This window comes from Phaethon aethereus (assembly GCF_964289735.1).
Source record: "Phaethon aethereus genome assembly, chromosome: 5".
Taxonomy (NCBI): domain Eukaryota; kingdom Metazoa; phylum Chordata; class Aves; order Phaethontiformes; family Phaethontidae; genus Phaethon; species Phaethon aethereus.
The window spans coordinates 4,188,688-4,297,900 of record NC_138579.1 but is presented as its reverse complement, the minus strand read 5'-3'; the positions used below and the strand labels follow the sequence as shown (position 1 = coordinate 4,297,900).

At 48.5% G+C, this 109,213-nt stretch overlaps 4 protein-coding genes across 5 annotated transcripts; 2 read left to right on the top strand and 2 right to left on the bottom strand.

Annotated features, from left to right (window-relative positions):
* The first annotated feature begins 664 nt into the window (after positions 1 to 664).
* Positions 665 to 50,578, top strand: FERMT2 (FERM domain containing kindlin 2). Of its 2 annotated transcripts, XM_082000638.1 has the most exons (15): positions 665 to 915; positions 19,154 to 19,387; positions 31,073 to 31,207; positions 35,373 to 35,598; positions 35,749 to 35,851; positions 36,191 to 36,298; positions 38,133 to 38,267; positions 40,305 to 40,354; positions 42,400 to 42,524; positions 43,768 to 43,874; positions 44,241 to 44,462; positions 46,690 to 46,710; positions 47,232 to 47,356; positions 47,573 to 47,714; positions 49,098 to 50,578. In XM_082000638.1, exons 1-15 carry the CDS (start codon positions 759 to 761, stop codon positions 49,269 to 49,271), a joined length of 2,064 nt encoding a protein of 687 aa, XP_081856764.1. In that variant the 5' UTR covers positions 665 to 758; the 3' UTR covers positions 49,272 to 50,578. The 2 variants fall into 2 exon arrangements, with proteins under 2 accessions (XP_081856764.1, XP_081856765.1); XM_082000639.1 differs by lacking the exon at positions 46,690 to 46,710.
* A 16,661-nt stretch (positions 50,579 to 67,239) lies between these two features.
* GNPNAT1 (glucosamine-phosphate N-acetyltransferase 1) lies at positions 67,240 to 71,126 on the top strand. Its single transcript, XM_081999936.1, has 5 exons — positions 67,240 to 67,581; positions 68,314 to 68,376; positions 69,047 to 69,174; positions 69,707 to 69,768; positions 70,243 to 71,126. Exons 1-5 carry the CDS (start codon positions 67,359 to 67,361, stop codon positions 70,388 to 70,390), a joined length of 624 nt encoding a protein of 207 aa, XP_081856062.1. The 5' UTR covers positions 67,240 to 67,358; the 3' UTR covers positions 70,391 to 71,126.
* Positions 71,127 to 76,436: 5,310 nt separating this feature from the next.
* Positions 76,437 to 93,883, bottom strand: STYX (serine/threonine/tyrosine interacting protein; the record flags this gene model as incomplete). The annotated part of the gene is made up of 11 exons (XM_081999808.1): positions 76,437 to 76,510; positions 77,220 to 77,313; positions 78,282 to 78,354; positions 78,943 to 78,993; positions 79,088 to 79,127; positions 79,685 to 79,721; positions 81,090 to 81,150; positions 81,868 to 81,965; positions 83,082 to 83,135; positions 83,991 to 84,023; positions 93,827 to 93,883. The coding sequence occupies 11 exons, from the start codon at positions 93,881 to 93,883 to the stop codon at positions 76,437 to 76,439; spliced, it is 672 nt and encodes a 223-aa protein (XP_081855934.1).
* A 2,496-nt stretch (positions 93,884 to 96,379) lies between these two features.
* PSMC6 (proteasome 26S subunit, ATPase 6) lies at positions 96,380 to 108,608 on the bottom strand. The gene is made up of 14 exons (XM_082000519.1): positions 108,509 to 108,608; positions 107,691 to 107,770; positions 107,321 to 107,360; positions 107,063 to 107,115; positions 103,830 to 103,897; positions 103,269 to 103,383; positions 102,253 to 102,340; positions 102,028 to 102,089; positions 101,815 to 101,938; positions 101,395 to 101,456; positions 100,193 to 100,313; positions 100,022 to 100,102; positions 98,017 to 98,088; positions 96,380 to 96,867 (listed from the first exon to the last, which is right to left on the bottom strand). The coding sequence occupies exons 1-14, from the start codon at positions 108,591 to 108,593 to the stop codon at positions 96,749 to 96,751; spliced, it is 1,170 nt and encodes a 389-aa protein (XP_081856645.1). The 5' UTR covers positions 108,594 to 108,608; the 3' UTR covers positions 96,380 to 96,748.
* Between the last annotated feature and the right edge of the window lie 605 nt (positions 108,609 to 109,213).

The window sequence follows — 109,213 nt, the reverse complement described above, 5'->3', positions numbered from 1 at the left end:
GGTTCCTATTTCCTAGATTCACAGACGATAAGGATGGAGGGAACCAGCGCATCGCCCAGCCCCAGCGCGGGCACGGCGCGGCCCACGGGCCACGACGCTCAGGTAAGGGGTTTGCCTGGCGAGAAATACTTTGCTCATGAGTTAGGGGCTTTGAAACGGCCGGTGTTAAAAAACAACAACTAACGGCAGCAGAGCGGGCAGGGCTGCCGCGGAAAGGCGCTCAAAGCATCCACGCGTGTTTGGGACACGGAGTTTCCACCGGCCCTAGAGGACGCTCTCCGGGCCGCCTCACGACTTCCCCTCTCCGCCGACCACCGCGCCGGGGACCGCGGCTCCACCGCCTGCGCCCCGAGCCGAGCCGAGCCGGGCCGAGTCGGGCCGAGCCGCCCCCCGGCGAGTCCCGGATGTTGGAGCGGCCCCGCTTGCTCCGTCCTTCGCTTCCATAAAAGGCCAAGGGGCCCGGCGGCGCGGGGCGCGTTTTTCCTTTAATTATTATCCCCCTCCCCCTCCTCCTCCCCCTCCTCCTCCCCCACCTCCTCCTCCTCCCCCACCCCTCCCCGCCCGCCCCTTCTCCTCCCGCGGCGGCCCCGCAGGCAGCGGCTGGGGGGCGGTGGGGCAGCGCTGCACCCCCCGATCCCGCCCCACCGCGCCCCCATCCCTCCTCACCCGGGGCGCGGAGGCGGGCCGTGCCGAGCCGAGCCGAGCCGTGCCGGCGGGCGGGCGGTGAGGCGCGGTTGGCGGCGCAGGAGGCCGGGGCCATGGCGCTGGACGGGATCCGCATGCCGGACGGCTGCTACGCCGACGGGACGTGGGAGCTGAGCGTCCATGTCACCGACCTGGGCCGCGACGTCACCCTGCGGGTCACCGGCGAGATCCACATCGGCGGCGTCATGTTGCGCCTCGTCGAGAAGCTCGGTGAGTCCCCCGGCACCCCCCACCCAGCCCAGCACCCTGCCCCAGTACTGGGCTTCAGCACCCTGTCCCAGCACCCAGCCCCAATACTGTGTGTGAGCACCCAGCACCCTGCCCCAGTACCGGGCTTCAGCAGCCAGCACCCTGCCCCAGCACCCTGCGCTAGTATAGTGCGTGAGCACCCCGCACCCTGCCCCAGCACTCTGGCGCTCAGCACCCTGCCTGCCCTAGCACCCCATCCCAGCACCCCGCCTACCCCAGGTCCCAGCACCCCTGATCCCAGCCCCGAGCTGCCCCTCTCCCCACGCACCCTTCCAGGTCCCACCCAGAAGCCCCGCAGCCCCCACCCCGCCTCCCAGCCGCTTCGGCCCAAAACCAGCCAAACTTTTCCAGCCCGGGACCGGTTTGCCTGCGGCGGGGCCTCAGCCCCCCCCCGCCGGCTGCCGTGCGCGCGGGGTTTGACACGGAGCCGGGAACCATCTTCATTTGTGGGGCGGGGGATTTTTATGGGTGCCCTCCCGCTTACAGAAAACTTTAATTCTGAAGTCGTAGCTTTGCTCCGCGCCGCTTTGGGCGAGGAAAGCGCCTCCGGGGGCCCTTGGCGAGCGCGGGGCGATTAGCGGGGTGGCGTGGGCGAGGCGGGGGTTTGGGCTTGGGACCGGGGACGCGGCGGTGTCCGGTGGCGTTGGGTGCGCACCTGGACAAAGAGCCCGTTTGTCTGGGACGCGTGGGAACGCGCGGCCGAAGCCGGCGGGGCGGCTTCGTGGCGGAGGAGCCGGCTTGGGCGCGCTCCCCGCCGCCGGCCAGCACCCCGACCCGCCGGCCGCGGGGAGCGACGCCTCGCCGAACCTCCCCCTGGGCTTTTAACCAGCTTCGTGGGTCGGGTGTGCCGACTCAGCGCTGTAGTCGGGGCTGTATGACTGTAATTGCTCATATAAAACATGAATTGCGAGGGCCCCGCGCGTGCCTGCGGCTGTGGGAGTAGCGGAGCTGTCAGCTGCAGGTCCCGTTTGGACGCAAAGCCTTCGTGCAGCTTTAAAAACACCGTCTTCTGCCGTGCTTAGGTTTTGATTTATTAATTATCTGAAGTTAAAGGAAGGAAGAGACGGATATAAATACGCTTGTTTCGAAAGGAAGCAAGTACTCGCATCAAAGGGTCTCGTGCTGGAGATAGCCTTGACTCTCCGAAAACTTGTTGGGTTTATTTTTTTGTCATTTTTATGCTGGAACTGCAGAAAGATTTGTTGAAGTTGAGCACTCGGTGGCTAGGGAAAAAAACCAACCAAACAAGCAAAAAACCAAAACCTAGCAGCTTTCTAGAAATGATAAAATCCTGTCCTGTAGGTCACAAATGAATTGGGCGATGCTCCCCTTGGTTTTGAGCAGCGCTGGGTGTCGGAGCTGGGAGATGCCGAAGTGTCGGGGCCGACTCGTGTGCCGAAAGCCGGGCGCATGCACGGGGACGAAGCCCGGCGACGACCTAAATTAGCGACTGACGTAATGTGCCCCCCCCCCATATGTGTTTGCCCAGATCCTCTCCACTTGTTAAATTAGGGATTGTATTAGAGGGAAGGAATGCAGCGGCCGCAGCGCCGGCCTCGGCCGGGGGGAGCGGGGATGGTGCTTCCCTGGGGGGTTCGGCCCCAGTGGCCCCCTCCTCGGGACGGTCAAGACCCATGGATATCTCTGGCTGTTGCCTTCCCTTTCCCCTTGGCTTTTGTCGCCATGCCAAGCTATACGTATTTAGTTCCTTTTAATCTTCCTGCGTGTCAGCTCTTCCAGCCCTCTCATTATTTTTATGGCTCTTCTTTGAGCTCCTGCCAGTTTATCGGGGTCGGGTTTAGCAGAGTGGGGTGGGACAGGACTCGCTCCTCGCTCTCGTGTGCCTCCTCAGTGCCCTCCTTCATCCGGCCTCTGCCGCTGTTTCATCTCCAGATACATCAATTTTGCAATTTTTCCACACTGAAACATTTTTAACCTGTCCCTCCCCGTCGTTCCTTCGTCCCTGCCGGTGTTTCCCTTTTAAAATTTCCCTTTTTTAATAACTCCCGTCTTTTACAAAATTATTCATCTTTTGCAAAGCAGATCTTTTGCTGTGAGTTTTGAGGAAAAGTCTTAAAAATAAAGTTTCCTTGCAGGTCTGGGGATCCCCTACGGACTGCTCCGCTTGCGCGTCGTGGGGGGAGGAAGGGAAGGGAGGGCTGTGCCTTTGGCAGGGGTTTGCCGGCTCCATCCTTTGGGACAAACCTCCCGGAGGCTTCGTGCTGCAGGGAAAGCAGATTTCTGTGGCCTGCCCAGGGGTTCGCTGAAGTTCAGGGCATCGCTGTGAAGTTGGCAGCAGACTGGCCCCGCTCTGGTGGTAGGACACTGGTGGAAGCTCTTCAACCGTTAGTGAGCGGGGGGGGGGGGGGGGAAATGCCTTCCCCCCTCCCAGCAGCAAGGAAAGCTTGGAAAAGGGAAAAATCTAGATTTACGGTAGTGTTTTCTGATGTTTACAGGAGAAAACGGTCCCAGTAAATAGCCCTTTGCCTCGGAGAGGGCCGGGGTGCACGGGGAGCGCGTGCTGGGGTGCCACGCTGGGAGCAGGGACGCAGGAAGGTCTCTCCTCCCTACGCGCAAGGCTGCAGGTATCCGTAAATCTCGTCAACTCAGTCCTTGCCTGCGCAGAGCGGCTGCGGTCGGACTGTTTGGGAATAGGCAATTAAAATCTGTCGCTAATGCGGGCGGGGATTGGAAAAAGCCCAAGCAGCAGATAGGGATTCTGGTTACTCAAGTGAATTGCAATGACCTGTTCGCTCCTCTGTTATTTATCACCCCGCTGGATTAAGCCACTTCGTTAATTGAGCCGTGCCGTGTGCTTGGCAGGGCCATCTCTGAAAAACAGGCCAAAAAAATGCTGAGGTTTGAAGAGCGGTAGTATTGGTTGGTCCGTGCGGGTTTGTGTCTGTGCTGGAAACTCCTGGTGCCCACCCAGGGGTTTTTAGGAATTTTGCCACTATTGATTTCCAAACAAAAAAAAATGAGGCTTAAAATCACTGGGAGCAGAGGAAGGAAGGAAGTGAACGCAGGTTATTGTTGTTGTCAACTTCAGGCTGTTTTAAACACATGCGAGTTAAAAAAACCACCCTGCTTTTCTGAAATGCATTTGGGAGGAGCTTTGTGGGATATACGTTAAACGCAGGACTGCGGGATGCTCTATACGGTAGTGATATATAAATATAAGTGATATATTAACAAAAGAATAGCTGACAGAAACAGGGCAGGGGGGACAAATGGTGGCCGGCAGAGGAATGGCTTAAGACAGATGACCTAAATGTGCACTGGGCAGATGCAGAAAGGCTGGGGTAGAAGTTTTGCAGTGGAAATGCAGATTTCTGTATAGGTTTCTTTACGGGCAGTATATGGGTAGCAGCCGGCTCCCGCAGTGGGGGCTCGCTGGGGGCACTGGGGGAGGACTGAGCACCTTTAGGGGTTTGTACCTGAAGAAAATAAACGAGTGAATGAAAAAATAAAAAATTAAAAAAAAACCCTCTCAGCTGGGTTTGCAGGGGCAGCACTCCTGGACCGAAAGGCGTTAACGCTCGCCGCAGCGCCCGGCCGAGGCGGGAGGTGGCTCGGGGCGCTGCCCGCGGCGCGGTGGCAGCCCCGTTTTACGGAGGCCGGGTGGGCGCGCGGGCTGCGCCGGGGATAAGCGTCGAAGCCAGGGCCCCGCCCTCGATCGAGAGCGGTGACAGCGGCAGGCAGTGATGACATCTTCTTGGGCCTTGGGCTTTTTTGTGAACAGCGTCGTCGGTAAGGCTTTGGGCGGCTGGTTCAGACTCCACTGTTCCCGTTGGCGGCTCCTCGGCTATCTCCTTTCCCTCCCTCGGGAGAGGGCGGGATGTCACCTCGGCCCGGCCCCGGCGTTGTCACATGCAAAGGGTTTTGCTTTGGGTGACGCAGCACATCGCAGCGCAGCAAGCTCGCTCCTTTGCTGGTTGTAGCCTGCAAATGTGTCTGGGATTCACCCGCGGGGCTCTGTTGGCCCCCGAGGGGGCTCTGCCCGTGTTATCTTGCCAACGGCTTCAGCTGTGCTCTTTGCGAGATCGACGGAAAACGTGGGCGTTCTCCCCGTAAAGTCTCTTTTTCTTAATGGACCCCTCAAAGGGTTATGAATAAACCACCACGGAGGTGCAGCGTCACTGATTTCCCCAGGTTTGCGTTCGAGGTTTTGCCGTGCTTACAAAGCCGTCGTGAGCCTTGAAACCGGAACGAGCTCTTTGAAACAGCCGAAGGCCACGTAAGAGCAGCCAGAGGCCTTGCCCCGGCCCGTTTGTGTGGCAGGCCCGCGGCAGGATGGCTCCCCAGGGCTGTCTCGCAGGTGACTTGTTCCTTTTGCTTTGGACTCCCCCGAGGAGACGTGGGCAGGGGCTCACCGGGCCACCACGGGTGCTTTGCTTTAGAGGAGGCCGGAGGCTAAAGAGAACTAGAGGAAGGGTTTTTATCGTAGCCACGCTTTCCAAAAATACTCCTCTGAGCATCGGTGCCCGGAGTGCGGCCGGGGCGTTTCTCTGGCCGGTGCCGCGGGGGTGACAGCTGAGCATCCTCGTGCGAGATCTGCTGGCGCTCAGTCTGGCCGTCGGTCGAGACGAGAAGGATGTTCTGCTTTACGATCGGCGCTCGGTCACTCCTCGATGTTGGTTTCCAAGCGCGTGGCGTCCAGGAGAGGACTCCGAGTGCATTTAATACGGCGGGAGGCTTGCGGGAAGTCTTTGTGTTCCCTTTGAGGCCGGGTGCTGAGCCGCCGTCTCAGAAGAGGTGATAAATGGCGGCGGTGCTCGCCGCTGAGGGCGGTTCGGGCAGGCGGGACCCCTCCGATGCGCCGCACTGAGCCGGATTTCCCCGGGAAACCTCATCCCAGGCTTTTAGACAGCAAAGCTGGCACAGTTGGCGGGAGGTGGGTGGGCGGCCCGGGGGCTGGGGCGAGCACGGAGGTCCTCCTGCCGCGGGCCCGGGCAGGGGCTGGGGCCGTTCTGGGGGGGAAGCGGTACCCCGGGCGTAGGGATGCTCCCAGCAGAGATGCTCCCGCTTCGGCAGCGCCCGCAAGGAGAGCAGCGGAGCTGCTGACGTGCCCCGCGCTGACGTATTGCCACCCGCGCGGTATCTGCTAGCGGCCCGTGCCGAGCCCTTCTCCCCCGGATAACACCCTTTTAATGGCATTGATCCGTGCGGGGCTGGCTCTTTGCTTTACATCCATCCTTTTGACTTCGGGAAGCTTCTACATAGGCTCACGCCAAATTGCAGGATCTTGGCTCAGATAAAGTCCTCTTTGTTAGCCTAAGTGGAATATTCATCTGAACTGCCAGTGACCAGAGGAATTTGGGGCGGGGGTAGGTAAAAGCCGTACGCAGGCAGCTCCAAGCTGCGGTCACGGCAATTAATATTTCTACCCAGAGCGGCAGTGGAACTCTTTGGAAGCAATAACAAAAAAAATTAATTACATTTTATTTGTATTTAATTTTTTTACAGTTTTATTTTTAGTTCTTTTACGACAAACCATCCGCTTTGGTTCGCAAGATCCCAGCCGACGACACAGATCCCGGTCGGAGGGGGAAGAGAGCAGGGCGGGAGGCGGCGGCGGCGTTCCCGCGAATACCAGAGCCCGGGTTTGTCGTACCACAGACAGGAAATTGTTGGGTTTGCTGCTCCCACCCAGCCCAAATCAGTAGTTTCCTCTTCCAGCTCCCTCAGGTTTCAATTTGACGTAAGGCGCGCGGGGAAGCCGGCGTGGCGAGCTGCGTTCGCCATGCTCGTGTCACTCCGAGGGAGCTAAAATGACAGAAATCATCACATTCACACACTTCCCTTTTTTTTTTTTCTTTATTTTTTTTCCCCCGTAGCCATCCTTTCCTTCTCCCCACCCTTCTCCATCAGCGCTTGCATTTTGCCCAGGCATCTGGCTGAGTCTCTCTCAACCATATAAAAACCCAAACAAATTGTACTGAAAATAGTTTAATATTTCTATACAGAAGCCAAATGCCTCCGGGTGTTCCCTGGCAGGGATTTCGGAACCCTCTGTCCGCGCTGTTACGTGGGCGATGGTTGCATTCGTAGCAGGCACCATCCTCCTCTGGGTACCGGGGTAAAATCGTGCCCCACCTCTGATTTTTTGGGGGTTTAGAAAAACGACATTTGGTAGTTGTCAGCTGACCGCTGTGGGTTTATGAGCAACTTCTTGCAACCCTGTTATGGGACGTTATAAAAAGCAAAGCAGGAACCTGAGTTTTAACCCTTGGTCTGTGGCTATGGGGGGCGTGGGGCGCGGAAAAGGAGCATGGATAACGGCATGAAATTGTGGATGTGTTTACCGAGTTGAGAAAGAGAAGAGGGAGTATTTGCACTGCAAACTTCAGTCGTTTCAACATCACCGGGGACACCGCCACTGCAAGCTCTTATTTTGGGTGTTTAGGGGATTTTATTTTATTTTTTGGTGATGATTTTTCTTACAGGCAAGGGGAAGGAATGAGATTCGTCGAGCTCATGGCGTACCGACTTCAGCCCAGCATCCAGCCCTGGGTTTGCTTGAGGGAAAATGTCTCGAACTGCTAAAACATCTTAAAGAAGATGCATTTCTTCGTTCTCGTTCTGAAACGTGAATTAACCGATAGCTTAGAAAGGGGCAGAGAAACAAAACCGAGCAAAACTTCCCAGCTGGTGGGATTTGGTTCTGAACGTTCTCAGTGGCTTTCAGGGTGTTTCAGGTGTTACAGTTCAGAAAAATGCTGAGAACCCCAAATTCCTGCTGGATGGAGAAATAACGAGTTTCAGCGGAGTTGCAGGATCTTAGTTTTCTTGCCCAGGTTTGCTTTTTGCATGTTGCTCTCTTCGTCCAGGCTGGAGCTTCCAGCGGGTGGAACTGATGGGGCAGGGGAAGAAAAGCACCCAGCAAACCAGAGGAAAGGTTTTTTATTTGCTTTTTTATTTTCAGAGAAGTGTGCTCCTTGGCTTTCCTCGCACCCGCCCGTTTTGCAGCCAGTTTGCAGCAGCTCTGGGTGCAGCTCGCGCCCGGTGGCCATTCAGGTCTGAACCTCGGGTGGGAGCTGTGTCCGTGGCATCTCCACGTGCCAGGCTGGTCCTGCTCTTGCAGACTAGGTGGGATCTTAGAGAGCTCTAATTTTTGGTAAAATGTGGCTGAATTTGGACAACGGGTTGACAACAGCATTGGGGGAGGATGCGCACAGGCACGCCAGCAGCTGCCTACCCTTCCCCTTCATAACCTCAGCCGGTTTTTAGCTTGCAAAACGACTAGATGGCAACCAAAAATTAATCTTGCCAATTACTAAATTTTAAATCTCTTCCCAGCTGATTATACGTGTTTGTTTGGGGCTTGTGTTCTTTTTCCATCTCCTTCCTGCAGGCGTGTGTGCGTTTGGAAGGGTTAATTGCCAGAACCCCAAACTCCGTTAGAAAGTCTGCGTTTTATGAAATTGCCTGGAAAGAGCCGTCTTGCTGAGCTTCCCTTCCTCGCTGGTACAGAGCTTTGCTCGACACGACGTCCGCCTTGAGAAAATTGTCTTCTCTGCCACCCCACATGTCCTGCCTGACCATGTTTTGTGCCTGAGCTTGGTTGCGTGATGGGTGAGGTGGAGCCAAGCTCAAGGTTAGAGGTCTTAAAGCCCTTTAAAAGCATGTTGTGTGCATCAGTGAGCTTGGGTTAAGTGATGCAGAAATAAATAAGAAAAATAGTGGGGTTTCATCCCCTCCCCATGGCATCTCCTCATGGCTCGGCAAAGGACCTAGGGCAGAGACCAGCTTCACCCCAAATCTTGCTTTGCCCCAGGAGCTCATCCCGAAAACGCGTGCAAGGGAGGGCTGGTGGCACGCGAAGCACTTTTGGCTGCTGTCGCTGCTGGGGAGGGACAGGGCTCCTTTCCCCTGTGCTCTGCCCGGGGGGATGCGCTTTGGGCACAATGCGGAAGGTTTGGTGCCCCTCTCCCACGGACCAGGGTCCCAGCTGGTCCGTGGGAGAGACCCCAACGTTGGCTCACAGGTCGGCTGCGGGGTGTGGCTGCCCGAGGCATCGCACGGGGTTGCAGACCTCGCTTTCCAGCGGGCTAAGCTTTTATCGGAGAATAACCGTCCTTGATTGCCTGGCGAGGCTGAAGCTTCAGATGGGAGGTTGGGAATTTCAGCTTGTCCTGTTCCGTCCTCCTTTATCTGCCTTACGCATCCATCCTGCCAAGCGTCCTCTGGCTCCGTTATCGGGTATGATGTCTTTTTGGCAGGGACCGGCTCCCTTATGCCTTGCACGTTCGCTGGGGATGAGTCAGGATTGCAAACTGCTGGCACTGTCACCCTGGGGCACTTTTCCTTTTTGGTGAGGGAAGGGAAGTGTGATACACGGCTGGAGGGTGAGCGAGCGCTGGGCTGGTAGTCAAGGCAGCTGAGTGCTCCCTGGAGAAGCTTCTTTCCTTCCTTCCTTCCTTCCTTCCTCTGCTGCTGTGTTTCTGTCTGATGTTTCCTATTTTGTGCTGGATGAATCATGGAAACCACGCTCTTTCATTGAGTTTTTTTGCCATTTCTTGTGACTCCATGGGAGGCAGGGAGCAGCAGCCAGTGAAAGCCTCTTCTGGAGGGGTCCTTGGTGGGTGGGGGGAATCGCTTAGCAAAATCAGGTTGTAAAGACCTTTTTAAAAAGAGAAATTAAAAAAAAAAAATAATAATAATAATAATCCACCCTTGCTTTCCTTTTTTCCCTCCCATAGAAAAATGAGCAAGCCAGATTGCTGTGGGGTGCTGGTGCAAGGATTTAAAGCAAGTTTAACTGCGTATTAATTTGTTGCGCTTGCAAAGACTTTCCTGAGCCCACCAGCGCTTGTTCGCGTGGGGGTGGTGGGGAGCTCCCCCAGGGGGTTTCCTGACGTTTCAGCTGGGTTCAGCATCGCTGCAAAACTGCTCTCCCTGCTCGGGTTTAACCAGGATTGGGTATGGCTCCGAGGTGAGCGGCTCGGAGAAACCCATAGACCTCCTGCTGAGAAATAAAATAGATTTTGTTATATATATATATATATATATGGAAGTATAATAAATGTATGCATAAAAGCATAACAAGAGTACATAGGTACCTCTGGAGCAAACACTGTATGCTGGGTTCACAGCTCGTGGTACAGATTGCCTGTGCCTTCTGCGTTTGTGGGGTAGCATCAGAGGTGTAAAGCAAATTTAAAGGGGCTTTTGCTGTTCTTTTGGCAGGTCAGTGGCATCCATTCAGGGCGAAGGAGCTTGTCGGTGTGGCTGGCACGAGAGAAATCATTTCAGCCCGAGGAGGAGGGGGTATCTGAGTTTCAGAACTAGCAGTGCAGGTAGTAGATATACTGCCACGGCATCTTAATGACTTAAATTTCCAAGCGCTAGTTGAGTAATCCTATTAACACTGAAAAGAGCTTCCTTCCTAGAGTTTACTTTAAAAAAAAAACAAAAACAAAAACACACAAAACTTTCAGGCTTGTTGAGATTTGCTCTTTTCGAAGCCTGCGTGCGGACCTGGCTCCAGCAGAGGTGCTTGAAGGCTCAGCATCCTGCGGGTCGAGCAGCTCGAGCGCGGGGGAGCGAAGCCTGGCGCTGCCCGGGGCAGCGTTTCAGGGGGCATCGGGGTTCGATGTATCAGCCTCGTCCTTTCGCAGAGATGCTCATCGATGGCGCGGGCTTGCGCAGCGTCCCTGCTCCGCACGTGGGTTATAAAACAACATCAGTGATTTAGAAACCAAGCGGTGGAATGTCACGGGGGCTTTTGCCGTGCCTCATTGCTGGGCTCTGTACCTGGAGGGCTCTTCAGGAGGGGGTTGGTTTTGAGCAACAAAAAAATTGGTCACTGCATTATTATTTTTTTTTTTTTCCTCACCTCTTCAGTGCTTCAGTTACCGTCCCTCCCTGTCGAGACGTGGGCTTGCCCTTGTAAACTTCACCTATAAACCCAATAAAAGGACACTTCTTCTTCCAGCAGCGTAGCAGGACATTCCCTCATTAGCAGAAGATGCTCCATAATTTTTCTGAGCAAGGACACATTGAGCATCTGCATTCTGCGTTGCATCCTGATGTGCTCAGTGTCCTCCACAGGTTTTGTGTTGGGGTTTCCCCCCCCCCCTCGCTTTTTTTCACCGCTCTTGAATAGCTCTCTGCAACTACATGGCGTGCTTTGACGTCAGGATTTCGTGGCAGTGAACCATGCGTGTCCCCTGGCACGCCGGGACGAGAGGGAGGTCTCCTGCGCCGGGTCACGCTCACGGGAATCACAGCGTTGGGAACAAGGCTGCTTTTGTCCATGCATTTTTTTTTTTTTTTTTTCCCCCACAAGTCAAGCTATTTTCCATGCAAGAAATGTTCTTACATTTAAATTCCAGTACAGGTCTACCTTGTTTTGGACACCTCCGTGGGTGTGTGTAGATGTTCTCCTGAAAACAAAGGATGGGATAAAATAGGGGTGATAGTTGCCCCGAGGTGGTAGATACAGGAGAATTTGAGGTACCACTTTGTATTCACCCATGGGTAAAAGCCCTTCTGCAGGTGGTCGCTGCGGAGCGGCTGCTGTGCACTTTATTTTTCATAGCCTGGGTCAAATACATAAGAGGCGCGCGATTAAAAACTCCTATTAAATCTCGTTAGTACCAAGAGCATCAGATTGTCATGGCTACAGCTTTATTACAGCAGTCTGATAATAATTTCTAGGATGTTTATCTTGTGTTTCAAGGCATAATTCTTCAAGTGTCATGACCAGAGCCTGGAAGGATTTCCCGCCCCCCCCCCCCCATTTTGAACTTTGCTTAGCAATTAAATCCCTGTTGGGTGGTGGAGCGGGGTCTGCTCCAGCGCGCACCATACCCCAGAAGGCTCAAATCTGCGCTAAAAAGTAGATTCTGCTCCAAGATAGCAACTGTGTCACCCAGCAAAACATCAGCATTTCTGTTGGCCTCAAGATAAATGAAAACAGCTCTGTCTTTCATTTTTTTTTCCCCGTAATTGTCCTAGAAGGAGTGGCTTTGGCATGTTTAAAAGAATCTGGGTTTAAGGAGGTCAGTACGAGCAGCGAGGAGGTGATGTCCTGTCCCTCCCCACAGGGAGCAATGGGTTCAGCTATACAGATATATGTGCGTATGTATATACCCCCATAAAATATGCATACAGCCATGTGTGTACCCATATTTTTATATATAAAGATGTATTTACATTTGCATATATAGCAATATATTTGATAGATATATAGACACATATATATTTAAAAAAATAAAATAAAATTCCAGCTTGCTTTTTTTTTGCCTTATTTTTGGCCGCAACAGTCTTAGCCCGAAATGAGCCGGTCACCTCGCTGGCATTGTGGGGTCGCGGAGCAGCCTGGGCACATCTGTCTCATGAAATCCCCATCCCTGCACTGGTTGGGAGGATCTTCCAAAAGCAAGCGATGATCTTGCAGCCGTCCCCAGCAAACCGTGTGGGTTTGGATCCGAACCACCGAGATCTGGGCTCTGCAGAGGGATCTGGCCAGGCTGGGTCGATGGGCTGAGGTCAGTTGTATGAGGTTCAACAAGGTCAAGTGCAGGGTCCTGCACTTTGGCCACAACAACCCCATGCAACGCTACAGGCTTGGGGAGGAGTGGCTGGAGAGCTGCCGGGCAGAAAAGGACCTGGGGGTGCTGGTCGACAGCCGGCTGAACATGAGCCGGCAGTGTGCCCAGGTGGCCAAGAAGGCCAACAGCATCCTGGCCTGTATCAGCACTAGTGTGGCCAGCAGGAGCAGGGCAGGGATCGTGCCCCTGTACTCAGCACTGGTGAGGCCGCACCTCAAATCCTGTGTTCAGTGTTGGGCCCCTCACTCCAAGAAGGACGTTGAGGTGCTGGAGCGTGTCCAGAGAAGGGCAACGGAGCTGGGGAGGGGTCTGGAGCACAAGTCTGATGAGGAGCGGCTGAGGGAACTGGGGGTGTTCAGTCTGGAGAAGAGGAGGCTGAGGGGAGCCCTCATCGCTCTCTACAGCTACCTGAAAGGGGGTTGTGGTGAGGTGGGTGTTGGTCTCTTCTCCCAAGTAACTGGTGATAGAACGAGAGGAAATGGCCTCAAGCTGCACCAGGGGAGGTTTAGATTGGATATTAGGAAAAATTTCTTCACTGAGAGAGTGGTCAAGCATTGGCACAGGCTGCCCAGGGAGGTGGTGGAGTCACCGTCACTTGAGGTGTTCAAAAACGTGTGGATGTGGCACTTCAGGACATGGTTTAGTGGGCCTGGTGGTGTTGGGTTGGTGGTTGGACTTGATGATCTTAAAGGTCTTTTCCAACCTTAATGATTCTGTAACTCTGTGATGCAGAAGCCGATCCCTGCATCAGCATCCGCAGGAGGGGGAAGGAAACGCAGCAGTTTTTAAAGGTTGCATCAGTAGTTTCTGAAAAGTAAATAATATTAATGACCATGAGAGCCGGCGCTGGCTGGAGCGGGACCTTCAGCAGCACTCTTGGCTGTAAAACGCTTCTTTGTGGATCAGCCGTTTTTTGGTACCTCTGAATGTTTTGGGACCATTAGCAATATTCTCTGGTTATTTCAGTGATGTGAAGATGTGCCTTCAGCCCTCATTGACCCACTGCTTGATAGCATGTGGAAAAGGAAAAGCCTACCGAAGCAACCACGTCAGGTTGTGCACAACGATTTCAGGTGTTAGTTTGGTTTGTTGTTTTTTTTTTTTCCCCCCCTCCCTCTCTTTTTACTTTTAGTCTTCAATTGCTCTCCTTTCCAAGTTTTTTTAATTCTGCCTTGCTCGCTGCACGCGGTGGCCGCGCGGTGCATCCCGAGGGGACAGGAGGGCGCAGGGAAGGGTGCATCCCCTCCCAGCGCGCTCGCCCAGGCACTCCTCAGCTATTTATTGCTGGAGGTCTCTTTTTTTTTTCCTTTGAAGGAGTTTTTCTTCCCCGCAGGGGTGTGTAACCAGCCAACACCCAGCCTCGGGCTTGGAGAGCCCCTGGCCGCTCCTTGCGGCTTGTGAGCGCTGGTTTAATGCGTTATCAGCAGGTATTTGAGCTTCAGGGTACTTTAATTCCCCAACTGCCTCTCAAGCTGTCTGCAGCCTGCCGCCGGGGTTTTAAACATGCTGTCCACATCTCTATTTTTTCAATCAAATGAGTATTGCATATTAATTTTTTTTTTTTAATGCGACCCACTCGGTGTTTTTCTTCCATCCTTATAAAAACCCTCGACCAATTTCAGCTCATCTGCCCCAAACTCATTGAAAAGCTGGAATGTTTTGTGGGTTTTTTTTTTTCCCTTGGTAAATTACAAAGTACAAAAATCACTTTTTGCAAGAAGAAATGCTTGGCTAGTGTGTCGGTTTCAGCCCTTGCACCGTATGTTATATATATAGCATTTATACAGATATATGTGTGTCTGTATAAACACAAGTGTGTGTAAATATGACACCTGTATGTATTTTAGATGTGCATACATTTTATGTGTGTATATATTATATATGCATATGTATATATACGATGTGAGTGTGTATATACGTACATTTATATGCGTTATATATTTAGAGAGAGAGCGATTTAAGGTCTTGTGTGGGTAATGGAGAGGCATTTCGCTACCTCGACTTCCCGAGCGTGACTAGACCAGAGCAGGAATAATCATCGTTACAGGCACCCCTGGAGCGCAGTCGCCGCTGGGGAAGAGCCAGGAGCGGGGAGAGCTGCTGCGCTAATTCTGCTCCTATGGAAAAATACGCGGTGGGATGGGTGGGCTTTGGTTCTGCCCTGTTTTGCACCGGAGGAGGTCGGTCCTTTCGTATTGCTCCCTCGGGAGGGCTGAAGACTTGAATCCGTTCCTCTAAAAGCCGTCAGTTATAATGAAGAAAGGAACTGAAGGCTCTGCTTTGGCTGCATCCACCGCTCCTCCCAAGGTGAAGAGTGTTGCAGGGAAACCAGCTTCAGCTGCAAATCTTTGTTTCCAAAAATCAAAGAAAAAAAAGAAAAAAAACCCCATGATGCAAACCAGACAGGCTGGCCCAAGTCCCCTGCCTACCTACTCAAGCTTATGCAGGCGCTTTCTAATAATCCGCCTCCCATGTTGAGGTGACGGAGGCGTCCGGAGGCTCATTGCCGTCCGATGGATTTAATCAGGGATGTGCGTGTGAAAGGGGATCTGGTGCTACCCCCCGGGAGCCTTTCCCGCAGGCGGAGACCACCGCTGCTCTCCAAATACCGATCTAGCGGCGTTTAACTAAGCCAGGGAGGGGGGTAAAAAAAGAGGTTTATTCGGTCGTGTCGGGGCTCTCTTGTTGCGAGCAGCGCGTGGCAGGAGGGCCCGTCTGCCATAGGGGATATCCCGAAATAACAAGGCGAATTCGGTGTTTATGTAAGGCCGGAGACTTGTATACTATTGCTAGTAAGTCATCGGCTCGCACGGAGAGGCTGCCAAGTGACGGTAACGCTTCTGAAGAAGGGAGGTTCGATAGCCGCCGCAGCAGCGGAGCAGAAAAGGGCCTTTTAAAATCCACAAAGCGGCAAAGGGAGAGCGTTGGGAGCGGCCGGCTCCTGGGATAAACGGGCCGTCAGGTAGAGGGATGGGGCTGCCTTCGTCTTTGCACTTTACTGAAATTCGGCTTTGTTCCTTCGTGGGGTTGCGTACCCGTGTGTCCGTGCAGTAGCAAGCCCAGAATTAAAATACGCTTCGTGTGCATCTCAATTAAGACTTATTTTCTGCTACTTGAATTCTGGATGTGAATTTAGTGGTAGCTGTGGGAATAAAAACCTGCAATTGTAATTACGCTGGACAAGCTGGTGCGAAGTGACTGCGGCGAGGCGCCGGCGTGAATTGAAAGCTGAGGATGTTTAAGGTTTCAAACGCTTTATTGAGCAGCCCTTCACCCTCGCAGAGGTCTCTGCAGCTGCCTGCGTGATTTCAGACGCCTCTTGCGTTTGCAGGACTGCCTGAACAGCTTTTCGAGGTGGACAGCAAGCCTTCTCCGTGGGTTTTGCTGTACAGAATGTCCTCAGCATCACCGGTGCCGCATCGCTGCCTCTTGGCACGGTTTTGGGAGGCAAATGCAAAACCAGGTTCTTCCTCAAAAAAAAAAAAAAAAAAAGGAAAAAAAAAAAGGAAAAACAACCCACAGCTGGGTCCCCAGCCCTCCCAGGCTCCCAGCAGCCGAGGTTTCGGTTCAGGCCGCTCAGGGTGGCGGAGGAAGCGGGGAGCGGGGATTATTTTTGATGCCGGGAAGGAAGCGCCGTGCTTCCCCTTCCCGCAGGCGCTGCTGCTGGGCTGGGCTCCTGGAGCTCCCTGTCCCCGGCCCGTGCTCCGGCCGACGCCGGCAGCTCCGGCCTCCGCGTCTCCACCGCCTCGCCGAGAGCCGCAGCCTTCGCCCGGCAGGGTCCTTGCGTGGGGGACGTGGGGGGGACGGTTCGCCGTGGCCGTAGCGAACACGCGCAGCTCATTTCGGGGGATGCCTCTCCGCTCTCCTTCGCCCAAGAGCACCGTGACGGGAGGATGCTTTTTCATTGCGCTGAGGACACCTAAATCCTGGTGGCTCTGGTGTTCCTCTCCCCGCGCCGTAGCTGGGAATCAGCCTGTTTTAGACTAATCTGGGTGGATTTTCCCACCCCACCGAACAATCCCGTTTCTTCTGCTTTGCTTGAGACGCTGATGAACGCTTGCGGGCTCTGGCCATTTGCGCTTCGTGGCGTGACGGCGCTGCCGTAAGGCTGGTACGCTCGGTGGCTGGAAATAGCAGCTAGCAGCTCAGAGGAGCTTCTGGGTCTGCAAACACCTCCGCTGAGATTCGCAGCGTGGTTTTGGACCGGTCGTAACCTTTTTGAATTCGAGGTCTGGGATCTCTAAAATGAGTTTGCAGCACTCGGAGGCTTACTCGGGCTCTCGGCCTGCTTTCCATACACACGGATTGGCCGGTCCCGCGACTGACGGCAGTAAATGGGAAAAGTCTGAGCTGAAATAATAAGCCTTGTCATAAAGCTGTAACCCCGACAAATCAGTAACTCGTGAATCGGGACCCTGGTGAAGATTTATAAGGCTTTGATCAGATTTAGCCTGGCGGTTGGCATTCCCTGGTGCGCAAGGGTTGCTCCGAGCCCCGGGTCATGCCGACTGCCTTGCGAAGCACCGAAGTTCTTCTTGTCAACGTGTTAGCGTTAAACTCGACCCCACAAGTCAGCTGCTAAACATTTGCCAAGCTCTTTTATATATAACTACCCCGTGGGGCAGCCACAGACCTTTACCTTCCTGGGCATAGCCAGCGTCTCACGGTTAATTCAAAGTGCTAATTACTCTCAGGCCGAAAGACGATGCTGTGCATATTCGTGCCATGGCCTGACAGGTTAATCTGCAGCGTAAACCGAGATCCCCTCTGTTAGGCATGAGTGTTAGTGATTGAAAATACCGGGTTTTTTTTTCCTCCTCCCCCTGACTTTCAGTGCTAATTTGTTCAGCTTTCAGTAGGGCAGAAGTTGGACTTCGTTACCAAAGTCCACTGTAATGATTTCTCAGATTTTTTTGAGAGTGGCCAAGGCTTGTGCAAGTTTGCATGCTTTTCTATATTTGGTTTTGTTTAATTTGATTGTACAAAGCTGTTGAAAAGTCTAGCTGAACGTTTCCACTTTCTGGCTGCACGATTATGCCATTATACCAGGAGTTCGAAGAAAAAAAACCTTCTGCTGGGTTTTTCTCAGTAACCCTGAGCTCGAGATCCCGTTTTCAGATAGGGACAGAAAAAGTTTCTTTGTCACATTGTTCTCGTCTCAGTTGAGTTCAGACGTGGCTCACGGGGACAGTCGTCGTGATGTCAGCCCTGGCGTGTGCTCCTCGGTACCTTCAGCCTGTCTGGTGGTGTGTCTGCTGGGGCTTTGCCCTGGGCTCTGCTGGGTCCGTCCCCGGCGCTCCGGCCGGTGCCCCGCCGTGCACGAGCGCCGGCGCCGAGGGACGGAGGAGAGAGCTGTTGCAGTAAACGTCAGCTGGCAGTTTTAATTTGGGTCAAACCGATGCTCCACGTTGGGAATCCAGGATCACAGGAGGATCTGGAGCTGAAAACTGAATTAGTATAGTTCTGGTGCCTTAACCTGGAAAGTGCCTTGCTTTCAAGCTTCTTTTCTTATTATGAAAATTAAAGTAATCCTCATCCAAAGTCCTTAAGCTCAAAACATACCGGTAACTCTATCATTTGCAGTATCAAGTGCAGGAGTGTCCCTGTAACTTGTCCTGCAGCCTCTTGAGGTTCTCCTCTGCTTACCCAGATGACATCCTGCGGAAACATTTGGTTTTTCCTTTGAAACAAGAGCTTTGGCCGTCCGCGCTGCTGTCGCCGTCGCTGCTGACACACCCCCTGGTCGGTATTTTTGGAGATGGAGGGTTTAGACTAAGCAGAGATTTGCAAAATGCAGCTGCAATGCCTGGACCATTCCCTCCCCCTCTCCTTCCCTTCCTCCTGTGTGCTGGGGGGACGTTGCACCATTAACGCTCGTCACTGGTTGTCGGACTGGAAGATGCTCTGCAGGAACGGCTGCAGGGAGAGCAGGGCACGTGTCAGCCAAAAATATTCCAGGTGTTAGGGAAAGCGCTGCGCGGTGGCTGTCTTTTGCAGTTACTGCCATGCTTTGGTTCCCCAAATGCTTCCCAACTTGGATGTGACCTTCAAAGAGCCCACGGTTACGTCACTGCTGGAAGGAGATGTGGCCGTTGGGTTTTGCGCTGTCGTTCCTTTGGGAAGTAACTTTTAGTTTCATTTGGGAATTTTGCAGTTTTGTTTGTAGAAACTGAAAGGCTCGGAGAAGGGACGGTGTTTCTATTTAATTCTTCTTGCAAACTTCCTTCTAATGCTGTTTTCTGTGTGCGCCGAGGTGGCTTGACTCACCCTCGGGTAGCACAGGTGCCCTACATAGTGGCGATGGGGAAATCCAAGAATTGATAGTTAACCTAAAAAGCTGTGTAAAATTCCTCCTGGAGAAGGTGTTGGGTCATTCATGAGCCCCTTGGCTTAAGGTTTCAGCCTCATCGCTGCCGGGCTGAGTGATCCACAGACACGTCACGTCTCATCCTTATTGGGTTCTTCCCTGCTTTTATCTCCAAGGTGGCTTCTAGGTGCTATTGAGTACAAGCAATTATTTGTACCTGGAAGGGGCTGATGGCCTTTTTGGACCAACAGCTACTTCTTGGTGAAACACATTTAAACTTTGAAGACTAATTCTGGTCCCGGCTTTAACTGGTAAAATGGTTTCTTTGTTCTAGATGTCAAGAAAGACTGGTCGGACCACGCGCTGTGGTGGGAAAAGAAGAAGACTTGGCTCCTTAAAACACACTGGACGTTGGACAAATACGGGATACAGGCTGATGCCAAGCTCCAGTTCACGCCTCAGCACAAGCTGCTTCGCCTTCAGCTGCCCAACATGAAGTACGTCAAGGTGAAAGTCAACTTCTCGGACAGGGTCTTCAAGGCGGTTTCTGACATCTGCAAAACATTCAGTAAGTAGCGAGTGCCGAAAGCCGCTGGTGGGGAGGTTGTCGTTTGGTTTGGCTCCTGCCTCTCCTTCGGTGCACGTGCTCGTCTCATAAATTTACTAAATCGATGGTATTTTCCAGCTTTAAACACCCAACAGTCACTTGGGCATCAAGCAGCCTGGATGTCCACTTTTTCCTTTGCAAATGTAACCTTTTATGTGCAAATACTTAAATAACGGGACCGGTTGTACTGGAAATGTAAGAAGAAATAGATTTTCTGTGCTGAATTCTGCTTCGTAGCAAGGCTGTTCTTGGTTTTGTCTTAGGCGAGGCGGTAGCAGCCCTGCTTTATGTTAAAGCTGCTGGTGTTGGGTCGTAATTTCTCTTCTGCAAATTTATGTGCTAGATGAAAAACAAACCCTGAAATAGGAAACCTGCCAGCTCCGTGGGTTCTCTTCCAGTGGAAAATCATACTAGAGATTAAGTGATGACACTTCACTGTAAAACTGTCTGGTGGAGGGAAGGAACCAAGTCTCCTTCTCTCCTCCCCACCTCCTCTTCACGCTCCTTTCCCTCGTTGAGAAGAAGCCCCAGAAGAAAAGATGGATCATTTCCTACCCAGGTACACAGGGCTTGTCCCGGGCTGCTGTTTTTGTGCATTGCTTTTTACCCGTCTTCACCCATTTCTCATCCCAACGCCCGGTTCTTCTTTCTCCTCCCCCCAAAAAAACCCCCAGGAGATGATAACTCCGAAATAAGCGCTCGGTGTGGGCTGCGTACCGGTGTCCTTCCCAGTTGCTCCCCTCTGAAAGGAGCCTGAAACCCAACCTTGGCCGTAGTAAATCTATTTCTGCTCTCAAAAAGCAGCTAGGGTTACTCTTGGCTGACCCAGTTATTTCGTGAGGCAGGAAGAGCTCGGCCGTACATGCGGTGTTACGCCGTGGCCTCCGGCGCATCTGTGGTTAGGTCGGTATATATAGCCGATTACAAATCTTTGCTATTTTTTTCCTGTCTTTTTTTTTTTTTTTAATATAAATATTGGGCAATTCTCCTTAAAATAGAAAAGGCTTAGCCAGCATTATTCCCGAGTCGATTTTGCTTCCCCCGCTGTCTCCCGTTGCCGTTTTTAAAGCCACGCTAGACAGAGAGGTCCCTGCTTGGTTGCTGATGAACCTTCGTAGCAGTGAGTCACGTCAGGAAATTCTGATACAGTTAATCACGTAGCAAGAGACCTTTCACTGACGCCGCTGAGCAGTCAGAACCGTACATGGGCCTGAAGCAGCTATTTATTCAACTCCAGGGCTCTCAGTGTATTTATGAACAAACCAGCAGAATAATGCTAATATTTAAAGATGTGGAAGGGGAAAAAGCCGCTCAGAGAGCTGCCGCCCAGCTGTGCTAGGAGCTCTCTGCAGCCAGCCGGGGGGACACGTCTGTCAAGGCTGGTCCCGACTTTCCTTCCATCCGACGTCCCGAAATAAATGTTCCCGATTCTGGGAAAAGCAGGGTTTTTGCTGGAAACGTCCCTCTCCTTTTAGTGACTCTTCCCAGCTCGAGCTTCTTTGAGGATGGACAGAAACTATGTGGCTGGATGCCGCGATTAAATCTTGTTTAGCCCCTGTCGTCGTGTTTCCTGGGAGCCAGATGTTCAGCAGAGCTACGGGGAAGGCGGCCGCGGCGGCTCGGCAGCGCTCGAGGGGAGAGGGGGTCGGCATGCCGGGAGGTGCTGGTGGTGCTGGAGGGGCTGGGAGGCTCTTCCCTCGGCAGCACTGGTATTTGGACACCTATAGAATATACGGGTGGGGTGTGTATATATATACACACACTGTATAGTGTATATGTATATATATTTTGTGTGCGTATATATACACACGCTGTATATGTACACACACTATATGTATATATATACATACTATATATGTATATGTGGTGTGTGTATATATAGTATATATAGTATGTATATATAGTGTGTATATATATAATATAATGTGTCCGTATATTATATAGGTGTCCAAATACCACTATTTTTATATAATATAATATCTAATATAGTTTAGCTGTTATATATTTTATATAGATACTATACAGATATATAGTATATATTATGTATATAAAAAATTATATGTCCAAATACTACTATTTTTTTAATAGATATATGATATAGGTGTCCAAATGCCTCTGTGCTCCAGGGAAGAGCTTCCCAGTGGGAGAACCTATATATATATATATATATATATATATATATATATATATGTGTGTGTATAGTTTGGCGTTGGCCCCAAGGAGGTCTTGGTTCCTAGATATATGTGATCCAAAAGCTCCTTGAGCCAAACACCAAACCGCTCCCTGCAAATCCCGCTCCCCGCCCGTCCTTCCTTCCGCCGCGGCAGTGGCCATGGCAGTGGCCGTAGGGTGCTGGGCTCATCCCGGCTTGGGAAGCTTGCATTTGCCTTTTGCCCCACCACGGCCCTCTCTTGGGGTCTTGCAGACCGTGCTGTAACGCTTTCCCCACCTGCCTGTTTCCCTCTTCTTTTTTTCCCCACCCAGGTTCGTGTTTCCGCCGCTCCGTTTTTCTCCATTCCCTTTTTTCAGCATCTCTGCGCGGGCTGGCTGCAGGGAGCGCTTGTCCCCACAGCCATCGTGCGAATTGGCTCACCAACAAAAACTAAGTAGATGTTTCAAGGTGGAAGGGGAAAGCGGTGGTCCCTGCTCCAGCAGAGACCTTGTCTCTGGAAATCCCTGGATTTCTAAAGTTAGGGGCCAGTGTGGCCTGGAGCGGGGTCCGGCAGAGAGAACCGTGCCGTACTATTTCGGCTACAACCGTTGGCTGTCTTTGCCCCCAGAGCATTTAATTACACGCTTCAGTAATTTTAGCATATGGCATGATTAATGAGTAATGTAAGTAATTCCTCATGTTGCCGGGAACGTAGCTGGTTGCATTTTTAAAACCCTCTCTACGCCAGCAGGAGCACACTTGGGTGGATTATTTAGGGTCGTGCCTTTTCTTATATTCCCTTGGACTTGTAGCCGGAGGTGCCGCCGTCGCGGCGTGCGGTCGCTTTGTAAAGAAAAGCCCCTGTTCTTGCGCAAAATGAAGTTACCGCAGACGGCGGCCGGGCCGCGGCTCCGCGGGGCAGCCCGGCGGTGGCTGTGGGGAGCCGCTGGAGCCGCTCGCGCATCCCTCGCGCTCTCGGAGGTCGTGCGAAGCCGGAAAAAACCCCGATCTCATTCCCAGGCGCTGGATTGCAGCCCCTCTGCTCCCACAGCAACGGGGCGGGAGGGTTAGTGGCACGGGCTGACCCTGCCTGCAGTAGGAGCGGGCAGGAGCAGGCGGGAGCGGGGCGGTGGACGGGGTGGGTAACCCCCATCCGAAGGGTGGCCTGGAAGCCTGCCCGGAGCAGCTGCTGGCACGTGGTGCCGGCCTGAAGGGCCAGCTTTGATCTGCGGCTAAAGACTAGAGAAAGAGAAAGTAAAACTTCACTTTTTTTTTTTTTACTTTTTTTTTTTACTTTTTTTCCCTTTTTTTTAACCTTTTTTTTACTTTTTTTTACCTTTTTTAATTTTTTTTACCTTTTTTTTTCTTTTTTTTGTTTTTCCTTTTTTTTTAAATCTTTTTTTTTTAACCTTTTTTTTTTTTTACTTTTTTTAAATTGGAGCAGTGGGGGTTTGTGCTGCCTGCCCGCCCGGCCGTGGGGCGCCGAGGTTGGGATGGGGTGCTGCCCGGGGGGCTCCCACGTGCCCCCGTCCTGTCGTCATCCCAGTGGGGAGATGCTTCTGCCCAGCAGAGAGCCCGTCAGATGCACAGATGCGGTTTGATGGGGCCGTGGATCAACCCCGCATGGGTGTGGGCAAGGAGTATCCTCAGTGGAAGGTGGGATTTGGGGAGGTAGGAGATGTGGCTGCACCGCAAAGGTCCCGCTGACCCATCGTCCAATATAACAACGAGCAGAAAAATCCTCATTTTCCTCCGCAACGGCTTCATTTGATTCCAGGACAGCAGACGCCTTGCATCCGCTCGCGCCCTTAAGCTGCCGCTTTACAGCATCCCCTTTCTCCTGCTGCTGCCTGTGTTTTTTTCCACGTGTCCTGGGAGCAGGAAGGGACTCCAGGCAGGATCCGCTGCTGCTGTGTGGGCATGTGGGAGAGGAAAAGCAAACAGCAAGATGCAAGCGTGAAGGTTTTTTCCCATGCTTCGGCGTTTCCTGCCCCGGCGATGCTGCTTCTCGTGGGGAAACGGCGTGTGTCGCGGGGCGAGGGGAGATGCCACGGTGGGATAAAAACTTGCAGCCTTCTCCTCTTCTTCTGGCTGCGAAGATTTGGGACCTACGCTGCCCTCCCAGCCTGAGCGGTGGAGCAGGAATCGTTCCAGTTGGTGCTGGTGGGAGCTGGGAGCGCCGGCAGGACATGGTGCCGGAGCTGGGAGGAGGCAGGCCTGGGAGGAAACTCTCCAAAATTGATGACTGCTCCCTCCCTTACCCACCCTGAGGCTGTGCAAGATGAAGAAATTCCCTTCAGGTCTATTTTTTTTTATTTTTTTTCTTTTTTTCCCCAGAGGCTGGTAGGGCATCACACCCAGCTCCTGCCTCGTAATCCTCAAAGAGCTTCGTGCAAATTAATCGCCTGGTTTGGAAAACGAAGTCTGCGGAGCATCCTGTGTCGAGCAGCGGCAGTTTCCATGCCTGCATCCCGTCTCGCTCCGGTCCCCAGCTCCCGGGAGGCGAGCGATGCCGGGAAATTGGGACCCCTCTTGCGCGGGGTACGGGTGGTCCCATCCCGGAGAGCTTGCGGGGCTGGAGGAGGAGGGACTGGACGCAGGGTGCCGCGAGCGTGACTGGCTGCGTCCCCTCGCCTCTCCTGCCCCGAAATAACGGGGTGCCCAGGACTGTGGGAAGGGGGAAGCCCGTCTGCCTTGCTTCAGCCTCCAGCCCCTTCAGCCTGAGCCAAGGTGACGGTGGCATTTGGGAGCGGGGTGATGCAAGCCCGGCCCAGGCAAGGCGACACCGTCCAGCAGTCTAGACGCCGAATATGACCCTACCTTTTTTTTTTTTTCCCCTTATAAATGGTCTCTGCTCCAGTACAGAACGTCCTCTGACTTCTGAAGTATTTGTAATATTTCCACGCCCTCAGTTGCCAAAAAAACTTCTATAAAAAGCTGCTGGGGGGGGGTTGGTTTTTGTTTTGGTTTTTCTTTTTTTTTTTTTTTTTTCCTGCAAAACTGAAACACTTTGGTACTCCAAGATGCACAGCATTCCCAGGGCTGCGCCTGTGCCCGTTAACGTGCGGAGCTGCAGCCCGGGCACGGTCGCTTACCAGGAGGCAAAGCTGTCTGGAGTTACTCCTCGCCGTTGCAAACCTCTTTAAACCTTTTTTACTTCCGTCATGCCCTGCTGGAAAATAAAGTAGCGTTTTTCCTAAAATAATGGGGCTGAAATGGAGTCCTGGTAGATGCCTGTGAGCATCGTGGGGGGTATTTGGGGGGCGACGCCAGCATCTCGTGATACAGTCTCCGGATGCTCAGTAGCATCGCGGAGATGCTTGGGGATGGCGTTTGCGTATCGGCGCGGACACAGACCCGGTGAAATACCGAGGAAGGTTTTTGCTGCCACGAGCAGAGAGGTTTGGCAGTAGCGCAGCTATTTCTAAATATGTCTAGGGGATGGGTGTGGAAGGAAATCTTACCGTTTAGAGAGTCGGCCAAATTGCAATGTACTCAGCTTTTTAAATTGCGAGGCCCAAGTGTACCGCTGCCAACTTCTTCATTTTTGCTATTTTCCTCTTTTATTGCTTGCCTATATTCAGCTGCAGCTGTTGTGTTCCAGACGAACACCAGAAACTGGACTGTAAGAGAAATAACGAGATTTAATTGCAAAGTGACTGAAATGGAAAAAAAATATTCCCCTTTCTTCCCCCCCGACCCCGGTCCCTGTTCTGCCTGTCGAGTAGCATCAGGTTGTATGTCACCGCGTGAGTCAGTGAATTTTTTCGTCCTTACTCTGCCGTTGACAGAGACCCTTTAAATAGATTTTCATCCTGAAGACATTAGGAGATGCTGGCAAACCCAAGGCCACCACCTTCCTTAAGATAATTCCGATTGCTCTTTATGGTCCAGTGCAGAGGGTGGAAGTGGATTTATACTCTTGTTCGTGACACTCAATTTAATTGAGTTTAATTTGACTTTAGCTGCAGTTTGGACACTTCAGGGGCAGGGCTGAAAGTGCTGTCTGTGCTCTGAGAGGCATCCGGATAACTGGAGCCTGGGGATTTCGTCCCGCTTGTGGAAAAAAAACATCCTAACATTCAGACTCTGTCTCTCCGATGACCCTTTTTATTAGCCTCGCAACAACGCTTGGCTCCATCGCCGCCGGCTGCCTCCTCCTGGGTCCCTCCCGGCCGATGGCGCCTGATTCCAGCTCCGGGTACCGGCGGTTGCGCCGCCGCAAAGCCCAGTGACCTCATTTTTCAGGTGGTTTTGCAGATTGCTGTTGTGGTGACAAGTCAATAAGTCAACAGGCACTTGGGTTTTCCGCGCTGAATTTGGGAAGGCTCTGGCAAAGCCTCTGCCAGGGTCAGCCCCGGTTTGGTCTGCACCCGTGGCGCTCGTCGGGCATCTCAGGAGGCTTTGCGGGATGTCCTGACATGGCTGCATGGCCCGGGGCAGCAAGTAGAGAACTTGGCTTTTACCCAAATAAATATTTAAGCATCCAGGCAGCTGAAGAACCCATAATAAAATGTTCTGAATGTAGGCGGGTGTGCGAGCCTAGTAAACTGTGCTAAGGGGGTGAGGACCTGCTCCACCATCAGATACTGCCTCGTGTCTGGTATAACCGTGGTCGTATCTCCGGGCGCTTCAGAGGTTATGCAAGTCTTTGGATTTTTTCCCTTTTTTTTTTTTTTTTTTGCCTCTGGTCCGTTTTGCAAAACGTTCTCTCGAGTGAATTTATACTGAAGATGTAGGATACATAATTCTGTAAACTTACGCCGTGAAACATGATCCACAGAGTTCACTCATTCCAAAGAAAAATACTTTTTTTTTTAAAGTCTGGGAGAGAAATGGGATTTGAGGTCTCATTTTTCTAAGAATCGTCATGTTGGTGTGCAAAGGCTGTAATTTTTATGAGTCATTGCTTCGAGACAGCGGTGATCCAGTGCAGAAATATCCCACTTCAAAACACATTTCCTAACGGAGGGTAACTGGATCAGCATTAAAGAGAGGATTTCCCCTAAATGCTGTCTGTGCTACAAGTAAAATTATGGAGTTTTTATGCTTCAAGAGCTAACCAGGCAAACCAGCTCTCTGGCCTTTTAAGGGAGCCAGAAATTGCGTGGAAAAATGGATGCTAAGAGCTTCTTCGGAGAATGAATTTTTCTTATATATCAAAACTGAATATTGAAACTAGTGTCATTTCCCGTCGTTTTAAATTTGAGGGAAGCCGGTGCGTACTCAGACAGCGCTTCCAGCTGATGATGCCGTGTTATGTATGTAGGTGATGCAAGAAAACGACAAATCCGATTTCTCACGGGAGTGAGAGCCCACCCCTTGGAGCACCGCAACGGTCACTGCGTGTCCCCCGAGCCCTGGGGGTGCTGCTTGGTGGGGTCTGGGGACCCCGCATCTTGCATGGGGACAGAGCGGCGAAAGCATCCCTTCTGCCACACGAGACATGGGGATTTCGGTCCCATCTCTCACCACAACTGCTTTCCCATCGCAATACACCGTGGTGGTTAAAGATGCAGCCGCTGCACTATTTACTTGGTGGATTCAATGCAAAAAGAGCAGAAATTGTGAATTTTACGCCCTGCGAGGCGGCTGTTTTTCTTCAAAGGCGGTTTTCTGGGTGCAGTCGGCGCGGTGTCCTCTGAAGAAGGAGGGTTTCATCCCAGCTCCGCTGTTTGTCTCTGGGTGGGAGATAAATGGGCGCAGCCGGGCTGGGTGAGCTGTGCAGGGACCGGGCGAGAAATGAGGGCTTACGCGGGGAAGAAAAGGCCACGGATTTGTCTTCAGCGGGAGACGGCACAGGCACGAGTGGGCTCTTGCAGACAGCTGGAAAAGAAGATGCTGTAGGGAGTAAAATGTCTTCAACAGTTGGAACAATTTTTCTTGGAGGTTGAAAGCTGCCTTCCCAGTCACGTTTTTGAAATGCCACCTGTGAACTGCATGTATGTGTGCTCCTCTCGGCAAAGAGCATTTCCCTCGCTCGATAAAATCATGGAATCACGGAAGGGTTTGTGTTGGAAGGGACCTTTCATGGCCATGTCGTCCAACCCCCCTTCCACGAGCAGGGACATCTTCAACTCGAGCAGGTTGCTCAGAGCCCCGTCCGACCTGACCTGGGATGGTTCCAGGGATGGGGCATCTACCACCTCTCTGGCCAACAAATCCACTGATTTTGGCGAAGACCTTCTGCCAGGATGCGGACGTGGAGCTGCAGCAATGTTAGGGCTTAGCTGTGGCTGCAGCTGGTTTAGCGTGGGCTGGAGGAGATGTCAAAATACAAACGGTTCCTGCTCAAATCCAGCTGAAAAATGGTTTTGGACCAGATTTTGGTCGGCGCTCTCCGCTCCGTACGGGGCGTGCTGTGTATCGTCGCAGATGGTTTCTGCTAGCGGCTGCCACCAGCGACGCTGGGGATGTTCGGTAAGAGGCCGGGTAAGCTGGGTTTTCACACACTTACACAATAAATAGAAATAAAATGCTAAAAGGATCATTTACAGTAAATTCTAGTAGATGTTGCCAATCCCATCTGTCTCCCATGCACAGACAAGGAACCTCTTTTAAAGCAAACACACCCTCCACCAACGCATCAATTGAAGAGTCAACACGTTGCCCTTGTTCAGAAGGTCACTGCTCCATGTCCACCCCCATTTCATTGACCCTTTTTCCTTCGAAGTGACCTTTGGCAGGAGCAGCTTGACTTCGGCTGGAAAACGTGGATGAAATAGTTAACGGAGGGTTTCAAGTGGGAATTAGGGGCTGAAGTCAAACCTTGGGGAGATGTTTTATCCCATGTGAATGACTCCAGCTAAATGGGCTCCTCCAGGTGCAGTGGGACTTGGTAAAAGCCCAAGCCTGTGTAAAGGACTTTAATATTTTTGCACCACTTGGATACTTTAATGGTCTTTCTCTTGCTCTTACGGCCAGAAAACAGGGGCTGGGTCTCTGGAGCGGTTCTTCGTCCCAGTTTCCAGTTAACTGGAGTCCTACCGTCTGCAAGCCCTTACACCCTGGGATAGGCTCTGCTTTCTCAAACACCGTGTTTGCCAAGCCCAGCTCTGTCCAAAACACGCTTTAAGACCCTTTGTACAATTATTAATCACAAGCAGCGGTGAACATTTTCTTTTTTTTTCCCCAGCAGTTTACTGAAAGATTGAAACGTGCAACCAGAAAATGTGCAAAGTTGCTTCTTGCTTTTTCTCTAATGCCGGGGTGGGAAATAATAAAAACAACGTTTTTTTATATTTACGTATGAGCTGCTTTTCTGCTCTCTGCTTTTTAGCACGGTGGGCTTTATTATTAATTCCCCCTGCGACCCTCGGTTGGCTTCGGTGGGTTTGTAAAGTCTTGGAGACGATGGTACGTCCATCCATTCCTCCTCTGTTCGGGAGGAATTTGCAGCTCATCAACGGGCAACTGCAGGGGCGCGGGGATGCTCCGGCGTCGCAAGGATGCCGCCGCCGTTGCCGTGCCCCGCGGCCGCGCGCCGTTTCGAGGCAGCTGCCGAAAGCGTGCCCGTATCCTTTGTAATCCGGCCGTAGCGTCATGAACAACTGAGGGACTATAAAAAGTCGCTTTGATATCAGATGGTCAAGCTTTGGGCCGTCTCCAGCGGATTGCTTTCAGGAGCCGAGCTTGGCCCGGAGCCCTTGGCTTGGCCTCTCTGAACGCTTTCGGCTGAGAGGCTGTATCAGTTGCTAATGCACCATAAATAAACGTCAGAGGATAAACCTTGCTAGCAAAATACCAGGGGAACTCCTCATTTTAGGCTGTGCTGCCTGTTGTCCCTTGCACATGACCCTGGTTGTCCCGGCAGATTTTTTCGTCGTGAGGTTGGCTGGCTGTGATACACGGGAACGCGAAGAGCTGTCTGGATTCGTACGCTAGGTATTTATTGCTAGAAATGGTCAAAAAGTCGTGCGGTGAAGCGAAACGTTGGTTAGTGGGTGCGGGGATGGAGTTTAGCGGGATAATGTGTCTGTAGTAATAATAAATCGGTGTTAAATTAAAGCTTAAATGAAGTAAAGCTTATATATCAATTTAAAAATGTATAAATAGTCTATAAATGAATATATAAATAAAAATAAAGCTGAAATTAAAGCTGTGCCGAGTGATGGTTTGGGGTGGAAGACCCACAACATGAGATGTAATTAAATCCAGATGTAACTAAATCCCAAATCCAACCTCTGGATTTGGGAACGCCAAGGCTAGCGGGATCCATTCCCGGAGGTCGCCTAAAATCAAATCCCCCAAACGTGTGGCTTTCTCCTCATCAGAATGACGACTTACCCTCTCGTTCCGCGTCCCTCGCCGGGGAGGACACAGCCCGGCGGCCGCGCAGCCGGCTCCCACCCCGCGGCGCGGGCTGCGTCCCGGGGGGCATCCCGAAGGCAGAGCTTCGCGCGTCTCCGCGCAGAAAACGGAGCTAGAAGCGACACGGGCCGGAACGTGGACGGGAGAGGGGAGCTCCGAAAGTCTCCTTGCCAGGCGTGACCCGTAATCTCCTTTTTTCCGACCCAAGCTGTATGCCAGAGCTCTCCGACCTCTTCTGCTTTCAGCGTGGCAATAGGATGGCTTCGTGCCGCGGTGAAGGCTTTCCCGGGTCAGACCCCACGTATGCACTGAGGACAGGTTAGAGTAGACGAAGGGGTTTTTTTTTTTCTCCTCTCTTGGTTTTGCAGCGCCGGCGAGGAACTCCTGGCCCCGCTCCGGTCCCGCCGTGGTTTCGGTGGTACGACGGACGGTGGGCTCCGCTTTCCCGGAAAGCTCCTTCCCGCTTGGAAGCGACTGCAGCAGGCAGAAGTGAACCCAAAGTACCAGCTTTGTGGGAAATGGCCCTAAAATTCTCTTTTTTTCGTTAGCCCCCTCGTAATCCCATGGCTTAAAGCACAACACGCTGGGATGCTCTTCATTTTAAATAACGTGGTTTTAAAATTATTCAGGCTGGTTCTGGGCAGGGAGACGGGAGAGGCTAGAGTTTTGCTGTGAAAAGGAAACGCTTTGGCCAAGATCTCTTTAAAAAGCGGCTGCCTTTTATAGGGTCTAAAATTTCCAGTCCGATATGTAAATAAATGGCGTGATTCTTGGATTGCTCCTCTGGAAGTGAGAGTACCTGGCTGTTATCTGGGTGCCTAAATAGGGATTTACATGCTGATATTTATTTTTTTTTTATATTTATATTGAAGACGATGGGTGGGAACAGTACTAGGCTCTGTCCCAGGGTCTAGCAGTGCTTGTATTTGCATTTGAGTGGCTGTGCCTGGGAAATTCCGCATTTTAACCGAAGGCTATGTTACCTCCCCAGCCAAGGACAGTGCTTGTTTCTGAGAGGCTTGCAGGCAGAACGTTCTGGACTTGATTTTTAACCATTGCAAAGCAGGAAAATCAGCCGAGGGAGGTACTGCACGTTGCTGGATGGTGTTCTGAGAAGAAGGATATTCTTTTTTTCCCCTTTTTTTCCATCCTGCCTTTGTAAAAGTGGTCCATTTTCTCCCCAGACATCAGGCATCCAGAGGAGCTCTCCCTTTTGAGGAAACCCAGAGATCCGTCAAAGAAAAAAAAGAAGAAGTTGGATGATCAATGTGAAGACGACGCCTTCGAGCTGGAGGGTCCGCTGATCACGCCGGGGTCTGGTGAGCCGGGGCTTGCCGCGTGAGGATGGGCTTGCAGGGAAGGGGTCGGCAGGAGGCGAAGAGATAATAAAATGGGAGGGGGAATGACATAGTGGTATCGGTCTGACCTAATTCCTTAAGGTCTGTGCAAGGACGGACCCCAGATAAATAGCACAAATCATCCCGGGCTGCAGCACTCGGTCGCGGTCGCACACGTGCATGCCTGAAGCTGTCACGCATAAAGGGGAGCAGAACAACACCAGACTTTATAAAATAAACCAGAAACCACGTGTGGCCACTTTAACACTCTAGATCGTGTGACTGAAAGGTTTTCTTACCCTGTTAAGAAAGGAGTTAAATGGAAAATGGTTCCTAATGTCGAATTCCAGGTGGGTTTTAGGCAGTACCAGTTCTCCTTATTTATAGCCCAGCAAAACCAGTATTTTATTAATTGCATCAGTGTTCCCTTATGTTAAGGGCGTAGCTATAGATCGTAATGCTAAAAAAAAAAACAAACCCTTTTATTGCTGGGGAGGTTAGTTTGCCAGTCTGGCTTACAGAACCAGGGGAGCATTGGTAGGAGAATTGCTAACGGCGTAACGTCGCTGACGGCGTGACGTCGCTGACGGCGTGACATCTCTCGCTGTGGGCAGCAGACTGATGCAGGGAGGTGTTTGCAAGCGGAGTGGGCTTTCAGCTCTGCTCCGCAGCTGCCGGAGGTCTGGCGTTTGAAGGCAAATGGCAGGAGCTTAAACCATAAAGTCGGTCAAGTGAGAGCGTTTTAGCCCAAACGGACTCGCGGAGAAAGCCGCAGCGATGCGCGCCGGCGCGCGGGCGAGACGCGTCTGGCTGCCAAAGCTCTTGGTTTTAAATCCAGCGATGAGAGGGAAGCAAGGCAGCTTTAATGAAAAAAAAAAAACCCTCTTGAAATTCAGTAAAGTTGTGTTAATAGGTCTTAAATTAACTGAGGTACGAGTGAAGGTCGTGCAGTGTGGTTAATGCCACTGGTGGCCCTGGGCTTGCAAGCAGGAAGGTTTTGGCTGCGCAGGGCACGGGTGAGGGCGACGATGGCCTGGAGCTGCCATGTCAAAGTGATGTGCACCACGGGCTCCTCAGCAAACCATCAGCAGGCGTCTGTAGCAAGGGAAAATAATCCTTCTTCTGCTCCAGTCTCACTCTCTCTCCTCTCAGTTACTTAAAAATACTTCTGGGCTAGTCGTCTCCCACTCCTGGCTCGGAGTTTTCCCTGCATCGGGCAAGGCTCCAGTCAATTTTCATTTTCATTTGGCATTTTCATCTTGAAAGTCCGTAATTAGCCTTTCCGAAAGGCAGCGTTTGCAGAGAGCACCTCCATTAGATTAATAGGAGCTACTTGGCCCGCTTTGGGGGAAACGGGCACAAAAGACTGGGTTTTATTTTAATTATTTATTGGTCTTTCAGCAAGTCACTTTGAAATGGCATGCTGGTTTTGCTTCCCTTGTGAATGAAATTACTTTTCTGTAGGTTTAATTACTGCAGCTACCTGCCATGTTTAGGTGCCATTAGTTAAAAGTCATGTTTTTAATCTGAATAAACCATTTCTAGCGTTGTTCCAACACCAGTTTGTGTGCGGAATGCTTCTGTAAAACGAGTTAATATTTCAGGATCTGCTTATTTCAGTGCCGGTAGATGTAACGGGCATGTTTTGTCACTGAGCACCCCATACCTGGCAATGAACTAATTTAAATCGCTGTAGGCAGAGCTGTCAATACACCTACAGAACATGTTGCCCAACACTTTCCATTGGAAAACCTGTATTCACTTGTTTATAAGTTAGCCAAACTTACAGCTATTTCAGCTGGAACTTTCCGTGACATTGCCTGCCTTGGGCAAATTTTTTAAGGGAAGCTTCTTCTGAGATGTTTCAGATGTTTGGAGAAGGTGTTGAGGAGAACAGCCAAGGAGAAACTTTGCTCCTCTGGAGCAGACACTCAAACGAAGGAACATGGGGGGGATGCCCATGAGAAAACCTACCGGATCTGGGGCAAGAAGTGGGATTTTTTGTTGGTCCAGTTAGTGCTCGGCCCTGTCTGCTGGAGCCACATGACGGGTGAGGCTGGCACGCTGCCAGGAGGAGGCAAGAGCATCTTTGGGGATGTGGTTTATGGATGGTGGCGATGGTGGTTTATTGCTGGTTCTTGCTGGACGACTCTGGTCCAGCATAACAACGGTCCATGGGGAGAACACGTTTCTGCCGCTTTTATAGTCATAGAATCAGAATATGTCAAGTTGGAAGGGACCATAAGGATCATCGAGTCCAGCTCCCAGAGTATAAGTACCTGGCAGGTCACCCCCAGCCTTCTCCTTGCAAGTGAGGAGCTTGAAGGTGAATATCTCCATCCTTTCATCATTTCTGCAGCTTTTTTGCTCCCACCCAGCTCGCTGGGTCTGTCTCGGTAGCAGGTTCCCACGGTGCTTACCGGTCCTCAGGCTTTTTGTCAAAACGTGAATCCAGACCAGGATGCCAGCAAAACTAGCAGGAGCATTAAAAGCATCCTGGTGGTTTTCTTGTTTGATGGTGCCAGACAGTTTTCACTTACATTTTCCATCCTGTCAGGCAGTTTAGAATCACATTTCTCTATTATTTAAGTTTCCTAACCAAGATGTTGGCTGTCACTGGTACGATGCTGCTGACTCAAACCGTTCTTAGCGCTCCTTGAGATACCCACCACAAAAAAAAAAAAAAAAAAAAGAGAGTTTCGAAGGGTTTTTCTGTTGTTTTAGTCTTAGACTTTTCCAGACGTCTAGCTCAGCTTTCTGTCATTTCTTGTGCGTTCGGGCAGGCGGGGTTGTTTGGAGTGAGGAGCTGGAGGGTGGCCCGAGGTGGTGGTTCAGGAGGTGACACAGAAGTCCTTGCTTCTGGCATCTCAACCTTGCCACGTGCCCCTTCAACACCCCTAAAAGTGCTCTTTGAGGTAGAGTTCGGCTGCGTCGAACTGCGTGTCTGAACAGGCTCGCGATTTTAAAACGACACAACTCTTTCCCAAAAAGCCAGTTATTGGTTCTTCTGGGTAGCGGTGCGCAGATCTACACCCGGCAAATGATGCCGAGCTCAGTGCCCGGGGTACATACGCGGCGGAATTGCTGACATCAGGATACGGTCGCTGAACCTCCCTTATTTTGAAAATCCGTATTTTATATTGTTAACATAAAAATCAATGCTCCTGTGAGATGAATAGGGACTGTTTAGCTCTCAGCTATTTTCGGGTATGAGATACCAAGCTGAGGCCACTTTCTTCTCTTCAAATTTGTAATTTGAAAAGGGCTTTTTTTTTGTCTGCTTTGAGTCTGTACGAGCTGTGAAGCCTGGGAGTAGTGTGTGCTTCGGGATCAGTTTTGCACCAAATCACACTGCTTGCTCAGCATATTAATACCAAATTTGTTTGGCCATCTCAGCAAGCTTTTCCGTCCGTGAAATGCCGCGTTTCCGTGCCCGGCTGTTTCTTGTAACGTGAATAAAACAACCATGGAGTCACTTCGCTCGCTTTGCCTGCTGAGTCCACCGGCCCCACTGCAAACACTCCGTTTGGGTGGTTAAACCTCACCTGTGCTATTCCGCCGTCTTCCGAAAATGCCCATTTTTGGCTCCTGTCCTTTCCTACTCTCCCGGTGACTTTCTCTCGCCTTCTCACTTCCCTCCTTTCTTTCCCTCTCTATAGGCACCGATATTCTTTACATCGGCCCCGTCAAAGGTGAGCTCCACCTCAGTAGGACTTTTGCGCTCTGCCTCTGGTCTCTTTGGCTGCGCCCTTAGTTTATTTTCCTGCTCCTCTAAAACTTTTGACTTCCAAAATCTTTAAACAACAGGTAATACCGGTAAGTCGGGGGCCGTTCGTGTCCCAGGTGCCGCAGAAACGCAGGGGGCAGGAGTTTCCCGGCATGGGAGACCTGTACCTTTTCCCATGGATTCGGGCTGGAATGAGTTTTCCATCAGTTTTGCTCTCAGAGGAGAGCTGAGAGAGAGGGACAGCTTTTCATGGGAAAACAAGCAGTGCAGTGTTTTCTCATTGTGGGAAAAAAAAAAATGGTTAAAAAAGGGAAGGTTTTTCATCTGCTGGCTTCGGGTTTGTGTCTGAGTTGGCTTGGTTGGGAGCAGGCAGGGCTTGGCCCTAAGCTAACTCCCAGCTTTTATTCCTCTTACCGGTAGGAAACATATATTCGAGCCCAGGACTGTATAGCAAAACGATGACGCCGACCTACGACGCTCACGACGGCAGTCCCCTGTCACCCACTTCAGCCTGGTTTGGTGACAGCGCCCTGTCGGAGGGCAACCCGGGCATCCTGGCCGTGAGCCAGCCCGTCACCTCCCCGGAGTCCTTAGCGAAAATGTACAAGCCACAGGCGCTGCTCGATAAAGCCAAAATCAACCAAGGGTGAGTTAAGGATTTGGTTTTCTGCTCTTTTTTTCTTTTTTCCTTTTTTTCACCCCCCCCAGTATGTGGTTTTAAATTGCATTCTTGAAAGCGTCATCGCGACTTCGCCGGAGCTTTTTGTGTGTGTTATCCCGTGCTGACAATTTACAGGTGGCTGGATTCGTCCCGATCTCTTATGGAGCAGGAGGTGAAAGAAAATGAAGCTTTGCTGCTCCGGTTCAAGTACTACAGCTTTTTTGACCTGAATCCAAAGGTACAGAGCTATTTATTTTACTCGCATCTTGCAGGCAAAGGCTTTGAGCAGAGGATGCCTATATGTCTAATGTGCTTTTGTGCTGGTAAATCCTCCACCGCTTTAAAAATTGGTCGTGCAGGCGTCAAACCCAGGTTTGCGTGCTCCCACGTACCGGTTTGCTAATGCTTCGGTATTGCTAGAGATGCTCTCAGTGTCGTTTAGAGCCACGCCGCTTCGGTGGCAGAGGCTTTTCAGTCTCGGATTGAAGCCTTGCCTTGAAATGAAAGATGAAGTGGTTTGTCTCGAACCGGGCTCGTACGTTTTACAACCGGTCCGTGGTTTTGCGCTGTGCCGTAGTACGACGCCATCAGGATCAACCAGCTGTATGAGCAGTCCAAATGGGCCATTCTCCTGGAGGAGATCGAGTGCACGGAGGAAGAGATGATGATGTTTGCGGCGCTGCAGGTAGGAGACAGCCCGAGATGCTTACCTTTTCGGTTAAACTTGATATTGTAGCTTTGCAGACTTCTCGATCGATGAATATTGATTAACACGATAAGTGAAATCTGCTGTAACTGGGTTTAAGCCTCATCTTGTCTTTGGTGGGAGTTTGAACTTCTCACGCTGGTAGAAGTCGGATCGTTTCCCATCTCCTGATCCTGACTTGAGTTTATTAGGTAATTTAAATATTTGCTGCTGATTACTTGAAAAGGAACTTGGTTTTCTTTTACCAAACAGGTTCATGTCTCTGTTGACTTTTAGTTTTGCCCTTTTAAAAAAAAAAACAGTAAGTACACTAGGTTACTGAACTGTGTGTTTCTGGCACGCTGCCCCCCAAACAGCTGGTGATAATCTGTGGGTTTCCCAGAACTATTTATTTATCTGTTTTATGAAATACTCGGTGTGATTTGGCATAAATACTACACCTGCTATTGACTTCTGTAAGATGGATGGCAGGCCATTTACTACATGCAGTCTGGCGTGCCTCGTCGCTGTAGGACGCAGAATTGTCCCCATCAAGAGCAGGGCTGTCTGCTCCTAGGGCCCCTCCTAGGAAAAACAGTGAAAACAGAAATATAAAGACTCAGTTTACCCCTCCGAGCAGTCCAGGATGGGTTGGGCATCGTCCTTAGTGTGAGGTTTTATGGATGTTCTGATTTTCTGGGGTAAAAACAGATGCAATGCATCCTCCCAAACTGGGAGGAGTGGCTGATAGGCCAGAGGGTCCTGCTGCCATCCAGAGGGACCTCAGCAGGCTGGAGAAATGGGCCAACATGAACCTCGTGAAGTTCAACAAGGGCAAGTGCAAAGTCCTGCCCCTGGGGAAGAACAACCCCAGGCACCAGTATGTGCTGGGTGCCACCCAGCTGGGAAGCAGCTTGGCAGAAAAGGACCTGGGGGTGCTGGTGGACACCAAGTTGACCATGACCCAGCTATGTGCCCTTGGGGCAAAGAGGGTGAATGGTGTCCTGACTGCACTGGGCAAAGCATTGCCAGCAGGTCGAGGGAGGTGATCCTTCCCCTCTGCTCAGCACTGGTGAGGCCACACCTGGAGTACTGGGTCCAGTTCTGGGCTCCTCAGTGCAAGAGAGATGTGGAAATACTGGAGAGAGGCCAACGAAGGGCCATGAGGATGATGAACGTCCTGGAGCGTCTCTCCTATGGGGAAAGGCTGAGGGAGCTGGAGATGAGGAGGCTCAGGGGGATCTTATTAATGTATAATAAATACCTGGGGGGAAGCTGTGAAGGACAGGGAGCCAGGCGCTTCTCAGTGGTGCCCAGGGACAGGACCAAAGGTAATGGGCACAGATTGAAACACAGGAGCGTCCCTCTGAACATCAGGAAACACTTCTTTACTGTGAGGATGACGGAGCACTGGCACAGGTTGTCCAGAGAGGTTGCAGAGTCTCCAACCTTGGAGATGCTCGAAAGCCAACTGGACATAGTCCTGGGCAACGGCTGTAGTTGGACCTGCTTGAGTAGGGGGTAGGAGCAGATGACCTCCAGAGGTCCCTTCCAACCTCAACCAGTCTGTGATGCTGTGAAAAGAGTAGTTCTGCCCTGTGGGATCCAGAGTGGGCCTTCAGGGTTCGTACCGCAGACCCCTTGGACTGAAAACAGCCAAGCCGGTCATTCCTGACTCGACCGCGCTCAGGTCTCGGCGCTTGGCAGGCTCTGCTCCCACAGAGGGAACGGCTCTGGTTTTCCACTCCGCTTCCCAAGCGTGGCGGCTGTGTCATGACGAGCTTGCGGCAGGTCGCAGGAGCATCCCAGTGAAATGCTGTGCCTTGCCTTTCAGTACCACATCAATAAGCTGTCCATCATGTCCTCGGAAAACCACCTGAACAACAGCGACAAGGAGGTGGATGAGGTGGATGCTGCGCTCTCGGATCTGGAAATTACTCTGGAGGGTGGCAAAACGTCAACGATCCTGGTAAGGGTTGCAGGCACGCAGTGGCAGGGTGGCTTGTGCGTCCCGTCCTCACCTCGCACGAGGCAGGAATAATCATCCCGAGCTGGGAATTTTTCCAGGCATCCAACCTATTTTATTTCCTTCCTCTCCCTTTTTTTCTATTTCTGCTCTTACAGCGTGAGGAAGTTGCCCACAGCCCAGTGAAGCAACACAAAACATAGACCCCAGTGATACTTTCTTAAAAATAGTAGTTTTTTTAAAATCCTAAGGGGTACTTCTGGTGTGAGGAGACCTCGGGCAGTGTCTGACACGGGGCCAGCGCCGAGCTGGAGCTCCGCTCTGTGCCCGAAGTGGCATAAAAACATCTTTGAGCGCAGGCACATATTGAACCAAAGGCTTCGTTTAAGCTGTAAGACCGCCTTCTATTTTTGGGGTATTTGCAGTCGATTTAGCAGGGAGAGCTGAGCCCGTCCTGCGTGCCCAGCTCTGCGTTGCTGCAGAAGTCAAGTGCAATATTGCATTTTTCCCACGGGGACCGTAAGACCAAATGGTGCTGGAGAAGTCCCGGAGGAGCCGGGACGTTACTGAACACCCCCCCGTACCAAGCCACCTTCCTGGCGAAATAATGGAAAACTAAATGAAAACTAATTTCGTTTCTGTTCTCGCTACCGACTTGCCAAAATCCTGAATTCTTCACGCTTGCACCGTTTCTAATTTGTGGCAAAGTTTTACAGCACCTAAAGCAGCTGCCAGGATTTTCAGAAATAACTTGTGCTTATGAAGCCCAATTTTTATTAGACTGGATTTTAGCCTGGAGTGGGCTATGACTGTATTTCAGAGGATTTCTTTTTTTTTTTTTTCCCTGATATGCTGCTTTAACACTGTTTTTCCACCTTGAACAGTGCAAAGCCCAAGAACTAAACTGCAGAAGGACTAGATCTGGTCAGACTTGGCACAGCTTTTCCAGGCGTTTTGCACGTTTATACCATCTCTGAGTTTCATTTCAAGTTCTTTCAAACCCTGAAATCGCTGAAATTTTCCAGTCTTAAACTTCACATAATTTTTTTAAGCGTTGACGAAGGGTCTTTTTGAAGTTAACATCCCTACTGCGCCTGCTTTACTAGCATTAGTAACGGCAGAGGTTTACAATATCAGCCGGTCGCCGCAGGCGGAGCTTCGGTGCGACAGAAATAACGACGAGTTTTTATCGCCAAGAGATCTTTCATAATTTCTTTGCACAACCAGATTTGAAGCACCGTACCAGGGAACAGTCTCCGCCAGACAGGAGCGAAGACGACGATGATTCATCAAAAAACCTCCATCCCTTTCCGCAGGGGCTGCTAGCAGTAGCCATTTCCAGATGCATTCGAGTAATTGAATACGGATAATGGGCAATTACTGGATTGTTTGTTTAGATTCTGCATTTTTTTCCCCTGGTATCTCTAAACAGCATTGCTCATGGCAGACGGAAAGTAAACTGTCTTGCTACTGGGAGCTGTTGGAGCTGCCTTTGCTTTTTCTTGCCTTCAAAAACCCTTTGGTTTTGAGCGCGTGGGAATTGCGGGTGCCACCTTGTGTACTTTGTTCATGCCCGGTGTGAAGATAAACTCAATATTAAAAAAGCTGGGGGAAATGCTTTCTCGACTGTCAGAAAGCCCTTCCCCGGTTCTCCGTGGAGGTGCAGAGCAGCATCTTTTCCTTTTGTTGGGAGCATGAGGAAACTAAGGGAGGGAAAAAAATCCCTGTGCGAACATGAGCCAGTGTGACCGCCTGTGACCTCGCGGGTGGGAATTGGCTCCAGCGACAGCAGGAATTCCTCAAAGAAAAATAAAACCGTGTCCTCTGGTTTCCAAACAGCGCTTCTGTGCGATAGATTTTCCTCCGCTCGCTTCCCCCGTGAAGTGGATGGGGCTTTCTCAGCAGCACCTTCGTGGCCCCTGAGCCCCCGACGTCGAGCTGCCGCCGGCTTCCCCCCCGCGCAGCATCCCTTCCCTCCCGGACCCTCCACCCCGGCTCCGCTGGGGCAGGCGGGTGAATGGGATAATCTTTTCTTTTCAGGGTGACATCACTTCCATCCCGGAGCTCGCCGACTACATTAAAGTCTTCAAGTAAGTGCTGATGGGAAGACACGCTTGTGAAACTGGTAATGTCCGTGAATAATTAATAGTCCTACCGCCTAATACCCTTTTTTTTTAATCTCCTGGCCTTAAGATCTTGCTGCTCGCCGCTGCGTTCTCTCGTGTGAAAAGCCACCCGCGGTCGCTGTGCAATACTGCAGCTCAGAGCGTCTGCGCTCTCTTGCTGTTAAAACATTTTCCTTCTCTATCCCATAGCACGGTCGCTAAGTATTTCACACTATTCGAAATACTTGATACCGAAGTTGATCAGTTCTTCAATATAAAACCCGGAGTGTTTTCCCACTGTCACCACCCCGGCAGGTACGCATCCCTCCGGGAGAGCCTGCTGCATCCCGTAGCCAGCAGCGTGTGCTGGGATACTTCTCTAAGTATTAATTAGAGCAATTAATGGCCGGGAGATAATCAAGCCGTCCTAAAATTAAGAGTTAAACCTAGAAACCTCACTCAAATACTTCTCCTGCTTTGCAAGAGGCTGGATGAATTACAAACAGCCGGGATCCCGGTCTGTCTGCCCTCTCCTTGCCGGAAGGAGCAGGTTAAGCTCACTGTGCTCCTCTTCCAGCTCGCTCAGAATTTAGGGTTTTTTTTAAATTTCACTTTGACTCGGATGGTGGTATGTGGAAACCGGGAACGGCAGCATCTGGGCTTTCAGTAACGTTTTGGCAGCCGCGACCGTCTTTTGCAATTTATTGCCTGCTGCGGCGAGGGTTACGGTGAAAGTTCTGGAAGCTGGAAATAATGCTGAGATTTCACAGCATAGCTGTAGGATATAGAAGAAAAGCTGTAGGCAGCGAAATAGCTCTGGAACAAGCCTTTACTTTATTAATTGTTTGGTTCTGGAGCCAGAACCTGCCACCTCTGTTCTGAAAAACTCTTTCCTCCCTCTCCGAAGACGAATTAATAAGGTCTCCGCGTCCGTCTGGGCTTGCGGTCTCTCTTAGTTGGGGAAAAGTTTCAGGGCTGCAGCCTGTGCCCTGCATCTGAGTGGGTGTTTTTTCCCCCCTTAAACAAACAAACAAGACAAAAAACTTGCTTTTTCCTTCGATGTGCTTATTTGCCAATAAAATTAGGCACAACTGGGGGAGCTAATTGCTTGCAAATTGGAGCGTGGGTTGGTGGGGCAGGGAGATGGAGCAGCGAGAAGCTGCCGGTTCCTCGCCCGGGGCAAGCCCGAAGCCTGAGGCTGGGATCGGAGGCTGTCCTGCCACGGCGGGGAAGCACAGAATTGCCCTTTGCTCCTAAAAATGAGGGAGAAAACCCCGAGCAGCCCCCAGTGCGCTTTTGCTTGGAAATGGAAGTGCAGAGCCCCGAGGAGAAGCAGTTGGGGCCGTCACGTATTTGATCCCTACAAATGAGGGTCGAGCAGCTATTTCTGGACTGGAGATGTGAGAAACGCGTTGCAGTGAGAGGCAACCTTTGAATAAGGTTTAGAAATTAAGAGGGAGTTAAAAAAATCAGGAACTTGCAGCTCTGCGAAGGTCCGGGGCTCGTGGTGGGATGAGCAGGCTCCAGGTACCACCATGCCGGGTGGGGCTTGCGGGGCAAAATCCATGTTCTCCATAGGAAGGAACTGAACCTTTTCTGATGTGGAGTATTTAAAAACGAGCGTACTCATGCATGTGCTTGACCGACAAGTCTTCCAGCAGTACCGCTTCAGAGCTTGAGCAAAGCAGTTCCAGTTCGACGTGGCAGATGAAGAGGCATATTTTGCAGCCATTCGTGGACACGTCTATTTTTGTAATACAGTTCTCCAGCTCCCCCCACCTTGCTCCAAATTAGTGGGACCTCCATGGGATTGAAGAGTCCGAACTTGCAATTGCAGCTCAATTTCTTGACCCAACGTTGCAGTGAGGGGACGGCGAGCGGTGGCTGAGCTCCCGGGCGGGGACTACCCGGGGGGTGGGCATTCCCCAGGCTGCTGACTCCAGGTTTTCAAGGGTGAAATGAGTTTCCCGGTGCAGCAGCTTGGTTTAGGATCTTAAACCAACTGTAATGTCCCTCAACCTGTCTGGCAGGCCCAAGAAGCTGACGTTGAAAGGCTACAAGCCGTACTGGTGCACCTTCAAAGATACCTCTATCTCCTGCTATAAAAGCAAAGAGGAATCCAACGGGACTCCGGCACACCAGATGAACCTGAGAGGTAAGAGAAGCATGAGCTCCATTGCATTTTCTTCCAGTTACAGGCTGCTCCTCTTGCATCCTGTTTTCCCACCGATTTATCTTCTTGGCATGCCATCCTAGGGTTGGGTACATATGTTTAAAGGACTGAGGGTGACTGGGTTTGATAGCGTGGCATATACTTAGACTTGTAGAAGGTGAGTACATGGTACGTGTGACCCCAAGGGGAAGCGCCGCCAGCTCCCCAATACCACGGGGAGGCGACTGGCCATCCTCCTTTTTGTCGTGGCTATCCGAAAGAATTGAACTGACTCCCACGGCGGAGACTACGTGTGAGCACACGCTGCGCTGGAGAGAACAGACCATACCTTTCCTCCGCCTTTAAATCTTTTTCCTCCTCTCCCTGGTGCTGGCTGTGAGCAGCCTCGCTCAGGCACTCCCTGCGAGCCTTGCACATGAGTTTTTAAATTCCTCCGGTTGCTGGTTTTTCTTATGTCAAGTTAAACATTCCTGCTCCAGCAGCCACCAAACTGCAGAGAGCTCATTTTTTTCCCTGTGGAGGCAGGAGCAGATGTGATGCCAAGCGACCTCGGGCCGCAGTCAGAGCGAAGCCTGGCCCGCAGGACCTTTTTGGGAGCTTTTGACATATCTGCTGTGACGGCACTTTTAAAAAATCTCGGAGGCGGCGTTGAAGCGGCGCCCGGGCTAACTTGGCTGGCTCAGTTCGTCGCTCCCCGGTGTTTACACAACCGCTCGTAGTTCTCTCCAGACAGCAAAAGCGGGATGCTCACACCTCACCACTGACTATAGCGGCCATGCGCCCGGCCGAAATAACGTATAGTTGTTTCAGGGTGAGAGTCAGCAGCCGTCCAGCCACCTTTTCCTACCCTTGCGTGAAAATTTCAGGGTCTTGGAGTATTTGCCAGCCATCAGATCCATTTGCGAGGCCAGGCAGGACCTCCGAGCTGAATCCTGCGGGCGCACGCTAGCTTTGGCTGCATTGCTCTCGGATCAGGTCTTGCTTTTTTCCCTCCCTCTTTTTCCTGTCACTTGGAAAAAGGGACATCTGACATGGATTTTGTCCCTGCTATGTAGAGTGCTTATCTCATCAGAGACGTGGTGTAAGACCTTTGCAGCCCTGAGATGCTGTTGGACACCCTTTAGTCGGAGTGCTTTGCTTTTTCCTTTTTTGTTTGGGGTTTTTTCCCCCCTTTTTAAAGCGTTCTTCTTCACGCCCCTGTTAAACACTGGCTCCCTCATTGCAGGATGTGAAGTTACCCCTGACGTGAACATCTCTGGTCAGAAGTTTAACATCAAACTCCTGATTCCGGTGGCGGAGGGAATGAACGAAATCTGGCTTCGCTGCGATAATGTAAGTTTATTGCGTGGACCGGCCCGTGCTTCGCCCTTCGCCCACCATCAGCTCACGCTCAGACGTGCCACGGAGCTGGTGTTAATTGAAAAAAACCAACCAAATGCATTCAACGTGTGTCTGTTCTCAATGCTCAGCATTACCTGTGAGCACGCATGTGAATTTGGAGGAGAAAATCAGCCCCTGCTCTTCCTTGGCTTTGTCCCACGGTTGTAGCCTGCGTGTTGGCTGAGTTTCTGCGCATCTCTGTGTGTGCTTGAGTCTTCTGGGGCTGGAAGGGAAAGAAAGGCTCGCCGGAGGTTTATTGGGGGGGGGGCAGGCGGCACCCCCACCGCTCTGACGGGCGCGGGTCTCCGTTTCGGGCAGGAGACGCAGTACGCCAGCTGGATGGCCGCCTGCCGCCTGGCCTCCAAGGGCAAGACGATGGCCGACAGCTCCTACGGCATGGAAGTACAGAACATCCTCTCCTTCCTGAAGATGCAGCATCTGAACCCAGACCCGCAGCTGATCCCGGAACAAATCACCACCGACATTAACCCCGAGTGCCTGGTTTCTCCTCGTTACCTGAAAAAGTACAAGAACAAGCAGGTACGTGGTCGCCCGCTCTCCCGGCACGGTGTTGGTGTTGATGTGGACCGGGCCGACCGTGCACCCGTTTCGGCGGTAGCCGGTGTTTAACACTGCGTGTTTTGGATGTTGTCACTTAATCGGATGCACGCGGTTACTAAAATGAAATGCCAAGTGAAATGTGTGGTTTCGATCCAGCACCTGGGGATGGCACCCACGACCTTAACGATGCCGCATACTCTGCCACGGCGCACGTACACAGCCTCGGCAGCGGGGAACCAAATATATTTTAAACTGATTTACATTGATTTTAAATACATTTTGGGAACGGTGTTTGCCCCTGCCGATACCGAGCGACGGTGCAGCACAGCGTGGGTCAGCTGCCCCCATCTCTTCCCACGCAGATGTAGCAGCGATGACACAAAATCAGTCCCCGGTGCTGGGATTAAAACCCCTTCCCTTGCACAGAGTCCGTGCAGGAATCCTCAGGATCAGTGGAGTTGCAGTTGCTTGCGGTGCTTTTTCCAGACTTGGCTGTAATGCGGTTTGCGTATTTCTCTCTCTGCTTTTCCCCCACTTCCCGACGCCGGTCCTTGAAACATTGCTTCATTTTGAGCCGCGGTGACTTGTGCTTGAACTCCACGCTGCATTCGATCCGTGCATGACAGGGCTGAACTGTTCTGCGCTGGAAACAAATGCATGACTTTCTGAAAGACGTTATATGTCAGGACAGCGGCAAAAATAAGTAAGGCGTTGCTCCCTGGCCTTTTGGTGACTTAATCGTTCAGCTGTAGCTTCGCAGCCTGTGTGCTTCGGGCTGGCTGTGGCTAGATACGATTTCTCAAAACCCAGAAGAAGGCTGCAAGTCGGAGAAGCAGGAAAAATATAACTTTTTATTGGCACAGCACGATGATTTCCTGGCAGTGGAGTTATATTTTATATAGCCCTTATTATTCTCCTGAATAAGCCTTTATATTCACTTGGATGGAGGAGAGGCTGCATAAATATACCATTTTAACATATATAATACCTTCTAGGCTTGAACTCAGTAAAATGGAGGCACCTGGAAAAATATTAGCTCGCAGAACTTGCTTACCGTGCAGGTATCCTCATTATAAAAATAACCTCCATCGAACCGCGGGGATGGGCACGAGCCTTCGCCCTGCTCCAAGCCGGGCCGGCGGCCACGATGCCAACGCCGGGTCCCCTATAGATAGAGGCTGAACAGCAGGGCCAGGCTTTTCCTTTACGGCCGGAGGCAGAGCTTGCAGCAGCGGAGGCTGTTTGCCGGCGGCACGCGTGCCGGCACACGCTCGGAGGGACAGGGGGATGGAGGCTGCGGGAATGCAAGGAATTCGGCTGTGAGGGTCCCTCCGCGCCCCGGCACGGCGTGAGGAGGAAGAGGCGGTCCCGCAGCCCACGCACGGTGCAGAAATGGGAACTGGCCGTGGGCCTGGCTGGAGGATTTAAAGCGGCGCTTGGTCCCGCAGCGGCCCCCGACCCGCCGGGGGTGTTCGTCTCCACGTGCTCCTGCAGCAGCGCAGGGTTGGCAGGTTGGCTTTGGGGAGTGCCAAACCCTAAATGAAAAAAAAACCAAAACCAACCCCAAACCCCCAAAATAAACACATTCACAGCTCTCGGGTGCCTTGCCGGGCTTCGGCGTGGGAGCGGCATTCAGCCGGCTCGCAGGGGCAGACGCATCCCCAGGAAGCCCCCGGGGTTGTCCGCCCTCCGGCTGGTGTTACCCTCCAGCCGCGCGTTACGCCCAGCAGCATCCCCGTCGCTTCCCTGCGTGTCTCGGGTGACAGGAGCTACTGAGCTAAGGGCCCGTCGCGAGCTGCTGGGCTTCCTCGGGGCCAGCCGGTGGGTTTGAGTTTGTGCGGAGGCGTGGGGAGGAGCGTGGGGACCCGAAAATTCTCCTCTCGGAATTTGGGCAGCTTCACCCTCTCCTTCATCCACCAGCGGGAACAAAACCATCTCCACACGACGCCGGCGAGCTGGGACCGCACCGGTGCTCAGGCAGGGCCGGCGCGAGGGGCGAATCTCTGCTCGCTTGTCCCCTCTCCGCCCTTACGTTCACTTCGGCTGCTTTTCTGCCTAAGAAAATGTGCATGTGGTTTTTTTTGCTTGAACTTTGGTTTGCAGTTAATTTACACTTTTTCTTTGCTTTGTTGCCATATTTCTGATTGCTTTTTTTTCTTTCTGCCTCCTTTTCTTTTTTTTTTTTTTTCCGCCTTGCCATCTACAGCCAGGCTATGTAAGAGACTTGGTAAGTGACAGCAACAATAAAACTAAGATAAATTTAAGATAAAACTTAAAATAGCCTAGAACCCCCTTTGATTTGGGGAGCAGCAATGAAAAAACTAACAAAACCCACACCCTCCCCAAGAAACTTGGGCCCTGTTTGGTTTTTATAATGGCCCCCAGTGATTCATGCTGCGAAACTAGAAACCCTACACCAGAAATTTGCCCCTCCGTTTGCTCACATCCTGCGTCTTAAACTAACGGAGCCCGAGCGGCTCTTTGCCTCCAGACAGCTCAGATCTATATTTGCTTTTATATGTCTGGAGATACGAAGCAAAAGCAGCTCCACGTTTATCAGCCGTGGTCGCGGGCTTTGGGCAGTCGCAGCTGACGTAAGACCTCGGGGTAGAAACGATCGATCAGCTGCGTTGTTCGTAACCGCGCTGGCTCCCAAACGCCTCCGGAATCGTTACCCGCTCGCGCGGCTGCCGCGGTGCCGCTAACGAGCCCCCTCGCCCTAAAGCCGGTGTGTCTCGCCGCCCGCAGATCACGGCACGCATCCTGGAAGCCCACCAGAACGTCGCTCAGATGAGTCTCATCGAGGCGAAGATGCGGTTTATTCAAGCCTGGCAGTCGCTGCCGGAGTTCGGCATCACGCATTTCATCGCAAGGTCAGTGGGTCCGCTGGGCAGAGGAGGGGCAGTTTCGTGACTGAATACGCAGAACACGTTAAATACGCAGCGCAGCCGTCGCTGCGGGAGTTGCGCCGGAGCTGAAACTAAAAGCGTTCATTGCACCGACCGACAAAACAGGGTGTTAGGAGCGGGCTCAGCTGCGGGATTTAGCGCGCGCAGCCGAGTGTTTATTAACCCCTCGCCGCGTCGCAGGTTCCAGGGGGGCAAGAAGGAGGAGCTGATCGGCATCGCCTACAACCGGCTGATACGGATGGACGCGAGCACGGGCGACGCCGTCAAAACCTGGCGGTTCAGCAACATGAAGCAGTGGAACGTGAACTGGGAGATTAAAATGGTGAGCCGGGGTCTTGCACCTCCGTCGCTTCCCCCGCTCCCGTTACGGGAGAGGGGCACTGCTCTCGGGGAGGGGTTAAGTTGACTTTGCAAGTCGGCTTTTAAAAAGTCAAGTTTTCGCATCACTCTTGTCTAAAGCGTGTCCCATCCGGCTGCGTTCATGTAATAAGAGTTTTTCCTCCTCCCTTCTCCACCCTCCGTGGAGATCTAGCAGAGCTTGTCCTAACTGCTGGTAGAGTCGAGTATGGCCCTTAAAAAGAAAAAAAACCTGAACCTTTCTTTAACACAGCCGGTTGCACACTTAACGCGTAATGATTTTCTCTGAACACCTGCTCAAAGGCAGCTAAATAAAATCAAACTTCAGAACCCATGCTCAGGCGTGATCCTAACCAGTAACCGGAATGTACTGGGCCTTATCTGTACTAGAACTCCTTTTATTTGCAGTACAGCTCAGGCTTCCATGCAAGTGGTGAAAAGCAACAGCGGAGCCTTCGCTAGGCTCCGGGACGGGCTTTTGCCCAACGGTTACGTTTGGGTGCACAAACTTTTTGTGCTCCTTTTCAGCCCAACACCCGTTGAAAATTGCCAGGGATACGTGAAGGCTGTTCTCCTGTGGTTTGCGGCTCATTAAGAGTTGCTGGAGAAATTATTCAGCTTCCTCTCTGCTTCAGAGTCTTTGTTTTGACCCAGTTGCAAGCCCCGATATCCCAATTATTCAGCTGGGATACTCTGCTGGGAATCCCCCTCCCTCCCGCAGAGCTGTCACTGATGTGGGGACAAAAAAAAATAATGGGCATCAGTAAATGGACGGTCTGTTGTTCAGTCACTCCAAAACGAGCTCCCCCAGCCCCCATAAAACATTTCAACTTACAAAACCGGAATACCCTCGCAGGGAAAACTGGAAAGAAATTCCAGCCCTCGAGAGGTCTGTGCCCGGTCTCTCGCTTCTCTTGAAGCAAAGAGGATGTCGCCACGTGCTCACCGTTGAGAGGTGCAGATTACTCAGGTAATTATCTCTGAGTCATAGGAGAATAAAAAGTGTAATGATAATTAAAATAAATAAATAAAAGAAAAAATAAAAACCAAACTAAATGATTTTAAAAAGCAATAAAAGGTACTTCTGTATCTAAACATTTTAACAATAGTCATTGCATCATAGAATCATAGAATATCTTAAGTCGGAAGGCACCCATAAGGATCATCGAGTCCAAATCGTCATTTACAATGAAATTGCAATAGACGTGATGACGTCATTGGTTTACGTACAATAATACATACGTCATCGGTTTAACAGAAAAGCAAAATAAGAAGGGAAGAGCGTGCACCACTGTAAGTCCTTCGGGAAGGCACGGGTGAGGCCAGCGCCTGTGTTTTTGCCCTCTAGGTGACGGTGGAGTTTGCAGACGACGTTCGGGTGTCCTTCATTTGCACGGAGGTGGATTGCAAAGTGGTTCACGAGTTCATTGGCGGCTACATCTTCTTGTCGACGCGAGCGAAAGACCAGAACGAGAGTTTAGATGAAGAGATGTTCTACAAACTGACCAGTGGTTGGGTGTGAGTCCCATGTACTGTACACCGAGAGGAAACCCCATGGCCATATTAATATTTAACTTTAAAAAGCTGTTCTTTGAGATATGCTGCTTAATAAAGTAAGCTTGAAATGTATCTTTTTTTTTTTTATCATGAAAATCTTTGCATTACCAGACCAGTTAATCTGTGTGCACTAATGAGCACTTCTGTTAATTTGCTATAACAAGTCCGTATCTGGGCCGGGTGCTGCCGCTGGCCTTTAGGTACAGAATCTGATGGGCAGATCAGGATAAGATTTGACTGACTTAAAATAGCCGATTTTCTAAGAGAACTCTAAGCCATCTTCTCGTAAAGCCATCCAGGGCTTAACCTATATGAAGTCTATTTATCATGTTTAATGCATGAGTGTTTTCTTTCTTTTTTTTGTGTTTTTTATTCTGTACATTTGACCTGTTTCGAAGTCGTCCTACCCATAAGTAGAATTGCCATCTCTCCTTTCACACTACATGCACCGGGACTGCTACAGGTGCTTGACAGGACTTTGAAGATAGTTGCGTGTGGCCTCAAAGAAGATCTTCTGTTAGTCTGTTATAGCTTGGTTTCGTTTGTTAACTTGCCTTTTGATAATCATTTATATTGTCTTTTTTTTAAATTTTATTTTATTTTTACACCGTATTGTATTATGACACTTTTAGTATTCCCAGCATAGTCACTGTTCTGCCTATGATATGCAAACTTTTTCATTACAATATGAAGTAAAGGTCTATGAAGTATAGGTTTTGTGTAACTAATGTAAAAAACACAAATTTTATAAAATTGTACAGTTTTTTTTAACTAGTCTCACAAGCAAGCTAGAATATTGCATAGATCCGGCGTTAACTATAGTATGCCTGTAAGGAGTATGGGGAGCAACCAAGAAACAAAAAGAAAAAAAAAAAAACAACAAAAAAGCCCATTTCAGCCCAGTAAATTTTTATCGAAGTTAAATGGGATTTCAAAGCTGTGCCACAACACCGTTGATAACTGATACCTGGGGCCGGGACCTCCCCGTTCGTTAAGCCGGCACTGCGCTAACGCTAACGGGGAGGGATCTCCTGCCTCACCTAACGCCGAGGAATAACCAGTGTTGCGTTCCTGTAGTCTGTGGTTTCAAGACTATGTACAAATGCATTTTATTTTAAATAAAAGTCAAATCTTTTATTTAATATTCAGCCGCCGCTCCTGGTTTTTGTGGTTCAACTGCGCCATGGCAGGGCCGTAAGCAACTCCCCTACGGTGCAGCCACCGCGTTCCAGCCCTGCGCTCCCTCCCGCTGCCACATCCCGAGCTGGGACGACAAAGCAAAGCAAAATACAGGGACGGGGCAGGAGGGTCCGAGGCAGCAGCGTTGGCCCCGCTCCCCGGCCAGGCAGGCAGCGGGGCAGCGGCCCAGGGATGCGGGGAAGGATGCTGCCCGGGACACGCGCGGTCAGTACGCTGCCGTCGCCTAATCCGACGGCTGCTGGTGGAGCGCCGGGCTGTAAAACGGCCTCAGCACCCGGGACTCAATGACACTGGACATCGATCTGTTTGCAAATCGGGCTTAAAACGCTGTATTTCAGCCTCTCAGGTGGCGGTGAATGAAATGGGGGTTGCTGCCAGCCCCGTCCCCAGGGCAGCGCCGCGGCGGGAGATGCTGCCCGCGGAGCGGGGGCTCGGCAAGCGGCGGCGAAGGTGCAGCTGATGCGGGGATCTCTTCCGGCAGAGCAGCCAGCGAGGGAGTCGCCGCCGGGAGAGCCCCGTGCCCAAAAACAGCCCGAGAGAGGGAGCGGGGATGCCGCTCGGCCACCTCTGATCCGGCTCCCGGCTCCAGGGTACCCCATCCCGACAGGGCAGGGCCGCGGCGGGGCCGGAGGCAGGCGAGGAGGGGCGGGACGGGGGTGCCAGCGGCAGGCGAGGACGGCTGCCCGCCTGCCCCGCGGGGTGCGGAGCGGGACGGGGAGGCTTGCAGGTGGGTGCTCAGAGGAGACGACGCGCTTCCCCGTCGCTGCTGCGTTTCTGCGGCAACCCCCCGTTTTCCGCGCTACGTGCCCTTGGGCGGCTTGCACGAGCAGGGGGAAGGGGTGGCCCGGCAGTGCCGAGTGATTCCTCCCACTCCTCGGTCCCACCGCGAACGGGACCGCGGCTGGGGCAGGGGGGTGCTCGGGACGCGACGGGGGTGCTCCCAGCCCTGCCCCGCGCCCACGGGCTTGTTCTGTTGGGTGCCAGCAGGTCCCGGCTGCCCGGCAGGTCCAGGCGGCCGCGGGTGGCACGCGAACGGCGGAGCGGCGTGCCTGGGATTTTGGCTGGATGCGGGAAGCGGGTGAGGCGCGGCCATAGAAATGTGGCCGGCCTGGCATAGCACCGAAGCTGGGCGTGTGGTGGGAACGGCTCGCTGAAAAATATTTCCCTCCTAATTCACAGCCGGAGATTATGCGGGAAGGGGAGGTGTAAGGTGGAGGGGAAAGGTGGGGGGAGGAGATGCGTGTCCCCCCGGTCCATCCATCCCCAGCCGCCTCCGCGGGGCTCTGCTACGCTGAATCGGGGCCCGATTTTGCAGCTGGGAGAGGTGATACGGCGGCAGGAAACGCTGAGCAGAAAAGCAGAGGAGGTCGGGGAAGGGCCATGGGAAGGCAGAGGCTGCTGTCGGCCGCAGACCTTCCCCGCACGGCCCCCCGAGGACGGGAGCCGGGAGAAGCCGGGCGGGAAGCGGGAAGTGATGGGAACCCTTGCGGGAGGCTGGGAAGCGAGGGGGTCGCAGGGGGCTTGGGGGTGATCCGAAGGAGGCTGCCGAGCTTTCTAGGACGTCTTCCCTTTCTCCTCACAGAAATGGAGTGAAGGGGGCAGGGGGATTAAAAAATCTGTAGTTTACCTAAAGTCTGGAGAAACACCAGATAAAATAGAGCACGAAGCTAATCTCAAGCGCCGGGCTGGCCGGCATGGATGGGAACCGCCGCACGCCGGGATGGACACGGGGGTGAGGAGGGAGCGCGAGGAGCACGTTGCAAGACGGCTTTGGGAGGGAGGCGGTGGGAGCGGGAGCCCGCGGGAGGGGACGGAGGAGCCAGCCCAGGGACGGGCGGCAGCAAGCCCACGCGAGGACGGGGAGGACCGTGGCTGTTGGCTCTGCTGCTCCTCCCGTAGTCGTCAGGCATGGCTGGTGTCAAAGGGAAACCGGGACGCTGTGGGAGCAGAGGGTTTCCAGCGATGCGCTGGGGAGAGGCGTCGGAGGACGGGTGGGTTCGGGGAGGATGAGGGGGGGTCTTGGCAAGCCGTGGCAACGCAAATCCCAGCTCCCACCACTCCCCGCAGCACCAGCGCTTAAGGGAGATGAGGAAGTTTATTGTGCTGATGCAGTGAAGTCTGGCTGTGGTTGACCCTTTTGGGTAAATAAAAAAGTAAACCAAATTAAAAACCGAAGCAAACCCCAGCCCGTGGGTGTCCTCAGCCTCCTGGGGTGACTCAGCCTCGGGGAGGAAGAGCAGTTAACTACCTGGCATCCACAAAGTGGTGGTTGCCCTGGGGAAAAAAAAAATTATCTCCAACTATTTTGATAAGCACATGATGGGGAGGAAGGCTCAGAGCCAACAGGGCTGCAGAAACCCCAGTTTAACCAAAACAAGCGGCAGAGGTGCCTGTAGACAGGATTACTCCAGCCCTACAAGAGCGCGCAGGGCCAGGGGAATGGATGCTCCTCCCTTGCTGCTCCTTCTCTAGGACCCTGAGGGGGGGAAGGAAAAAATAAATCACTTCACCGAAAGGTACTGATGCAAACCGGCTGCCGGGGTGAAAAACCACTTCGCTTAATGCACGCAGGGGATTTGCATGCCTGTCTGAGCAAGGTAGCGGCTGGGCTTCGGCTGGGATTCGTACGGCTTTTTAAACCCCAAGTAATTTAATACTGTGCAGATGGGCAAGTCACGTAGCGGTTTTAAAGCGGGAACGGCAGAGTTTGGTACGGGGGAGAGATTCGCAGACCCGTAGAGATTTTTAAAAACAAAACAAAAGAGAAGTGTCTCCGAAACAGGGCTGTCGTCTGCAGCGAGGAGGGGTGAGAGCTGCACGCCCTGGGTACGGAGGCACATCGCGCTGCCGTGAATGGACGGAAAGAGGACATTTGGGGAAGCTGTTGTTTTTTGGGGGGCAATAAGACAAAATGCCCCCAAACAGGGTCGTTGCCTGTGATAGGGACACGTGGGAGCACGGGGACGGTGTCCAAGGGTGCGGGGGGGAAAGCTGTCTCCCATGGGATGGCCACCCCGGGCAGCGGGGCTTTTCTGCAGCAGGCAGGGGCTGAAGAAAGTTCATCAAATTAATCCATAATAAAATCAAGCCGGGTGAGTCATTTCAGCGTCTCAGCCCTGCAGGAAGCACGTTGGGGACTTTCCAGCCTTCGGGCCGGGAAGGGGCTCCCGGGTGGCCGGCGCCAGCCCCGCGGGGCCAGCTGGGGGCAAAGCCTTGCTTCCCGGGTGTATTACCAGGGGTGTACTAACCCTCATCTCCGACGCAGGAAAGGGATGGTGAAGAGCCAAAGCCCCCGGTGGCAGCACCAGCTCAGATGGCAGGAGAGGTTTCATCAGTCTAATTAAACTCAGACTTGATCAGTGACCGCACTCGCACAGTTCGAAACCTTTCTGGAAACCAGTGGGGTTTTTATTTGTTTGCTTTAAGTATCATAAAAGCACCGTATGCTTTTATTTGTGGCACCGAGGCACTCAAGAGATAAAAGATCTATAAACATCTGCTGGCTGTTATAGATTTAAAAAAAAAAAAGTGCCTCTCCACTTGCACCTTTTCCCGTAAGCACCAGTGCAATGTGGTCCGGGCAGGCCGGCCTCGCGCCTGCTCCCGTTTCAATTGGCATCCCAGCCTTCCCTTTGAAATCCCCTGCATCCCTCCAGCTGTTCCACATATTTCAGACTTGAGTCTCCCCCCGCCCCCAAAACCGCTCCTTTCGTTTCTTTTAAGCTGCCCCGTCTGGTTTTCATAACGGCAGAACGCAATCGGAGACTTTTCCCAGGGTGTTATCGAGGCCGCGCGTCTGCGATGCCCCGGGGATGCAAACCCGGACCTTCCCCACGCTGGGAGCCGAAAACAGCTGTGCCAATGGGCAAGCGTGGGCTGGGGAGGGAAAGGGTGGGAAACACCAGTTTAAGCAGAATTAAAAAACCCAGCGTGCCAAAATCACCCCAAAAAAGCTGCCAGGGAGCTTATGTCGGTTTGATCAGCATTTTATCTGATCCCTGTAAGAGGCTGCAGCGTTTGCACTTCAGGGGGGTTTCTTTTTTTAGCTTGACACAGGAGCATCAAAATATTTTCCTAGAGCCCAACTGACTCGGAAAGGCCAACCCCATATTTTACAGCCACTCAAATATGCAAGACCCTGTCAGATGCTGAAATCATCTGGAAAGTTTTCCCTTTGATCCATAGTTAAGAAAAAGACCTGGAAATGGAGCTCCCCTGCGCTGTCAGCTCCCGGCGAAGCTGCAGATCCCTGGCTGGTGGGAAGCCTCTGGCTGGAGGACTCCCACTCCCCCTGCTCTGAGAAAGTAGCAGTTTGGGCAAATAAAGCGTTTACTCTGGGTTTTGGGGTTTGGGGTTTTTTTTGTGGCGTTTGGTCAGCAGCTGGTCAGCCCCTAATGAGCAAGTTGGGCTTTGATTTCCTGCCTGGGAAAGGGGGTGTAAAATAAATGGGAGGGAATCTGGGTTAGAAATTTGACTCATACCAGGATTCCCGGCTGGGAGTTGCTCCCCTCTGTCCCATGCCCGGGGAGACATCCCAGAGGGAGGCAGCGGATCGGCTCGAGGGAAAGCATCAGGGGCCACGGGGGAATTGCGCTGGTGTCTGGAGAAAGTGAAGCCCCTCGGCCCCAGCCTGGCTGGGGAGAGGCACCAGGTGCCCCCGTGCTGCCCTCCAAACCGGGCTTGCGGCGGCTCTGTACTCCTCTTGTGCAACTCCTTAACCCCGGGGCAGAGCACTGCCGCTGATCTCGGGTGGGAGAACACCGGCGGGAGAGGAGGTGCCCGTCCCCCTCAGATTAAACCCGTCTAAATCCTGCCCACACCTTCCGCCGCCTCCTTTCCAGCTGGCTCTGCCGCCGGCTCGCCCAGGGCAGGACACCGAGGGGCAAGCCCAGCGGCGGGGAGCCCGCGGCCGGCCCCCGGACACCTACATCTGCCCCCAGCCACCTCCCCGCAGGGCTCCTCTCCTGGCATGCTCCTCTGAGGGCTTTTGCGCTCACGACATCGAGCATCCCGACCGCAGTCCGCGGTGCCTTATCCCGGTTAGACAAGGCTGGAGATCCCGGCAAGCCCCGGCCGTGCTCCCCACATCCAGCCCAGGAGCAGGACGGGGAGGTGTCAGCAGCCCGACTGTCCTACCAGCATCACACAACGCATTCCAGGGGCTTTCGGGCTGTGTTAGAGGTAGTGAAGGCTCCCCTTGCCCCTCCCCACGGTAACTGTGTGCATCGTCTCTCCCAGGTGGCAGGGATGGCCGGTCCTCACCTGGGACACTCGGGAAAAATTGGGTTCCTGGTTTCTCTAATGGCTCTCAGCAGATGTAGGCAGGAGGGTGTGGCAGACCAATATGCAGTTTCTGTCTTAAACATTTCAGGGTTCTGACGAACTCACACCTTTTTCTTGGTACAAAAGCTTGAACATGCCTCAAGACGGGGTGGACCCCAGAAAAGACCGAGATAAGGTGCCTTTGCCTGGTTGAATACCGGGAGGAGACACCACGAGGTGCCATTCCCTGATTGAACCAGCCTGTTGCATATGCATGCAGATGGAGATTGTGGGACTGGGACTGTATAAAAAGGACACCATCAGAAGCAAAAAGGGGGGACCTCCCCACCAAGGAGCATCAAGAGGACCAACGAGACACCGCTGGATCCACGGGTGGTGATATCTTCTTTGCTGTCTCTCTCTCTGTCTCTCTTTTCTCTCTCTCTTCCCTCTTCTCTCTCTCTCCCCCCCTCTCTCTCTCCTCTCTTTGTCGAAGTGTAAAAGATGTGCTGTAGGGAACTTGTTTGTTTAGTTGATTTACTTAGAGTAGTTGCCATTGAGTCATTTTATGTAACCTCATGCCTTGCATTTTGTATTATTAAATTGTTAAATTGGTTGGCTGGTGTCGTTTCACCTTAATTCAGTCCAGGGGGATCACGAACTTGGTCGTTGGTCTCATGGAGAAGGAGGTCATCCTAAACGACTCCTTTTCGGGCCGCGACAGAGGGCAAAGAAAGAGCTGCTGTTCGCCATTGGTGACCTTGAGGAAAGAGTTTTGTGTGTTTTGCTTTTGCCCTGACAAGGCGAAGAGCGCTCTCAGGAATGGTAAACCTGGAAAAAAAGCAGCCCAGAAAGTCTTGGAAAGGCTCTAGGTGTAACGCTGGGAGCTTGGGTCATGCCCAAGCTCAAGCAAAGCAGGAGGAGGATGGACACTGCAACACAAGCCAAAGAGGAGATGTCCATTCCTAGAGCTCGGGTCCCGGCCCGGTGATCAGACCAGCCCGTCCCCTCCGCCTGGCTCCCCCCACCATGCCAAACACCCCAAGATGCCCCCCCAGAGCAAACACATGGTAAAACCACCCTCAGCCAACCCAGACCCCCAAGGTGTCCCCATGCCTGCCCCTCCTGCCGGAGGGACAGAGCTGCCCCGAGGTCTCCTCCAGCCCCCGTCCGTGCTGTGTCCTGTCCTGGGCGCCCATCTGGGGGATCACATCTGATTCACATCGCCTCACAGCTGAAAATCATGTGTCAGGCGCTTCAAAGGACACATAGCCTTATAGCCGAGGGGCTCCCCTTGAACTCGATGGCAAGCCGCCCCCCCGCAGGGTCCGGGTGACGGCCGGGGGCGGCTGTTTTATCTCATGAATGTTTTTTTCCCCTTCCCATAAACGGGAGGAGCGGATGGGAACATGTCTGAGACCAACGGGGAAATGACGGCGGGAGGGAAGGGAGAGGGGTGGTAAATCTTCAAAGGCACCGAAGTGCCGGATCCTGGAAGAGACACTGAGAGCAGGGAACGTCGCTGGCGGGGGAACAAGCTGAGCACCAGGGAAAGCCCTAGGCGAGCACTTCTAGCAGGGTTTTGTTTTTTTTTTTTTATGCAGAGTTGCAAAAAAAGACAAAGAAAATACTTTCAATAACCTAAAAGATGAGAGGACTGACACTCCCAGCCCTGCAGCAGCAGCACGTGGTGGAGATGAAGAGCCGCGCTGCCCCGAGGGTGGACCTGGCCCTGGGCACAGCGTGGTGCCCCGTGCGGAGTCTGGCCCCGGCACCCGCAGCCAAGCCCTGCGCAATCGTCTCCGATGTGGCCTGGGCACGAGCACGTCTGGAACCCACACCTCCCAGACTGTCCCTCTGCGACCAAGTCGATCCCGGCCCCTTAACGACGCCGTTAAATTAATCCAGAGTTCAAAAATAGCCCTGCAGGATTTCCTGCCTCCCCTCCAACCGCACCACAAGGTAAGAGGAAGGAGGAGAAGCTCATAAAGCAGAATTAAGGGAAGATGCTCCATGGAGCCCATGGTACATCCCTGAATTATCGCTCTCATTGCAACTGGAGCGACCCCCGTCCTTCCCCGGCCCACGGACACCCAAAGCACAGCTCACCCTTCCCATCCCACGCATGCAACGCAGGCCTAAGCCCTCCGAGGTACGCCGGGTGCTGTGGAATTCAGATCATTAAACTCCCGGGAAGGGCCCGGGCAATGGGGATGCAGGGAGAGAGTGGCAGGAACCTCGTCATCTGCCCGGCTGCCGGAGCATGTCTGGACGCGGAGCGCGCCGAAATCCGATGTGTAATAACTCCACCTAGAGGGAAAAAGGACGGCCAGGCAAGATGGGCCACGGGCGACCGCAGCACGGCCGAGCGCATTCCCCGTCGCCCGCCGGCAGGGACCGAGCAGGGATCGCTGCCCGGGCGCGGGGACGGCCCTGCTGCAGGTGGCCCCAGGACGCCACAGTGGGTACTGCTCGCTGTGGCGCAGGTGCGATGCTCGGTCCCATGGGCGTATTGGCCACCATCAGTTCTCAGTGAGCCGGCTCGGATTCGAAAGCCCAGCTGTCCCTTTCCACCCCCAGGACCAAGTGCCGCTCACTGGTCTCACATACGAGATTCATGGCCCTCCCACGGGCAACTTTCCGAGTCCTTCTCTCAGGGCATTTCCCTCTGTCGTTACTCCCTTGCTGACACCTGGAGTTTCACTCCTCCCCGGCACTTCTGAGGGCACGGACAGGTCACACAGTTCAAAATGGGGGAAATCAGAGCAAACAGGTATCTTGTCATGGTCCCCCTCCCAGTGCTCTGATACACTCAGTGCTACAATACCCCAAATCTGAGACCTTGTTCTCCACAACCACAGGCTCTGGCTTTCTTCCATTTCTCTTGTTTTCAATAGCAGATCCATCTGCAGTTTGGTCAGAGATAATAAGAGCTGGGAAGTGCCTCCTGTCTCATCCAGACCCTCTGCCCATCTCCAGCCAGGACCGACTCCACCAGAGCTGGGGGTGGGTTGGCCACGGTCTCCCCACCACGTGCAACAGGAGGGGGGTTCCTTCGGAGGGAAATTTGGGACTGTTCTCCCCGCTCATGGATGGACCTGGCTGAACCTCAGCACTAACGGATCAGCAACGGAGGACGCAAATATACCCAGGCACGGATGGATGGATGGATGGATGGATGATGGATGGAATGGAGGAAGGACAGCAGGGATGAAGGAAGGATGAAGTATGGATAGATGGTCAGGATGAAGCCACAGCAGAAGCTGTGGTACCTTTTCCCAGCGCTCACCGGCTGCCACCAGGTCTGGTTGGTGTGCGGCCAGCCCGAAGCGCAGGAAGAGCTGGAGGAGGACCATCACCCCGGGCAGGGGAGACGGGAGCACAGCCCATGCACAGACCTTAGCAAGCTATCGAAGTTTTCACGGCCTTGCTGATCCTCTTCAGGCACGAGCAGGTGGCCCGCAGTCATCACCGTGTAATTCTGAGAAACCCCCCATGTTTTCTCCTCCCGCCCTTCCCAGGCGCCCACCTTTGCCAACCTGCTGCTCAGTCTTTTTCAGGCCCCGCTCGCTTCAGCCCCGTTGCCCTTCCCGCAGGACTCCTGCCCACACCGTGACGGCTCTGGGCACAGGAATTAGTCACTGTTTTTTCTTCTTCTCTGTAACCTTAGAAATTGGAGACCAAGGGAACATCAACTTCAACTTCTGTTTAACCGCCGCCTCTTATCACTGCTCGCACAGTGCAGCGCAGGCGGAAGATAAAGCATTTCCACCACGATGGATAAACAGAGATCAAGCCTGCCAAGCAGCTCGCATGGCCATGTTGTCCTCTGCCTGCTCAGCTGCCCGGATTCGGGGTGTGCTTCTTCCCAGGCCCCATGTCTCATTCCCCACATGCGGTGCAGGGTCCGGCCGGCCAGACAGAGCCTCCCCTTGGTCCCGGTTGTTAACCACTTACTTCCAAACTGCTGCACACTTTGTCCCAGCAGCCGGCTGCCAAGGGACGTGCCAAGGCTTTTCTGCTGGGGCCGCTGCTGAGCCTTTGGCCGGGGCAGCCACAGAGCTGCCGTGCTGGGACTCACGTACAACCAGCTCCTGCCTACAGCTCCTCTCCAAAGCCTTTCCTGCTGCTCATCCTGCCAGGGTGGCAATTTTGTCTTCAAAAAGGCGGTGCAGGATGGACCCTCACCCGTGCCCAGATCCTGGCTGCCCCACCGCTGCAGAGAGGCCAGTTTTGTCCCTTAAATGTATCCCCCAGCATCCATGGAAGGGAAGGACAAGAGACCAGGCTGCATTTCCTTTGAGGAAGATTTGATCTTGAATTTAATCAAGATCATAGAAATATGACCTTTGGGAAATAGAGGAAGGTCCTTTGTAACTTGCCCACTGACAGGACATTGGGTGAGATGGCGTGTTTGCAGAGACAGTTGCTAGACAAACGCTGTCTTGGTGCCACCAGCTTGTATTTGGTGGAAGGGAAAGAGGTAAAAGCTGTTATTTACTCACTAATGCGTCCAGAGAAAATGCCTTATCAAATCCACAGTGCACTCATTTTGTACGGCAAGGCTGGGGATATCTGTAATCCAGAGTGCTCTGCCTGCAGCTGGTGAGAAAATGTCCTTTTACCTGCAGGGACCGTAAATGTCTGGAGCTGCCTGCAATGCACACACCCTCGTAGCCGCTGCTTGCAGGCTCAGGACACTTTGGGATCAGAAGTACCATTTAGGCTGTGTTCCCCATTTCTCAGCTCAAGGCTGGATCCGTGCTTGATCTGATCCCAGCTCCAATTTTTTGGGGTAAGCTTATGCTATTTTACTTTTCATAAAATACCCACATGCGAAGGAAAGCAATGGCAATAAATAGGTTTCTTGCTGGAGGTGCTTTCGCATGTTTTTTAAGCCCTGGCTTGGACTCTGAGCCAGGATATTTGAGTATTAACAAGGCACGATGCTGTTCACCTCAGGTGGGGATTTTCTCTATTAAAAAAAAAAAATTGTTCCTGGGCCACAGGCAGGAGAGACAAGAAAACCTGAGGACATGAACACGCACTTCTTCAGCCTCTGCAGACCGGGGCTGCCTCTGCTTCCCTCTGAAAGTGATGGCTGGGGCAGGGGGTTGCGACACACCTGCAGTTCCTAACACTTCCCCTTCCCCTGCAGTTAAATTACAGTTGGCTTCTTGGCTAAAGATGGGATAATTATTTCCAGCGAGGTAGACACGTTCCAGATGCGCTCCTCCTTTCAGAACTGCACTAACGCTATCATAAACCCTGAAGAAATACCATTTCCCAGGTCCCAGGCGGCCATCTGGATGGTGGCAGAGCTTTGCCAGGTTTCCCCTACGACTTTATTAAGTTTGAGCAGGTATTTAGTTTCTTGCTGTCCATCTGTGGGCAACGTTTGGGGAGACATGGCAGCATCTTTCTTTCCTCTGGCAGACAGATGGTATTTAAGTGGGTGCTGGGTCCTCAGTGAAATCCAGGCACCCGGAGTTGGTTTATGCAGCTCTTCTGCAGACGTTTCCATCGCTCAGGATTTATTGGTGGCTGGATACAGCCCAATCTAGGAGAGGTTAAAAAGAATCAAAGAGGCTGGTCCCTAGGTATACTGAGCCCCAAGCATCTGTTTCCAAAACAAAATGTAAACAATTTTATTGTGGCGAGGATTTATTCGTTCTTACTGCCTTGTGTCATACGGCCAAAGGAAAGGAGAGCGCTTTTTCTCTCCTCATAAAGCAGGGTGTGTTTCAGACTCAGACATTTACATCAAGCAAGTGTGTGGCTCCTTTCCCATCTTTCTGACTGTCCCGCGGTCACGAATTTGCAATTTCCCTGCCTTGTGACTGCCTTGTTCCAGTGCTGGCGAACACAAAGCAGCCAGAGGATATCACTTTGCTGCCGTTTGGTTTTTTTACCTCTGCAACAAAATACGCCGCAGTGGAACCGGCAGAGCGGAGATGAACGCATCTGTGACACAAGTGGAAACGTGTTATTTCAACTTTCCCCTCTCCAGCAACCAAATCCTGGCCTTGGAGGTACTGGGAAGATTTATCTGTTGGCTGCTGTGAATCCTTGCTGGCCCTAATCACTTGACCTTTAAAAAGCCACTGGGTGGGACTTGGAAGTGTCTCAAGGAGATGTGAATGCTCAGCAGCAGCCACTTGCCTTTTGCCGAGCTTTCGGTAAGAAGCAAAGCCTGTTTCAATGCAGGAGACTTTGCAAAGTGGCTGAGCCCTGATTCAGTTTCCCCTTGCTGGGTACACGAATCCAGTCCTTCTCCACTGGCCACCTCTGCTTTAAAGGCCCGTAAAAGCACCGGCATCTCCTTCCAATGTGCTTAAAATTAGAGAAAAAGCTTAAAACATACCGCACAGGGAGGGGGGTGGCTGCAAACCAACTGACCCCGTTCTGCCCTGTCTGTTAGGTTGGCTCAGATTTTGCCACAGGGTTTTGGATGGGCTGTGGGAGGGTGTAAAGAGCAAACCTTTGCGAGAGGTTAATCCCCTCGTAACAGCAGCTCTCCTCCAAAATGTCTCTGGGTTCTTGAAATGGAAGAGGGTTTCGGAGGCTCTGACAGAGGCACTGTTCAGTTTAAGCCCCTCCATCGGGGCAGGTTTCTTTCCTCTCAGCTTGCAAACCCAGTTGAAGAGGATCTATCCCCACCTCCACTGGCAGCCTGGCAAATTCATCTTTCCTTGGAAAGGTTTTTCCATCCAGATCATTTCCCTGCCCTGGTTTAGACTCAAGCTGCTACAAAATCCATGTGCAGAACGGTTTCTGTCCTCAACCCAAGCTGAAGTCAGTACCTGTGATGGTAAATAGGACAGGACTGGTCTCCAGGACTAACAAAAACAGCCGTGCTGGGGGTTTAAACAAACCGAAGGGTTTTTTCCCCTGTTCTACAACAGCACAGAGGGAGCTCTGGAGGTCAGAAGCTGAGATACACACACAGAGGACAGCACCGTTCAGCTATTAAATACCACGGGCCAGATGTACCTTCTGGGTCAGGATGTCCCTACACAGCCGACTGCCGGAAACTCGGAGGATGTATCTGGATAAAGCTTGTCCAAAACCCGCCGTATTCCCCGTGCAGGTCCAGGACCTCTGCTCCGAGCCTCACTGGGGAGAGCTGGGCTGACCCCATGTGGTCAGGGCCTTGTTATGGCATGATTTTGAAGTCAAGACTTTTCAGTTACTTAGGTAAAATGCAACATCTACCTCACATCCGTAAAATCTTTCCATCAAGGAAAAGGCACCATGGAGGGAGTTAAACTAACCCCCCATTCTGTCATTTATCACGCAATGGAATTGCATCCACAACTCCCAGTTTCCCCGTTTAACCAGCCAAAGCAGCACTTCCCTGTTTCTTTTCGCGCACAGAAGCAAGATACGGTGTTCATTTCTTAGCATGGATGGGACCTTCCCTCTCCTCTTAATCCCTCAAAACAAATGAAATAGAGAAGGGACAGGAGGGGAAAGCTCACACGCAGTTTGTGCCTTTCCCTTGCAATAAAAGGTTAACAGCCGTGGTGATTCACCCACACAGCCCCTAGCCCTGGCTCCGTCAGAGAAGTTTGGGGTGAGTATCGCCCCCAGACTTTGGGTGTGCCTGAGCCCAGGGAGGTTGGTGTGTGTCATCTGGTCACTCTGGGCCCGAAGAAGTCAAAACTAAGTAATGTTGATTGCTTCCACGGTAACAGAGAGTGATTCATTCTAAGGGTAAAGCAACAGGGGGAAGAAACATGGAAAATGAAAATCATGTCTCAGAAGCACGTTGTGTAATGATCTTGTTCAGCAGGCCTCCTGCTCCATGCTACTTGTATGCCTTGACCTCAGCTATTTATAGAACAGTCTCTCATGTTGATCTTAGATGATCTTTAAGTTGTTTTTTTTTTTAATTGGAAAGGAAGAAAAACCCTCACTCTTGACACCTGCCAGCCTTGGAGGCTGAACAAGGCCCATCCCAGTACATGACAGGAGGTCTTGTCCACAGGGAGTGATGGAGCCTCCAAAACTAATCCCCCAGAGATGAAAATTATCAAAGCCAGGGATGCTTTTCATGATGAAAGCTGCTGCCACCTGCAATTCCTCAGGAGAAAGAGGAACTTTTGTATAGTCCTTTCATCTGAGCCCCCCTTGAGCTGTGGCCAGCTCTGGATTAAAGCCAGCAGCCTTCCAAAGCCACCAAGCAGCTTCCCAGGGGAACTCTGGAGCCCAAACGCCAGCAAAAATACAGGGAAACATACGCAGAGCAGCCAGCAATTCCACCTGCAAGCTTCCCAGGGATCTGCTGCTTCTGAAAAGTGTCATACGGACCTTCACTGAGATCACATAGTCTGGGCCTCCATTTTACCTTTCCCCCAAAAGAAAGTCCTGCAGTCAGCCAAAACAAATACCAAAACCTTTATGGGAAAGGCAGCTGTCTGAAAAAAAACCCACCAAGCTGTAAAGAGAAAGCAGGCACAGATGAGAGGAAGGTGTGATCCAGCAAAGACCACACGCACACACACTGCGCTGCGAGGAGCAGGACTCCCCACACCCCACAGAAGCATCCCCTGTGCTGAGGGACACTGCTCGCTCCCCTGTGACCCGCCTCGCTCGATGCTAGTTCAGACAGGCAAAGGGATTTTCTTTCAGGCGTCAAAATCCTGTCAGGGCAAACGCCTCAGCCTTGGCACGCCTGAAGCAGAGCATGGCAACAGGGCCTTAGGCCAGGCTGGCCTCACTGCCCTCATCCTTCCTCCCGCCGACCCCATCGGGCCGCCGTCAGGATGTAAACGGCCCTTGCCGCCCGGAGGACGGCGAGGGGCTCCGCAGGAGGGACGAGGCCGGGCAGGGACAGCCGGGCCTGCCTAAGGCAGCGACCACCGAACACAACCCACCATCTTGCCCCGGCTCCCACGTCTAGAGCGCTACGTGACGGGAGGGGCTGGGCCTCTCTCGGATGGGGGCGTGGTCACGCCGCCTACCATCCAATCCGAGTGCGGGGGCGGGGCTGTTCCCGAAGGTCGCAAGGCCGGCGCGGGGGCGGCCCGAAGTTCCGGGCGCGCGGAGCCGGGGCGGGGCCGGCGGGCGGTGATTGGCTGCGCGCTGGCGTGCGCGTGCGTGCCGGGCACCGCCCCCCTGCCACGTCTGTGCGGCGCCTGCGGCGGAGCCGGTGCGGGCGGCAGTTGGTGCCGCGGCCTCGTGCGCGGGTGAGTGCGGGCGGGGTGGGCACCGTCCTGGGGGGAGCGGGGGGACGCCCCCGGCTCCTCAGCGCCCCCCAGGGGCTGCGTGAGGGTCGGGCCTGGGGAGACCCTCGAGGGGCTGGGTGTGGGGTGAGGGGACCCCCCGAGGGCTTGAGTGTGGGGTGAGGGCACGCTCCCCCGAGGGGCCGGGTGTGGGGTGAGTGCGGCCCCCGAGGGGCTGCGTGTGGGGTGTGTGGACCCCACCCCGGGGGGCTGCTTCAGGTGGGGGCCCCGCCGAGGGGCTTCCCCCTCGGACAGGCAGTTCATCCCGGGGGGACCCCAGGCCATACCGTGCTCCAGCCCCGCCGGTCTCCCGGAACAGAGGGAGGTGGGACGGGCGAGAGGGGCCCAACGTGTCCTGTCGGCGCTGGCCCGGGCCCGTCCTGCTCCCGACACGGGAGGGGAGCCCGGGATGCTCCGGTAGAGACTTCAGGTGTGCACCAGGGCCCGCACCCGCTCTTGGAGTAAGGTCAGCAAAACCGGTGCCCATCGAAACAGGCCGGAGCTCTTCTTCCTCACCGTACATTGACCTTTTGGGTTTTTTTTTTTTTTAATATGCCAATGCGTTTGTATTAAGTCATATTCCTGACTCCAAAAAATGCGTGAAGCTTCAAACTTCTTCCTGCTCCAGCTGTGCCGGATGTCGTTTGAAAAATACCTCTTAGTTTGTCACTAACTGCTTGAAGGGGATCAAAAATTTTATGTCCTTCATGTGCTTTTTCTACTGCTGTGTGTGCTTGGTATTCTGTAACCCTGAACTGAAATTAATTAGATTTATTTTACTCCGTACAGGACACTATTTGAATGTTGTTATGAACACTTGTGAATTCGAGGAAGGCTTTGTAATGGGACAGGGTAACGGCAGCATTAGAGTAATTGAGATCTAGGAACAGAGATACCACATGTGTTGCTGGAACCAGGGAGACTTCAGTTTTCCTTAGCGGTGACATAATTAATATGCTAGTGATGGGCTTGCAGTCCTCTGCACGTGTCAGTGTGATCTGATCGCTAAAGCTCAGGACTGGGACTCGGAAGACCTGGATTCTCACTTCTGACTCTCCCATCTATGAAAACGTTTTTCTTTGCACTTCATTTTTCCTCCTCTTTCATTTTGAAAATTCATAGGGCATGGGAATTCGTATTGCTGTTTAATTGCTATAACAGCTTTTTTTTTTTTATTTTTATATGCAAGATTGACATGAGAATGGGGATGAGAATGAGGCTAGTGTATACCAGCAGGTGGCATAAAAAGAGATTTTGTGGTTGGTTTGGAAATCTTTTGGAAACCTTTCTTTTTTTTTTTTTAAAATAAGCTTTCTCAGTTGGGTTTCCAGAGCCACCTTCGGTTTTCAGGCTTGCATGCTGCAGTTATGTTGCGGTGCTTCATAGCTAACGTCCTCTGTCCTTTCTCTGGGCAGCTTAAGAGGGCTGTAAGATGTCTTATTTTGAAAAGTATTCATCCCAAATACATTTTTTTTTCTGGTGTTTATTTGGCCTGTCCAACAGTGTGTGACTACTGTATCTTTTATGGAGCAGCTAATTTAATTTGAAGATGTATAAAGAACTTTCTCTCAGGAGAAGTTCCCATGATACGCTCTGTTCATACCAGAAATCTGACCAGGTATTCCACAGGTGACAAAGTAAGAATTATTTTCCTATGTCTCACAACTAGGAAAATATATCCCTTTGATTCCTCTTATCCCAGATTCCAAATAATATACAATTCCCAAATCTCTCTTTAATCATTAACAGGTGTATCACCATCATCTTGGCCGTTCTGCGTTTTACCTGTTAATGGACAATGAAGCGCAGTGCTTTACAGCTGAGATGGCGTTAGATTTTGTAAATATGCCAAGCTAACATGAGCGCATGAGAAACGTGGTATGGGCTGTAAGCGTGCGTGCAGGCTGTTGTATCATCTGTATTTTCATATGTGTGATGTAGTGCCTCTTGGCTGAGATGCTAAATACTTACGTGATGGGATGGTTGAAAGGTACTATTCCTACCGTCAGTCTTAAGTGGAACGCGAATGCAAATGATCTTCTCATACTCGGTAAAGAGTATGTTGGAGAGGTTTCTTGAGAGTGCGAGATGCTTTCCTTTTCAGAGGAAAATTTTAGAAGTGAAATACCCTAGTTGATGCCTTATCTGTTTGGGGGTTTTTTTTCCCAGATGAACACGTGTGTTGACTTTAGGTGACGTGTGCGGTGTCAGTGTGTGCGCTCTTTGTTTAACGCAGCGGCCTAGTCTGGTGAAGGTTGAGTAGCTTCAATGGCAGATAAAGTGAACAGCAGTTCTGGTTTCATTTGCCTTTCTTGATGTCCCCGAGGAACGCCACATGACATGGTACAACCAGGGGAAATAGCATGTTCAGAGAGGAAAACTCTGTGTTCTGTTCCAGAACACCTATTGCAGCCATGATGCCTGTGGCAACCGTGATGCCTGACGACACGCCGATGTTTGACCCAAATATTCTGCATGAACTTGACTGGAGCGAGAACACGACGACATTTTCTCCTGCTATTTCTCCTTTGGATCCAGGAGATGGCCTAGTTTTGAGACCACTTTGCACAGCTGATTTAAATCGAGGTAGAATCCTGTTTAATGATCATCACCAACGAAAGCTGGGTGCTGAACTGGATAACATGTATTTCTGCATGATCTCTCAATAGATTAGGATTGGTCATTTTATCTGGTTTGGGTTATTTTTATCAGTAAGGAATTTGAGCACTTGGCACCATGAGTTGGTGCTGTGTTGGGTGACCCTCAAAATTAGCTTTACTGTTTTAATAACCTCAAAGCCAATCTTAAAATTCAAGTCAAATCAAACCTTTCAAATAATCCACAGCTCCCTATTCACCACAGCTTTAGAGAGGGAGTACAGTTGTTCATACCGTTCCCTTTAATATTAAAACAGTGCAATCCAGCATATTATTCTTAGTGCATGGAGACTTCCGCAGTTCTGTAACTTGGATAAAAGGGTTCTTCTGAACATACAGCTTAATATCACCTAATTTCAGGCTTCTGCTTTTCTTTCTTGACTATATGCTTCTGTGCACTCAAGCTGCAGTTGGCTCCTTGATGCATTAGCTGATCCTTCAGCATTGCTCAAGGCGGGAGTTTGGTTTTAAGATTACAGTTTAGTTCTATAATATGCAGAGCGCAGGCTTTTGTGTACAGCTGAACTGGATGGTGCCATGGGGATATTAACTCTCGAAACAGCTGTGTCGGGTCTTTCTGTGCTATTTGGAGCTAATTGTGTGTCTCTGTCCCTCACTGAGGGTGGTTGTTGGTTTTTTCCCTCCCCTTCTTTTATAACAGGCTTTTTTAAGGTTCTGGGTCAGCTGACTGAAACTGGAGTTGCAAGCCCAGAGCAGTTTATCAGTGAGTATATCATAATTTCTTGGCATTTCCATAGACATTGCTGCAGAGGATAGTGATGCTGACAGCAAAGCTCCTTGGGTGTGAGGCTCCTGACTGCCTGATGCCAGAGGGATTTACTAATTCAACTCCCCTGAGGCAGCCTTTGGCACTCAGTGTTGGATCCAGTTGCAGCTATCCCAAAGGGCTTCTTGGCTGGGACAGGCCTAAATTGTATACTTGCTTTTGAGACTGAGCTTTAGATACTTGGCAGAAAGGACTATTGGGTGATGGCTTGTTTGGGCTGAGTTATTGCAGCACCGGTAGCGAGGCAGAGGCTTGCATTTGATCACAGCTCGACAGCGTCCTGAGCTTGCTTCGCTGGTTTAACTGAGGTGTAAGAAAACTTAGAGGTGTTGCTGCCTTCATCGTAGTGCCCATCTGCAGACACTCTGGGGAAGGAGGATTCTCTTGGCTTCTGAGGAAAAGGCATTTGTTTAACTTCTGCTTTTTCCTGCTTCTGTCTGGTTAGTCTGACTTGGTGGCTTTCAGGTTCTGGGGTCTTGGGTGCATCTTCCGTGTGATCCTGAACCCTGCAGTGACCTGCATTCAGAATCTGTTGCAAGTGTTAGACTTCATAGCAATTTATTCTGAGATTAACGGTGACTGTTCCGCTGTCCGTCTGCTCCCACAGAAACCTTTGAGCACATGAAGAGATCTGGAGATTACTACGTTACTGTCGTAGAAGACACAAATCTTGGACAGATTGTTGCTACGGCAACGCTGGTTATAGAACATAAGTTCACTCACTCCTGTGCAAAGGTATATTCTCTCACTGCAGCTGTGAAGTGAGGAGGAAGAGCCTGTCCCCAGGCTCCATGCATGTTATTTTTATGGTGTTACTGTGTGATGAAGTACCTTCTGCTGAGTCGGTGACAAAGGCATTTTCAAAATATCTCCAATCCTTGGGTGGGAGATAAAGAGTAAAAGGCAGCTTTGGGTTTTCTTAAGGAAAAAGAGCAATTTGATGTCTGTCCCGTTCTCCCTGCCGGCGAGCTTTCAAACTAGTCAGACTTGGTTCTGATGGAGCAGATGGCTGAGGATCTCACTGCTGCGGAGTCCCAGCCAGACGTGTGAGAACAGGGAGCTAGAGAGATACAGATCCCTCGGCGGGGAAGGGCTGTGGTGGGACTGCAGCTCCTGCGGAGTGCGGGAAGGGGCATTATGAGCGTGTTGACCATGGGAGGAGTTGTATCTAAATAGAGAGCGGAAAATCCAAGCGTGAAATGGAGCGCAGTAGGGAAACGAACGTAACAGTGTTCTGTTCGACTAACGCACGTCTGTATTTTCACAGAGAGGAAGGATAGAAGATGTCGTCGTAAGCGGGGAGTGCAGAGGAAAGCAGCTTGGTAAACTGTAAGTATTTCACCACCTTTGCCATTCAACAGTGGGCAGGCAGCAAGCCCTCACCCAGTTGGTTTCTGCCCCCTCACCGTACCACGCTGATGGGTGCCAGCAAACAAGCTGGCAAAGATCGCTCGCCTGACCTCTGAGAGCAGGGTTTTGGCTCCGCAGGTTAGCTGCGGGGCAGATTCTCCCCAGCCAGACACGTGGAAAGGATTTAGCCAGAAGGTATCACTAGCTGGCGAGTGTGAACTGCGGTTCTCCTAACAGTAACATAAAATTGTCTGCAAGACGTTGGTACTTTGTTCTTTTTTTTTTTTTTTTTTTTTGAAAGGAGGGGGATAGCAACTGTCCTGTGTAGTGCAGGAAAACGCAGAGGCTGTAAAACTTCAGTATTGTAGGTCTGGTAACTTCAGCTAGTGGAATGTTAATTGATCCAGTGTTCAGGGCCGTTTCATTTAACTGTTGGGTTTCTGTCTTTTTCAGATTAACGTCCACCCTTACATTGCTAAGTAAGAGACTGAACTGTTACAAAATTACGCTTGAGTGTCTGCCAAAAAATGTGGATTTCTATAAGAAGTTTGGCTATTTGGTATCTGAAGAAAACTACATGTTTCAACGGTTCTTTAATTAAGAACTTCTAGTCCTTTTTTTTTTTTTTTTGGTAAAGACTGTTGGTGGAGGAGCTTGTGCTACAAACAGTCTCTTCGTGGAAAATTTATATAGTTTATTGCTGCAAATATAACAATCCCTATAAATAATGAACATCAAATGTGTAAATCCTGCAAAAAAAAAATTACTGACATTTTAGAAGGGTCCTTTGGGTTAGGAAATAAGCTCTTAGAACTAATTTTTACTACTGTTCAGTCTAAGTGAAGCTTTTTTGTTCTAGCTGAGTTACAAAGGACTCTTGTTAAAGGGATGGTTTTTAACCAAAGGTATATATTTTTTATCTCAAATTTTTTCTTGCATTGTATTTTTCTAAAGGTTTGTGCTTCTTTTCTTGGTAGCCAAAGTACAGCTCGCAGGATCGTGCTCCTGTCTGTACTTGACGGAAGGATGACGTAGCTCGGGTAGGGGTGATGCTTCTCTCGTGCAGAATTAGCGATACAGAATGGGCATTTGTTCTGTTCTTTCCACGAAACCTCACTGAAGTGCTGTTGATGTTAGCGTACCTAAAGTTTTATAGGCACTATTTTCCAAAACTGAATTTGTTACTGTTTGTGCGGGTAGGGGAGGATCCTTACAGGCTATGCTAAAGCTGATGTGTCTCGTCTAAAAATAGATGTGTACTTCTCACTGCAGGGGTCCTGCACTTTAGCTGATAACTTACTTTGTTTTCAGGATAATTACTTGTTTTCTGACAAAAATAAAATTAAAAAAAGGTTTGCGACAGGGCAAAGGTAACTGGGAAACTGGAATGTCTGACAGAATACACCCCACCTTGAGCGGGGCTCTGGCTAGCATTCAAAGGGAATGTGACTTGGGATTGGCAGCAATGCCGGCAGAGTCACCTCAAGGCACCGGCCAGCTTGCTGAACTTGAACTCCTGAGGGCCAGGTGGGCTGCCGTTTTGCTGGTAGCGGCTTATGCCTATGGCATAGCAATCCCCATTCCTGGTCCCAAGGGAACATTGCTGCTTTGGATCATCCCTCTTGCTGCAAGATTGGATACATGATTTTAGCACTTTTGCCAGTGATGGCAAGCAAATAATGTACAAAGCCCTGGTTTCAACAGTAGCGTTTTGTGCGGAGTGACAAATCCTACATCTATGAATAGGGCATTAGAAATACATGAAGGTTCGTACAGAACAGCCAGTCTTCTTTGTGAACAGTTAGGCCTTACAAAATGTTCTTTCATTGTGGCGTGGAGAGCTACTTTAAGCTGTGGTGAGGGTTCTATTTAACGTTCCTGATGGTACTCCACTCAATATAGTGTTTCCTTGGTGATGTCTGTTTTATTTATTGATTATTTTAAAAAAAAAAAAATCTTTAAGCTGAATAAATGAAGACTGCCAAATATATCTACCTGGTCTGTTTTTCACATTGCTGTGTTGTGCCTCGCAGTAGGTATGCAGAGTAAGCATGTACCTGTTGTCCTTCCGAACAGTACCACCTGCTGCACATGCCTCTCTTTTCCTTTCCCTAGCCTGAAAAGAACACTTTTTGAGACTCTGTGTTCATTTTAAGCATGTGTCCGATGTACATTTGTATCTCTGCCAGTACGACTTCTATGCAGTGCGTGTTCAAAGGACATTCTCGGCTTCTGGTGGTGGAGCCTTTGCCTGCAGGCACAAATCCCAGCCCGTGTACCTCTCCTGCAACCAGAGGTAAGCATCCTGACAGCTCGATGGCTTACAGACATGGACACAAGCCCAGGGCTGTAAGGACCACTGAGAAAGCATGTCTCAGAGCCAGGCTGAAGTCTCTGACCCACTCATGCAGCCCTGCAGTTAGGCCTGGGGTACCCCCTTTTCTTAGGGGTGTTTGCCCCTGAGGGAGAGCTGGGCTTCTCACAGATGTGCTCTGCTGACAGAAGATCAAAGTGGCTTGAGCCCCAACTCTGAACTAATTGTATAAAATCAGCTACTGATTTATGCTGGGCCCCAAATGACAGCAGTGGATTTTCTTGCCTTTCAGAGTTTTAATTAAATTCTGAATTTCCACTACTTTAAAGTGGATTATTTGAATTCTATGATACTTATCTGCACCATCTAAATAGCTCCAGGCCCTCATTAAGAGTTAATGAAAAGATTAGTGCAAGTGAGGAGCAGGTGATTGTGTACCCAGCTTAGATCATTGTAAAACAAATGAATTTGGTTGAAAGCTTGGTTTTGTGGCTGTATGACAACGCCTCTGCTGGGAGGAATCCAGCTCATCAGCATCCCTTTAGCTTTGAAAAGCTCTTTGTTCTCTACCAGAAGTGATATTCCCAACCTTGGCAGACTACCACCCCTATGGAAACAGCACTTACAGCAGGCTCTGCCTTGCAAGAGGGAAGGTGATATCACCTGCTGTGTCATGCCTGGTTAATGGCTAGGCTGTTGGGAATTCCTCTGGAGGAATTCCAGGCTCAGTGCACCCTCAGCAAGTTTGCAGATAACACCAAGCTGAGTGAGTGGTGCGGTTGACACGCCTGAGGGACAGGATGCCATCCAGAGGGACCTGGACAAGCTTGAGGAATGGGCCTGGGTGAGCCTCATGAGGTTCAACAAGGTCAAGTGCAGGGTCCTGCACCTGGGTTGGGGCAACCCTGGGTATCAGTACAGGCTGGGGGTGAAGCGATGGAGAGCAGCCCTACCCAGAAGGATGTGAGGTAGTGGTAGATGAAAAGCTGGACTGAGCCAGCAATGTGTGCTTGCAGTCCAGAAGGCCAACCGTGTCCTGGGCTGCACCCAAAGCCGCGTGGCCAGCAGGGCAAGGGAGGGGATTCTGCCCCTCTGCCCCGCTCTGGTGAGACCCCCCCTGCAGTGCTGCATCCAGCTCTGGAGCCCTTGGCTCAGGAGAGACATGAACCTGTTGGAGCTGGGCCAGAGGAGGCCCCAGCAATGCTCTGAGGGCTAGAACAGCTCTGCTGGGGGGACAGGCTGGGAGAGCTGGGGGGGCTCAGCCTGGAGCAGAGAAGGCTCCAGGGAGACCTTGTTGCAGCCTGCCAGGACTTAAATGGGACTTATAAGAAAGATGGGGACAGATTTTTTAGCAGGGCCTGTAGTGATAGGACAAGGGGTAACAGTTTTCAACTAAAAGAGGGCAGAGTCAGACTAGATCTAAGGAAGACATTTTTCACACTGAGGGTGGTGAAACCCTGGCCCAGGTTGCCCAGAGAGGTGGTAGATGCCCCATCCCTGGAACTGTTCCAGGTCAGGTTGGACGGGGCTCTGAGCAAGCTGCTCGAGTTGAAGATGTCCCTGCTCATGGCAGGGGCTTGGACTAGGTGGCCTTGAAAGGTCCCTTCCAACCCAAACCATTCTGTGAGTCTATGAAAGTGCTGTGGGTGTGAGCTGCAGGGCAGAATCCGGCCTGTTACCAGCAGGGGCGCTGGGAGTGTTAGCTGGAAAATGCACTGAATGTACTCTGCAACCTGTGGGCTGGTGCTATAGAGCTGATACTACCCCGACTAGGGACTTACAAATGCCACTGTGGTTTCAGGCATGCCCCAGCCTGCTGGAAGAACACCTAGTATGCAGGTGTATATATTTTAAACTGTCACAGTCCACAGAAACCAGGAAAATGCCACAAACAGCAGCATTTAACAGCAAGAGGTGGTATTAAAACACCTTAAACCAAAGGTGTGTAACCCCAGAAAGTAAACAGTAATTGAAGTAGCTTACTGCCAGGGGGTAAATGAGACAGATGTCAAGAAGTTTAAAACAAAAGGCTTAATACTAGATATATGAGGAAAACTAATCTCAGAATTCCTTAGGATCTGAGAGGCTGTTATTTGCAAGGCAGCAGGCAGACCAACCAGAATGACTACGTATAGAAGGCATCAGCAGAGGGTAATGGCATGAAAAAAATACGATGGGTGGAAATTCCTTAGTCATGAAGCTTGTTAGTTTGTGAAACCGTCTCCCTGGGAAAGCACCAGCACCTCAATGAGATAACAGAACCAGACTACACATGAACAAGCCTTTCTGGCAGGGCACAGTTAGATGAGTCAACAGTGTTCTTCCATCTGTGTTTCATCTGTACCCCTTCCCAAGGGACCCCAAGGCAGCTGAAGTAGAAAGCCATTTTATGCAGAAGTTCTGGTTCCCATCCTTGTCTCATCAGAAGCTTGTAGCTGCCAGCATTTGCTGAGCAGCACAAGAGAGACAGACATCCACAAACCCCACCGCTGCCTCATGGGCTAAGTGGTGAAACATCCGAGAATGTATTTCCCAACAGCCCCAGAAGCGTTCTTTTTAAAAGAGTCAGTTAACAGCACACAGTAAACCCCAGAACTGCAAAACCAGTGCTGCATGCTTAGCCAGTCAGCTTAACACCTACAAGTTGTAGTTCTTAAGGAGATAGGAAATTTTCAGCTTGAAAAAAGAAAGTGTTACTGCTAACTAAGGCATCATACATTTCTGAAAGATTTTTTTCTGAAGGATGTGCACTGCTCCATCACTGATGTAGGTGGCAGAGGACAGAAAGCAGTAAAGGGAAAGCACTGTGCTCCAGGGCCTTCACATTCCACAGGAGGAGAGGTTATTAGGCTATAAACCCTCACCCAGGTGTCCTGGCTCAGCTAAAAGCCCTGACTTACTGCAGGAGGATTTCTTCCTCAGGTGTCACCAACATCTGTTCTAGCAGCATGCTTTAACCCAGGCAGCAGTTTTCAAACCAAAGTTTGCTAATTAGTTGTAAGATGTTGCTAAGTAGCCTTGACAGGCCAAGAGCTTAGCCTTGCTCTGCAGGGACTGCCCCTCAGCAAGCCTTCTGGGGAGCTGCAAGACAAGAGGATCAGTGACAAGCAAAGATGAGCCAGTCACAGGTGTGGTCAACAAAATGAGGCAGAACTCCTACAAAGTAAACAGGCTCTTACAAAGTAAACAAGCTGCTGGACCTTCCACCAGCAAAGGCAGCATCAGAAGAGATCCTCACAGTACAAAATGGCTCCACAGTTTAGATTCATGCCTTCAAACTCAGCTGCATGAACTGCCTCGACAGTTCCCAACTTGAAAACTTTAAAGCACTTGTAAGTGCATGGCCTTAATTGTCTCTGATGCTTTAGAAGAGCTGAGGTGAATCCTTTAGGTCTTGATACTATTACGGCCAGTGCTTTGGACCTCAGTTTTCAAAGACCAACTCAAATTTTACCTCAGATGATGCAACTATTGCCTTACAAAGGGAACTATTCCTTCAATATCAGTTTGAAGATGCATTATTCTAGTAGACAAATGGACCATACTAGCTTGTTCAACTTGTTAAATTGACCTATAACTAATTTAACAAGCAACTTTTTAATGCTAGCTGAAAGAATTCAGTCTTGATGTGTCTAAAATTGGTAGCTGCCTTCTGTATTAATTTAGCACATTACTATTTTATTAACCAGTACTGTTAAACTTGCATAAAAAAGGTAGAGATTTTTAGAACAGTACTTTCTCTTAAATTGATCTCAGAGTGTAAAGCTCAAAACAGTTCAGTATATAATGAGGTTTTATAACAAGGTAAAGAGTTAATACTGATTAGATCACTGCTGTTGCTCAATTGCCATTAGTGCATACTGCAGTTTGTAAAGCACATTTCTACAAGCATGACCATAATACATACTGAGAACAAGGTGAGTTTTAGCAAACTTTTTCTTTACTAAAGTCTCTTGTTATAAATTACACAAATAACTTTATAAACAAATCCCCCCAGCTTGCATTTTGTTTAAAGTAATAACTTTATATCATACAAATAAAGAAATTTCAAGTATGAAAAGTGCATTATTGCAATAATACCTCTTTGCAAGTCCAAAAATCTTGGTTTAGAATAAAACTGTAAAGTGTAAAAAAGGAGTAAAACAATCAGTGCCATCTATTCATTCAAGAAGTCCAACATCTTAAAAATGATGCTTAGTGTGTTGCAGAGGCAGATTTACATCTGAAAGCAACATGTAATTGAAAATAAGCTATGTGTGTTCATCATTTTTCCCTAGTTTTCTTCACCTTTCTTGGTAGGAATTGACAATACAAACAGTGCTGTACTCAGATATTATCCGTTCTGTGCTGCTGCCACTTGCATGGTTCCAAGTTCTTCATCTTCTTCATGCATTCGCTTTAAACTTCCTGCAAAAGGAAAGAGGAAGGAGAATACATCTAAAAACACCAGCTCTAGTAATGCACAGCTGTGAGGATGACTACAGGGCAGTTGTTATGGTCTTTCTGCAGGGACTCTACCCTTTGAAGACAGCTTTTGGGACAGCCAGCTGCTAACAGCACTCTTCTTCCCTTGCACCTCGCCACATGAAAATTTCCTAGAACCACCATTTTTTGCACTCCCTTTATCTCTCTCCCCAAACTCCATTTTCACTGACCTTTAGCAGGGGTTGCTACTGGCACACCCCTGTATGATTAAGGTAACATTTTTTACATGCTGTAATCCCGTTATCTGTTTAAAGGCACAGAAAAACCTTTTTTCAGAGCAACTGCCTTAAAATTAAGGGCAGCAGTTATGTCACGAACAGTGGCTGCTTCCAACCTATTGCTCTTGATTCCTGTAGGGAACTCGGGGTTTTGAAGGACAGAGAGAGGCAAGGCCCTTCTCCATTATGTCATGGAAGCGCAGACAACAACACAGGAAAGTCCAACCGTAGGAGAACAGAATATTGAAGTACTGCATACTGAAGTTTGAACATAGCTTGAACACCAACTGCAGCCATGTCCTTCCCAAGTTTGAGATTCACTGCTGCTGGGGGTTTAGTCAGTGAGTATGAAAGTCACCTCACAATAGCAGGTAAGACAGGCAGCATCACACACAACAGGAGAGGCTTCTGACCTGTAGTACCAGGCGGAACTGAGAGGGATCTCTCCAACTGCAGTGGTGACATCATCTGGATGGTTAATTTTGCTAGATAGATGGCTTCATATTCCTGAAAAAGTTTAGTAATACATATTACTATTAATTTGGCATAATGCTTTGTAAGGATGAGAAGGACTAATTCAGAGAGTTCACTAGGATGGACTAGAGAGTATCTTATAGTAAGGCAGAGATTTTAGAGGGGAGTTCTTTGTTGCTCTGACGCGAATGACGAACTGTCAGGAAGACAGAGCAAAAGAAAACTTAAAGGATGACAAGGTATGGCTTTAAGGAAGAGAGTAAACTTCATTAAAAAAAATTCTGTGAGAATGTTCACAGAACTCAGTGTTTCCAGAAGGCAATTCAGACAGTAGGAACAAACCAAACATAGAATACAGTAGCTTTAGAGATTTGTTACAAGGGCAAACCATACATGGCCTTGAAGTTGTATTTTAGTGACATGTCACACTTTCAGTGCTACACCACAACTCCTCACAGGAGTTACTTAAAAAAAAAAAAAAAATCCCCCCACAAACTCAGGAGATATTCAGTCATCTTGCTGCTAGCCACCTAAGTGATAGCAGAGACGCTGCAAATCTGTTTCAACATACTGTCCTAATGTTTGCCCACCATTCACTCAGTAGACTCCTGGAATATGAGAAAGCAACTTCACGATACCGCTGTTTGCCGTTTCAGACTTCTGAATTTCATCACCTATGAACTCATCACTGATGTGTGCCACAATATTCACTTTGCAGTTTCCTTAGCCACCAATTAAGCTGTTTCAGAGCCTCTAAATCACTGCACAAAACAGGATTTTTATTTTTCCTCCATTCCTGGATTTGCTTTGTCTAAAGCTTAAGTCTAATGAACTACGGTACCCACTCATCTGCCTCCCAAGCTCTACTATGGCTTCTGACATTTACTTGAAGCATACTTAGGCTTTTACATTTTCAAGCATTTAAAGTAGAAACAGCTATTTTGCAGGAAAAGGATTCATCAAATGGCTTGAGTTATGACCAGAAAAAAGGAGAAAGTCACCTGAAGTTGATGGACAAATCCAGCATTAGGATTAATACAGAATCTTCTTTCTTGAACATATGTAAATGCATCCCTTAACAAGAGGGGAGAGAAAATACTTCAGTGGAAAACAGACTGTAACAAAAGTCTCTATGGTTGCAGGAGTCTTTCTTCCAATTATCAGTTCTGCAGAAATGTACAGCCTCTAAATGCTCCTCAGAACTGGCTGGTATAACTGAAATCGTTTGGACAAAATAGGAAGCAGTAGTTGTAAAAATACTATTTGCCCACACCCAACTCCAGCTTTCAGCTTGCTGGCCTGTTTTCACCACAGTACATAGAACAGCCTCTTGGGCCTGTCCTATAGTTCTAGGTAGGCTGGTATCCTGTTCCCATTAGCAGCAGGTACCTGCTTCATCTTAAGGAAAGATTGTAAGCAAACCTGCAGTGAAGTGAAACGGAATTATCTGCCCCATGTAAAGTCTTCACTCAATCTCAGTAGGTAACAACTGGCTTATGTGTCAATACATGACTGTTTATGTTCCCTCCAAAATTATTATTCACTTGAATTAAAAAAAAAAGACCTACAGATGTATCAGACTAAGAAATCTGTACTACAGTACTCTCTCACTTCAGCCTTTTCAGACAACTGGTTAACTACATGGCCACGGTCTGTTCTTACCTGTACTTCACCCCAAATGTTTCCATTATGTATGCAATAACTAAGGCAGCACTGAAAAGAAACAAAAAAAAAAAGTAAAATAGATTCCCATAGTCTAAAAAAAAAAAACCCCACAAATTAATAAGCAGAATGGAGAGTTTCCTACCTTCTAGAAATCCCTGCATTTCCATGGACAAGAACTTTTCCTGAGAAGGAAAAAAAACCAAACAACAAACAAACCATACTTGTATAGACTGAAGAAAATTCTTTGAAGTGTAGTTTTTCTCTGTTATGGAGAACTCCACAGTAGCAAGGTACCTCCTAAGAATAATAGGTGCACCTCACTTCACTCTAGATTACTAACTATACTCTGTCCATTACTGCCCTGGGATACAGAAGCATGGATTCCTGCTCCTCTGAGGATATTGAGTAACAGAACCTGCATTCCAGGACCACAATGCAGATTTAAGGCCCTACATTAGAGAGGAAACAAACAAAAAAACCCCTCATGCACAGAACACAGTTGTGTTTTAAAGTGAAAAAACAGATATACAGAGAGGCTTGTTTTCCAGTCGGAGCCAAAAGGAAAGAAGAACACTTTGCTCTGAACTTGTATAATAAAGTTCAAGTCAAGCACAATAAAACCTCAAATGTAAGTAAGTTTCGTACTTAAGAGCCTCTAATACATACCACTAAAAGTTAGTTTTAAAGCTTTAACAACAGTGCATTAGTAAAGGAAGGAAAAAAGTTAATAGGACTTTACCTCCACTTTGTAAACTTCCATCAATAAATTCTTTAGTCTAAAAAGAAAAAAAAATTACAAGACTCAGTTTCAGATTACTGTAAATGTTACTGCTACTTGCATTTAAATTTGGTAGAATTTTTGTATCAGTCTTTATATACAGTGACAATAATGTACTCTGTTTATACAGACTTAGATATCACTTCACCTGGACATTGCTATTTCTTTTAGACTCTTAACTATCCATAAAATTGTCAGTCAAAAACTCATGCGGAGAGGAACAAAAAAGCATAAAAATCCACTATATGTGTGCCTTTTATAATCATTATGTCACATGTTATGCCACTATAATAAAAAGTATCTTCCAAACATGTTTGCTTAATGGGGGGGGGGGGGGGGGGGGGCAAACATTATGTATGTTTCCATACATAATGGTAACATTTGGGGGGAACAAACATGAAAACGACCAAAAAACCCCACATGCATCAACAGCAATATAGCCCAGACCACACTACTGACACTTGTGTCTTCATGGAAGTCCTCCAAAGATAATTTCAGTTATAAAGTAGGTCTAATCAATCTATAAGGTGAGACGTGATGTCTGTGGAATACTGCCCGGTTGAAACAGACAATTAGATGAAGAACAAAAGCTAAACAAATTATTGTCGGGAAAACTCAAACTAGACTCTTAAAAATATACCATCACAGAGGTACTCGGATGTCAGAAGCTGCGAGATTTGCAAAGGATGTTGTTTGATCAAATGGCATTATACTTTGGAAAAGCTGCAAGCCATTACCTGATTTGCCACCTTGTTCTGCAAAAACATGACCACCTGTGTCATATACAGGGAAGCCAGAAAAGCTTTTTGGTGGGGTTTTTTTGGGGTGGGCAAAGGAACAAAATACTTTTGCTCAGTTGCAAACTAACCTAAAATAAAGATACAAAACCATAGACCAAAACTAAGGGTTTGTTCCATTTCCAAATGGCAGTATGTAATAGCTACTGTTTAACTTAAAGTTACTTTTTAATTCCTCTATAGTAAACATGTTTCAAGATGCTGTAGAACTTAGTTACACTAACTGGCTACTATTTTCTGTTGAGTTTGTTTTAGTATATGATCCAAAGAGATGTAAATACTCTTGGGCTCAAAAACTAAAGTTTCCTACAGGTCAGGTTCTCCAGCATTCTCCCACAGCTTTTTTTTTTTTTTTTTGACCATAATAAGATACAGCTTTTACAACTCTGCCTCAGTTTCTTGGAAAAGCAGTTAATGACACTTACTAAAAAGTGGCAATAATAAGTCACTTAAGAGTTCGCAGCTGAGGCTGGGCATCCCAAATTTGAAAATCAGTATCTCTTAGTTCAGAAAAGTCTTAATGGGCAACTCCATTCCCAGTCCATTCACATTAACACACAAATACTTACCATAGGGAAAAAACGTATTATATTCTCAACTGGATTATCTGCAATATCCAAGACTAAATACCTACAATGAAAACAGTTGCTATGAGTACACAATGACACCAAGTTGCTGCCACCTGTACACGTACAGCTGATTCAGCCCCGCTACAATACTCAAACCTGCAGAAGGAAGCCAGCACTACCCTCCTGGCTTCACTTTCTGGTCTGAGCTCCAGAACATCTGCAAACAAGCAACCTCTGGGTCTGTCCTTACAAGGAAATAAGAGAGGAACCTTCTCCAACATCCCCTGACAAAATCACCTGTCAGAGTGGAGCAATTCACAAGTATTATGCTACACGTGACTCAACTTTGAGATCTGTGTACTACATCCTCACATGCTCCCCATCAGTTTACAAACTGGGCCAGTGTTCTTTCCTGGGACTCTACGCAACTTTTTCAGAGGTACAAGCATTCTGATTAAGTTACCTCAAACGTTTTATTAGCAGGACAAACTGTACTCAGAACTTACAACTTTAAAACTGAAGACAGTCACTGTAAACTAATGGATACTTCTCATTTGCAGTGCTGTTTCTGTCTAGAATTGAATGGTTTCTGTCTGGAAACTTCATGGTTTGGATTTAAGAGTCTTCTTATACCTTAGCACATTTTTCAAATACTTTTGACAACGTGAAAATATTTGGAAAGGACACTAACACAAAAAATCTCATTAATATAGAATAAGGCATTTAAAAGTAAGATCTTTCATTGTTTGCAGTTCTGCATGTTACGATCATTTCTCACCTAAATAACTGTTGGAAGTTTGGTTTAATAAAATTTGCTTCAATGTTTTGCCGTATGCATACTACATGGGTTATTCCATGTTTCTGAAGTATAGGTAGCTGTGGAAAAAGAAAAAAACAGATTTTTAAATTACTGAATCCATCTATTGCACAGCAATAAAAAGAAAAGCTATACTTAAATACACAATAGGGCCATATCATGTCCTCAAGGAAAATCGGAGCTCATTTTCTAATATTCATAGCATAGTGTGAAAAATTTTGTCTTTCAAAAAGACAAACCAACCATTAGGAGCTGCAAGAAAAAGCATTCCTAACAATGATAAAAGGAACAGGCAATAAGGCAGGCATTCAATGAACTTGTTTGTCTCTGCCCACATTGCCTGAAATGGCAAGTCCCTGCATGATGCAGTATCCAGATAGCATTTGATTCTTGCTGGAATCAGACCACTGGAAGTAAGATCATTTAAACTATGAGGTAAGCTTGAAGATACAAGCTTTGTCTTAGCAGCAGTTGACTTTACTGTAGATGCAATTTACCTTATTTTACTACGTATGTGTCCGTTCCCGGTTCCCATTTGTATTGCAACACTTTAGCAAAGGAAATAGATTGCCCAATCAAGTAATGTGCAAGTCTCAAATGTTCTACCTTTTTCTACGAAAAATTATATTCAAGCTTAATCATAAGACTCAATTTAATGCAAAAAGCTAACACATGAATGCTTACCACAATTAGGGTGCAAGTCACTTCAAACCTGCACTTTTCTCTGGTTTGTAAGGAGTAGGTAAAGCTGACTAGCTGAACTGAGAGAGCATGCACTTGTGTGTGTACGCACATGTGCAGAACTTCAAGCCACATAAAAAAACTGATTTGGGCTCTTTTTAATTTTTCTCCTGACGTAACACTTCAGCTCACAAGATTGTCACGGAAAACAGAGTCTTGCAAGTGTCAACGGCCCCTGCGTGTGCCACAAGTGGTAGTTCAGATTTGCTCTGGAAGGAGGAGGCATTGACACCAGCCCCAGTCAGATAATCCTGCAGGCTAAAAGGACCATCCCATAAATGCACCAGGTATTACTTCTACTCTGACATGTTTCAGGTTCCAGTTCAGGACTGCAACCAAATTTGCACCTGTATGGGTAACACTTAAACATACCGCCAAAGTAACAAATCACCACGGCAAAGTTTCCGTATGAAACACTCTTCTAGAAATCATACCTTGCTTTTCATAGCTGAAGAATATGGGCCTAAAAATAACCCAGGTAAAATTTCCTAGGGGACAGAAAAACAGACATTTAATACCAACTCAGAATTATTTTAAATAATACATTTCAGTCAACTCAGACTATGGCCATGGAAACAAGTAATTTAGATATTAGTGAGAGGTGTGTTATTAACTGTCATTTATAACAGAACAGGGGGGAAAAAAATCAGTTTGGCAAAATAAAAGAAACATGATCTTTATGCAAGAGATCTTGTTTTGGAACAGGAATCTAGTCCTTTATTTGGACTAAGTTCCAGTTTCATTACTACATTTTACCCAGCCCCAGATCAAATGAAGGGAGCTCTAACTTCGTATGTAATCGTGTTGTGCAATTAATTCCAAATCACTCCCACGGAAAAAGATACATGCATTGCAAGCCTCCTAGCTTTGTTCTACTAGTAGGAAAACATCAATTTTTAACCATTTATCTGTCCACCAATAAAGACATGTAGGTCTGTTTGTGCAAATATTTGGCTGACACCATGATAGGAAAATTTTAATTGTCCAGAGCTCCTACTTGAAAACACTTACCTCCAACGAAATTTAAGTTAAAAAGCAAGGCTCCAATACATTTTTAGCAACCATCTCCTAAAAACATTCATGAAAACAAAAATATAGTATTTTGGAGATTCTGAAGAGAAGATGATAATTTTTTTTTTTTTTTTTTTTTAGTACTTGCACAACACAGATCCAAGCACACCTGCACTCTAAGCTGGCAATTCTCACACATCTCTCCCATGGTGCTGCCTGACATTTCACCCTAAAGACTGATTTTGATACCAGCTCTATTGTAGGGCACTTTCTTTTTCTTACTGAATGCACCATGGGTTTTGACTCAAATGGTAAATAAGAGTGTGTCATACCTGCATCTCTCTCCTCATGGGATAGGTCCAATCCTTAAAATAAAACAAAAAATAATTATATAGGAACATAAAGGGAAAAACAAATTCATTCAGAGATCTTACGGAAAAGAATCAAAATCTATTTTCTGCAGAAAATCATCCAACTCTATCAGAACTGTCCAGAGCAAATGCCAGGACCAACATTTTCATCCTTTGCTTCATTTTACAGAATTGCCAAAGCTGAACAGAAAAATGCTCAGGCAGATTCTATTCCTGTCTTTCCTTCTTTACAACTCCCACTGTCCTCTATTAACAGGCTCTTACTCATTCTTTGACCCTCACACATGAAGGAGTTGTATCTGAAATCAGTTACCAGCTGGAGGAAAAAAAAGGAAATAGTCAAATATATCAAATAAAATAGACTGCATACATTTATTTACGTAACTTTTGTTGGTTGCTCCACACACACTGGCAGCCAAGAAAAAAAAAAAAAACAAAACTTTGCCATATGTCCTTCTTGTTGATGTTCCAATCTCCTCAAAACTATGACAAAGTTGAACTCTAAATTTTCAACAACTGAAGTGAGATCAGGATTAACACCAAGAAAGATCCAGGACCTTAAACCGCATTATTGTCCACCTTAGCACCTGCAATTGTACCAGTAGCACCAATTTCACATTAACCACCTTTTTACTAAGACACACAAAAAAAATCCAGTGCTTCCCCCAGACACACACAGTTATGCAACAAGGTTTTGCTAGCTCCTGTTAGCAGAATTAGAAAGAATTTTAGTACCAGTAAAGTTATTCTGAAAACCACTTGAATTGAATCTGGGACAGCATTTCTGAGAAAGGAAACAAACATTAAGCCACTCAACTCTTTGAATACTACCTAAAATGGTAGTACAAACAGGGAAATAAAATACACTTAAATGGTCTTTGCTGAAGACATAGGGAGGTAAGCGAAGTTACTTCTGCATGTTCCAGCTGTAATAATAAAAGCTCCTGGCACTAGAAAGTAGAAATCCTTGTGACAAAAGGATGATATTTACAGAACTGTATCATTTGAAGGTTGACCTAAGAGTGTTTTAGCATAATTCCATTGTCTCACTGTGTATATGAAAGCATAATTCATTCACCAAAAAGCAAGATGACTCCAGTTTTATCCAAGCATAAAAACAATATTATGAGAAATAAACTCTGAAAAGCTTAAGCTACACTCCAGGAGTATACAAGTGCTTAAGTGGGTTTATTACTCTATTTATAAACTTGTAGAGTTTAGAAGTTTTAATCTGGAGCACAAAGAAAACACAAATTCATCACTACTTTCGTCAAGGGGACTTAGCAATACGTTACAAATATTCCTTTCAAATGCATGAGAAATAGGAAATTGCGTTAGTCCCAACAGCTGTAAGCTGTGCAAAATAAGCAGGCAAGAATTCATCAATATATAGTCCAAAGGAAATGAAACCCAAAAGACAACAGATGCCATAGATGTTCTGAACAAGAAAAAAAAGTCAGTATTGGCTCCAGACATTAGTCTTCAGTGTTCTTCAAGAAGCCAAAAAGGTACAGTTTCCAATGGGATTTAGTGTACAAAATAAATATCTGAAAGGTGATGTCTCAGATTAAACGTTTTCTTTATACAAGTACACCAACTACTGAAAGAGTGATTCTGGTGATTTCCTGACAGCCCTTCAAGGCTGTTGAAACTAACAATGCAAGATTATTCAAATACTATGCAAAATTATGTAAAAAATAATCTATCAATGCAGACTGAACCCAAGCAGCAGTCTCATTTTAAGGAATTCATTCATCAACCAGGTTTTCCACACTGTTGGAAGCACCCAGCAGACAAATAATAACTGAAAGTTTCTCTTCTTATCAGACCAAATACAAGAATTCTGCTAAGAAAATGACTAATGATGCTAGAGTTGGAGAGAGTAACAGCACTCCTGGCTGTTACTCCAAGTATTTGGTAGGTTCTACAGAATGAGTGACAACTCACTGGAAGAAGTGATCTTCAATACTCACAAGACAAAAGTAAAGACAAGGAATGCAAACACGTCACACAATCCCAAAACTTTAAAGAGGAGCCACTTGCCTCTGACAGATCTTCCCAAACTAGACTGTGATTCACTGATGGACAACTTTAAAAGATACCTCAGGCTTTTTTGCTGAGGGTGTTCACAGCACCTATCTGCTGTATTTTGTATTTGCACAAATTAAATGCCAGGAACTATCTAGAGCACTTCAACTACTGTCCCAGAATGGAGCAACCAGCAAGAGAAAAGAAAATAAAGTATGTTTAAACCCCCCCTTCCCCATCTACAGCCAATCTCCAGCTGAAATAAATTGAAGATATGAATGAATAGGCGAGACTTGTTTACACTACAAAGAGCTTCTCAGTAACCAATATCCAAACTACATCAAGAGTTACTCTGCCAACAGTTATGGTTATTTTGTCAATATTTTGCCACAGCTATACCTGTTCTTCTTGAGAAGAGTTTAATGGCAAAAAAACTAGCACCTTACACTGACGTGTGCAAATGCATGTACATGGAGACTTTTTCCTGAAAGTGCAACCTTGGCTAGGACTTTAATTAAAACATTGATAATATGAATTTTATATTAACAGCCCCAACATTGAGACATGTCTTTGCTCAACATCTGCACAAAAGCAAAGACCATGGTTTTAAACACAGCACCACAACATACCTTATGCAATCTGTATATGCCTCAGCAGAAGGAATGTAGTGAAACAGATACACACATGACATCACTTAACTGGTTCCTAACTAATAGTTCAAGTCTGAAGACCCATTACATATAAAACATATATCCTAGTCGGTCCTTACCAAAGCTCAGCTTTGGTTGAAAGGCAATCCGCAGTACTGCACTTTCATTATGATGGTTAAGCTACTGCTGCCTTATAAATAGTAGAGCCTGAAACCACAGCTACCCTAAATGAAGGAGGAAGCTCTCAAAGGTGTTGAAAACAACACCAGTAAAATAAATCAAATCAGTAGTTTAAAGAAGAATCCAACATCAGCAAGTATCTTTCCTAGATTTTAGCCACTGCTCCTTATCTGCTCAGCATCACTAGGCATCAGCCACCAGCTACAACGACACTTTCCCTGCTTTCAAGACCATTACTCAAGTCCTTTGGAAAAGCTGCACACAAATCCCAGTAACACCTTCCTGACCACTCCAGGTGTCTGACCCTTTTCCAACACTCAGACAGCTCTTTTATTGTTGATTAATAGCATCACCTACCTTTCTGTACAGATTTCTCTTCCCATGACAATTCATCACAGGAAGCCTTCTGCATGATTGATTGCTCCTTGCATACCTCAAGAATCTAGGGCTGTCAGAATCCTCTTGCCTAAGTTTGTTTCCCTGTCTAGTAGAATATTCATAGAAGTTATAACACTCCAAAGTCTTTCCTCCAAAGCTGGTACAACGTTCTTCCACAAGCTGTGAAATCAAAGCTGAATACAACTGTTACGGCAATGACAGCCACACATTCTGCTGACCTGCTTCAGTTCCTTCATCTGCTCTGGCCAACTGATCTCTTGGCTATGACTTTGTACCACTCTGCACAGGAAATTAAAATTACAGCTAAACAGTGTTAGAACAATCAGAGGGCATGATTATATTAACTGCCAACACTACCATCACTCCCCCTCAGCAGGCTATGGCTTGGATTGTGGATGGGTCCCCATCCCCTGACACAAAAGCTTTATGCTTAATTCTGACGGAGTTTTAAGTCTAATTTACACAACTAAATGAGATCACATCTTGGTTTTGAAAGTATTTTAGACAGTATTTTGAAAAAAACACTTCCAGCTGATACAGTCCAACAAAACGGGGGGAGCGTTATCATTGAAGACTTGCACGAGAATAAAGCTAGTTACACCGATGGTCTTTGTAAAATGGAACAAACAATCATCAAAAGAAATAACGAAATACCAAAGTCGTAATAGAGCATACTCATTTGACACCCTTTAATAAGAAAATAGACAAATTAAATGAAGTACTGCAAACATATTCAAGAAAAATACTTGAATATTACTGAAAGCTGTCATATCTCACTGTGAAAAATGTTACTCTAAGGGTCTCAAAACTAGCTACAAACAAGAATGGAATGAAATGAAAGGCTGTGTCTGCAGTTTCAGTCATACTTCATGTTCTTGGACAGTTATTCCAGTTAGAAGCATTTTTTTTTATACAGAGAATTATTTCAGTTGGAAGGGACCTACAACAATCATTTAGTCCAACTGCCTGACCACTTCAGGGCTAAATATATATACTTTTTTTCCCCCCAGGTAGAAGTCCTAGTGCAAGTATAAAAAATTAAACCCAGCCTTTTTGTTCACTCAAGATGTGGGCATGCCACTAACAAGAACAGAGCTATGCTAACAAGGTTAAGGAAGGCTTTGACAGTAGTGCTAACCCAAAACAACAGCTGGTTAAAGGGTGAGGTTACATTCCTACCCTTGCACAGTTGTTTAATCCTATAGTCACCACGCTCAGGAAACTGTAATGGCCCAAAACTAACAGCTTTTTTAGCAAAGCTGGTTTTCTACCAAGTAAGCTCCCTGCTCCAGGTCACCAAAGGTCAGATAAGCACTGGGACAAAACCGGTGACAACACTGGACGGTTGGCAGGACGAGTAAAGCCACTTTTTAGCAAAGCCAGCTATTAGACAGGCTTTGCTGTAATGGCAAGTCCCCCCTCAGTCACAGATCCCACTTCAGTCAGTCTCAACAACGGTAAACACGGACTGGGAAGCAGTGCTTAACAGTGTTTTCTGTGTACTTGTAAAGAGCTCGCGGACAATGGGAAGCCCTCATGATACAGACATTTTTGCTTTTGAAAATACAACGGAGTACAAAAACAGGAAGGTGGAGAGGAAAAACAATAGCAGGTGGGAACGACAGAGCACACAGAGGAAGGAAGAAGCGTACAACAGGAACATAAAGGTTATTTTAGCAAAGAGAAACACAAGCCACAGAAAAGGGTAAAAGGTAGATTAAGACAACTAAATGGAAAGTAGAAATGTAATATAGATAAGAAACAAACGTTTCTTATTTGTCCCATCCTGTAACATCGGTCCAAAAGATACTTCTACTAGCTTGTTAAATGCCAATTAGCACACAGGATCATCAGCACTGGCTTTTATTAAAGCACAATAAAGCAGTGAAGGCAGAATTCTTCAGCTTATATGGAGCATATAGCCTAGTGGAAGGACTGCCACACTTCTTGTATTATTTTCTTTTTAAATAGACTTGCACAGAAGTTGAGACTCAAACAAATTTTTTCTAATAGTATTTCTCCTGCATTCACCCCACAGCATTTCTACCCACTACAATAAAAGGTCTCGATGAGTCACTTTTTATGAAGAATCTGTAGAATGTGTACTAATGAACAAGCTTTACCAGAAACACTCTATTCAGATTATTATTAGAATTGTTTAAAATGGTGCAAGTGTGTCCTTTTTGATGTCTTGTTTTTATCTACCCCTCCCTTCTTTTTTATTTTAACTACAGCCTATTGAGTTGGGCTACATTGAGACAGCCAAGGAACATACAGGTCTCTTTACAATCCTCATTTAGATTAAACAAAAGATGCTTTAAGTCCCAAGTTCTACAAACTGCTCCAGTTGTGAGCCACCTTCACATCTGTGTGGATGCCTAGGCACTTCAACAGGCTTCCCACAGATGCAAGGCATAAAAGTTAATCACGACTGACAAGATCGCTCAACTTCAGCTGCCACAGTGCACTTTTGATATATGCAAAGTAGTCTGATAGTATCCCACAGAGTTATGGTCAAAATCTGTCACCTGATTTACATTTTCCAGCATAACACAGCATTTGTTTTAAATTTCTTTTGCTCTATTATGTGGGCAGGTAAAATAAATACTGTAATACAGGCTTCCTACTCATTTTCAAGTCTGCAGGGGAGGGGAATCACTATGTTTAAGAGTGTTATTTGTGTTTCCTATCAAAAGGAAGAGTAAAAAAAGTTCAAGGAATTTGTTCCTTTTAGATGGACTGCACTATTGCATAGTTAAAAAAAGCAGTCAAAAATATGTTAGCATTTCAGACTAAATATAGCTGTTAAGAAATGTACATTTCTTCAAAAATCATGTGCTAAAGAGAACTCAGTTTTTACATGCATAATAAAAAGGCAAATATGACTGCTTAGCCAATAAGCTGATAATTCTATTACAAGAACCATGTCCTAAAAAATTCTAAATACATCATGAATACTAGTTTACTCAGCCTACTTGCAAGCAAATATGCTAATGTTTTAACACAGTAATGAACTGATAATTATTGCTGTGTTCGCATTACATATACCCTACTGTTTTCATTTTTTTTTTTTAAATTTAATAGGAAAATAATTTCCATTAAAGTCCTTGAGCTATTCCAGTCCTTATTTGCCATCTTTCTAAAAGTGCTAAGATGTCTCAGTACCACTACACCAGCATGCACTGTTATTAACCCAACTCTCTTTTAATGGGTCTTTAGCCATACATGTTTATACTGTAACCCAGCACTTCTCAAATCTAAGAAAGTTTGAGACCTCATCTTGAAAAATATGCCAATTTTAGAAAAAGACATATAAATCGAAGTTTAGAAATCGTTTTCATCCCATGTATGATCACTATTACTCGGAAGACTTTGACATACTCACTATCACCAATCTGTAAAAGAACACATTCAGTTTACATTCATGGCATATACCAGAAAAGCTTTGCAAGAATTACGAGTTACGTGTTGAATACCCAAAAAATTAAAAGTAGAAAACACTCAAATGGCATAAGGACCTGTAAAAAAAGAGTTCAGCTCTTAACTGCCATAGACTCACCAGTGAGAAACGGAAGCTGATTTATCCCAGACTTCATTAGCTCATCTTGCAGAACTGGACAATTCACCCAGCACACGGGAACGGACTAGAGGAAGCACCACGAGCCAGCACTGACACACGCTTGTATTGGAGCGTGGCAGATGCTGGCGAATACCTGTCTGTGCTTGACCTATAACAAACATGGTTTCACCACCAGAATGAACTTTAGGTACACACAAACTACCAGGGGGAGGGGGGAGTGACACATGTCACTAAGAGTATTCAGAAGGATGAACTTCTGGTCCGCCAGTTCCTGAGGTGGTATCAGATTAGGAATGCAAAGAAGGCAAACTCTCTCCAGCAGGTAAATATCACTGGCATTTCTTAATGTGGCATTTCACAAGCTCCAAAAAGTACCAATAGCTGAGTAGTTTAGAAAGCCAGCAATCTGTGATACTATGTATGGATTAGGGACATTGCAAACAACCCACAGGACAGAAAACTGACCTATTTATCTAGAGTACATTTCTGCTGTCTGCCTAAATCAATCCAACCGCAGGCTGCTGTCACCCCTTCAACAGATACCCTTGCCCGCTCTCTGACTTTTCCTTGTGCCAACACTGGGGAGTGTGAAGTCGTGCAGTCAACCAGATCAGTTCACCGACTTGGCTTTTTTTTTTAATTATTGTTATTACTTAAGCTGTCACATGGTTACTAGTGTCAGCAGGGAGAAGGGAGCTGGGGGGTGGCAGTTAGGTTGCCTTAAAATGACCACAAAGTTGCACTTAGCCTTGAGGAGCCTACATCAGGAAGTAAACCAGGGATTCCCTGAGTTCTCTCTCCTCCACTTCCCTCCCATGATCTTGAAATCGAATCTACCAAGACAGCATTAAACCATACATAACCAACTTCCTGAAATATTAGAGAGTACTCCTCACTAAACCACCTCCTCATGACAACACACAAGAGATGATCTTCAGCTTTCTGTGAATAATTGCATTTTGTGGGCAGAATTATTTTAGTTTCCTTAGTTTGCTTTTCCAAAGCACCTTCTCAAGGATTGGGCTGAAGGCCCAAGGCTGAAGTCTCTTACGCTTTGCTTAAGAAGTTAGCTCCACAAGAACTTTGACATTCTCACACTGGCTTTTACTTTTCTGTTTCCCCCAAATACTCCAACTATAGTGTATTTAGATCAAGTCCAACATAAATGTAAAGTGTTGAAAGAACTTAACTTAGAGTTTTCAAAAATAGTCTTTGAAATTCTCCATTATGGTCTTGCGTCATGTGAAGTTCTAACATTCTATACATTATGCTATTGAGAGATTGAGCATGAAAAAAGCAAAATTAAAATCCACTCTGAAGGACACTGTATTATAATTTCAGTTTTCATCAGCTAAGAGTTGTTAGACCGGCAGTGACCTCTGTTTTTAAAACCATTTTTACTGCACAGTTGTTTTTAGCTATTCTAAACAGCTCTGAAAAGCCATCCAGCATAATTTAGTTAACCATTTTCAGAAGTAACTGTAGATAATATATTGGTTTCTCCAGAAAGAAAAGATGTTTAAAAACAAACAAATTATAAACCTCACAGGGTGGTATATAATTTGTGTTCAGATACAAACTGATTACAGCTTTCTGAAAACAACCAAGATGCCTTATAAACACCTCCACATCTCTAAAGCAAAGAGGGCATTAAATCTTGACAATAAGAACAAAAAAGAAAAAAAAAAACCATAGTAACTTCCATATTTTAGGTAACTTACCACAATAACAGCGTTCAACAGCAATTCCATTAAAACAGAAATAAATGCTGATGTTCATGAGATAACACCACAATCTATAGACCTCTGAAGAGCTCAGATACTATCAACTTCCCGCACGAACACTGTGACATTTTGCATTAAATATCTGACGCTATCAAAGTGGGACGCTCAGGACTGTTTGTGACACATGAAAACACACCACCAGTATCCAGGGTCAGGACTGAGAAGCCAAGCTCAGAAATCAGACACCACACTGACCCGACTCCTCTGACACCAGGCAGGGTGCAGTTTAGTCTTAGCAGATATTACCACCTGTCTTAGTTTACAGGGAAGCCTTGGCTCTTGAACACCGTAAAAATGCCTCCCCAGTAGACTCATCAGAGTGCCAAATTGTTTCTTGAGTATCTAAGAGTTAGTAGGCACCAACTGTTTGGAAGGGGACACGCAGGTACGCACTGCTAGCTGCTCATCCCCTTTCTGCATGTGCAAAAAGGGGCAAGCAGGCAGCCAGCAGCAGATGGAGGAGAGGACGGGTGACCATACAAAGAGAGAGGGAACAGGCAGCGAAAATCAAAAGGGCGGCTAACAGGCAGGCCATGACACACAAGCACAGAAGAGGGGACAGCAGAGACAGCAAGCTGAGCGGGGCGGGGCCGCCATCAGAGGGCAAAAGCCAAGGGAACGGCTGTCAGGCGAGATGGACCGGGGGGGCTCCCCTGACAGCAGGCACCGCGTCTTCAGGAGGCAGCGCTCGCCAGCAGCCCCGACAGCGGGCAGGCGGGGACAGGCCGGTGGCACCCGGAGGGAAGGAGGTCCGTGAGGGCAGTGGAGACGGCGGGGAGCAGAGGACAAGAGGCAGAGCCGGAGAATGTGGTCGGTGGTCCCAGGGGGGTGGCACAGCGCCCGGCAGCGGGGCCTGCGGAGGAGGGGGGGGTGTCACCGGTACAGGGTGGGGGAAAGGAGGACCTGCGCCTCAGCGGGGACCCGCGGGGGCGGCCAGCGAGGCCTGCGCTGGGTCCTCGGCGGGGACCCGGCGGCCGGGGGGAGCGGGGGAGAGACAACCCCCAACTGCCAGCGGAGACCCGCCGCGGGCGGACAGGTCCCCACAGCCCAGGGCAAGGGGGGGCGCGGACCAGGACCATCCGCGCCACGCGGGGCTGAGCGCGCACGAGGTCGGCGCGGCAGCTGCGCCCACGGCGGGCGGCTCTCCTCCGGCGGGGTCCCTCCGCCGGCTCTCACCTCAGAGTCCTCTTTGGCCTGCGGCAGCGCGGGGAAGGCCGGCTTGGCGAGCTCCATGACCGGGCGCTCTCCGGGCGGGGCAGGACCGGGCAGGGCGGCTATTTGGGCAACGGGCCCGCGGGCTCCGGCTGGGGAGCGGCGGCGGCAGCGGCGACAGCAAGAGGAGGCGGAGGAGGCGGCGGCGCGCTCAGCCGCTCGCGCCCGGCCGCCATGCTGCTGCTGCTGCTGCTGCTACTGCCTCTTCCCTCCTCCTCCTCCTGCCGCCACCGCTCCCCCTCCCGCCCGCCCCCGGGCTCCGCTCCAGCGGCGGCACCGCCCCCGTCCCAACCGCCCCGCCCTCAACGGCCGCCGCGCGCGGGGGCGGTGCCGCCAACGGCCCGAGGGGCGGGGCCTGGCGCGCGGCGGGCGGGTGGAGGGTGGCGGCCGCGCTCCCGCCGCCGTGAGGAGCCAACGGGCACGCGCTCTCTCTCTCCCTCCCTTTCTCCTCACGGGCCGTCCCCAAGGCCGCGCCCGGGAAGCGCCGTTAGCTCCCCGAATTCGTTATCTAACTCCTCGCCACCCCAGTTAGAGCTTCTTCAACAGGCCCTTTTCCTGCCACAGGTTCGCGGCGATCGAGGTCCAGCTTCTCCGGTCAGGGCTCAGGCCTGAAGCGCCTCATGCCTCAGCCACCACAGCGCCTTCAGCACACTCCCTGCCATGTCGCGGCCATTAACACTTCCAAGGACATTTTTCTCGTTGCCCTCCTCTCGCCCTGCCATTGCTTGTGGTCTCTTTGGCCTTGCATGCAGATCAAAATGCTTCCATTTTGGCAAGCTGGCACTCACTTTATCCATCGTCAGAAAGATGATGCCTGCCTCAAATTTTAGCCACAAACGAGGTCATTTTCAACGAGGTCCTCTTTGTGCATGGGAGATGCCCTCTGACAACACCAGTCTTGGGGCAGACAACTATTTTTCCGCTTTTTGAGGTTCTCTGGTTCCATGCTCTGCTGGACTCTTAAGGCATCACCCCAAATTATTTAAACATCTTGCTTGTTTCTCCCTTGAGAAACCTTTGATAATCACATTTCAGCAACCGTTTCTTCAGCACCGCAATATCCTGTCAGTGAAAGATGTAAAGTGAAACAGCAAAGAAGAAAGCAACAGTAAAAACCGCAGCTCCCGCCTCCAGCTGGCATCGAGAACAGGAACAGGGATGGGTGGCAGTAGCCTTTGCTTACAGCCCGAACTTCAAAAATGACCTATAACCACTGCCAGGGCTTCAGGAAACAGTTTGCCATCTTTTACCGTCCTCCAAGGTAATGCTAGCAGTTCAGCTCGCTGTTTATGTCACCATAGTGCTCAGGAGCTTGACTTTTATTGAATTTTCCAGTTGTTCCAAGCACGCTGGCTGTAGCACCCAGACCGACCAGCTCTGTATGAGCTACACTCAAAAGGGTCTTATGGTGAACTAAAACTGAGATTTGCATCTTTACACTGCTGACACAATCACGATAGGAAGTTTGCATACTAAGCAGAAAAAAAGTCCGTAACAACCATTAGACATATAAATGTGAAAATATTGTAGCCTGTCCTGTTGTAACCGTTTTACACCTTTGCCATTTTGTCTTCTAGGGACAGGGAAAAAAAATAAATACAACCATGGATATTAAAACTGCCAGGAAGATGCTGTTAAGCAGTGTGTTTCTAGAGTTAATCTAATGTACTTGTCTGTCAGCTGAGCATGCCCAGAGTAATCCAATTAGGATAATTAGAAGTAGCCAGTACAGTCTAGCACACTGCTGTTCCAGTCCAACATTTAGGTAAGTCACACAGTGTAGCGATTCGATCTGCACGCACACCCCTCGAGGTGGAACTGATTAGAAAACAAAAGCAACAGATGTCCTTGAGAACGCTGACACCTTAGCCTCTACTTTTTTATTTCTGTGTCAGTGACTACTCAAGCAGCTGCAGCAGTCAGCCCTCGGGGAGCACAACAGCAACTTGCATATGGTCAAATTCCGATCTCATAAAGTGCATGGCAAAGCATTCTTCAGAGCTCCAGAAATGTTAGGTACACCACTTCATGTGTCTCAAGCGGCACAGCTTCCCATTCCATTGGACAGTTCCTGTCTGTATAGAGCAGCTGAAAGGGGAACTTGGAAAGGAAATACATCTCCCCTATCTTCCCCACCACCCCAAAAAGCTGTAATCAAAACTTTTATCTATTAAACCATCAGTTTCTCCACTTCCACTTACATGCTTTTGTCTATATACTGGCTTATAGGAGTTATCCCAGCATAAGGGGAGACAGCAAACTTTAAAAGCCTTGTTTACTTCTTGCATTCCAAGCAATTAAATGCTAACTCAGCTCAATCCTCTTCCCGGACTTCAGCAGCTAAGGAGTAAATACCACTTGTCCCTCCTCTGTCTGAGGGAAAGGTTGCCTCCGTTTGGTACGTAAGGCGTAGGACTCCGATACAATCCCCACATCAGAGAAAAGTTGCTCTTCAAATATGGAAGACACATAATTAAATTCTCTTCCAGAGTTACAGAGAAGGTACACCAGGATAAGCAGATTAAAACAAGTTTTATTCATAAACTGTTTGGGGGGAGGAAATGTACTGATATAAAAAAAGTCAAGAAACAAACTGACTTTCTTAAAGTCTGCTAACCCAGTCAGGCACGTTTATAAATTCACACCATAATTGCTAAGAGAACCCATCTCCACACATTTTACTTAACCTGGGCTGTAATGAATACTGTATTTCAGAATTGTACAGAAAACACACTTCTGTAGCCAACTTGCAACTAGTGTTATCAAATTACTAGCTACACGTAACACAAACACCTCACATTAATAATCAAGTAGTACATTATTTCTCTCTTTTTGTACATTAACCCAATATGATGTGTGCAGTCAATCACAAATTATACATTTAATTTAAACAGGTTTGTAGTCAAGCTTGGACTCCAGCTTCTTAGAATCAGCCACTTTTCTAACAGCTTTCATGAAGTCTTCCTGAACTACAAAGTCATGATCGGCACGGATCGCAAACATACCTGTGCAAGAATAATTTAACAGCAAGAATAAGTTGGTGCTCCTTGTAGCAACAGTACAGAGAAGACAGTATATGAAGATTCACTCAAATTACAGTGAAAACAGATCCAAGCTGCACTGTCTGCTTATAGACTTCTAGATGCAGGTCTTGGGTGTCAGGAAAAGGACTAAACTTCAGTGAGGTCACCCTTCTGAACTAGGTGACCACAAAGAAATGTGTAACTTGTTTTAAACTACAAGTGGGTATTTACTGTGTTACTCAGCTTTCCCACACAGGCAAAACCCTAAGTGTACAATGAATTTATAATGTGGAAAAAAGCATAAAATAGTATTAACTCTCCAGTCACCCAGGTACTAAAAGACTTGGATTCTCCGCAAAAAGGAGAAAGATGCTTAACTGCCACTGTTTCTGGAATGTATCTAGTTCTTATGAGCCAGTATGACATGTGTTGAGATACTCAGCCAACAAGTGGTTAGAGGCCAGCTCCAGTTCAGAGATGGTATGGCTGGTTTTTTTCCTCCCATCATGGTGAACCTGAACTACAGAGATCTTTTATACCATGCATGCCACAGGATACTGCCCAAATCCACGTAACTCTGTGTGGACCCAGCAGGGGATATTAGCAGGCGTCACGTCACATGAATGCAGTGCTACTGCTCCTAACTGGCAGATCTGCACGTATCAGCTGGATTGTTGGTATGCCTCGCTGGTTTATTCACAGACCTGATAAAAGACTCGTCCGTAACCTTAGAGGGAGGATGTAAAGAATCAAGTTCTGTGTGACTGCATAGGTCATAAAGAAACTCAGAAGAAAGAAAAGAGATTTTATTGTTGTTCCACCAAGCTCCAGGGCATATCACCATGATGCTGCTTATGCTTAACAGTCCAGACACGCGTGGCATGCTGTGAAGTATGCAACTGTTCTGGCATTTTGCTACTGTCCAGGTGCTAACATTTCCACTGAGTAAAAGCTACCTAGCCCTTAAGAAAGGGTTACAAAAAGTGAGCATCTGTGAACAAGCGCTGCGTTCCAGCAGAACATTTCTGACCTCCTGATTTAAATCCATTGACAGAAGTATCAGAGAGAAAAGCTCAAATGTTTAGCATTTACCAAGACTTAGCACATCAAAATTAAGAGTTAAGAAAATACCTGCTTCAGTACAGACATTTCTCAAGTCCGCTCCATTAAAGCCATCTGAAAGCTTCACAATTGCTTCATAATCTAGTCATAAAACATAAATGCCAGTTAGAAATAAATTTGTATTTCCCATTAAGGATGCCAATGAAATACAGATCCAGCTAACAAAGAAACACTTTACTTTGATTTCAGTTAGTTTAATTTATCAGTCTAATGGATAGGTATCTATTTGCACTGAAATCAGCTGTATTACCCCTTTCATGAAAACAGAAATGTACTGCAGCCAAAAGCTCGTATTATATAATTAAATCCCAAAGTTACTAACTTGTGGTTACAAGCATCAACATGAAATGCAAGAAAAGCTACATCAAGCAATGTTCTAATAATCATTTAAATGATGTAAAAAAGCCCAGGAAACTTATCTCCAAGGGATCATAATTCAGTCCCTTTCCGCTTATAATAAGTGCATCTACTAAAGACATTTAATGTCTTAAGCCTGATATTTTATGCACATATATTTACTAAAAAAAGTGGATATGGTTATAGATTCTAGAATTAATTTCTAAAACTGTTAATTTCTCTGTTGAGCCTCCAGCAAGTTGCGATCTTTGCAAGGCTGCTTATTATCAACTTCCTGCAAAACTTTTCAAAACCGTTTACGTTCTGTATGAAATTCAAAACATTTGAACTGAAATTTTTTATCTTAAGAATCCAAAAAACCCTAGAGATTAGAAATTTTTCCATTTTAATTCCATGTAGCACAATGTGCTATAAACAAGCCTCCCCATAATTAGAAAGTCAAAAAAAGTAAGTGAGGGGACTAGGCAATGTCAAACACTGCAAGGTTCAGTAAGTTTAGTCTTCAGTAGACTATTAGGACTTGAATGCAATTCACACCCCACCTCGCCGACAAGTTCTGGGCTTCCTTTCAGGATATCAAAGCTGAGCAGCTTTCCCACATCACATTCAGAAATTTAGCTAGTATCCATCCGACAGCTGACCTTGCTAAATGGTGTAAAGGAATGATCCTACCCTGCTTCCACCTCAGTGCCCAAAGATACAGACGTACTTTACCTCAGGTTCATCATTTGCTTTGGAGCTTCTTCTCTATCTTATAGTCACGCGCATGTTTAAGCCAACGCTGCTGCTAAGAAAGGCAATCCTCACCCCTCCTTCCCCCCCCAGCTCATTCCCACTCCTGAGCCATCCCCTCTATTGAGCTGCAGCTGTTTATGCAGCCAGATGGTAAGCGAGATCAGCTCCGCCATCCAGATCATGCTGCCTGGCTGCATGAATAGCTCCTGTCAGCAAAGAGGTGGGGGCGAGTCGCCCAGGGTTGGGAATAAGCAGGCAGGGTCTGTGGAGCCTTTCTGAAATAAAAGGCAGCCAACGTCATCTTAAAGGCAAAAATCACAATTACAGTTTTCTTGAGGAAAGCTCTGAAATGTCACTGTGAAACTGAGACACTGGTAAGCTTAGAGTAACACAGTCATTAAATGAGCCTTCCCTGTTTTATCTGACAGATACTTCCTCCCCCTTGTGCTCTGGAGAGAGCTCTCTACACCTCTAGCCAAAGACAAACTTCGTTTCAGGCAACAAGGTTTGCATTAAGCCACCCCTGTACTCCACAGAAAGTTTCTCCACAACTTTTAAAGATAATCTTTACTGTTCTCAGACTTCTGCAGTAACAATTTTTCTTTCTTTGGTGGGGCTAATGAAAATGTTGTTTATTCGCATTAAGCTATTCCTTTAGAAACAGGAAACTACCTGTCGATTTTCCGGTTTACAACTGTGCTCCAAGGGTTTATATTCAGTTTTCCTGTGCAAAGGAAGACTTGGCAACAATTCAGCCAGGATGCATTAAAAAAAAAAAAAAAAAAGAGAATTCCAAGACAGGGGAATTTGTGTGGCCAGTGTAAGGGAAGGAATTAGAAGAGCAGAGTCACTGTAACAACTCACTTTCTTCACGTTTTTACAAACAGAAGTAGCAAGGATATCCAGATAGCTTCCTACTTACCTATTTCACCATGTTTAGTGATAGGACCTGCATGAATCTTCAAAATGTCTAACCTGGCTTGCTCATTTGGTAGATCGATATCTAGAAAGGATTATAGTTTCTATTAAAACAGAAAATCACAATTCATATGGATAATATCCTCCTTCCACCCACTGTGAAGTAGTAACTCACGGATTTTTCTATCCAGTCTTCCAGGCCGCAAAAGCGCAGGATCCAGTGTGTCTGGTCTGTTAGTAGCCATGATCATTTTAACTCTGTGCAGAGTATCAAATCCATCCATCTGATTCAATAACTAATACAAAACAGAAGTTTGATTTTACACAACCCAAAACCTTCCTAGTGTGATCTGTTGTATTTATTTTCTGTGTATTTTGTTTGATTTTACACAACCCAAAACCTTCCTAGTGTGATCTGTTGTATTTATTTTCTGTGTATTTTCACCAAGATGTAAAAGCAGCAACGATAAACCAGAAAAAAAAAAAAAAATGCTACAAGCCTTCTAATGAAAGGACACAGATCCCTGTATAGTCTGTAAGCTGTCCTTTACTGCTTAAGAGAGACACTGAAAATGCTTTGCCCAGAGAAAAAGATATTGAGCAAAGTGGAGCTCAAACATGAAAGACTTGGCTAAAACAATAAGGCAATGAAAACAGTGCAAGTACTACAGGAGCCAATGGTTGGCTGACACATTTTGATTGTAGGTCCAGAACATTCAAATTAGACTTGGAGAACAGCCTCTAGAATACTAATACACCCATACGAAGACATTTCATTGTGAAGATTCAAAGTACTTGCTCTTTCATTACAGTGATTTAATTCTTTATGTAAGGCAGACATTCTTTTGAATAGGGAAAACTGTTTGCAAACATAGGCCAACAAAGCTTCCCATTAGCTTCAGAATTCTTAATTGTCACCAGTGGTTTTAAAATTCTCTTCACACAACCCAGTTTACCACAGTAATTAATATAGAAACAAAGAAATACAACTACTACTCCTAGTTTTGAAAAATCGAACTGTAACAGTTCTAAAATTTTACAGAGTAAGTGTTTTTGGGACTAAAAGAGAGAAGCTCTGCTTTGCCACCTTTAAGATAGAAGGGGTCCTCCAAACCTTCAAAGAAGATGCAGTAAGCAGCAGCAAAGTCACGTCACAGTAAGAGAAGAAAATACCCCAAATAATTTTAGCAATTTTAAAGATTCTTTCAATTAGTCTCCAAGTTGAATTCATCACTGAGTTATCAGGATGTGCAGCTGCCTTTTGTAAAAACAGCATCTAGTTCACTTTTAGCTTATTAACTCAGAAAAAGTTCTACTAAGCCAGATCATAGAGTAACAATGGACCATACAGTACTTAGTCAGGGTTTAGACACTCACCTCCATCAGAGTCCTCTGAATTTCTCTATCAGCTGAGGTGCCTTCGGAAAAACGGCGACCACCTGCAGCATACCAAACTCTTAAGTTATAGTACTTTATTTTTGCCTCCAAATAATACTAAGTCTGAAGATGATTAGGTATCCCTTTTAAAATGGGGGAAAGATGGGGTGTTTAAAGTGTTAAACACAAGCATTTTTAAAATGCTTTTTCATACAGTCAAAAATATCCAAGCGAGATACAAACAAGTATGGTTCTAAGCTAGCTGTTAATAGCTCCAGGAAGAAACTGAACCACTCGTCCCATTAGTTTCTTACTAACAAATATGCACGCACACTCTCTTTTGAAAGGACAGACTGTAGCTTTATAGCTAATTTCAGAGTTAAGAGGAGACCCTGGCCATCCTCAGGCCATCTGCCTTACCAATAGCATCTATCTCATCCATGAAAATGATACACGGCTGGTGATCTCTGGCATAATTGAACATCTCTCTGATCAGTCGAGCACTTTCACCAATGTACTTGTCCACTATCGAACTCGACACCACCTTTTGAAAGACAGAAGACATGTGAATGAAGAGACTGGAGTGCAAACAGATTAAGGGGGTGCGTAAGTGCAAGAGTAAAATTACACTACCTTTAGGAAGTTGCAATCAAGCTGGCTAGCAACAGCTCTCGCCAAAAGTGTTTTCCCTGTACCTGGACAGGCAAGAGATTGAAGCTGTTTAACTAGTAACCCAACATGGCATGCTAGTGACTTTAAAAGAAAAAGAAACAAAAAAAAACCCCCCATCCAAACAAAGTTACTACCACAGTTTGAGAGTGACCCTCAAAGCTTTCATTACCCTTCCATGAGACTCACCGGGGGGGCCATAGAGCAAGCAGCCTTTTGGAGGTATAATTCCCACACGCTGAAATAATTCCGGGTTTGTAAGCGGCAATTCTATTACCTGTGAAGAGACAGATACACAAACTGAGACCTTGTTTGCATTTTAAAATAGATCAGCAATCCCAGGAAGCAAATGGTACACTTGCCAGTCTGTTTTCCAGATACCTGTATTCTTATCTATCTGTGCAGCATATTTTGTATGAGAAGCAGTTAAGTAAGAAAATATCAGATTAATCTAATGGATCAATCTGTAATCCTGCCCTTGCTGTTCAGACTTCAGCTCTGCAATGGCTTGTTTCTCTTGATGCTCTTTGCTCAAACTATGTTTTGCTACTGTTATAATACAACTACCCAGGCCACTTTAGTAGTTTTTGTGCAAAATTCAAGTTTGGTTTGTTGGTTTTCAATCCCAGCTATGCATTTCCATTTGACTTTATGGCAGTCCCTTAGCCTAAAGGGTCTTAGATCCTTCAAACCCTCTCATTTAGGGGATTTTATTCATTTTCAGCTCAATCCAAGCTTCTGTAACAATAGAGGTAAGTTATAACCAGTTTGAGAATCGAGCTTTGCTGTTTAGAATAATCCTTCTCTGCTCCTGCAAGTGATCTCCGTCATAGTCAGTCAGCTCAAAGCAGCACGAGCTCCTCTTCAAACACCCGCATTCCTGGGCAGGCCTGCACAGCCTGCAGTACTGGTGCCCAAACTAACAGGATTACTTCAGTTTAAGCACACCAGCAATCACACTGCTGTTTGCCACAAAGACAATTACAAAGCTGGAAAACATTTAAACAATGCTTCAGAAGTTATCTTCTAGTACAGGAAAATGTAGTCTGAGTTAATGAAACATGGAAAGCACTAATCTGATAGGAACCTTTAACAGCCTGTCCCATCAGAGTTGAGGACAAATATCGTTAAGATATTTTTGCACTGAAAAGCTCCACTCAGAACATATTCCACTATTTGGTAAGTGTTTTTGAGATACTGGATACCTCTCGCAGCTCTCTGATTTGTTCCGACAACCCCCCAATCTCAGAATATGAGACATCTCCTGGATCTTCATGGGACATATTATAAACCAGTGGATCCACTTCCCTTGGCAAGTATCTGGAATGAAGAGTCAGGCAGACATTTTTTGTTGTGCAGACACATTTCTAAAGTTATTGCAATCAATTTTACAGCAATTATGAAAATTATTTCTTCTCTTCCCACCTTGCTAACAAGTATGTTTTTTCAAAAAACAGAATAAACCCCAAACCTAGCAAACTTTTTCAAGTTTTAAACCAACCAAACAAAAGCTTAAAAAACTGCTGAAAATGCTGAGTTGTAACTCAATTATTTTTTAAGGAACAACCCACTTCTTTTAAAATCATATATAACAGACATAGAAGTTTTCCCTCAAAGTAATTGTCCTTACCTAAGCACTACTTTGCAGAAAACATTTACACAATATTACAAAACTGATTATTCAAACCTTTGTGTAATCTACTCAGATCACTATTTTTCCCCCTTTATGTGATAAGCAGAAGAGCAGCTGCAGACCAGAAACCTACCTCATAATAGTCAGAGTGGTCATATCCAGAGCAACTCTTGTCCCCGGCTTCAGCTTACTTTTGTCAAGCTAGTCACAAAGAAGGTATTTCTATTAGAACCATGCTCCAAAACAATGTTTGGTTTTAGTCAAGATGCTTACTGTAGCTTGCACTCTTTGCTCAATCACACACAAGAAGAAAACAAGGCTACTGAGCTACATGCCAAGTAGCTCATTTAGTAGACTCTGCGTCCCCTTCACCACCAGTTTTGGGAATGCTTAAACCAGGAAAAAGCTGGCCCACTGTTTCATGGGAACATCATCTTTGGGAGAAGCACTCCAGGAGCTGGCGTAGACCAATGAACCTGTTGCTTGTCACAACTGGACATCAGTGACAAAGTGATGTGACAAAGTGACAACTGTGACAAAGCTAAATCAGACCATAGGAAGAATTTTTTTAACCTTGAAAGAGATCTTGAACAGCAAGTCATTAACTTACCTCTGCCACTTTTGAAAAGAAATACTATTTTCTAGACCATAAGTAATTTTTTTTTTTTTACTGCTGTCAATCTGACTGAATTAGTGAGAGATCTAATCCTCCTCTCTGCTCAACACAGGACAGAACCAGCTGTTTCAGAACAAGTAAGCAATCCTCCTTTACGGGCACACAACTCAGCCTGCCCATTTGAGCCCGAACTTGCCACCTTTCTACTCAATGGCCTCCTCTTTTCAGGACTGCCAAGAAAGGCAATACATGTTCTTAACTTATTTTCTCCAAGCCTTCCATCATTTGCACATTTTCACATATCCAGTTATATCCCATCTTCAAAGTCATACAGTTCCAGTTGTTGTTTTTCTTTTGCTATCATTTACCTCAGATGTCCTACTCATCTGCATCAGCAGTTTTTGCCTGCTTCCTCTATTTTTATGAGATTTTAAAATACATTAGTAGTCCTATTCCGGTCCTCTGTAGTACCCTCTGCTAATTTCTGCTGGGATTAAAACAATTAACTTGTGTTTCTCCCCTTGTTTTTAAGAAACCTGGTCCAGGAGAGCAGTGTCACCTCTCTCACAACACAACCTTGAATGATCATAGAGATTACCTTGCCACTCTAATTTCTTCTCTTTTTACAAGGAGGGGGGGGGGGGGGCGGGGCACGGGGGGAAGGTAGTCAATCCACATTCGAAGAATACAAAACCTATTTACTCTGAGCTTTGCCAACATGGCATCTGAAAAGGGATTTCAACAACTGTTCGCAAGCACTGCCTGAAGCTTCCCAGCATCTCATCGCCCCTGCTGCAGGATTTATAAGGTCCCTTGCCCACGTGGTCTCGTCAGTCTCCAGTAGTGTTCAGGATCAAGCTGTCACTCCTCCCTTACTGGGGTCACTAATAAGACTTCTTTCCAGCTCCTTAATCTTAAGAAATCTGTAAAAGCTTGAAGTTCTATCAGATTTAAATTATTCTGCAGTGGGAAGAAAACAAAAGAGAAACCACTTGACCTTGAATTCCTTAGGAAACACACTTCAGATAGGGAAGCAATTTTGTTTCAATTTAAACAGCGTCGCTCCCCTTCCTCAGCAGCGCAGCACAGACAAAAGGACTTTGATCAAAAACTAGTTCTTCTAGTCTGTGAAACACTCCATGGGAAATGATTTGCCTTGATATTTTGACATTTTGAAAACAATCACGGATATGGTTTTTTAGTCTCCGGTATCAAATCAAGGACCTTTTAAGATCAAAGACTGTTTTTACTGAAGAATAAACTTGAAAGTACGTGCTGCAATGCCAGGCTCATCCAAGCACAGCCTATTCCTTAGCATTTATCTCTCTCTCAACAGAGAACCTCAACTACGTCACGTGCCCCTTAAGTGGAATTAAGTATACTTATGTTCCAGAAAAATATTTTGTTCATTCTGGTAAAAGAAAATGGTGAGTTTGCACAATAACATCTTGAAAGGGATGCAGCTTCAAATCATGTCTTTAAAGAGGTTTTTTAATATTAGCAATTCTTGCAGACATTTTATGCAAGCGAAAACATATCACATTGGTACACTCGAGGAAATTCACGGATATCTGTATACGTACTACATGAACTACCACACTTACTGGTACCCACATTTCTCAAATAGTTTGTCTCTAAAAGGAGGAGAAAAGGTCTATCCTTACTGAAAAATATACCACCCATTGACAGAGTCACGACCATAGGAAAATACTGCCTAAGTAAAATCTCTCACTTATTTGTGCATTAAAATAAACACTGCTGCCTTCCCAGGATACATGATCCTTCCCTGGGGTCACTATTCCCTGTTCAGAGATACTGTACAGTCTCACATTTCATACACATCCTTCTTTGCTTCCATTTCTGAAAGTCAGAGATGAGTGTAGTAAAATCTAACTAGACCTTCACTTTTGCTCCCCTGCAGTTGCAGAACACTTTCACCAAGTATTGTGGTTCTTACTTAATAGGCAGCTTTGGTAAGGAACAGCCGATCTAAGGGATTTAATTAGTGTCAGTGGGTCACATTCAGTACTCAATTAACCAACAAGCAGTTTTTAAGCCATGTCTGCACTACATCCCTTATACTTTTGTACCTCTAAGTGGTTCTTGCTGACTACAGCAGAAGACGGATTATGGTGTAAGCAAGGTTCTGTATTAAAATGTCTAACTTCTACAGAATTTGGTGTAGGTAATAAAGCTGCTGTCTCACAGACTAGAAATGACAAGGCTTTTTTTAAGATCATTAAGGACAAATAAAAATTCCTCAGAGCCTTTAGAACAGGGGCCTTGCCTACCAAAATTATTTATTGAAATGGAGTGTAAAGGCATTAGAAAAAATACATAAAGATATATAGCTATAAAACATTAAATCTAAAGTTCAGCACTATGACAGTAATGGTCATATGCCGTGTTCAAAACATAGCAAGGAAGACCTTACACAGTTGATTAATTTTCATAGTGATGATTAATTTTCAGAGATTTCAAAATTAGGGAGAAAGACAGAGCTTCCACTCAATGACAAGAATACAACACATGCAACATTCCAGGAATGTTTTGGACTGCTCTGTCTTTAATAGGAAGTTACACTACTACCAGCTGTGAAGGGAAAGGGCAAGCAGATACCAGTATAAAATAGCCATATACACCTTAAAGACGACAATATGCAATCCCACTAAGGATCCAGTTTATGAAAAGCAATGCTAAGATTCAAGACCAAAGCAAAATTTTAATGACTGTTTACGTAGATCAGCTACCTGACGACGACAGCCAACCACGTATCTTGGTCCATTTGTAGCCTTCACAATGACTGGAGGGAGATCAAAGAAAAAAAATCAAATTTACTTTTTTCACTGCTCTGAATTATGCTTCTGAACTATCCAGTATATCACATTTTTCCCAATACTCAGATCACCAATACTCTAATTCTCTACTCCCCCAAATCTTTAGCCAGATTTTAACTACAAAAGCTTATTTTCAAGATCTCAAATAATGCAACAGTCCAGCGCACTTACATTTCTCTTCTGTTAGCTGTTTAAGAACCTCGCCAACAATCTGCAAAAGAATAAATGCAGTATTGGCCTACTGATAAATTACTACTGCAAAACAACATCTAATGTGTTTCAGGACATGGAAGATGACTGTCAGCTTCAAAATTTTATCCTGCTTCAGCACTTTTATTTCTTTAACACACCTCTGTCAACTGGGACAAACACAGAAAACCTCTGTATCTGTCTCTTCCTGACGGTAAGGTCCCTGTTTCTGTTACCTGTACCGTTCCCGCTTATTCTTCTCGATACCAAAAATGGCCTTAAACGCCACTTCCAGGAAAGTTCACTGTCAACCACCACCACAGGTTGCCAAGACTTCATTTCTCTTACATACCTGCCCAACACTCTGCAAGGCCTTGAGATCATTTTCTGACTTTTCATATTGCTTGGTGAGCTCTTTCAGCTGTTCCCTTACTAAAAAAGGAAAGAAACACAGGATTTTGCTAACATTAAATCCAACAAGAACTCAGGACCAGGCCCTTTTACAGCAGAAAAGCAGCAGGTAGAACTAGACCTGGGGAGATCTGCACACCCAGTAAGTCACCTTCCTGCAAGCACAACAGAGCCCCTGCTCAGCAGCTATGGGGCCTGCACATCCTCATCACAGTGGCATCTCTTACCAGTGAAAACACTCTGCAGAAGGCGTCTAAAAACCCAATCCAGAATTGAAAAAGCTCAAAATTCAAAGCTATCAGTGCCCTTGTATAGCACTGTCATTCGCATGGGGGGACTTGCTACTGCTGGAGCGATATAACAGAGAACGTTTGCAACAGGAAAATAAAAGGCTGAGGAAAGAGAATCGCCCGGCTCGATTTGGAGGCGGCAAGCCCTGACCCTCCCGCCCACTCCCACGCAAGAGGGGGGCCCAGGGCCCGGGCTCCTCCGCCGGGCTCTCCCACGGGGAACGGGAAACCCACGGCGCTGGCAAGGGGAGCCACTAATAGGGCCCTGCCGCCACGACCGGCGGCGCTCAGGCCCGGCCCCCGCCCGCCCTCCTCCCCTCAGCCCGGCCGCCGGCGCTGCCCGACGGGGCCCGGCCAGGCCCATGACGAAGCGCGGGCAGCGGCGCGGCGGCCACCGGACTCCCTCAGGGATGCCCGAGCGCTCAGCGGCGGCCATCCCCACAGCGGCGGCCCCCGGGGCGGCGCTCACACTCCTTGAGGCGGCCGTCGATCTCCTTGTGCTCCAGCAGCTTCTTGCGATAGTCCTGCAGCGCCTTGTCTCTCGGGTCCGCCATGATGAGCAGCCGCCGCTCATAGGGAATGCCGGGAAGGGCCATGGCCGCCGGGGGCAGGGCCGCGCGCCCGCCCCGCCCCCCGGCGCGCGCCCGTGCCCGCCCCTGCCGCGCGCCGCGGCGCCCCCTGCCACCGCGAAAGGGGCGCATGCGTGAGGCGGCACGCAGGCGCGTTGCGACAGGCGCGAACATACGGCCGGGCCCTAAGCGTCGTGCGGGCCCAGCCGCCCCGCGTACAAAGTACGTGCTGGTGGTTATTTGTATGCGTGGGTACGTGTGTGCGCCGCGAGTAACAGCCAGGCCGGGCCTCCTCAGGAGCCCCCCCGGCTCCGCTGCGCAGTCGTCGCGCCAGCGTTTCATGTCAGAGGCGGCTCCCGCGGGGCTTGGGCGGTTCGGGAGCTTTAAAGATGTCAAGGAAAAAGACGCGTCACTGGGCTACTGCCGAATTGTAAACTCCATTAACTGAACCAGCCAGGATTTGTTTTCAGTGCTGGCTGGGACTTTATGGATTAAGGAGCGGCTCGTGGGTACAGGGGGACCCGGACGTGTCTCTTGCGCAGCCGGAGCCAGGACAAAAGGCCCGTGGGTCTGTGGGGAAACGGGGGACGAGCGTGGGCCTCGGA

Coding starts and splice junctions, on each gene's coding strand:
- FERMT2 (XM_082000638.1), top strand. CDS start 759: ATGGCGCTGGACGGGATCCGCATGCCGGACGGCTGCTACGCCGACGGG. Junction 35,852..36,190: donor TTTTTGACCTGAATCCAAAG/GTACAGAGCTAT, acceptor GCTGTGCCGTAG/TACGACGCCATCAGGATCAA. Junction 36,299..38,132: donor TGATGTTTGCGGCGCTGCAG/GTAGGAGACAGC, acceptor CTTGCCTTTCAG/TACCACATCAATAAGCTGTC.
- GNPNAT1 (XM_081999936.1), top strand. CDS start 67,359: ATGTTCAGAGAGGAAAACTCTGTGTTCTGTTCCAGAACACCTATTGCA. Junction 68,377..69,046: donor AAGCCCAGAGCAGTTTATCA/GTGAGTATATCA, acceptor CTGCTCCCACAG/AAACCTTTGAGCACATGAAG. Junction 69,769..70,242: donor GGAAAGCAGCTTGGTAAACT/GTAAGTATTTCA, acceptor TGTCTTTTTCAG/ATTAACGTCCACCCTTACAT.
- PSMC6 (XM_082000519.1), bottom strand. CDS start 108,593: ATGGCGGACCCGAGAGACAAGGCGCTGCAGGACTATCGCAAGAAGCTG. Junction 107,361..107,690: donor CCTTGCAGAGTGTTGGGCAG/GTATGTAAGAGA, acceptor ATTCTTTTGCAG/ATTGTTGGCGAGGTTCTTAA. Junction 96,868..98,016: donor AAATGTCTGTACTGAAGCAG/GTATTTTCTTAA, acceptor ATTCTTGCACAG/GTATGTTTGCGATCCGTGCC.